We start from the raw sequence: 144,179 nt of genomic DNA, 5'->3' as shown, positions 1-144,179 counted from the left end.
TAAATATATTGTTAAAATATACCATTACTTTAATTGTAATTTCATTGCTGTTCATTTTATGACTTCCTTTTGTTGTGTCAGGTGTTTGAGAGACTGCCATTATTGATCACAACTTTCTTTAAAATGTCTCTTTGGATTTTTTACAAAGCTGTCTGAATCATTTATTAAAATATGATAAAACTTTAATTGCACCTATGATTGTTCACTTGGAAATTGTTCAGTCTTACAGGGAGTGAGTACACTTACAGTATCATTAAGCTACCATCTCTGCCCTGCAGTGAATGCCTTTTTCTTGCCCTTTCTCTCTTATATCTCATCTTTGAAAACATTTGATCTATATACCAGTAATACAAATTTTGCCCCACTGTTAGGTCAAAGTATTAACACAAATAATTGGAAAATTTAGCCTCTAAAGAAGAATTAGTAATATTAGATAGATGCATTAAAATATAAGTACAAAGACATCTCTGTGTAGATGTTTAATGAAATCTTCTTTGTGTTATATGCCAAACGAAACTCCTGTGTCATCTGTTTTTTAAAAATAGGGGTGATTTCAGTAGATGTAATGTTTGCCAACTATATTAGTCACTCATAAACTATATATCTTAGAATCTAATGTAATTAAAAATATGTCATCTTCTTCGGGGCCTATTATTTAGAAGTTCAAAAAAGGAGTAAATAGAAGTAAACAGTAGATATACAAATCCATACATAAAAATAAAACAGGGGAAAGTGAGAGAAATGTTATATGATAATGAAATATTCCCTTATGTATTGACTTAAACTCCACTAAATGATTATTCTTTCAAGTCCAATGGACAGTGCTTTCTTTAGGGCTTAGAGTATGGATAATTTACTAACTCTATGTACATTTTAAATAGAATAAATAGAATATTTTATTGGTAAATTATGCTTTCATTTTCCCTGGGTGATGATATAAAGTTAACATTCCTTCTAGATAAATATTATGGGACCAATCTTCATAGGTGATCCTTTCATGGAACAAGTATTACAAAGTTGAAGTGATGATTTCCACACAAATGGAAATACGTATATATTCTTGTTACCCTGGACAAACTTGGCTCAAGGTAATTCAAGTAGGGAGAAAAGAAATGGCATCCTCAAGGGTCAACTGGGAGCAAGCTTCTTACAATCCCATGAGATCGTCTGACAGACTCTCAGGAATGAATGTTTGTGGCATAGCTATGCAGAGAAACTCTTTTGAAAATTCATATTATGTCCCTCCTATAGTTCAGAATCATTGTAAAATATTGTTATAACATGTTAAAAGCACAGAGGAATAAATTTGTGTTCACATTAGGGTGGTGAAAAAAGTGTTTGTCTAGTTATCTCTCTTCCTGAACATGTGATCTTAGTCAAATACTTTCACTTCCCAAATGCAACTTTGTTATAAAATTGGTAGTGTCTACTTCTCAGGGTTGCTGTACAAATTAGGTTAAAAAATATATATCCACAGCAGCCATTTTAGTGTCTCACACATGATAAGGTGTTCAATAATGTTGGCTAGACATTTGGTGACAGTATATAGACAGCACAGTATACATCTTGTTAATATTACTGATACTAACATTAATTTTTTTTAACATCTTTATTGGAGTATAATTGCTTTACAATGGTGTGTTAGTTTCTGCTTTATAACAAAGTGAATCAGTTATACATATACATATGTTCCCATATCTCTTCCCTCTTGCGTCTCCCTCCCTCCTACCCTCCCTATCCCACCCCTCTAGGTGGTCACAAAGCACCGAGCTGATCTCCCTGTGCTATGCGGCTGCTTCCCACTAGCTAGCTATTTTACATTTGGTAGTGTATATATGTCCATGCCACTCTCTCACCCTGTCACATTAATTTAACAGCTTCATATGTGAGGGTCTCATTTATGCCGTGTAGTGCATTAAGGGATTTGCAAATGCTCCTTTTAAATCCCCACAACCGCCCTCTGAGGTGAGTAAACACTAAGGCTCAAGAGTTACCTAACCTTCACAAAGACTCACCATGTTTACTAAACTTGAATAACATATATATTCCTTTTAATGGAAATAAAATCTTATTTATCCCAAGATTACGCTTGCAAATATCCCACAGAGGTACGCCTGGTTACCAGGTATGCCACAAAAGCCTTTTTAACCCATAATGGAGCTGAAAGAATCTACATTTGCAATTAAACATAGCAAACTGTGTAATTACAATACTATAGAACAAGAAAAAGAAAGGTTGAATATTGGTTAAATGTTCCCCTTGAATACTGATTCTTGGGCAGTGCATTTGTATTAAACTGAAATTGAGATTTAGGTAGAAGTTTGAAGACAGTATGATATTATGAAATGTATCTATACATTTATAAAGTGTTCCTGAGGTTGTTTTAGGCATTGAATAGCTTTGCTTTCTTGGTCTAGGGGTGTCACTGTATTACTCTGACTTGACTTGGCCACAATTAGAGTATTGGGTTTTTTTGGTTTTATTATGAGAGAATCAAGACAGGAAAGGGGACTTTCCCAAGGCGGACAAAAATTGAAAGAGGGGTAGTGTCATTGAAAAGGGTATGTGTGTGAAATGTCTGGGTCAGGTTCATTCAGCTATGAGCTATGAAATGGAGTAGAAACAGGGAGTGGAGTTGTACCTATGAGATCCTGGGTGTTAGAGGATGGAGAAGGAGAGAAAGCAAAGTGATCTTGTGCAGGGTAAGGAAAGAAGAAGACAGTGTTCATCTAAAGTGTTCTTATGTCCTAACCTGAAGCTCAGTACTTATTGTAACAAAGAATCAATGATTTATATCAATAACAGTGATTCTTTAACATCAATGATTCAGGGTGCTTATTCTTAAGGGTTTTAAAACATTTGGGGAAAAATAATTTATTTTACATGATACTTATAATAATTTTCTAAGGCAGATGATTTTCTTTTAATATCTATTATCTACTTAGATACTGTTCTTTGAGTGAGATATGAAAATCATGAGAAATTGGACCCCTGAGTTCTATGTTATGTCTCAGTCTGTTCTAGTGGTTGTGGATTGGCAGCTTATCCACTAGACTGTTAAGGTTTTAAGGGTAGAGACCATAACTTGTTCATATTGGCACCCCTGTAGGGTGCCATACATGCAGTCATTCTTGATACGTATTTCATGAATAAATGATACATACTACACAACCAGGTGCTTGACTTTTACGAAAAATAGCTTTTTCACTGAAACTGAATGCTTTCTAAGAATATAGGAGGAATAAGTTAACAAGAATTTAATAATTTATGCTTCTCTTGCCTAGCTTTTTATCATTACTAGGTAAATTCATATTTCTTATTTCTTAGGGAAGGAATAGCATTCCTGCTTATTTTCTGCCCCAGTTTGGGTTCATCAATTCTAGGTGACAATATTTAGCCTCCTTTGCATAAAAGAGCCAAAATATTTTGACATGTACTCAAGTTGATGCATTAAAAAGGCCCAAATCCGTTTCTAAAGATTCGCTTAAGAGGTGGACTGGTAATCAGATAGTAAAAAAAAGTTCGAACTACAATTTCCAACTGATGTGTCTTGAGCTCATGATCAATCATTAAGCCCTGTCTGGTTGGCCTCCACAATGTGTAGGTCAAGAGTTCGAATCCAAGTTTGTTATCAGTGCCATTGAGGTTTGTGGGGAGGGAGAGGACCTGGCAGAGATCCCAAGGGTAGTGGTAAAGAGATGCTGAGTTGCTCCAGGTCAGTTCCTAGAACTCTCAGCCTCACTATTCTTGGCATTTATATGTCTTCTGAAATTAAATGGTAATTCCTTCTTTCTTTCCCTCTTCCTTTGTTCACTCCCTTCAGCAAGTATTTATTGAGTAGCTATTCAGGGCACTGCTGTAGACACTGTACATGCAGCATTGAACAAAACGTAGAGGTTTCCTGCTAGTTTTGAGACAGATAATGAATAAGTAAACAAATGTTCACCACTTCCTGACCTTGTATTATACTATATACTGTGAAGAAAAATAAAGCAGGACAGAGAAAATTGAGGGAAGGAGGCATTGTTTATTAAGGGTGGTTAGAAAAGCCTTTTAGAGGTGGTATTTGAGCAGATACCTGAAGGAGGTTAGGAAGTGAGGGAGCCAGCTACTAAGCGACAGGAAAATTATTCTAGTCACAAGAAGCAGCGATTGCAACAGCCCTAAGGCATATTTGATGTGTTTACGGAACATCAAGGAGGTCAGTGTGACTGAAGTGCAGAGAGCAAGGTGGAAAGTGGTAGAAGATGGGGACCTTTTCTTAATTTGGAGAAGAGTACTAAGTCTGCCTAGAGGTCTGTGTGATGTCAACATTACAGTGACTGGCAGGGGACAGACTTTGCAAGGGGATGAAGTGTGCTTTCTTTAAAAACTGGATCCCATTCTGGACGTGGGTACCATACAATCCAGATATATGATTGGGAAACTCCTAATTTCCATACAAAATTAATCTTTCAGTCATTTTTTGTGATTTATATGTAAATGTTTTATGTTCTTTTCTCATCTGCAATAGATTAGATTCTTGGAAGCCATTTGAGGAAAGAAGGGCTAATATGACAGAGGTTACAATTGAGAGTATCTTTAAATGTTTAAATTCTGGAAATTAAAACATGGCAAGAGTACAGTAATATTTTGCATATTTTGATTAATTTTTATATCTATTGTGCAAATTATTTCTCGTGAAATAATGATATTGCATATATATAAAGGAGTCCTGCCTGGCAAAATAGATACCAGGGAAGCACATCTGAATCCCATTGAGGTTGACCCACTGTTAACTGCCATGACTTTGGTATCTTCCTGACTCTCCTCCTTACAGTTCTCAGCAAATTTTTGCAAATTAAAAAATAAAAAAATTTTTGCAGTAAAATATACGTAACATAAAATTTACCATTTCAGCCATTGTTAAGTGTACAACTCAGGGGCATTAAGTCCATTCACATTGTTTGCGACCATCACCACCATCCATCTCTAGAACTTTTTCATCATTCCACACTGAAACTCTGTACCCATTGAATAATAATTCCTCATGCTTTCCACTTCCCCCAGTCCCTGGTAACCACCATTCTACTTTCTTTCATTATGAATTTGACTATTCCAGGTACCTCATGTAAGTAGAAATATACAATATTTGTCCTTTTTTGTCTGGCTTATTTCACCTCGCATAATATTTTTAAGGCTCATTGATGTTATAGCATGTATCAGAATTTCCTTCCTTTTTAAGGCTGTATAGTAATCCATTGTATGTACATACCACATTTTATTTATCCATTCCTCCCCTGATGGATGTTTGGGTTGCTTGTATGTTATGGATAATGCTGTGATGAACACCATTGTACAAATATCTCATTGAGTCCCTGCTTTTAATTCTTTTGGATATATACCCACAAGTGGAGTTGCTAGATCATAAGATAATTCTATAATTAATTTTTTGAAGAACTGCCATACTCTTTCGCACAGTGGCTGCACTATTTTATATTCACACCAGCACTGCATAATGGTTCCAATTTCTCTACACCCTCACTAACATTTATTTTCTCTCTTTTTATATAATGGTCATCCTGCTGGGTGTGAAGTTGGCTCTCCCTGTGGTTTTGACTTGCATTTCCTAATGATTAGTGAAGTTGAATATTGTTTCATGTGCATATTGACCATTTGTATATTTTCTTTGCAGAAGTGTGTATTCAAGTCCTTTGCTCATTTTAGAATAGGGCTGTTTGTTTTTGTTGTTGAGTTTAAGGGTCCTTAATATATTGTGGATATTAATCCCTTATCAGATACATGATTTGCAAATATTTTGTCTGTTCTTGGGTTGTCTTTTACTCTCCAACAGTGTCCTTTGACACACAAAAGTTTTAATTTTTATGAAATCCAATTTTCTTTTTCTTTTGCTGCCTGTACTTTTGGTGCCATATCCAAGAAATCATTGCCAAATCCAATGTCTTAAAGGTTTTTCCCATGTTTTCTTACTTTAGTTTTATAGTCTTAGCTCTTAAGTTTAGGTCTGTGATCCATTGCTGATTTTTTTTTTCCATTCCTATAGACATTATAGAGTCTGAGAGTCTCCAGCTTCCCTTCACCCGTCACTCCCAGGGGTTTGGTTTTTAGTTCAGTATTCCTTACTCTAAACATTTACCTTTCTTTTCAGTAACCCCATCTCATTTGTTCTTTCTTGTATGCTAGGATTAAAGTGCTTGAAATTATTGAAAGAGTATAGTAGCGACAAACGGAGATTCCTGGTGCAGAAAGAATATTTTATACTCACATGCTCCTAGTCTCTGATTGGGTTCATTCATCTTTTTGACCAATCTTATTATTGAAAAATGTTTGGGTTTAGTCCCTTCCTATGTAGTTTAGGAATTCTGATTCCTTACTCACTAGATAATAGATTCAGGAGCTCTTTATATTCTGATCCTAGGTATTAGATGATATGATTAAATAGAGCAAGAATTTTGTCTTGCTGCAGTTATAACCCCTCCAATCATAGCACAATATTTTACACAGAGTGGGTTCTCAATACTACTTGATTGAATAAACAGATGAGTAAATGAATGGGAAAAAAAGACTATCTTGTTTCCTTAGGTGTTTGGTAAATCAATGGCTTCTACTATTTAGAATTTTAGATTCATTTTAATAAAGAACAAGTTCGAAAAACTCCTTTCCCCTTTCCCTTAATTCTTAGTGAAGACACTAATTATTCGATCAATTTTGTTAGAAGTGTTTTTAGAAGAGTTTGCTGCTGAGAACTGAGGTTTGAAGATTAGAGTTTGTACCACAAATATTTCTGTTCCATTTGACAGTCCTTGTGGAGGTTAAGTCCTATAAGCGGCACCTTTCCCCTTGGGTAGCTACCAGCAAATGAAAAATGGTGACTATTTATAGAAACTCAAGGTCACTGTGTACGGTTTATATTGTCATGAAAATATGACATATGAACATCTTTTTGTTTATAAACAGTTAAATGCATTAATTAGAACAATAACTGAAAGAAGTAAAACCCATAAATAAAAGTTAAGCCCTTTGCCATTGAATTGTTATATACTCTTTTTGCCTAAACACTCACCTTATCTCAGAATACAAGTCTTCTGGTCAGATATCTACTGGAATGTAAATTAGAAGAAGGATGGGAATTATTTTCTCCCCATTTACTTGTTACTCTGTGGCGAGTATCTAATCTGGAATTTTCTCCACTATTCTAAGCCTGTTTACATTTATTATGAGAGTCTGAAAATCCTGTTTAAAAGTGGCAGAAAGTAAGAGATATTATCATACATTTAATTCACCACTCTTTAAAAATAGCCATACCCTTCATCTTCTGAATATCTTTTAAACAACGACTACCTCAAAAGAGGGTACTTTTTAAACAGTGTTATATGGGTTTCATCGTATTCCCAGATTGAGGTAAGGGCTACTGAATGCCTTGCCATAATTATAGCCTCTAGTTCTAAGAAGGAGTAGAGAAATATGAAGCACAGGAAGTTCCTCTGTTGATGAACATACTAGTTCGATGGACATATTAGTTTGCAAAGGACTTGTTTGTAAGTTCACGTGATTCGTTCCATGGTTCTTTACCATCCCTAGATGAATTTCCACTATATAAGCTGTTTCTTTAGAATCATAAAACCTCCTTTCCCTTCCATTATGCATTCCAGAAAAATGTCTACACCAAAAGTCTTATAAGTAGACTGACAACTTTTCTTGATAATGTCCACACATATTCCAAAGAATCCCTTGGCGTGGGTGCTACTTAATTCACTTGTTCTGATATTGAGTTAAAGGGCTTTGAGTCTATTGAACCATTCCTGGCCTGCCAGGAATATTTTATCAGCAGCTGTCACTATGCTTGGATTTTATCTTCTTGAACGAATACCTAGCCTTCTCTTGCTTTAGCATTAAGTTCTGGAGCATCCACTACTAATGAAGAATAATCCTCTGACCCCTACTAGAAATTTTTCCCTATTTTTTTTTTTTTAATAATGTTTCTGTGTATCATGCTGGTTATTGCCTACCCTCAGCATTTTTAACCTATTGCATGAGCCTGCTGAGTCTTAAAGAACCATTTCTAATGTCAGATGATTAATCTTTTATGAACTTGCCACATTCCTTATTTTCATACACTTTCAATTATTTTATTATTTCCACTTTGGTTTTCATCAAATTCCAATTTTTTGATTATCAAATATTTTAACACTCTCAGTATATCTGCAGTTAACAAGTCTGATTGATTTAATAATTTTTATCACCTTTTAAAAACAATGCACACGTTCTGCATACACTGCATGGACAGACTAGTGAACCTTATGTCAGGCAGGGACTAGATGACTGTATGACGTATAGCGCCATCTGTTGGTAGAAAGCACTGTTGTTTTGGTTGATCATAGTTTAGTTTTAATCTTTAAAATATCTTGAAAGTGGAGACTCACAGACTTAAAGAATGAATTTATGATTACCAGGGGGGAAAGGTGGGGGGAGGGATAGTTAGGGAGTTTGGGATTGACAGGTACACACAACTATATTTAAAATGGATGACCAACAAGGACCTACTGTATAGCACAGGGACCTCTGCTTTATATTCTGTAACAACCTAATTGGCAAAAGAATTTGAAAAAAGAATAGATACATGTACATGTATAACTGAATCACTTTGTTGTACACCTGAAACTAACAAAACATTGTTAATCAGCTATACTCCAGTGTGAAATAAAAAGTTAAAAAAAAAATACAGGTACAACCCCTAAGAAGAGCAATTTGGGAATATCTTTCAAAATTACAAATACACATATCTTTGACCTAAAAAAAAAAACAATCCCGAAGAAGAAAAGTTTCTGTGTGTAGATAAATGCAAAGCTTTATCTATTATGAAGTAACCAAATTTATTCTCCTTTCTTAAGAACGTTAGGTGTGCAAAATCAATTGATAAGTTGATAAAAATCATTCATAATAACGGTTAGAGTTTTTGTGCACATAAAACATTATCAGGAAATAAGCTAAATGAATGGTTAGAATGTATTGTACACTTAAAGTGTACTAAGAAATATGCTTCATGTTTAAAATGCAGTGTCTTGTTTTTTCCCTTAAAATGACCTTATTGGATAATTATTTCCAACCCTGTTTTCCAATGCGGAAACCAAGCTTTAGAGAGGTTAATTAACTTGCCCAAGGACACAAGCTAATAAGCAGTAGAGATGGAATTTGAATCCAGGTCTCTCTCACTCTGGAGCCACAAATTTAAGAACTATGAATATTGCTAATATTTAGCCTAGGCACTGTAGTAGGCACAGAAACTGTTTCTATTTTACCTAATAACCTAGTAAGACAGCTACTTTCCCTGCTTCATGTATGAGGAATTTGCATAATGTCACAAGGCTACTTATGTGTTATAATTAGGGAAGTCAAAAAACCTAACCCTGCCTGGCATCAAAGGTATTATGCCCTTTCTCCAAAACCGTGTTGTGGGGGGAGGTGGGTACATGCATAATCAGAGTGGAAATGCACTCTCTATACAACACTTTATAAAAAGGGGTAGGACCTCTTCTGCAGCCATACTTTAGTGACCCCAGAAGTTACCTAAGTTTGTGATGATTTGTGCTCTCAGGAATTCTGACTAACAGAGAAAATTTAATGTGAGCAAAGAAATCTTTTCCCTTTTTCCTTCATACATCACATGTAAATGGGACTACATGAATTTTCTTTTAAAAATTTCAGATATGCCAGCAATCATTGACAATCATCTTAATTTCCCTCAAAGTAATATACTTTTTGAGGTTATATACTTTAATTTCTTATAAATTTGAGGAGTACTGTATTTTGTAAGCCCATGCATAGAGACAACTTCTGTCTTAAAGTATAACATAGATAATCATTACAGGCTGTCTGAAAGACCCAGATCACAATATTTCAATAATTTTCCTCATCAAAGAGTCTAGAAATAAATCCCTAACTATCTGTCTGCTACTCTTAGTATAAAATTATCACATACAATCCTTAAAATTTTTTGTGTATCAGTTGATCAGGTGCTATAAAATGTCATGAAAACTCATATCAAATGATTTTATAAAACTAGAGTAATTAAAATGGTGTAATATTAGTATAATACATAATGCAGTGGAAGAAAATATAATGTCCAGAAATAGACATAATTACATATGAGAATTATAAAGGTGGCATCTCAAGTAGATGCGAGGAAATATTAGTTAATAGGTATCGTTGGGACAGCTGGATAGCCATGTGGATAAAGATAAATTCAGATTGCTACCTCACAACTTAATCCCAAGATACATTCAAATGAATCAAATATTTAAAATATAAACCACAAGAAGAAAAAATGTTACTAGAAGAAAACGTTGAATTTTTTCAAAATCTTAAAGTAGAAAATTTTTCTAAGGTAATGTAAAGCACAATAGCCATTAGAGAAAGCATTGCTGAATTCAATTTAATAAAAAACTAAACGCTTTGAAGGGGAAACATCACCATAAACCAAAAGAAATGAAAAATAGCAAACTGTTAAAAATATTTACATCTTATTCCACAAAAAAGAACTAATTTCCTTATTATATTAAGAGTTCCTAAATTAATAAGAACAGACCAATAGCCCATTATAAAAACGGACAAAGGCTATATACAGAGAGCTCACAGAAAAGGAAGAACCAATGGTTTCTAAGGATAGGAAAAGATCCCCAACCTTACTCAGAAGAGAAAATGCAAAATAAAACAATAGGAAGTCATCATTTCCCACTTCTCAAAATGGCAAAGATGAAAACAATTTTAAAAACTCTGTGTTGAAGTTATGTGCAAACAATTCCTGACATACTGTGGGGAGTATGAATTGATAGAACCTCTATGAAAAGTAATTTGGCAATATTATCTTTTTCCAAATTAAAAACAGAGATACAATTATGACCCAGCAATTCCACTTTCAGGCATTTGTCTCACAAATATAGTTCCGTATTGTGAAGCTATATATGAGCGGATAATCATTGTAGCTTTGTGAAAAAAACTAAATGTTCTACAAGGGGGAATGGCTAAATAATTTTGGCATATTCATGGACATATATACACTACCAAATGTAAAATAGATAGCTAGTGGGAAGCAGCCGCATAGCACAGGGAGATCAGCTTGGTGCTTTGTGACCACCTGGAGGGGTGGGATAGGGAGGGTGGGAGGGAGACGCAAGAGGGAGGAGATATGGGGATATATGTATATGTATAGCTGACTCACTTTGTTACACAGCAGAAACTAACACCCCATTGTAAAGCAATTATACTCCAATAATGATGTTAAAAATTTTTTTGATATATTCATACAATAGGAATTTATGAAACTGTTGGAAAAAAGAGGTGGTGCCTCTATACATACTATTATGGAAATACTTCCAGGTTATACTTTTAAGTGATAAATGCAAAACGTAAAGCAGTGTGTATATAGGGTATTATTTGTGTGAAAAGAAAAATTAATAGGTATTTATGTGTTTATAGAAACATGTTAGATGGATACACAAGGAATTGGTACCAGTGGTTCCCTCCTACTATGGCTGGGAAACAAGGCAGAGAGGGAGAATTAATTTTCATTATATATACCTTTGAGTTTTATGGCTGTATTTAGTCTTCAAAAACAAATACAAGAACACTATTGAGGGGAAAATAATGAGTCATAAACCTGTAGTTTTGACCCAACTACTCAACTTAAAAGTATTCTATTCTCGGAGTTACTAATTGCTCTGAAGCTTAGGGTTATAATCGAATAGTGTATCCTCAAAAATATGTCTAGAATGAAGTTGAATGAATGAATGATGCAGGTGAAAGTGTTTAGTAAACCATAATGTGTATAAAAATATATAATATTATTATTAGCCTTATTTAGAATAGAGTCATCTGAATTAAAGAAATTTCACTCTACAAAAATTCCAAATGCAGACAAGGTTATACAGATCGGAGGAGGTGCGTGACCCAAACACCGAGAAAAGAGGAGAGGCAAAGGTTGAATTGGATGAATCCAGTCGAGGTAAAATGAGCAACCTGTCTCAGCCTCAGACCTGACTCCAGGGACTGTGTCAATAGCTCATTCCTAGGCCTGTGATTCCCGGAAATATATCTGGAAAATAAAACTCTGCTCTCGCACTAGGAAAAAATACGTATGCATAAAAAGTGTGAACATTTTGATTATAAAGTCACTGTATAGTTTTTTAGATAGCAATTATGTAATTCTATTTTCAAAAACCAGGCTTACCAAAGACAAAAATTAAAAGATGACAAACTGGCAAAAAATAAGTAAATAAAAACTTTTATGTAAAGGGACCAATATTCTTAGCATAAAAAGACCCCTTATCAAAGAAGGAAATGATGAAAACCCCCATAGAAAAAGGACCAAGAGAATAAGCAGATTTATTAGAGAAGAAACAGAAATGTTCCATGGAATGCACATTTTTAAATTTTTTTTCCTATCAAATTGGGAAGCATTTTTTAAATTACTGTATTTAATATTGTTTGGGTATGGAAAAATATATGCTTATATATTGCGAGAGGGAACAAATTTTTACAGCCTTTCTGGAAAGCATTTTTGCTGTATGTATGTGCATAAAAACACAAAGCAAATACTTCAGAATATTGTCAGTAATTTTTTCTGAATAGATTAATTTTGTTTTAATCTTTATGCTTTTCAGTATTTTCTAAATTTTATACCAATGAAAATTTGCTATATTTATATTCAACTATATTAATAACCTTAAATTAGTTATATGCACAACTTTCTTCAAGGTATTGTATGTTGGATTTAACAATAATAAAATATTTTCTGTATAACTTGGCCCTGTTATTTACCTACAAATTTTAAATAAACTGCATTGTTAATGGCAAAATTTAAGTTAGAATGAATCACGAATCTAGTATTGCATCTGTGCCTAAGTTTCTAAAACAATTAAGTTATCACTTTGCTAGAGATCCAGACATTTGGGGATTTGTCCTTAATCAAATACGTGTTTCAAATAAAGTATTTGCAATTTGGGGGTGCTTAAGCACTGGTGAAATGGGAAAACATTCCTAATGAATTTTTAGGAGTGACTAGTATAATTGTGACTCTGCATGACTAGTATAATTCAGAATTGAAGAATTTTACATTTAATTAGGTGATGTCCACCATATTGGTCTCCCTTCTCATCTATCAGATCAAGCTTTTAACTTTACTGTTTTTAGTTGTTTGAATGCTGCTTTGATTAAACCCAAGCAGATAGGCAGTAGTTTTTATTTTGGTATCATTAAAATGAGAAACAGACTATAACAGCAGAAATTTTATATTTCTTGCACACATCAGGCTACATATAAGGATAGGAATTGTTTTGTTTCTGAATGTTTTTAAATTTTTTAAATGAGGAGCAAAAGAAAAATTGAGAGTGCCATAAATTTTTTTCAAGTTTCTGATGTAAAGTCAATGACATGACAGTTATTGATTATTGTATTTGAAGATACTCTCAAAATATTGAAAACTCTTAAGTAATTTCATTGAATAATAACTAAAATTTGCTTACAAATCAGTGTGATGTATACATTACCTTAAAGGCAATATTCTTGCTTCTTCATATATTTGGGTTAGGAGAAGTTGTCATTCATCAGTCATTCAGCAGGTTCCTATGATGTCTAGATACCATGCAATACACTAGTGATAAAAGATGCCTAAGACAAGTTTCCTATCTAAGAAGCTTAGAGTCTAGCTGAAGAAGACAGGCATGGAGACTAATGAAAGAAATGAGGCATTATAAGAAATATGATAAATGATATGATATATATGATAAATATATATGATATATATATGATATATATGATATATATGATAAATATGATAAACTACCACCAACTAGGTGGTAGTTGGGAGCCCAAGTCAGACTGGAGAGATGAGAGAAGGAGAAGCTGATGAAGAGTTGAATTTATATTTGAGGAAAGAAAGGTAGGAGATGAGATCAGATCTCTTCATATAAGAGGTGCTGAGCTGAATATTAAAAGATAAGTAATCAGATGATCTGGGTAGTTGAAACTGGATAGAGGGAGCAGCATGAGAAGGCAGTGATCATAAAATAATCTGGCTGCCCTTTGGGAAATGAAATGTAGTGTGATGTAGCTGGAATGTAGACGCAAATAGGGGAGGAAAAGAGGCTGTCAGCACCTGGCTAGGAAAAGCTTTCTGTGCCAAACCAAAGCCATGGCAGATTATGCTGTAGGCAGTGGTCAGCTATAGAGGATTGTTTTTTTTTTTTTAAGCGGGGAAAATCACTGAATTTCCCATTGTAAAGGCAGGATCTCTTGTACATTGAATGAATATTATAACTGATCCAAACTTACTTGGTACTACCCAACTAAATACTTTCCAGCATTTTCTGTAGCACAACTCTTTTTTCTTTTTTTCCAAAAGAAATCTTGCTGTGCTTCAGTAAGAAAAATAAAGTGGAAAGATAGGGTCCTTAACAGTTTTAAATCTTTCCCTTTTTCTAACAACCCCTGATACTGCTAAATTGAAAACCACTAATGTGTCCTATCTCACATGCACAGAAATGACACCCAATTTTCAATTGAGGAGGCGACAGAAGAGAGCAGTACACAAACGTGAAGCCCCCTTTCAGGTGGAAGGCTCAGATTCCTAAAATAGGCTCTGTTTGGAGTTTCTTCCCTTTTTTTACGTTTGATAGTCTGACTATATTCTTATAATTGAGGGGGCAAAACTATCTTGACAAGATCTAGGAGAATCTCTTACAATATATTCAGTTAATGAATTCATTAAAATCCATACAGCAACACATGTATGATTAACTGTTAATGATTAACAGTTTGTGGTTGAGGATTGCTTTCCTAAATACTCCTTTACTTCAGTGTAGGATATACAAGGTCCTTGCTAAGGCATTAGTTGGTGTCTTCGTTTCAGTCTTGCTGTACTCTGCCCTTATGGTAGGTTTTTAAAAAAATGTATCACCTGGATATTAATTAGGCTTATTGTGGTGATCATTTTGCAGTATATACAAATATCAAATATTGTGTTGTACACCTGAAACTAATATAATAGTATATGTCAATTATATCTCAATAAAAAAGAAGGAAATTAAAAAAAAATGTATCACCATCATTAATTTGCCATGGTGTTTCATTTTTTGAATTTCACTTGTTTAGATCATATTTTAGATGCTTTATTTCTTGTCTCAGAGCAAAGGAATACACATGTCAACCATGTAAATATTTGTTGAGTAGAACAGTCTTTAAAAGTACATCATTAAATCGGTATGGATTTATCTATTTAAAATTTTCTATTGTTATCTAAAGTAGGACTGTGTAAAACTGATAATCTGTTAAATTATCATAGGAAATGTACCAGTATTCCAAGTTAGCAGTTTTTCCCCATCTTACAGGTATAAGGTTTATTTTCTAGTTATGTCAATATAGTTTCAACATTGTACATGTTGCTGAAGAACATGCAGAAGAAGGAGGACAGTAGACAAGAGTATTTGTGATATAGTAGATATCATATATAATTTAATAATATATAATCGGTTATAATGGGGCTAGGCTATATATATAATATATGTTTATTTGTATACTTTTTTTTTACTGTGTCTTACAACAGTAAAAACATTATAACACTGTACTGGAATAAAAGACTTTTTAAGTGTCACTGTATTATTTTGCATATAAATATGTTCTTAGGTGGTATCAGCTATGCTGATGAGGTGCTTCATAGTAATTGTTTAAAACTCCACAATGAGATTTGTTCCCATTCTAATCGAGAAGGATAAGGCATTTTGGAAAAAAAAAAAAAAAAAAAATCGATTCTCTGGTAATTAAAATTACCAGATATGGGCACCTGGCTGAAAAGGTTTGGACATCGTACATCCACGTGGTTTTTCTACCCAATCCACAAGCCTAATGACTTAGATGATCCTGTTGTATTTGCTTGTCTATTGCAAAGACAGATAGATCAGCCAGGGAATTCTCCACTAGCTCTGCCTCTCTGAAACCACAGTCAGGAAATGTAATCAGAGTGCTCAGCTGAACCAGAGCAAGAGCTTTCCTAATGGGTAACTGTGACTTGAGAAATCACATCCATTAGATAAAGTGATTAAATATACATCAGCCCTTTGGCAAGGGAGCCATGAAGATATTGCAATAGAACATCATCATGTGACCCATCTCTCCTGCTTGAGAAAAGAAACATGTTTTTACCTTTGACATGTATCAACTCTAAATTCCTCAGCTCAGTTGCAGGGAGACATTTTTTTTTGTGACAAGATTTATGCAGTTCTGATTTTCTGTGAACCATAAAGTAATTGTGTGCTTGATAAAACATTATAAAGGAAATATTTCTGACTTGCTCATTCCCCCACACTGTTTTTGTTTTATATTGTTGTTCTTCATTTCTTAGGCATTTCACACTTCAGTTATTTTTTAAAAATTCTTCCAGTGGAAGCCTTTTGTGTCCCCAAATTAGGTTTTTTTTCACTTTAGGTATACACATCTTAAATATCTATTTAGAAAAAAAATTTTGTTATGTCTGTGTTCATGGAGATTTCTCTTAGCTTTCCAAATAAATTTATGTTAAAATAACATTTAAAGAAAATTTAGCTTTATAAAGAAATATCACCATCAAATAGCATTGACTTTGACTATATTTATAGTTCTAGAGATTCCTGTTTCTTACTCTTAGTTATAACCATCTTTTGGTTAATAATATGCTGCCCATGATATATTAGTATACTTGCTACTAATGTACTTGAGGTAATACATGCATTTAGAATGTTCTTTTTAAACGAATAATCTTTCACTTTTTCCCTGGTGACCATCAGCAGACAACTGCAAGATGACTGACAGAGCATGTGTTTACAATCATGGAGTCATAGATAACTAAGTTGAAAGTACCCTCAAAAATTATAGTCGACTTCCTCACTTTACAGACGAATCCCTGAGCACTCAATTCGTTGTGTCTAGCATAATAGAAAGCACAGTTAAAGACAAGATCGAAAGTAATTGTCATTTTTAAAGTTTCATTAGTGAATTCCTGATCACACCTCTATACACACTAATTCCTCTCCCCCAAATCAAGATTTCTCTTCATATTCTTAAATCTCCAAATCCTCAAAGTCAGCAGAGATGAGAAAGTGAAGCAGGGGATTTTCTTGGGTTTTGTGCACATATTTATTGGGTTCTAAAGCACATATAGGGATGTCTACTTTCATGAGACCAAGTGGTGGGGATATTACATACACAGAGAAAGTTGTCACAAACAAAACCAGACAGGAATGCATACGAAGTGCCTGGAAAGTTGTCTTCACTAGCCTGTTTAATAATGTCTGCTGTTATGTAAAACACTCAAATTACCTGTAAATTATACATACAGGAAAAATGGAATCAATTTTCGTACAGAAAGGAACCTTACAGATGTACTAGTATAAATGTTCTTGGTGCCAGAGATAGTTTAGCTATAGCATAGCAAGTTAGAGTCAAGTCTATGAACCATTCATTGGTAGAAAGGCTTTCAACTGAAAATATAGCAGACCTAGCATGTTACTATGAAACATTTTTATGTACATGATGACTTTAAGCTCCTATAGTGTACTGCCCTCAGTGTCTACTTAGAGTGTTTAGTAAAATTGTGCCCTAACTTAATGTAGTGGAGATATTATAATTGGCAGAATTGACAATATTTTAATTCTCTCTGACCATTGAGAATGTTTCATTTAATATTCCAAAACTGGGAGATGAGGGGAAAGTACTCAGTAGGTAAGTAAAATATGTGGTTCAGTGCACAAATTGAAATACATAAAATGGATTGTATAGAAAATAATAAATATGAGACAGCAGTGGGAAACTCATTACATAAGTTTGTGACATTTTTCTTTTTCTTTTATTGGGATCTTGAGTTTTGAGCTTTTTCTAATCTTTTCTGGAATATGGAATAGAGAAAAAAGTATATAACCATTGAATCAATGTTTGTTGTCTGCCTACTATGTGCCTTATTGGGCTAAATATTGGGAGTTGAAAGATGAATAAGATGTCAAATCATGATGAGAGTAACTACTTTGGAGATTTAAGGAAAGTGGTCCTGGGTGAAATAATCCTTGGACTGGCTCCTGAAGGGGGAATGGGAATGCTCCATTGGACCAAAGCCACTTCGCCAGAGTTCTGAATAGGTGGGTGAGCCTGAATTTCATGGATTGAGGCTGGGATCACTTAAGAAAGGCCTTTGTAGTTAATCTCATAAACCAACCATCGATGATTTTTAAGTAGAGAAGTGAAGTCATCAGTTTTTATTTACCACTTTGATAGTAATGTGTAGTCTGTAGATTAGAGGAAAAGAGACTGGAAACCTAGGCATTAGGAAACTATTGTGATAATGCAGATAAGAGGTAAAGAATAGAGAAAAGCTGTGGGGATGTAAAAGGGAATGAATTTAGGGATGGTTTAGGAGGAATAATCAGTAGGACTTGTTGATTGGATATTAAGAGTCTATTCTGTATCCCTAGATAGTGAATGATATTTGTTACTTCTAGTACTGGCTACTGATTAACAGTGTCATTTAAGTGATCAGGGTAATATAAGAGTATAGGAAAAATAGATACCAGTTTGCTGAACCTGAAGGACGTAGATAGGCTGGAAAATAGTTGTTTCTCAAGTTTTTACAGTGGAAAGCCTTTCCGTTCTTATTTTGTAAAAAAACAGTCCATATGATAATCAACAAGCAATTGCACATGTGCAAAGGTGGTATCTTAGCTGATTTCCATTGGCTCATGAGTTGACTGTTTCCTGGCGTCCTCTCTGAGTGTCACAGCATGACAGTTGGGAAGTGGGCGATCTCCCCCCATGTGTTCTCCCTGCATGTGCACCTGATTTGAGTACCCACCATCTTATTATACTAAAAGAAAAAGGCCTAGTCCCTCTGGAACATGGTCATGAAAAGTTGCCAATTCCTTATGTAGGTCCTGGGTCTATTTGAAATTCAAATTCAACTGGGCACCGCATATTTTATCTGGCAACCCTATCCTATAGTTTTAAAAAAATGTTCATCCTTTTCTGTCTCCTCATGACCTCAGTATATAAGCTGTAGAGCAGAATGTATCCCTTAAATTCTGGGACATGAACTTCAAATGCATGTGAAGGGTGGGGTCAGGGGAGGATAGTCTACCAGTCAATCCAAGGTACTTGAGACACTAATTCCTGGATTTATTTTCAGTGTTGTTGTTTATTGGTGACTTCACATAAAGCCTTAATGTGTTTATAACTCAGGAAGAATGATGGAATAGTACTAACAGTGCCCAGGTGTGTTTTGAGCATTAATTAGTTAATTATGAAACACTTGGTTGAGAGGCATCCTAAATAGCACAGAACTCAAGGCTTTTCACCTCAATTGGGGGTCCACTTAAATAACACTTTACTATGCCAGGAAAAACAAATACAACTTTTCCATAAGGTCCGTCATCCACTAGGAAGGCTGATCTCCCAGTGTGATCACTTGCATGAAAATATATCCCTTGGGTGTCAAAGGCTTTCTAAGAGCAATGATTCATGAACCTTCTGGATGTTTAGGACAATATTGTGAAAATATTTTCATCTGTATTCTTAAACAGTTACTTGACATGATTAAAATATTTTATGCTTTGATCCAGGAGTTGTAGGTGTAAGTGGAAACGAGAGAATACTCCAAAAATATAAGATCCCAGAGGAGATTAAGAAGTGGGAGAGGACAAATGGGCTAGGAGGATGGAGAGAGTGGTAGGCCAGTGCCTAAAGATTTTAGACAAACTTGCAGTACTAATGCTTCTAGTTTGTGTTCTCTAAATTCCATTCTTATTAATTCAGGGTCACCGTAATACATAAAAACATATTTTTAAAAAAGAAGACCAGTCAGGTATCAGCAAATTGATGTGGAGAAGGAGGAGGAGGAGGAGACACGTGGGTGACTCAGCCCCAGTCCCAATTCCCCATCCTGATCTTCATGTGAAATATTCAACCCTTCAAGCAAACTGAGTTCTGTCCAGTCTGAGGCTCAAATGATTTGAATGGTTGTCTCAAAACTATTGTGCAGGTGTCTGTTTTTCTATATTTTTGTTATCTGACTTTTTCCTCTCCTCACTTTTCCTCCTACTGTTAGAAGTCATATTCTTGATCGTGTACATTTATATATTATATACCCTTTTCATTGAGCTCGATTCCCACCTGAAACCATGCTATAGAGAGAACAATGATAGTTTTCTCTGCACCTGTTCCATGTTTAGTAAGTTTCCAGTTCCTTTCGGTATCAAACAATAGCAGGTATCTCTGCAGTCCCTCAGGTCACTAGTGTGCTTGGTTTTGTTGTCAAGGTAGCAGCTGAACTATATCTTTTACAAACAGGTGGTAAATTTTTTTCCAGCTTGAGCTGAGCACTTCCCATTCATTAGGAGAAATGCCCCTAGAGGCCCATCTTTATGTTGTCGACACGGCCAAAGCATTGTATACTTTAAAATGTCTAATACATACGGTATTGAATTGTTTTAAAACATTAAGTATCCTTAATGTTTTAGTAAATCCTCTTTGTTGAGATGAATAAAAGGTGTCCAATTTCCCAAGGCAAGACTGAAAAGGTCTATGAGAAATGCCAAGTCATGATGGATTCATTTGGGGAAAAAAGAAAAAAGTTTTGTGCAAAAGATTTATGATCTTTGGCATTAAATTTTGGAATTAAGAATAGGCCTAAATAATGAGAAGATTTTCTGATGATCTGTTCCGTTTTCATATCCCCTGACCAAGCCCGTTTTCCTTTTGAGCAATTGGCTAAGGCAGGAAAGAGGGAGCAAGTGTCAGGGCACCACTGGTGCTTCTTGTTTGTTTACAAGTGGTGAGACAAATTATCTACCACAGCAGCACAGGTTAATCAAGAGGCTCAGAGGAGTAGGAGAATGAGACACTCCTTACTGATATTTCAGTACAGAATTCTCCATCTTGGTGATTTCAAGGCAGATGACAAAAGTTCCCAAGCCTATAAGTCCCAACAAGCAGACCTAATGACATAGGACTTTAATCACGTGTTCCATGGTGGCAATTTTAAGTGTATTCTGCACTTAAAATACTCCCTAGCGAGGATGCTAGGTCTAGCTGTTCTTCAGTAATATTGGAAAGTCTAATCCATAATACCTGTGTTTAAACAGTCTTGTTTCTAACAAGTTATATCTCTGGAAGATATTCTCTTGGGTGAGAACTTTAAAATACAGGGTAGGCACCGTTAGTTTTATTTTGGGAGGAGGTGGTAGTAGGGGAAAATGTAACCAAGGATATCATCCTCATTCCTAATCATGGCAACATGGAATTCTGGGAGCTCAGGAAGAAGGAAAGCAACAAATACTTTCACCTTCAACAGGACCTTCTGGCAAATATACCTGGGTTTGTTTGTTTTTTTGTTTCTTTGGGTTTTGTTTCATTGTTTTTTTAATTCCTCTATTGATTTGAAATACCTATTTGTATTGTGTGTTTTCTTATAACTTACACCTTTATGTCAGTCAGTATCCCATTTTCCGTAGCTTTCTTTCCCCTCACCTTTTAAAGAGCCTACTGACCTCAATGTGGTGAAAGCTTTCAAAACAGGGAGAACTGAGTTTAGCCTGCCTCTGCCCCTTTCTAGTAGTATCAAAGAAGTTCTCTAGGTCTCCATGAATTGGAATGAGGGTAATAACATATTCATAATGTTTCTGAAAAGATTACATTTCTAGCACAGTACTTAACACAGAGTAGCTGCTTTATATATATATTAACTTTCTTCTATAGCACAACCAAACTCTACCTACTCTCAAAAATCATATTCTTTGCTAATGGCATTTACAGCTTTGTAAAAGCTCTCATCACTGGCCGATTTTCTAAGCTATGCACACCACAACTCAGTACCAATTTTGTCATGAAATGACCTAAAGATAGCCCAAGAATAGAGATTCTATGAAAGAATTTTGGGTACTACTAAATCAAGATATGTATTATCAAGCAGCAAATGCTGTCCATTCTTCTATACGGATGAGAGCTGAGGTCTCTATTTAGGCCACTTGATGCCCATCTTACATGACAGTTGTGATATTTTAATTCTTGCAGTAATTGGGGGAATATTTGCAATACAATCAGCTCAAATCTAATTTATCAATTTTATGAGGTCTGAAACATGGTCAGAGCTCTCTTTCAGAGCCTTGAGGAAAAGCTGCTTTGGCAAGACAGCAAAGGGCATGACTCAGGGCTTTCTGACTTGCACTCCTGCTTCACATCAGACGCAGAGAATTTTATGTTTAGTGACTTTCTCCTCCCACGTATTTTGGATTTTCTTATCTAAAGGCACAGCTGTGACATCAGCGGTGGAAATTTCCATCTCTGGGTTTGTTATCTTGATTAGTTTTTCCTGCTTGCACAAAGGATTTTAGGTGGCTTTCCATAAAACACATGAAAGGGATCACTAAAAGGAATTTGAAAATAAATTAGATATTATTGGCAGTGGAGAAAGCAATCCAAGCAATAGGAAATTTTGTTTTGTCTTTGACAGGTCTACCACATACTGATGAATTGCTAGTGTGATGATTATTTTATACAGCTCAGATACATCTTCTTAAGGTTCATTCTCTAGTTCCTTTTGACCAAGCCCAGTACTCTTATAAGGTTGAATGAGTCTGATGATAGATGACTAGGAGGACCCCTTTCTAAGCCAATGTAAAAAATTATAAATCCTTAGTTTCATAAGATAACTTCTCACCAAAAGGCTTTACTTTGCAGTTTCTCATGTTTCACACTGTTAACTCCTAGGTGATGGTTAATGGTATCTTTTTTAGCAGTACAATGTTGTTAGGTTCAAATGAAACAATAGATACTAAAAAGCTTTATAAAGATAAAAAATATATCAAAATGTGGTTTTAAAGATGCTTCATTTATTCTAAATAATATGATGTGGTTAATAATTTTTCAATTAAGTATGTGTCTGTGTCAGTTTAGTTTGGTTGATTGAAATATGATACTACTAAAGCTAATGCAATGGATTGGATCCATATAGGAACACTTAGCATTTATTTCTCCGTGAAAAGACATATTATACTCTCAGGCACTCCTCCTTGACCCTAGCCGATTATCCACATAAGCATAGAATTGAACTTTAGCATTTTGAGCTTTAATATTTTATTGAGTGGTCCTTGTGTTCAGCACCCCTCTCATCACTTTATCTTATAAAGTCATCTATATAAATAGATGGCTTTATATGCAGTATCTGTTGTAATGCACACAATAACATAATGAGGAAAGGCACTATTGTTGTCTCCACTTTTTAGGTGAGCAAACTTGATCTTAGAGAAGTAGAGACACTAGTCCATCACACACAACCAGAAAATGATAGAGCTGGACCTCAAAAGCCAGTTTGTCTGACTCATAGTTCCTAATACAATAACTATGTTCCTCAATCCAAAGGCTCTCTCTTGGCTGATTTTGAAATGTACAGAAAAATTCTTGGGGGAAAAGAAAGCAAGATTTTATTTAAAATTTTTTCTTTCCCAGAAAAGGTATCTGGGGTGTATTTTGCATCAACTGGAACTTCTTTTTTGAAACACAAACATTTCCAGTTCTGTAAAATACTGATATATGTAATGTCTCCTAAAAACTTGGGGTTTCCATATGTAAAGACTTCTTGCTTTTGTTTCAAAATATAATACTAGTCATAACTCTAAATGGGTTATCCCAAATATGTAATTTTCTCCTCTAAAACCAGCAAAGAATATGACAAAAAATTTTATGTGTTCTCTTTTTCACCACACCAAGAAAAATCAGTCTTATAATTATTTCGTATAAATATACATTTAGTGCAGATTTCGCCTGCACTAAATTATGTAGTTAATTTCACAACATCTAGAAAGGTGTAATACAGATGTTACAATTAATCTTGATGTTGAAAACAATGCTAGTTTTAAAACCAAAAGTACTCTGCACTAAAAGTATTTTTGCAGTATGAAGGTAGGAATAGATGGGACATGTTTGCCATGGTTCTCCAGGGAAGTTTTGGTGATGGATGTGAGGCCTGAGCTGAGCTGGTCAAATTATGATTTGGACGTGGGAAAGGCGTAATCTGCAGTCTCCAAGTGGATTATGCACATCTAAGAAGGATGCTGGAAGACTTTTTTTTTAATTCTTGTCTTTAAATTTTCAATCTTATATGTACATATTTTTAATTTACATAATGCTTTACAGTTGCACATGTAGATTCTTTAAAATTTAGCGATAGTATAAATTCATGTAGGAGATGCTCACTTTATTATTATTGTTATTTTCCTAGTAAAAATGAATCTGGGACATTTTCTTAATGATAAGGATTGCAAACTTGATCCTATACGTATTATCATCTTAAGGAAAGGCAGGAAAACTAACTGCAGGAATTGCCTATTGTCATGTTGTAGGGGTCATGATTGGCCCAGCATATCAGCAAGTGACCAGACACAAACATCTCCATATGGCATTGACTGAATAGACTGGCCCCACCTCTGATTTAAATCATTTGTGTTTCCTGCACAAACTTGAAATAACCCAATAATTCTAAATTATTTTGAAGTAAATATAATGTATTATTATATATATACATATGTGTTCATATATGTTTATTTGCTCTTTTTTTTTCTATTTGTAAGACATCATAATTTCACAAATGTCAAGGAGAGAATCTTCATGACAAGATTTTTGGAAAGTATACGCAGTCATCTCTCAATTAATTATTATTTTGATATTTATGCAACACACAGAGAAATAAGTCTGAGACATTTCCTGTGTATTGACCTCATTATTCTGCAAGTATGCTTACAAGACAATAAAAGAGAGACCAGAATATCCTAGTTTTCTTAAAATTAAGATCAAAACTTGCCTCATATTTTCTGAATGAAACGACAGGTTAATATTATTGATGAAATGATTATGGCTTGGCTTCCTTTAAATATAAGCTGTTAGAAAAAAAAAAAGGCAATTAGGAAAATAAGAAAGAAATGAAACAGCAATTCCTCTCCCAGTTTTTCCTCTGTATTGTGTCATAAGCAAAAGAAACATAATAGCCACTAACTATAGGAAACCTCTCAGACTTTGTAATTGGATCTATCATTTTTCCCACAGCAACCGTGAACTAAGAATTTATTCACAGATAGGCCTGGTTTATTCCCATGAACTCTCATCAGTGTGTCTTTCTGAGAGCCTTAAAAAAAGAGAGACCCATGTACATATTTAGACATATTGGCTAAACTGCCTTTTTTTTTTTTTGAGAGCAAATATCTTTAGGCTTATTGTTGCGTATTCTTCCATTTACTATCCAAATGACCTATCTTAAGCAGAATGAAGTGGTAGAAGGCACTGAACTCAAAGCTCAAAACTTGACTTCTAGTCATGGCTCCAATATCTCCTTCAACATGACTTAGCAAATACTAAACTGTAAACCTTGATGTCACCATTTATATTAAATTAAGGAAAGGATAGTTGCATTTTATATTTCAGAGCATTGCCATATGAGAAAGAGCTGTGAAAATTATAAAACTATTGTAACTCAGCATATCTTTATATAAATTTGTATTACTCTTGAATTGGAAATGTATTTTTAATTTTTTTCTCCTAAAAAGGTACTATCAATTAAGCGGTGTTTCCAAAAGAAATTAGTTCTTTAGTATACTTTTGTACATCAGGAAGTAAACTTCATAATGTGATGAGAGGACTGAATCTAAAACATTAAAAACCTGATAAAATAAAAATTAGAAAACCAGAGTCATGTACCACAATGTTCATTGCAGCTCTATTTACAATAGCCAGGACATGGAAGCAACCTAAGTGTCCATTGACAGATGAATGGATAAAGAAGATGTGGCATATATATACAACAGAATATTACTCAGCCATAAAAAGAAACAAAATTGAGTTATTTGTCGTGAGGTGGATGGACCTAGAGACTGTTATACAGAGTGAAGTAAGTCAGAGAGAGAAAAACAAATACCGTATGCTAACACATATATATGGAATCTAAAAAAAAAAAAGGTTCTGAAGAACCTAGAGGCAGGACAGGAATAAAGACGCAGACATAGAGAATGGACTTGAGGACATGGGGAGGGGGAAGGGTAAGCTGGGACGAAGTGAGAGAGTGCCATGGACATATATACACTACCAAATGTAAAATAGATAGCTAGTGGGAAGCAGCCGCATAGCACAGGGAGATCAGCTCGGTGCTTTGTGTCCACCTAGAGGGGTGGGATAGGGAGGGTGGGAGGGAGACGCATGAGGGAGGGGGTATGGGGATATATGTATACATATAGCTGATTCATTTTGTTATACAGCAGAAACTAACACACCATTGTAAAGCAATTATACTCCAATAAAGATGTTAAAAAAAAACAACGGTAAACCTTTGATATGATGGAATACTATATAGCAATAAAAATTTTTAAATACTGAAGAAAAAAAATTTAGAAAACCAAGAATCAGTAGTACTAGTTGAAAGAGAGAAAATAAAACTGAATGAGAGGTCATGGTGGAATAGATGTGGAAACAATATTTGGTAAAATGCATATGTCTTTGCTTTTAAGTCATATATATCAATGTTAAAATTGTATAGCTTGGGAGAAAACCCATGTCAAATGCAGTCGATATAAATTATAAAATTTCTAAAAGTACATTCTTTTCAGTTTGTATTATTGGGGAATTTTGTTTTCACTCATTTTCATTAAGGAGACAGATTTCGCGTTTGCTTGTTTGCTTCCTTCCGTCCTTCCTTCCTTCCTTCCTTTCTTCCTTCCTTCCTTCCTTCCTTCCTCCCTCCCTCCCTCCCTCCCTTCCCTCTCTTCCTCCCTCCTTCCCTCCCTCCCTCCCTTCTTTCCTTCCTTCCTTCCTTTCTCTCTTTCTTTCTTTTTGCTGTAATGCTGTAGAATAAAACTAACCAGTTTGTCGACATGCTTATCTCATGCCTTATTCCTAACAGATTAGCCAGATAAATTCCTCACCACTGAAATGGGATGTAGAATTCCTGAGTATCTGAGAGAATAAATTACTTGCTCTTTATACGACAGTGTGAAGCCAACATTTGGACCTGTGATTTTGTGACAAGAGCGCTTATGATTTGCTAGCTGTAATATGCTACCTCTCTGGACAGTGGACTTTAGTTTCAAAAAGAAATATCATAAGAGATGTTGTATGTACTTATATTCCTCACTAACGTTCTCATTTATTTAAAATGTTTGCCATATTATTATATAGAGGTTATTTAAATAAAAGTCATCTTAAGATGATTTTTATACTAACATCAAGTTTCTTCTTTGCAGTGGTGAATTTACAATTAATTAACCAATACTTATTGAGTAGACACTTAGATGCAAGGGACTGAATTTTGTTGTTAATATATTTCTTTTTTATTTAAATATAGAGACTCGATATCAAATATTGGGATGAAAAGTAATAGATTTAATAAGCTTCTCTTCCATCTTCATAAATTCATTACACTTAGGGGTGGGGGCCTGTAAAAATACAAGGACCAATAGATTTGTTGTACTTCAACAAAATATGAGAAAATGTGTTTCCTTCTCAAGGTATTTCTTTAATATTCTCTTGTCCTCACCTATTTTTGCATATTTACTAATCTTTAATTACAATAAGTCCAAATTACAAATTTAGAAATTCCCAAATTATGTTCCTATCAATAAAAGATTACTGCCTACGAAATGAGCCTTTTCTTTGACACATTAAGTATCAGAGAGTTTGCAATTACTTGTGCATGCCTTTAAGGAAGTTAAGAGCAACCTGCCTGTCATTTTAAATTTGATTTTCAAAGAGCAGTGTGACAGAAATGTGACATAAGCACCCCAACAAATTGTAGCTTCTAGGTGTTACTGATGGGTAGACATTCCTCAATTAAGTTTCTGGATATTGTTTTATTTAATTACAGAGGCAGTTTACTAGATAAACTACTTGCTGATTGAGTTTCTAGACTCAAGCCTGCTGAACAAAGCCAAATGAGTCATCAGTTAAAAACTTCGGTGATTCAGATGCCAAGACCTTTGTGACGGGTACATACTCTAAGCCATATACTTCTGCATTTTGAACTTTTAGAAACATGAACATCCCTTATCTAACGTTATCTTTTTTTTCTACATTGGGGATCAGCAGACCTTCGTCCTAGTCCTGACTCTGCTTTACACAGCTCTGTCATCTTGGACAAAGTCACCCTCTAGATGACACTTCAGTTTCCATATTTGTGAATTGAGAGGTCTGACTTAGATTTCCTCTAAGCTCCAATCACTGTAGAGTAGTATTTTTAAACGAGATTAGTGAGTTGTAGTGTGTAGATTTAACACACACACATACACAAAGACAGTGAGGGTAGACTAGAAGAGAGAACCTCCTGTGAGTATTACTTAACAGTAAGAATATATATTGTTTGTGAAACTTTGTTTCAGATATAAGTGAACACGTATACTCAGCCACAGAGTAAAACATAGTTTGCACTGTGGATCATGGTCAAAAACTGTGAGAACTTCTCTAGAATCTTACCCATCTTTCCCACTCTGTTTATAATGGTTGGTTTGCAAATGAAAACTTAAATAACACCTGTTCCCATTACAGAGTTTTAATTGTCGCAGCCTTAAAAAACACCATGTCCCCAAACAGTAAGCCCCAAAACAAACCCAACACAAACCAGGATAATTCATGCCTGGAATATGTATGATATAGGGTTTTTTGATTATCCTAAATGTAGTCATGGAAAAGCAGAATGTGTTCAAGGCACTAAATAGTATTTTGCCCTGTTAAGGTGAGGTGCATTTTTAAGTATTTGCTGCATCCTAAAAGTCTGATTAGTGGTTAAATTTTAATGTTGGCTTTGCTGCACCCTGTTCCTTTCAGAATAATGAGTCTGATCCTTGCCATCTGAGATTTGCATATTAAATCAAGATGATTAATAATTGTTGAGCCTCAGTAGATAGTAATTAATGTAGTCTTCTTAAAGTATTCAAATTGGCTTTTTATTTCTAAGCTATAAAATAGATTTTAGCACTGTTGGTCTTGGAAAACTTCAATTAGGAAAAATTGTTTTAATATAGCCATTTGTATGCAGACCATTTGAACCAAGGTCTGTATGCACTATAATTTTTGGCATCTTATTAAAATATTACCTCTGGATTCATGGGTATAGTCCTTGAGATTTTCTTATAAGTGAAACTGATATTTTGCTGTACCTTGAACTTCCTCTCAAATGGCACCTAAGATCTAGTTGCTCTGTGCTTCATTCTTCTCTTTGGAAAAATAATATTAATTATGGTATTAAAGTTGTTCAATTATGAGATTGGTTTTATAGCCCTCTGCATTTCATAAGGACTGTGCTTTTTGAGGAAACCAACCTGTGTGGTAACATGTCAAACACTAAGATAATTTTTAAAAGTTAGGAATAATTATGAAAAATTAAATAAAGTTTGATAAATGTAAAAGAACAGAAGCATGTAAAATGTGTTTCAATGTTGTATATGATGTTATTAAGAATAATTTCATTCAGAGTTAATCAGTTTATGAATCAAATTAATATCACTTAATTGGATAGGTATTCAATATTGCTTTCGTGTCATTTGGAAGTAGATTCAACTGCTAATAATAGCGACCTGAACACAGTAGCTCAAACTTTCAAGTTGTTATGCTTTCACTTAATGGAAGGCCAAGATAGACATCCAGGACTGGTCCAGTGGCTGTGCAAAATCAGTGGTGCCCACCCAGATCCTTCTTCCTGCTCTGTTACTTCTGACTTCCAACCAGAAGTTCACATTATAGTCCAGGATGGTTGTTGGAGTGCTAATATCCAAATTCAAGGCAACAGAAAGAAGGGAAGACTCAACTTCTCCCTTTCCAGGCATCTGCAAGGAAGTTCCATTAACATTTCTTACCTTTTTTTAGTCAAAACTAGTCACACCCCTACCTATGAGGAAAACTGAGTAAATATGGTTTTTCAGTTGGGCCGATAACTCAGGATTCTCATGGAAAGAAAAAAAGTGAGAATGAATATAGAACACATACATTTCCTCTTTTATTTCAAATAATGGACCCATTTTGGGTTTTTTATTTTTTCAAAAAGCAGTCTCACTATCAAGTAATACTGAAGGGTTTATGAAATAATCATTTATAGACACTGTGCTCTTTATTCAGAACAAGTTAAACATATTCTGGTAGTATTACTAGTTCAGAAAAGCTATTTAAATTAACTTTTTAGACCAGAAAAGAACTTAAAGATCACCATCTAAATTCTGTGTTTTCTAGGTGGGCTAACTGGTGCCAGGGTAAGCTGAGTGACCTACTCAGGGTCTCATAAGTGACAAGAGTAAGAGCCAGGACAGAAATATAGGTTTCTTAAGGTTCCTACTAGTACTCTTCCTACTACATGATGGCATAAAAATTGCTGAAAAGATTCCCTTAGAAGGGGAATGCCTGTCACCACTACTCTGCTGCTAGCAAGTTCTGGTTCATATCATCTATTCCTGGGTTTAGGGCTACCAGGTACTCCATAGACCTCTCATCATTTCCTTAACTTGCTCTGCATGTTTTGATGCATCAATGCCCTGGTTCATTTTGTTCCCTCTGCCTGATTAATCATGATAATAACAGCAATCATCATAGGCATTTATTAAGGTCTTAGTGTTTCAGATACAGTTCTGAAGAGTTTATATTTGTTGATTCATTTAATTCTCCATCATCCTTTTCATACTCATCTTACAGATGAGTAAATTGAAATGCCCAATTAAGTAATTTGACCAAGGTGACATAGCTTCTAAGTCTTGAAGTCAGGATTAAAAAGAAGGTATCCTGGCTCAGACAGTCCAGCCTTGAGAAATACACATTCAGCCGTGTACTTCTGCAGAATTCTGACTTATCTTTCCTGTACTAGCTCAAACCCACTTCTACTTCCTTGTGTTTCTAAAGTACTTTTGAAATACTTCCATTCAAGTAATTATATCATTCCCTTGTATTATGGTAATTTGCATATAAGTCTTAAAGGCTATTAACCTATTAAGAGTAGAAATTTTCCTGGTCAGTGTCAAATAGTTCTTTGTGCTGATGACTCCGAAGTTACTATTTCCAACCCAGGTTCATGGATTGAGTTCTAGAACAACATGGCTAACTATATATTGGACCTGTATACTTTATGTCTCCAGGCATCTCAGACGCATCATGACCAAAACAGGAACCATCATTTTTCCTCCCTTGTTTAAGCCTCATCCTCCTAGTTTTCCTACCATAAGAAATTATGAAAGCATTTCTTGGTTGACCAAGTCAGATACCTGAAAGTAATCCTTGATTCTCATCTCTTTCCTAGGGTCCCACATTCCAGTGTCAACTCTAACTTTTCATTATCTCTCAAATATGACCACACCTCTACATCATGATATGCTACAGTTTCACATTCATTTGCTAGCTGATCTCTGTGTCGTAAATTCACCCTCTGCACAGTGGGAGACCTGAGCTTTATAAAATACAGATTTGATCATTTTCCTGCTTAAATCAATTCACAGTCATTGCATCTACCTTCTTCTCCAGCCCCCTTTCTCTCCACTTTATTTTTTCAAGGACATAGTTCCTTTAAATATAATGGAAATGGTGAATATTTCCCAAGTGAATTAGTGTCAGTGTCTAGGGTCTATAGCTCTGCACAGATATTCTCTATAGAGAGTACTACAATAGGAGTACCAAAGGTTGGACCAAAGCTAATGACAATGTAATGATTATAAATGAAAACGGTGGAGCCTTTGGATTTATTGACAGCCTACAATACCCTTCAGGAGACAGAGAACTAAAAACAGCCATCTGCTCGGGGTGTTTACAATGTAAACAGCAAGTAGATAATGTAAAAATCAATTAGAGCCAAATTAGCAAGTAAGTTCCTGAGAACCCTGGTCAGGGCTAAATCAGAGAGGCCTACAGATGAAATTGTGGTTTAAGCGTAGGTTTCTCAACTCAGCAAGGTTGACATTTGGGCCATATAATTCTTTGCTGTAGGAGGCTTTCCTGTTAGCAGCCTTCCTAGACTCTTCCTACCAGATGTCCATAACAAACACTCCTCCCTCTTATTGAGTTAGGAGTTAATCATAAAAACTGTACTTCTAAAGCAGAAACTGACACACCGTTGTAAAGCAATTATATTCCAATACAGATGTTTAAAAAAAACAACAAAAAAAACTGTACTTCTTTTGGTGGGGACAGTACAAATATAATTTGGTGAATGTTTGCCTAAAGGTGTGTTGTTTATTCAAAGTTGAAGCAAAGTATAAATGAGCCTCTGGGTGGTGTTGGCTATTCTGCCATATTGTACATGATGAACAACATCTGGTGTCCTTTATATTGACAGTAAAGTAATTGTCATGAAATTGTTTTCTTATTTTAGGATTCTGTTCAAACAGAATGATTAGAGGATTTTTGTGTTTTTGTTTGCATTCATTATTCTTCAGTTCTCTTGCATTCTAAAAGTTAGTGGCTCTCTAACAAATGAGGCGGAGAGAATGCTCGACTATTGAAGCACTGAAATCATACATTAATTCTGAAAAGGCCCTACAAATTCTTGCTGACTTTTTAAATAGCTCATTGTGTGAAGCCTACTTATTTCCTGTTTATGGTTTTCAATTTCTATTTACAGTAGGATTATGCTGTTTGAAAGAAGAGTAGAAAGTATTATTGAAGTACTCCACTGCTTTAAAGAACTTATTGAATGAAAAAAATGAGTGAAAATGTTATTCATTAAATGCCAAGGCTGTTTCTAAAAGGGACAACATTACTTAGGAACGCATGGGGAAAAAAATCCATTTGAAGTGAATGATTTTTACAACAGTTTTCATGACTGTATTTTGAAATGGATTCTACCTCTTGAAGAATTTGATTCTTGTATATGAATATTGCTAAATACTCTTCCAGAATGGGAATAATTGGAATCATGTGTAGTCAAAGAAGAGAATAAAAATTCACGACATTGCTCTTGTTTGTCAGTAGGCAACATTTTAAAAAGTTGTAGATCAAGAGATACAACTTAGTCCTGAAAAATACAAAAGCAAGTTATGTCATGAAAGATAACAACTCTGAGCCTTGCTGTTTCTAACTTTATATACATATGTGTTCAGTATCCCAGCTTGTAAGGCTAATATTGACCATGTTTTCTCATTAATGAATGTTCAGTGGACAAAAGAATGAAATAAGTGGATGTGACCACTATGGCAGATATGTTACAGTGTAAATGGAACATAGACTCTAACTGCAAGAAATTTTATGAGAAAATTCTGCAAAACAAGGAGCTGTTAATGAAAGCCAAATCATCAGATATTCAGGAAAGATATATATATAGTTTAGATACTGATAATTTATTTCCGATAAACAATGAATGAAGTTTTAGAATAAGTATGCTCTGTGTATATGTTTTATTTATCTCAAAATGTGCATAGGCAATTAGAAATAATTTAAATTTAACTGAATGTTGTGATTTTTTATTTCCTAACTTTGAGAACCCTATCTGAGAGTTGAGTAGGGAAGAATTGCCCTGTTGAGAGAACCACTAATTTAGGCCAAGAGCAAATAATATAGCATTCTTATGATTATTTAAATTACTTGATTATTAGTCTTTATATTTCTCATAATCACAATATTCCTGTATGTCCCAGACTTTCCTGAGGATGAAAAACTACAAATATTTTATTTTGAAATGTATTAAAAATGTAACTTTAAAAGAAAATTTAATTTTGAAGTATTTTAATCACTTAGCAAAACTGCCCTGTCTAAAATTAGCCTGTTCTTATCATAACCTAGTTTCCACACAGTGAGTAAGAAGTAATTTTCCCTTATTAAACAAGAATATTGGTTGACAGCAAGAGAAATAAGCGTTGGCTATCTCAAGCCAAAGGGAGATTTATGGAAAGATTCTGGATCCTCATACAGTCACTGGAAGGCTTTGGGTATCTGGATGAGCTGGCTGGGGAAATGAGCAGACCAGTGGGAGGGATAGAGCCTGTCTGGCAGACTTATCTGGCCAGGACGGAACTGCTGGATGATTCTGCTGGAATTGGACTCTACTGTAGTTGCACAAAGACTCTAGCACAAAGGAATTCCAACTAGACCTTCCTTCATTTTGGCTTCACTCATTCCAGGACCCAAGTAAAGGAAAAGTTAATCCATTTGGATTAGTTTAGGAGATGCTGCCTTGCCATACTAACAAGAGTAGAAAGGAAGGATAATTCACCTTAGATTTCCACAGCAAGAGGTAGGGCTCGAGTTCCATCACCACTACTCCCAAGGGGAGATCCTTGTTCACCCCAGTTAAGAAGGAAGATTGGCTGCTTGATATAAATATAAATATATATACATATACACACATATGCATAGACACACCTATAATTTGCTTTGGGGTTTAAAAATGAAGCAGATTAATATCTGATTATGCAAGATTGATCAGGTATGTGCAATCAGACATTGAGTGACTGAATGGTTAGAATGGATATACCTTATGTACTTGAAGCAAAGGAAGGCATTTTACCTCAAGTAGTATAACGATTAAATAAAGTATCATTTTACATTTGAGTTTAAGTCATCTGGTGGCAATGGATGTCCCTCCTCCCCAAGGTAATAGATAATTTGTGGTGCTTTTCTAATTTGTGAATTTATCATTCTGTAGTTCAGAGAATTCCCAAGTGATTTATACCCAACTATGCCTATTCTCTAATTTGATAAGTGAACTATGAAGTAGTATATTATGAAGAGATAACATAAGTGTGAAAGGTAATGCACTAAAAGTAAGCTATATTAAAAAGAAGCAGTTAAAGTTGAGGGCATGGCATTTTGTCTCTTTTATCATTGAATTCCCAGATCTTATGCGGTATCTGACATAAAGTGGTTATTCATACTCTATATTGGTGCTCCAAGAAAATAAAAAGAAATAAAAGGAGAAAAAATTGTCATTATTTCCAGAAGATATGATCATCTATTCAGAAAACATAATTGACAAACTATTAGAAATGAAAATTAAAGATCACAGGATATAAAGTCCAATCAGTAGCAATTACCAACTAGAATTTATGTGTTTTTAAAATAGGACCTCATTTACAATAGCAACATAAAACTATACAGTGTCTAGAATTAATTCATTAATTTAAGTAGTAATATACAAATCCTTATGTAGAAAAATTTAAACTCTAATAAGGGACATATAAAATTACCTAACCTCTTCAGATGGGAAGACAAATATTATAAAGGTATAAATCCTTCATAAATTATTCAATGTGTTAATTGGCTTTTTGGAGAAATTGATAAAGTAGAAGACTAAACGATCATGTATAGGTAAGTTAACCTCAAGTAGAGAGAAAAGGAGAGGACATGTCTCAATATGGATGAAAACATACTGTAAGAAATCTTTGTGGGAGGAGAGGTGAAGAAGCCTATATGAAGCAAGACTTTCAGAACATTAAAATAAGGCCAATTAAAGATACCTGTTCAATGAAGAAAAGATACCACTGAAAAAGTTAATGATAGAATAAAAGATACTTGCAATTCTGAAACTGAGGTATTACAGTCTAGTATATACGGGAACACCTGCTAATCAACCAATAAAAGACAACAATCATAATAGAAAAATTGGAAAAAGGATAAGAACAAAGAATTCACGTAAGAAACCCAGAAAGTGAGTAGGCATACAAAGAGATGCTCAACATCATTATAGACCAGAGCCATGCTAACTCAGTTTAAAAAGTGATAGGTTTTTCATCTCTTAGCCTGATAAAAGTTAAAAAACTGAATAATGCCATATGTTGGTGTGGATGTAGAGATGTAGAACCTTCTCTGGTGGGAGAATAGAAAAGTGCAGCCATTCTGGAGAGGTACTTGGCATTACTTAGTCCAATTAAGTATGTATGTACCCTAGGACCCAACAATTATGCTCCCTACCTTGGGAGCATTGCCAAAGAATTCTTACACAGCTCCATAAAGGGACACATACAAAGTTGTTCATGACAATGTTATTTTGTGGTGGTGACAGAAGTGAGTTTACTGAGGAAAATAATAAAGTTTAAGCTAGGAGGAGCTTTAGCAATGTTTTCACATGTTACCTATTTTGGGAAGATTTACAAAAGTAAGATATTTTAACTATCGATATTACCATGATTTTCCCTCCTTTCAAGTAGTGTTGGAGTAGCCATGACCATATCTGGTTTGTAGCAAAGAGGAGTTGAGTTGGAGATACATTTCATTTGAGTTTATTTATGGGGTTTACAGTTACTTCCGTGTACATTTATCACACACACTCTTATAAAAACACTAAATATATAGAATAGGTGCCATGTTCAGCTCTTTAATCTTGCCAGAGAAGCTTCCCAGTAACTGAAATCGTGATTACTTTGGTATTTTTCAACAGTTACATGTTTTGGTTTTTTTTTTTTACTGGTCACATTTCATAGACGGCATATTTTAAACACAGATGCCAACTTGGAATTTTCTTTTATTTACTCTGCCTAATATAAAGCTTCCCCAACTACATGAAATAGATACAATGAAATTGCAAAATATATCCTTAATATATATTTTGGGTTTCTTGAGAAACCCAATTACAAATGAGGTATAAGATATTTATCCACAAACACAATAAAGCTCAAATATGACAGTTTAATTGCAATTTAGATAGATATATAAGAATACTCTAAGTTAAAAATTACACATTAAATATATATAATATATGTATATATATGAAAGGCACTTTCTTTTTCATCTTTAACTTTTTGTATTAAAGTACTGAGAGAAAATTTAGATATAAAATTAGTGGAATATGAAACAAAAATTGTAAAAAGCAAGGAAATCATTATATTAACATTGAACAATGAAATATAGCAAAGCATTTTGTGATATCAGAAGCAAAAGTAAGAAACAGTATTTCACTAAAAGGAAGAGGTGAATTTCTAATAGAAGTATTAAATAGGCCCTTGGATTGTTTGATAATCCAGTTAAAGAAAAGTGAATCATATAAATATGTTGGGGAAAAAATACTTAAATTTCTTGCCGGTTGGCCATGAAATACCCAAACACATGAGATAACATGATATTCATTGTGTATCACTACATTGAGGACATTGATGACAAAGTGGTTAATGAGTGTTGTCAATTCAGAGTATATACGATTAGCCGTTGAACAAGGACACTCAAATGCTCTGGTATCTTAGAGCTCATGTATGAAAGGAACTTGATGGAGGTTTTCCCAAATTTGACAGTAATACTAAAAATGTACATGCCATTACCAAGACACATTCCAATTAGTTATACTAAAGGAAAGACTAAATTGCCTCTATTTCCCTCATTACAAAATTGTTACCCTGTGTAGAGATGGTCAATGAGAATGAAGCCAAAAATGGAGGAAAACTATTAAAAAAGGTGTATTAGGGAGTTAATTCATTAAATTTTGGAATTTATGGTGTTTGTGGTATTGGTTAGTTTTTTCTAAATGGAAATACATTTAATTTCTGTATCTAATTTGTATTTGTAATTTGCATTTTTTCCCTCAATCCTCCTGCTAAAAAATTGTATAGGCTACAGGCTTAAATAACCTGGATCTGTCTCTGGGTCCCCAGAGAGGTAGGGGGGCCCTAGATGGCACCCAGGTGTTCTCACTAAGAGAGCAGATAGGTAAAATGTCTGATAATATACATTGGAATATTAGAAGTAGTTAGAAGCACATATTAGATGTACTTATTGTAACACGGATGGATCTTATAATCATAGTGCTTAGTTTAAAAAAAATAGAAATGGAATAAGGTGTATAACACAAAATTTATAAAAATTTAAGATACAAGCATCCAAGGTAATATTCAATTTTTAAGAAAACATAACACAAAGGTGCACAGTAAACCCATTAGGATGGTTGTGTATGGATGAGAATGGGAATGGGAAGGGGCTAGAGTAAACAGGACTGGCATACCGGGCTGAATAAAGAAAAAAATAATAATAAAGAGAGGTTTTGCATGGCCAGTGGTGATGATGGGCATGATCTGGGGAGATTAACTCTCCAAACCTGAGGTTAAAACAAAAAATCTATGGAATGCAGTGATGGTTGATATTATCCACAATACAGCTAAATTATGATTTAATCTTTACAAGCTTTGTGCAAACTTTTAAAAAATTTAAATTAGAATAGCCTGAGATTAGATAAATCCAGGAATAGAATCTAAAGAGCTTATGAAGTTATACATTTCAGAGTCCAAGGAAGGACAAAGCCAGAGATGATTTTTTATTGTTTAGAAAAGCTGAGTGTGGAGAAGACGATCAGGCTAGGGACAAACCTAAAAAATGACAAAGACAGCTCCTGGACCATAGCAGGCACTTAACAATCTTACGAATAAAGAGTGCCAAGGCAGAGGACTTATCGGGGATACAAGTCATAGTACAGACCACCCAACCTCTACTCATCTTCCCTCCTTGACCAAAATCTTCCTTCCAGAGTCCAGGTCAGGTGCCTTTTCCATATATTCTCGTTACTTTCATATGATAGGTGGATTGCAATTGTTTGCCTTCCCATATTCCCCAATAGACTGTAGGTCCCAGAGGACAAGGACCAAGGTTGCCTATTTTATATTTGTGTCCCCAGAACCTGGCATAGTGTCTGACACTTAGTAATCAGTTTAAAAATATTTGTTGAACAGTAAGTAAAATGGAATGGACATATTAAAGGAATATTAACATCATATGATTTCACACATGTAACAATTATTATTTGTATAACCTATTGGGTGGTGATCTTAAAATCAGGATTACCTTCAGTTTGTCTTAATAATTTGAACAATGAGGAATTCATAATATTTAGGTCTTCTTGCTTTAGTCTTTTGTAGCTTAATAAAGAAAAATCCCCAAAGCACATCCTGTTAATTCTGCTGGCAGTTTATTGTGATGGCATTTAAAAATAAATTTTAATACAAATAATAATGTTGAAAATAATTTAACTGATGGCTGGTCATTTAAGATTCATTTTCTAATTTTCAGTTATTGAAGGCTCTTTCAAAATAAGGCTACTTTGAAAATAGTAATATTTATACAACAGTATACACTAAGGGTCTTCATGGACAGTGTTTTCTACACAACAGAGAAAAAAATTCCATCTTCTTTTTTTGAAACCTGAGAACAATTACCTTAATAATAAAACTCAAATGTTACAGGCTGAAATAAGTAAAAATTAAATAAGATTAAAGGAAATCTAGTTTGTATATATAATGATGGTTTCAAGAAGATATATAAACTGGGATTCATTCATGCATTTTATTCTACATAGTCTTAAAATCCATGATATAGAATTATTATTGCTTTGTATAGTCATTCATTTTTGTAGAGTCAGTTTTTCCTTTTATATACACAGACACATACCCATTCCGATGTTCTTCATTTCTCTCTGTATTTCCACTCTTCTTCCCTTAGGATCTTTTCCTTCTGCCTAGAAACTTCCTTTAATGTTTAATGTATATTTTCGTATGGTGATGAATTCTCTCAGTTTGTGTTTTCTGAAAAAAGTTTTTAAATTTCACATTCATCTTTTTAAATTTTCCATGAAGTACAATATACTTACAGAAAAATACATATATCCTAAATGTATAGTTCCGTGAATTCCTCCAAACTAAACAAACCATTCAACCAGCAATGGGGTAAAAACACAGAACTGCTCACTCTAGAAGGATATTTTTATACCTTCTAATGTTCTGGATTGTCAGTGACCACGAGACTACAAAACCAAGTGGCAGGTCTACTTTGTTCTAAGCACAATTACAGGCTAAGGATACACTGCTCTCTAGGATCATATAATCTTAGAGATTCCTAGAGACACCTAATTCTAACAATCAGTCAAGTGAAGCTATATATTTATGGGCTATAGTTCAATGATGACACATAGTTCATCTAACCCATCTTGTAAGGGAAGGCTCCTTAGTACCAGCTAGATGTGAGGAATGACTAGGATATGCACAGGATAAATCCACAATGAAGATAGGCAATTAAATGATAAAGTGTACTATATTTAGTGACTACTGATGACATTGTAAGAAATTATATAAAGTTAAAAGCAAATTGAGGAAATAGAGGTTTGCATATAGATTCATAAAAGCTGTCTTAATTCTAGTCTCCTTACTGCCTACTTAAGTGAAAAAATTTGGGTTAATTTTTAAATTTTGGGTAACGAAACAAATAATATGGCCATCACCTAAATCCCTAAACATAATGGATTACAACCACTGGTTTTTCTGAACCGTGACCTGGCAAAGGGTAAGATAAAGCATCAGAGGTAGAACAACTGACAATTTGAAAATTCGTACAATTATCAAAAATGATAAACTGATACTCAGGAAGTGTTAGAGGGTCTGCCCAAATTAGAGCTAAAATTATGTATTTATTTTTATCAAAATTAGACAGATATATCAAGACAGCAAATTAAAAGATTAGTCAAGGGGTTTTATAGACCTTTTATTGCATATTAAATGCAATGCCAAGCAGTATTTGAATATAACCCATGGTGCTTCCAGCCTGCACCTGAAGCTGGGAATCTTCAGTTATCTGAGGTCCCAGGCTGGAAGACTCCCTGGGGTGCCATTTAAGCAAGGTGTAGGATTTCCAAAGAGTAGCAATGTCATTATGATTAAATCTTAAGAATTTAAGATTTAAGTTCTGCCTATGTTTATTTTGGTACTGCTGTGCAGCCATAACGTCTGTCTTTCAGCAAAGCACACAGTAGCTGTGGCACACCTAGACAAATAATGATCAAGACAGTTAGTCTTATATGCTCCCATAAAAAGGCAAGTATTACAAAGGAATGCCTTGTAAGGATCTTAGGTCCTTTTTGGTAACTTCTAGGATGTCTCAAAAGTAAGATAAGCATATATCGAAGTTTGCCCAGAACAGTCCCAATTTATGTCTTGGTGTCTGATGTGATGTAGCATTTATTCTTGACAAAAAATCTTGCTTTGCAACATAAATGCCATGGTCATCCTGCCAAGAATGGAACAGAATTTGTACAGCCAGGGCATATCTGTCTATTGCCTTCCTCCAGTGATGTTATCAGGTGTTCACGTATCAGCAAAATGAACGACTATTGAGAGGCCTTCTAATTACAATTCAGGGAGCAGCCAGGAATGGACTCAAACCTGGTTTAGTTACTGTTTTTTTCCCTATACTCTCCAGATTCAGTCCTCCAGCAGCTTTCACTTTCTTATCTAAATAGTAGAGCTACTGGATGATTAACGTACACTTCCTCTTATCTTTGAGTGTTTCAGCTTCATCTTCCTTGTCGTTGACAGATAGGATTTGTATGATCTAGGTATTCCTCTCATGTACTGCAACTGGGTATAGGAAGGATCCAAGTGTTTCCTTTGGTGCCAAGATGTAGAGCAGAACTAGAGCAGAAGTTTTGTAGTTCTGATGAAAGAGAGCTTACATCATAACAGTTCGTACTGGAAGCAAAGGTTGCCTCTCCCATCTCCTGATGATGACTTTCTCTTTTATCATGGGATTTTAGATTTTATGAGTAGAGAAATTGTAAAGGGGATGCCACTGAACATAGGTGAGGGTTTTAAAATGCTATGGTGGCAACAGAGGACTTTGGTTATAAGAAATGGTTAATTAAGTGTGTCCCTGACTATTATCAGGTGTTTAGAAGTCAGTAAAATGAGAATTTCTGAGTCAGATAGATTTCCTTCATCGCAGTGTTACCCCACAGTTTCTAAAGTAATACAGAAACCAAAAGAGAACCTTTTATAACTTAACTGCATCATCATGACAGACATATAATAATGTATTAATTTAACAACTTAAAAAATACTTGGTATGCTTAACACTACCGAGTGAGCTAAATTACCCTTATTCTAAAAGAAAACACACATGAATCCCTTATTGATGAATTTTTTAGCCTACTTAGTCATAATGATCTCAAGTATAATTAGGACTCAGACATTGTGACTCCAGTCTAGTTCTATGTTTATAAGTTGTAAGCTTATTCCTTACCCAAGAGGGCACATTTGTAAAAATTATCATCCCAAGCATAATAACTTAAAAATTGTTCAGCATTTCTAATGGATCTCCTGTTTATCAAAGCGATGCTATTTTTTACTATGCAAAATATTTTTATGTATTGATTATAACCCATTTTAATTAAAGTAGCTCAGTTTTGTAGGTCTATTATCACTTAGGTACATTCTAAATAATGGCAATGTATTTACTTGATAAAATAAAATTACTGATACATTGTTAACTTTACATAATATTAGTGTAATTTTACACCTGTGATGTCTCTTTTTTTTTAAATGAACTTTTTATCTTAGAATTGTTTTAGATTTATGGAAAAATTATGCAGGTAGTACAGAGAGTTCCCATGTACTCCATACCCAGTTTCCCCTATTAATAACAGTTTACATTTTTATGGTATATATGTTGCAATTAATGAAACCATAATGATACATTATTATTATTAAGTAATAATACTTTACTCAGATTGCCCTAGGTTTTCCCCACTGTCTTTTTTTCTCATCAAAGATCCTGCCCAGGATACCAGGATTACATTTAGCCATCGTGTCTCCTTAGACATCTATAGGCTGTCACAGTTCCTTAGACTTTCCTTGTTTTTGATAACTTTGATGATTTGAAGGAGTACTGGTCAGGTATTTTGTAGAATGTCCCTGACTTGGGGTTTTCTGATGTTTTTCTCATGATTAGGATCAAAGTTTTGAATTTTGGGGAGGATGACTATACAAGTAAAGCACCATTCTCATCATATATCAAGAGAACATATCATCAACATGAGTTATCACTGTTGATGTGAGGTATGATTTATTTTAAATTGCCCTTTAAAATGCTTGTGTATGGATTCCCTGGTGCCTTGAGAAGGCTTTAAAAATGAATGGTACTCCAGCTAAAATTTTACCTGTGAGAAAATATCACTGTCTCTTTCCAGACAAGTGACATTTTCAAAGCAATTTTTCATTTGACAACAGTGAGATCAATATAACATCCTATTTTACTTATTTTTACATTTGTCCACTGTCTTAAATAATTTAGATTTGACCAAAGTTGATTCAGATTTTGGCAGAACTTCAAAATGGTTTATTGGACCTATTTTAATTTTATATAAATATAAGTTAGCTATAGGTAAGAGACTCAGTGATGGAATATAAAACAGAGCCTGAGTTTATTATAGAATTATGAACATGTAATTATTCTCCTGTTCCTTGAAATAAGGAAATATCATATCTTTAATTGTCTAATCACAAAGAAATAAGCAATTCAAATATTACCTGATTTCTACAAGAAATGTTGAAACTTGTCAAATGAAACTAACTACTAAAGTAATTCCATAGGAAATATTTTAAGAGAATAATTCTATTTTTAAATATATATTACATGGGTAAGACAAAGTATGCTGATAATCATTACAAAAGCCCATTTCTTATTACAAAGTTATTTGGACATGATATACACATATCCTACCTGAACCACAATAGAGTTGACACTCTGGCATTAATAAATCAATTGGGAACTGCCATTTAGAGTTCCAGTATTAGGCACCTGCCGTGGGGCTAAGGTAACAGGGGCCACTGAGACCTTTACCAGCATAAGATAATGGGCACAGACCACATTTTTTCCCTTTTCCACATTTAAGTAAAAACTCGTGTTGGGGTTCACGTCATTGATTTCTGGGAGACTCTCAGTTTGGACTGTAAACATCTAGGGGAACCCACACCCATCTCACTCTCAGAGATTATCCCTATGTGAGGGGCTTCATAGGACCCTGAGGACTAAAGGAATCCCCCAAAGCAGCTTTGTCATGGCTGCTGCTGATACATGACTACAAGAATACAGTTTTTGGAACAGTATGTTCAGAGCCATAGAAGGTACCCAGAGAACCTAAAACTCTCTAGAGACTGTGATATTTCTTTGCTTGAAGGAAAGGGTCATTCCTGTACTCTGTTCAGAGACTCCATTAATGATACTTAAATGCTTCTCAGAAGGTGAACCAAGTGGTAGAATTCACTTCCTTTTGAGCCTGTACAGAAATACCACTTCAATTAAAAAAAAGAAAAAAAAGAAAAAAAAAATCTTAATGATAGTTCTTGAACCACATAATTTCACCTAAATAAAAAATTATCTCACAAATGTTGATATAAAGTTCAAGGCAACAAAGGCAAAATAATGGGAATTTACTTAAACAAAGGAAACTCAGCAGCAATCTAAATCTCTGAGCAATGAAGATTCATTCTAGGGATATTTGTAGTGTTTAACATTATGTTTTACAATAACTGGTTCTATTGTAAATGCTTCAGTGTCTTTTAGGCTCAGATAGGTTGTATAACTTGGATATACAAGATCACATAGCTAGTAACTAGTAAACCCAGGATTCAAACTCTAGGATTTCTGGCTCCTGAACTTGCACTTGAATCATGTCTCTAAATCAAATCTCTGCTTGTGTTATACATATATGTGAACTATGTTTCTTGTTTAAAAGGCTAATAAATTTCTATAAATTGAAATATCCTCAAGTTTATTGTAATTAGTAGATCTTAATTACAAATGTATGATGTAAATGACCAAAGCAAGGAATTCAAATGGAAAGATGAGACAAGTTAATAATATTAACAGCACCATTTATGGTTACTATTTGTAAAACTCTCCTAAACACTTTGTATACACTTAACCATGCCAACCCTAACCACTCTTGGAGGCAGTGATTATTAACCCCATTTTCAAACTAGGAAACTGAGGCTTAGAGAAGTTGTCATCTGTAAAGGGTCAATAGCTATAAAATGTGGAACATGGATTGTGATGGGAAAGGTCAAGATGATGACTGATCTGTGAGCTACTGAAACCAGTTTGAGTTTTTCTGTATTGAATACAAGTGCACTTCATGATATATATTATGAAGGATTTTGTCCATTTTACATTTTTGGAAATTGAGCCATATTTTCAATGTCTTGCAGAAACTCAAATTTGAAGAGAAACTGGAGAAACTTATGTAAAGTGAAAAAAATTTTTTTAAAGTGTGTACATTGCTAAATATTTAGCATTCATCAATTAATACATACCTTTAGTTCTTAAGCTGATAAACATGTTTCTTTTAATATCTTTGTCTTCTTTTTTTCAGTGTTGTCATTTATTCCTAAAAGTTGAAAGATCAGCTTTTTTTTTATTGAGGAATAATTGACATATAACATTATATTAATTTCAGGTGTACAACGTAATAATTTGATATTTGGGGTTCCAGGCTTAATAGAGATGAAGTAATATGAGTAATATGACATGAATGATGCTTAAAATGTTGAGAATTAAAAATAAAAATTAATATGGTGAAGAACTTGCTTTGTTTTTTTTATTGTCTTGGACTTTGTAGCCGGAAGGGAGCTAAGGGACCTAGGGTATTTTTGTTAGTCTCTCTCCCTTTCCCCCTATTACACTCTCCTTTCCTGTTTAGTTTGTTTATCATCTTCCTTCTCTCTTTCAACCTTTTTCATTTCCTCCTTTTTTCCCCTCATTCCAAATCTTCTTTCTTTAACTGAGCATAATATAGATTCAGAGTTCAAAAAATGTGTTGTTTTTATTGAATGGAATTTATGTTTATCTTTTCAATTTTAAAATGGAGAATTTAAACTTTCATATTTTACATTCCTACTACATACTCTTCAAATAAAACAAAATCCAAAAACTTTTGTGTGCTTTTAATTGCATTTGTTTTCTCTTATTGAATAATAAAACCTGGTCATTAATTTATATGTATTCATCTGATGTTTTTGATTTAGTGCATTTGTTGCTTTAAAAATGGTTCTTAAAAGGGGTGTCACATCAATATTTTATGCTTTTTTAAAGTAGATAAACTTAAACCCTCCCTCAAAAATTTTATTTCAGCATTACTTGGATAAGCCCTGGCAGCTGTAGTTTTTAAGTTATGCAGATGATTCTTTTATACATCCAGGTTGGGAACCAAAACAGAGTATACCTTCATTCTGACATACATTTTTTGGCAGCAATAGGGAAAAATGACACTTAGCTGCCTTTTTTTTTTTTTTTTTTTTTTTGGCTGCATTGGGTCTTTGTTGCTGTGTGCGGGCTCTCTCTAGCTGCGGCGAGAGGGGGCTACTCTTCATTGTGGTGTGTGGGCTTCTCGTTGAGGCGGCTTCTCGTTATGGAGCACGGGCTCTAGGCGCGCAGGTTTCAGTAGTTGTGGCACGCGGGCTCAGTAGTTGTGGCGCATGGGCTCTAGAGCGCAGGCTCAGTAGTTGTGGCTCCCGGGCTTAGCTGCTCTGCAGCATGTGGGATCTTCCTGGACCAGGGATCGAATCTATGTCCCTTGCATTGGCAGGCGGACTCTTAACCACTGTGCCACCAGGGAAGTCCTTAACCGCCTTTTTACTGTTACCTAAGTGAAAAGAGCTTTTAAAATAGTAGTATTTAAGAAAATAGTAGGGAATAAGACTCATTAATTTTATAATATGGGTTCTTGATATTGTTTAACATGATGCCAGTATCCATACCTAGTTATGGAAGAATTGGTGTGAGATTCAATGAAAATTGATACCATTGGAAATCATACGTTCAGCAAGCCAACCATAGGTGGCACCTGATAAAGCTTTCTGTATTCATCTAAGCAAAGAAAGTAGGAGAGACATTCCTTACCCTGTGGGAGTTTGCAGTGTGACACATTGGTCCCTTGAAAGGAAGACATTAATAAAATAAATTTCAGATTGTCTCCAATTTACCCTAAAGAGATCAAAACAATGGATCTAATATATGGATTTTTTTCAAAATCTTGTCTTTCTTATTGGAATTCTAAATTTTCACTAGAATCTACCTTTTTAATTGAACCTCTTTTGTATTTTCAGCCTGTTGACTCTTGATTAATTTTCTTCTATCTTTTCTTAATTATTATTTTCTCTTTTCCATTTGCTGCTCCCTCTTTTGGAAGCTCAAATGAGACTGATGTTGGCACTCCCTGGATTATTCTATATCTCCTGAAATTAATTTTGAGCTTTCCTTTGCTCTTTTGCACTACTTTTTAGGGGAATTTTTTGACACAAATCCAAAGTATAGAACTCCATTAATTTTTACATATGTACATACCCATGCGACCATCACACAGATCAAGAACATTTCCACACCTTAGAATGCTCACTTATGCCCCTTCCTGATAAAGTACCCTTGAAAGGTAACTAAAATTCTGACTTCTAGTTCTTTTCAGCAAGCATTCTATTGAAATTTTTATTTTGACCATCATGCCTCTAATTATCAGAAATTTTTGTTGTTTTGATACCTCTTTTTTTTTTTTGTAGCCTATTCTTTTCTGTAATAGATTCTCTATCCTCTCAGATTTCTCTGGGAATACTAATTTTAAACTCAATATTCCCCTATGTTTGCTTTTTCCTTTCCTCTAGAGTTAGGAGTTTGGTCTGTTCATCTTAGTCCTTCAGTTTTATGTTTGGTAGTCTTTGATTACCAATTTATCCTTAATTATCTATTAATAGTTATAAATGAAAGGCTATGCTGTTGTTGGTCAGGATTTCTTCTGCCTTTATGTAGGCCTGTTTTCCAAACAAATACTGCCTTGAAAGAGAGGGATGACAGCAAGCTCTCTGTATGTGTCTGGCGTGTTGATAGGCTGGCTTCCTTTTAGGATGTATGGGCAAGAAGAAGAGTCCACCTTTCCCCAGTCTCCACTCTGCTTTACAGCTAAAATGGAAATGGATACCCTAGGGGTCTTATCTCAATTAATTCAGAGATTAACTTTTTGGTTTTAGCCTGGGGATAAATTCTGCTGCTTTATACTTGAATATAGAGGGAGTAGTGGGAAATGTGACCTGCAAGTTGTTAAATCGATAATCCTTGGGGTAGTCAACTTGTTTTCTGACATACTTGCCCTGTGTGCCAACTCTATGACTTCTGTGCTGGGAAGAAGTATTTCTTTCTCTGTTCTGACGTTCTCAGATGAGTGTTTTAGGCTGTACCTTCTGCTCTGACCTCTTCACTGGGGTAACCCCATCTGCTATCTCTTCTTCAGATTTGTGAAAACTGTTTAGTGTCTTTTTTGGTGTTCAGTGATGTCATGAAACTGTTCCCTACTGTGCATCTTTGTTTTCAGTGCAATGGGAATTTGGAAGCCAAGGGGTGGTAAACACATGGGTCAAGACCATTGTCATGAACTGGAAGCTGACATTGCTTTGACTGGAAAGACATGAGATAAAAATAGGTAGATGATAGACAGAGAGAGAGAGAGAGAGAGAGAAATGCATACATACATAGATAATAGCTAGAAAATAAGAAGAGTTCAGAATAAATATTTTCATACCTATTATAATTGTAAGAAATCCTAGATACAAGGATAATACCTTCAGTTTTTATTTTCAGAAGTTAAGTATCTTCTATTATGAGATTAATGGTAGGTCGGCAAAATAGTCATGAGAACACAAAAATATTGTCTTCATGTGCAATATTGTGATCTTACTCTGAAGAAGATGCAGTCATGGTGATATTAATAAGTGGAAACATGGTAATTTTCAAAATTGTAAACTAAACATGGAAAGAATAAACAGTGGCTGATTTCATTAAAAATATTAAATCAGGTCAAATAAATTTAAGTGCTTCTTTTTAAAGTACCTTTTTTTGGATAAAAAAGCATGACATTTTTATTCGTAAAATTTGAAAAATAAGTAGAAATAAATTAATAAAAATAACTCATAATCCCTCAGCTAGGAATGACCTTCATTAAATATATAGTGTATTTAATTTCAGAGTTTCTTTCTGTACATTTTAAAAAATTAAGATGAATATAAATATATGTTTGTGTACATGTACCCTGTATTCTATTAATTATCCTTTATAAGATTTTTTAAATTTATTAAATAGTCTTTAAAAGCACTCTTTAAATGCCACTCAGTTTTTCATTGTATGTTTATTTTCATTTAATGAAACCCTGACTGTTAGACTTTTGGATTGATTACAATTTTCAATATTATAAAAACATTGCAGTAAACATCTTCATAAATGTTTGAGGACATCTGAGATTATTGCTTTTGGTTACATTCCTAGAAGAGAGGTTATTTGGCAATAAAAATGAATCAACATATTTGAGGCTTTTGATAGATATTGCAAAATTACCCTCAAAGTTTGGTACACATTATTTTTTCCCATCATACAGACAGGAGGCAGTGATTTCCCCTCTACCCTCCAAACTAGAGGATGATTATGGAATCTGACCGGAGTCTCTTCAACTTAACTTTTCAAGGCCCTGATGTTAAGCAGGTGCTTAGTGTCTTCCTTCAATTTAGCCTGAGGAAAATATGTCCCAGTGGTACCACTGACTTGAATCACCCACCATCCCTGCTATTTCCATATACTTTAGTGATTCAGAAACTGTATATTGAGAATGTGCATGAGCAAGGAGAAGAAAAAGAGGGAAAAAGAGAATAGGAATATTGAAAGAGTGGAGCTGGTGACTAGACATCTGAGTTCATGACATCTACTTACCTGGATTTCCGTCAAATAATTCTTGAAAGAGGTGACATTTTCATTTGAATGTAAGATGTACAAAAATACCAGTTCTTCAGCCATCTCTTCCCGCAGGAGACCATGTATGTGTACACTGAAAGTCAGTTGACACAAGTAACCCCTCCTCGCCTTTGTGATTTCTAAAAGTGTTGAGGAATCTCCTAAGCCCAAGTGGCAGCTACACTCACCGCTTTGTTTCTCAGATTGATTTGTGACCACAGTTTTAAAACCTGTACCAGGCTTGGCCTTCAAGTGCTAGAACTAAACCTTAGCTTCTCCTGAATTAATCTTACACCAAGAGCAATCCCATGTTTATACTGAGACTACAGAGACTTATACAGTGATTGGTGTTGAGTATGTGCATTTGTTTCTATTTTCCTAAACCTCTCTTCTCAGCTCAGGGCAATTTTCACAGATTTCATGATTCAATTTTCTTAGAAAGCTTTTATAATAATTTTATTGAGGTGTAGCTCACATACCATAAAAATCATCCTTTAAAGTGTAAATTCAGTGGTTTATAGCACATTCACAGAGTTGTGCAATCATTGCCATTATCTAATTTTAGAACTTTTTATCACCTCCCCAAGAAACTTCATTCCTATTAACCATTAACCCTATAACCATTAATGGTCTCTCCTCACTATCCCCTCCCCCCAGCCTCTGGCAATAGCAATGTACTTTTTGTCTCTGAGGGTATGCCTGTTCTGGACATTTCACACAGATGGAATCATCCAGTATGTGACCTTTTGGGTCTGGCCACCTTCACGGGGTTTTCAGAGTTCATCCATGTTGTAACATGTATCTGTATTTTATTTATTTTTATTGTCATATTCCGTTGTGTGGATACGCCCCATTTTGTCAGTTGACAGACATTTGGATTGTTTCCACTTTTTGGCTATTAAGAATAATGCTGCTATGAACATTCAGGTACAAGTTTGGCGGGGACATGTTTTCAATTCTATTGAGTACTTACCTAGTAGTGGAATGCTGAGTCATGTTTCATTCTTTCATGAGTCACTCTATCCTGCTTTTGAATGTGCACATGCAGTGTCCCTTATTTTTCACTACATTCTTCGAAATTCATCTCAACTTTCGTTTCCATCAAAATTTATGTCTCTTTTTACTGGTTTGACTTTATAGAAATAACAATAAATAATCTTAGTCAAATACTTTAAAACCCAGGGCAAACCAGCAGACACATAGTCAATTAACTACCTGAATTTTGTTCAAAAGCAATAATTTTAGCTGCTTGTGGCCAGCAGAATGGACTGACTTTGCTCTTCTTTTTCATAATTATAAAATTCCATAATTCTGAATCCATAGGTAGAGATGTGTTATTTCCAAATATGCCATTGCATGGCTTTCAGCAAATTCTCTCCCATGAACTATTGCTATATATCTGCTATTTATAAGACGTTTTGAGTTCTCCACGTTTGGAGAGGCTCCTAAAAGAGTCCTGGAATTTATGTCAGAAATGTTTGAAATTTTGTACTTAAATCGCAGGAACTCGCCACTTCCTGTTACCTATGGTACCCTCTCTCGTGGTGCATGCCTATATCTCTATCTCTGTGTCTACATCAGGGTATAAAAGAAGGCTGTGAGTTATTTAAGCTGATTGTATTCTCCTGCAGTATGGCCAAACCAGGCTTGTTTTTGCTGTATGATTTGGTATGATTGGTATTCCTTTTTAGAATGTAAGGTCCTTAATGACAAAAACTGTGTTTTCTCCTTACTCTCACAGCTTTAAATATCTGATATAGGAACATGCCCAGATTAACTATTTGGTAAAAACATTTAAAATGAATATGGGTTAGCAGATTTAAAAAGAAATATGATGATACATACCATGGCAAAAACCAGACTCAATTATGTGATAAAAACATAAAAATGAATTTTTCAGAAAAGCTAAATTTGCATTATAAGCCTTTCTATAATTTTACATTGCAAAATGATTTTCTGTTGTTTTTAAACTGGTTTTCCACCTTAAAAAAATACATAGATTTCTGATAAGGGTTATTCTTATACCGTGCCCAAATGACTAAGGGGAAAAGTCATCCATTTTGCTCTAAACATAATTGAAGTAAATTTTGTTTGACATGGGAGTAGGAGAAATCTGTAAAAGAATAATTAGTTTCAGCTTCTTTTCACTACTTTTTCTGAATCTGTATAACCTGTGTTGTCACTATTGTGATTTGCTTAATTTTTATGTTTTGCATTGGAAAATAAAAGAACAGACCATGGCTTCTCTTAGCTTATCCTCCCTCTGTGTGTCATGATATCACTTAATATACAGCCTTTCAAGTTGTTCACAGTGGGTTGACATACTAGAAGTTGGTGTGTCCCAATTTACTTACACATGTAAGTTAATTAGGGAAGTCATAATTTGAATGCCTATTATAGTGTTTTTTTTTACTTTTTAAATTGAATCTATCCCAAACCTTTCCCAAATTCCTTTTATCTTCTTTGTTCTTCTGAAACATTTGCCTAAATTGTTTTTAATTCAAAATGGAAATATATTTTTTTCTGATTCATAAAGGTATATGTATTTATTGTAAGAAAATCTAAATGTGTAAAATAGAGTAAAACAATCTTCCACCACCTCACTTCACAGAGATGAGTTTCCTCAAGAAAGAGAAGCAGAGGGTGTGAGTATATTATGAGATGTCAGACAGAAGAGGATCAGGTGACCAGAGAGGCAAGAAGGGAACCTGGAGAGTGGTGCTATCAGAAGCACTGTCATAAAGATTTTTAAACAAGGAAAGTTGAATTGAATTGCACTAAGAGTAAATACAGATGAAAAATAAAGGGAATTAAACATATTTTTCATTAAGTTGTCACCTTAAGATCTGTGAAGTGTTAAGTTCAAATTCTTAAATAAAGATCATTAGAGAGCATAGAAAATAAGTCATGGACATAGTAGTCACTTAATAAGTGCTCATTCAACATGATGATAATTCTGTGAACACAGTACTTCTTGTAGTTGAAACCAAAATCTGTTTTATTATTACTATTACTATTATTATTTTTTTAAAGTGCCGTCCCTGGCTGGCAACCACTTAAGGCTTTGTTTGTTTCTACTTAGGCCTCTTATGTAAGGAGCTGAAGGGGAAATAAAATATACAGGATGAAAAGATGGCAATGTTGCCTCCCCCAGGACCTCAGAGCTTTGTCTACTTCACAAAACAGTCTCTTGCCCTCATTGAACAACGTATCGCTGAAGGAAAAACAAAGGAACCCAAAGAAGAAAAGAAAGACGATGACGAAGAAGGGCCAAAGCCAAGCAGTGACTTGGAAGCCGGCAAACAGCTGCCCTTCATCTATGGGGACATCCCTCAGGGCATGGTTTCGGAGCCCCTGGAGGACCTGGACCCTTACTATGCAGACAAAAAAGTGAGTTTATTGTGCCTGCAATGGTGCGGTCTCTGTTTACCTCTTTTGTACAGAAAGATATTTTAAATTGAGATTAAATGGAATTTAGTGAAAAGCCACATCATGACAAAAATGCTTACTTAAATACATATGTAGGCTCTTTCAGAATATGTACTTTTACTAATTTTTCATCAAAACTGGTTCTGTCACTGACATACTATTTTGATTTTTTTTAATTTAATAGTGTTCAGTATAATGTTCTGCCTTTTGGGACGTAACATAAGTGCATCCTGGTAGGAACAAAATAATTGTCAGTTTGAGAAGTAAGACCTGGGGATATGTCCAGAATGCATTTGCATGGAGGTGACAGTTGAATCCATGGGAATATATAAAATCACTCAACTAATAATGGGATTTAGAGAGTCACTCATTTAGGGGGTTGGAGAGAAAGAGTCTGAGATGGTCAGAGAGGCAAGACATTGTAAATCAGAAAGTTTTCCATTATTCAAAAAAAAAAAAAAGGGAAGAGAGTGTCTCATAAAATTATCCAGAAAGTTGAGGCTGGAGAAAGGCTATTGGAATGAACAAGGAGGATGAGTTGGTAACTTTTTGGAAGCAGTTTGTGTTAGGTGATGGAAATCAAAGCAAGATAGTGGTGGATAGCAAGTAAAAGAGGAAGTGGGTGGCAGTTGATGCATGCTGAAAAAGTTGAGAAATTTCCACCAGAAAGATGGTCACTTGAGGCAACGAATAAATTGAAAACCTTTTCAACGTAGGGTATAAATAGCACGTTTGAAAGTGGAGAAAAATTATTCTCAGAGAAAAATACAGAGGGTCGAGTAAGTAGCTAGTTGCTGATGTTAACAGATAAGGGATAAACCACAGGTCAGCTTGTATTTGCATTAGAAAAATGGAGCGAAGCCTTACTGTGTGAGCCCTGAAGGGCAAATAGGAGGATGAATTTGAGTCCTGATATGTTGAAGTAAAGGTAGGCACATCTGAGGAAATGCATGTTAAATCATATCAATATTTTCCATACTACAGGAGTGGAAATTGTCCTTTGAGAGTCAATCTTGAGAGCAGCAGATCTGAGAAGGTGTTGATTGCATTAAGGAAATGGGAGAGTTTGAAACAACTGCTATAAAGGTTATTCTACCAAGAAAATGAGAAGGGGATTACAATCATTTCTGAGACAGTAGCAGATACAACCAGATTGAACTTGACAAAGAGGAGACAGTAAAGGATTAGATCAGCAGGTTCCATAACTTTCTCCAACAATGCTTTGCTGCATGGCAACTGCAGAGTTATCTTTAAGAGGTCAAGAAAGGCAGGATAAAGTCCATTAAAAAAATTATTTTGACTTAAGATGTAAATAAAAGAGATTATTTATTGATAACACATCTAGCAAATAAAATAAAGGGCACTGAAATGTCTTGAGAAATAGAAAATGTGATGAAGTTAATTTTGATGGTAGAAACACATCTTCTTCGGGGTAGTTGCTATGAATAGCAATATGTAATATTTTGCTTCACATTAAAGCCAGCATCTCAGCAAGCTGACAGCACAGAAGGAGAAAGCAGAATACCTGAGAAGCCTTTGAGATACTACCCAGCATTCCAATTAACCAATCAGTATTCTGACACAGGAAGGAAGAATGTTAACACGTATTCAGGATCTCTGCGTCAGGCACTAGACTTTTTATACAAATTAGCACACATATTTACTATAACTTGGTAAGACAGGAAGTAACAAAGGACCTGGGGAAAATAAGTAACTTACAAAATGCTACATACTAGTAAGTTTTGTCGCAAATTTTTTAGTTCAAGTTGATTTGACTCCCTACTGAAATATTCTGTTGTATAACATCTCTTAGTTTAATTTCTGTTGTATAGCAATCACCATGCTCACAGCTTTACAAAAATGAATGGAAGAATGAATGGGTAAATAATGAAACCGGCAATATAAAAAGTACTTTCTCATTTTACTTACTACTTCATCCTGAAAAATGCCTGGCTCTTCATGGATACCTCCTGCATTTCCCATTTCTCAAGGGGCCCTGGATGTTACTTAACCAGGAAGCCCTGAAGGAGGAAAGGAATCTTTCTGAAATAAATCCCAATTCAGAGATATAAGCTAATATTGGCTTAAAGTGACTTGGGAAGTAAGGAGAAAATGTTTGTATTTGAATGGAGGATTAACTAATGGAATCATTTTAGGTATGTGGTAGACAACTTTAATGGAGAATCTTTAGGGGTGGGACTCCAATCCCTCACCTTGGCCCCAGCTCCTTTCAAATATGACGCCAACCACATTAAAAGACTAACGCACATCTGCATCAGTATACTTGGGTAGAGCTAGGTCAAATGAAGTAATCTATTTTTCATGGTCCTCTATTAACAGACGAATAAATACCCACAGGGATTACCGAGTCTTTTTATTTTTTTTTTTTGGTTTCGAGCTTTAAATGATCAGCTTTTTGTGCCATGTCCTAGCCCTTCAATCATTCTTGATTAAAGTAGTTTTGACTTCCACTTGCAACTTCAGGATTGACTTCTGTGTGGATTGATTCCTTAATGTTTCGGGTTATTCACACTAATTGACAAGAACTTTATTTCTGCTACATTATAATCACTGCTTGGATTAAAAATCTAAATGACTCCTGATTTGACCTGGGTTCAGATTTTAACTTATATTTGAGTATAATTATCAATGCTTTGTTAAAAAAAGGACACTTAATAAACTAATGATAGAAATTAGGGCTTCATTTTCATGTGTGATGAATATATTAAGTGCTTTTGAATAGTTTTATGCAGTGCCTTTATTATAGATGAAAGTTTGTGTCTTTAAGAAAGAATAAATTACCAATCACCCTCTGCTGTGGGTATTAAGAGGACAGGTACAATGTCTTATTATCTTCATATCATTGGTGCCTTATATGTTGCCCAAAATATCAGCAGCTCTTCCCACCATTTACTAAGAATTTACAATATACCAGAACTTAAAAGCTTCACAGACTTGAAGTGCTAGCTCTCAAGTTGTGAAATGGTAGATCAGGTATTTAGAATCCTATCTGTCCAGCTCCAACGCTTATACTCTTTAAGTACCTTAATTCTCTAATTTTATGTTCAATAAATTATTAAATAAGTGAGCAATTTAAAAAAAAATTATTCAGACCTTGACATCTATGCATTTCCTAGTAGGATTTTAGACTTTGCTAAAGGGACTCATTCTGCTACCCCAAATTTCATAGGCATATCTATTTTTCCCACCTGTAATTAACTCCTGGTTGTTTATAAACCCAGACAATCCTAAAGAAGTTTTTAATGAAAATGAAAAATTGGGAATCTGAATTTAAAAATAGTAAACCAGTTCTTTTTTTTAAATTTCAAGTACAGGGTAACTTGATCTTGCCAAGTTGGGGCAGTAATATGATTTTCACATTAGCTCAGATGACCTCTGGTTCATGAAGTCCCCTGATTATTCTGACAGACATGTGACCATGCCCACTCTTTACTCTCATGCTCTGCCATTTGTATTTCTTTGTATGCTACCTGTCACATCTTGCCTTGTATTAGAGTTATTGTGTTCTTATCACTTTTCTAGGAAGCTCCTTGAATGCAAAATTCATGCCTCATTTATGTTCAAATTCCTTTCATTGCCTCTTATGCCATAGTTGCTCACTGCACAATTGTAGAATATAATGGCTGAATGAATTTTAAAAAGCACAGTGTATTGAGATTTAAGAAACCAATAGTTGTACTCAAAGCTGAGATATTAATTTTAAAACTAATTTTCAATGTAAAAGTGAACTTTATGTTAAATTATGTTTAGACATAACTGGTATAGTAAAAGGGACCAGGAATATAAAAGGGCATCTGAAAATAATAGATTCTGTTTGTTTTCTCGGGGGCTCTGCCACATACAAAAGCAAGATTACCCGAAGTTACATCTCCAATTTGGTGAAAAATATTTATTACCAGAAGCTCCCTTATAAACTTATATAAAATTCAGAATCAACAACAAAAAGACCAAATCAGTGTCTTCTAGATAACACAAGGAATTTGTTTGCCAACCACAGAAAAATAAGACAAGGATTTGAACTTGGTCTTTCTGATTTCCAAGCCAATTCCTTCTGTTGTTTTAATGTTTTGTTGTTATTGCTGTTTGTTTGGGTTTCAAATTTTTCAACTAAATACCAAAGACATGGAAAATGTCATTCATTATGCAATGGTTACGTAACATATTTCTTAAATGTTTGGTTCTATTCGTATTATTTCAAAAAATTGCCATGGATAGTAGCAAGCAAGTCCTTTAATTTATGTTCTTTTATTTTAGCTGTTATTGGTATTAACATCTAAAATAGGAAAATCATACTGAGTAGTAGGATTCTTTCAACTCTAATATTCCTTAAATTTCTGAAAATATTTTTGAAAACTCATATTTTGGAACATTTGCTACTAAACCTGACAATAGCCGAGAAGTATTAAAATTCTCTAAGTGATATGATAAAAATCAAGGATAGCTAGTTTCTATTTGGTTTGCATAAAATGCAATGTAATGAAAGAAGGAAGTTGTATTTTAAAATATTTCCAGTGGCCACAAGTTATTGTTACTGCTTTGGGTGTTGAAGGGATATGAAAAAGTGAAAACTGTATTTTGAAAGCTCTAAATAATACATGCTCATAAATGGCTCACTTCTTATTTTACTGAAGAAATGGACAATGGACTTGGAGTTCATTGGCCAACATGACGTGAATAGCTGCATCAATGGTATTGGAACCACATTGCTTGAGTCTGATGGCAGTGTTTCTTTAATATGACCCTACCACATGGAGAGGTAAATTGCAGATATTAATCTACTACATTGAAATTTTGGAGTCTCGATTCATACTGTTTTCTTTTTGCTCTTGCAGACTTTCATAGTGTTGAACAAAGGGAAAGCAATCTTCCGTTTCAATGCCACACCTGCTTTGTACATGCTCTCTCCTTTCAGTCCTCTCAGAAGAATATCTATTAAGATTTTAGTACACTCATATCCTTTTTAAAATGCTTACTTACAATGGTTCTTTAAAATGCAGTTTTTGTTATTTTTTTTAAATATAGATTTTAGTCCTTTTGTACCTGAAAAGACTCTGGTTTACCAATCTCAATATAATTTGGTGTAGATCTGTGAGTAGATTGGGAGAATGGCAATTTTAGTATTTTAGGAAAAATTGCTTTTGTCTATTACTCCCTTGTTCAAAGAGATTTTTTTTAAGTCTATAGACGTGCTTAGAATTTTTTTCTAAGGAAAAATTGTTAGCATTTCAACAAATGTCTTTATCAAATATTCAAAGTTCCTACCGTGGTCTTTTATCATATTCCTTGATTCTAAGCTACTGCATTCAGCATGCTTATCATGTGCACTATTCTGACGAATTGCATATTTATGACCATGAGTAACCCTCCAGATTGGACCAAGAATGTAGAGTAAGTGGGTTTAAGTACATTTTAATATAGTCTTAGTATGGTCATTTTTATCCTTTCCTTTTTATACCAGGAAGTTATTGCATCTATAAAAATTGTGGTGTTTATCTTCCTATGTTACATAGTTGCTTTTCTTTCAATTATTTTTTTCTCCCCTACAATATTAACCTGCTAATATTAGAATAGAATAATACATGCTACAGTCTTTTCTAGAAAAAAGACCTTATCAGATACCCTGCTTTGTTCTTAGACATGTCACATATCTCTTGTCCTTGGGTATATTTCTGATAGGAACAATACAGGAATTTTCTAGGCAGATCTAATACCTGTGTTCTTAGTAATTTTTAAATACCTCTACTTTCTGAGAGTGTTTCTGATATGTGCATTTTAAGATTTTCTGGAAAGACCTTTACTGTAGTTTATTCTAATAGTTAGAATGGGTCCATAAACTAACAGCCGTACTCCAATAGATGCCTTCCTTTGGTTGATCAGAAAAAATTAATTATAAAGATTCACATGGTATTGTATTCTTTTCACATTTAATATCCCAATGGATTCTTGTGCCTAGGTACACTTTTACTGGAATATATACTTTTGAATCACTTGTAAAAATCCTTGCAAGAGGCTTCTGTGTAGGAGAATTCACTTTCCTTCGTGACCCTTGGAACTGGCTTGATTTTATTGTCATTGTTTTTGCGTAAGTACTTTCAGTTTTTTGAAATGCCAAACTCATCAAAGTCTCAGACAGCACAGTATTCCAGTAAGAACAGACTTTTGGGGTTTGACTTTTCCTGCATATAATGGTTGCATTTAAAGGATACTGTATGAAAGTTAGTCATCAAAAAAATATTAATATTTTTTCAGATAGAGCATTTTCTACTCAAAAGTGTATGACATCATTAAGATAGATGATCTTCCTCCATGCTCAGTACTTGGATAGATAATATATGTGGTGCCAGTTAGGGTCACACTTTTTCCAAGTTCTTATTTAAAATCTGGTAAAACCTATAAGAAAAACAGAAAAAAACTCAAGCATTTATTATAAGTACGGTGCTCTTTTTTTTTATTAACCTATATTATTCAAAAGCTAATAAGTATATTAAAATATAGAAATAAATCTTTTTATAAGGGCTGTCACTGCATACTAAACCTAACATTAATGCATTGTGTATACATTACATAGGCATCCACAGTTTATTTTCAAGGGAAAAGTATCACATTAAGATATAATTTTAATTTATTCATATTGCTGCTCTTTTCCTAAATATATTTGTCAGAAACATTTCTTTATTTTTTAAATCTCAAACCTAGATACAGTATTTTCCCTCTGTCATTTTGAATTGTAAAAGTAATACATGTTCATTGGAGGGATTTAGACAATACAGAAGGGTCTTGAGATTTCTAGTCTCCAATTCCCGCACACCTGCCCCACCTCTTTGTCCTTCAGGCTGGCTCTTTTTGTGGTCAGATAAGACTGCTGTAGTGCCACCCACCACCTGCTAAGACAACACTGTGTCAAAGAAGGCTGCATCTTCTCAGGGGTCTCCTTTTTTAAATTTATGTGCCATAAACTTTACCATTTTCAAAGTATAAAATTCAGTGTTTTGTAGTATGTTCACAAAGTTGTGCAACCATCACCACTCTCTAATTCCAGAATATTTTCGTCACCCCAGAAAGCAGTCACTTCCATTCCCTTCTCCCCCCCCGTCCCTGGAAACCACTCAACTGTGTTCTGTCTCTGTGGATTTGCCTGTTCTAGACATTTCACATGAATGGAATCATACAATATGTGGCCTTTTTGTGTCTGGCTTCTTTTAATTAGCATACAGTTGTCAAGGTTTGCTGCTGATATTTTATAGAATATTAAATATCTATATTACCATAATATTGAAGTTTAGTAATTGAAGCATTTAATTGTTTATTTAGGCATTTATGTGTATGAAACCATTTTAATAATACGTTTGTATTTTGCTCACATCAAATGACTCAAATCAAATCAAATTAAATTAGTAATGATAGAAACAAAAGACTTGCAGAACTATAAATTTAAATAAGAAGTTCCAAACGTAGGAAACACCTTGACTAAAGGCACAGGTAAGTATCATAGACTCTATCTAAATTCTGAATAACTCTGATTTAATTCTACAGGTATTTAACAGAATTTGTAAACCTAGGCAATGTTTCAGCTCTTCGAACTTTCAGAGTGTTGAGAGCTTTGAAAACTATTTCTGTAATCCCAGGTAAGAAGTAATTGGTGTGAAGCATTAGGCCACTCATAACTCCAACAATTTGGGAGTTGTTCTTTGTTTGTGTGTGTGTTGTTACCGTGTTTGTATGTAAACTCCCCTATTACAGATATGTGACAGAGTTTGTGGACCTGGGCAATGTCTCAGCGTTGAGAACATTCAGAGTTCTCCGAGCTTTGAAAACAATTTCAGTCATTCCAGGTGAGAGTGGGGTTAAACACCGGGGCCGACTTTGATCTTTTGAAGGAAAAACAAGAAAAACGTTCTCTTATGCAATTTTAATTAAATTTGATCTCTTATGGTTTTCACAATCGTTATTAAAAGTCAGCCTTTGAGTTTAATCAGTTGCATGAGTCTTAGACAATGAAGATGGCCATTTGGTTCACATCTCAACTTGAAATTTTCCCTCCTGTCTAACAGTTCATTTTCCATTTTGCTTATCCAGGAATGAAAATTTCAATTTGTTTTATTGCTTTTCATATGGTTAAGAAAAGAGATATAAAACATCAGCATGGGGAGGATTGCATGACATAATGTTTTTTTCTTTCCTCAACAAACCATTTCTTAACTGAAAATTAGTAAGTTGTCACTATGTGCTGCAATTCAGCCTCTTTTTTGTTTTGGTGTCATTATAAAGAGATGTTTTGTCTGACAAACATTCACTGAATTGACACTTTTTAAGAATTATTTTTTAAGTGCGTGTGGATATGGTTTGAGCAACCAAATTATTCATTTTGACAGTTTGGTTATTCTCTGGAAATATTTTAAAGTTTTTAATCACTTGCTGTAATATACAGAAACAAAATATATAAAACAGCAAGTCCATCCTTTTGAGCTGGTAGACTTTTTTCCAACTAGGTTATTTAAAATCATTGATTTGATAAAATGCATGCATTTCTAGGAAAGCTTGTGTTTTGTTTTCGTTTCTCATTCAGAGGCTTTATTTCATTTTGAACACCTATTTCTCCTCACCGTATTCAGGCCTGAAGACCATCGTAGGGGCCCTGATCCAGTCTGTGAAGAAGCTTTCTGACGTCATGATCCTGACTGTGTTCTGTCTGAGCGTGTTTGCACTGATTGGGCTGCAGCTCTTTATGGGCAACCTGAAGCAAAAATGTGTGCGGACTCCACTTGAAAATAATGAAACAATAGAAAGCATACTGAATACTCTCGATGAAGAAGACTATGGAAGTAAGAATGCCCCTCCCTGTAGTTATTCATAGGTTGAAATAAGGCTAAGAGCATTGTTCTCTTTTGGCAATGAAATGTTGCTTTCATTTTAATTATTTCAAAATCACGCAAATATAGAGAAAGTTGCTACAATGTGAATTTGGATCATGTTATATTTTCATAAATTTCCCTCGATCTAAGCTTTCTAACAGTTCTGGTATTAAGAACATGGGATAGTTCCATAATTCTCAATTTCTGTAAGATAAAAAAGAATAAGTTTGCTCTAGAAAAATAAATTTAGCTATGAATTAATGATATTGACCATTAAATTTCATAAGTTATATATTTATATACTGTAGTTTTATTGAGTAATTTATACTTATGTTTATTTTATAGTATAATTTATTATATAGTAATATAATTATATTTTTACCCTTGTATTTTTCGTATAACTATAACATTGTACAGTCATGTTAATCATGTTATAATGATAATATTATCACATATTAAAATGTTTGTCTCAGTAGTATTTCTAAAGATTTGTATAAGCAGAACAGTTTATGCAGCTTTATCAGCACTATCCTCATACTATAACCAATGATGAGTTTTACAGCTCTTTCTAATGGCTTCCCTCAATCTAGCTAATGACCATCAAAGTTTAATTCATCAGAACTAGTTCTGTAGATACCATTTAAGATGATCTGTACACACAGTCTCAGAAGTCTACTTAATTCACAAGTGTATTTTAGAGTATCTTACAGAAAGCATAAACGGCATGTTTTCTAAATAGTTATCCCCCAACACAGTTTCTCTCGCCAGGGCTGATGAGTTTGGGTGAGAATGAAATCTAGCAAGATTGTAATTTCTGTCTAACACCTGCAGTGTGTCTGTGTGATGTAGCCCATGTGAACCCATAAACCTTAATAATTAGATCCAGAGGTAAGGTGAACATGCAAGTGCCTTTGATAGAAGGAGATCAGGGAGTAAAGGTCAGGTGTTAATTCTCCTTAAATAATAAAGAGTTGTATACATCATTTTTTTTTTTTTTACTTTACTCAGTGTGTTTCTTCCTACTCACTGAGGAATATAAAGGCAAATAAAACCTAGCTAATATAGTAAAAGACTGTAAATAAAGAAAACTGAAAAAAAGGAAGCCTAAAACAAGAAAACTGAAGGTTTTCAAAGTAAAATTTTTAATGTATATATTTTTTACTACCAGCATTTGATGAGGAATATAGCATATTTTCCTTTCCTTTTCTTTAATTTATTTTTCAGCTTCTGATTTTTATTAATATGATCTTAAATTTTATTCCTAGTTTCCAAAGGATTTTATTTCTTAATTTATATACCATGCAAGTTATAGAGCTTACAGGTAATTGCTGACATTTGTACTCTGTATTATGAATCAGTTTACAGCACTTACTTAAACTTGACTTTTTTTTAACTAGGATCATTACCAGTCCTTTTATTCTGAATCTTGGTCTCATTCCTGAGTTCATGCTTTGAGTGATTTTTTTTTTTTAACCTTCTGGAATTGCTTCAAGCAATTTTTTTTCAAAAGGAGTAGAAAAAGCTCTTGGATTTTGCAGTGTATCTTCATATTGCGTTTACACATGAGTGAATGACAGCTTAGCTAACAATGAAATTTTATACCACAATCTTCTCCCTCAACTCTATACATTATTCTTGATTTTCTTCTGAAATATAGTTTCACAGCAGAGATGATTGTGTTAAGTCCGAGTTTGGTTTCCCACCTGTTTTCTGTGTCATAGAAGCCCAGTCTCACTGCAATATTTATTCAAGTATTCATTTATCACATGGGTTTATTGAGTGCTTCCCTGAGCTAAGCATTGTACAAGTTTCTGGACCTGTAGCAGTGAGTATGATAACCTCAGCCCCTGCATCCACAGAGCTTATCTTCTAGGGAGAATGAAAGAGTAAAAGGAGGGGAACAGACAAATAAGAAATATTGCAAGTTTTAACAAATGCTATGCAAAGAAAATAAATCTCAGGGGCTTAGATACCAACTAAATGAGAAGCCCTCTCTGAGGAGGTGGCATTTAAGCAGAGATCTAAAGGATAATAAGAAGCCATAAAATAGTGTAACTGTAAATGGGGGCTGTTCCTTGAATTAGAAGGAAGAGCTTGTGGAAAAGCCCTGAGACAAGAAAGAGTATGATGTGTTTAAGGAATGGGAAAATAGCAGTGTGGTTAGACTTTAGCAAAGGAGAGGCAGAATGGCAACAGAGAAAGTTAGAGAAAAAGGCAGGGGTCATATCATGAAGAATGTCTTAGCCCATGGAAAGGAGTTTGGATTTTAGTTTAAATGCAGTGGTTTTAATCACTTTACCATATGGGGAGCTGATTGGGTAAGAGTAGATGGTAGATTGGAATAAGGAAGACCAGTTAGGATGTTGTTTCTATCATTCCAAACAAAACAAGATTGTAGTTTCATCTAGAGTGGTGGCAGAAAGTGAAAAAGGTGAGTTCAAAATGACACCTGTAGAACTCGCTGATGAATTAGAGAGGAGAGAAGGGCTTGGGGATCTCGTCTAGGTTTCTGGCACAGTAACTGGATAGGTGGCAATGGGAAGTGAGAGAAGAGTGGGCAGGTTTGTAGGAGAAAGTCACTATTAACCAGTTAAAATTGAGATGTCATTGGGACATCCAAGTGGAGATAGAAAGTAGACAATTGGAGATTTAAGCATAGAGATCAGAGGAACTGCCTAGTTTGGAGATACACACTTCGAAGTAATCAGCAAAGGGAAAAGATATGTACACACATACACATATCCTTCTGAAAACCCTGATGTTTATAAGTAGGTAGAGAATGGGAAATCTGGTGTTTAAAGCAAATTTGGTGTTTAGAAGATGCTCATCTCCACAACCCTAATGTCTAGAAGGCAGGTAGAGAGGAGGACCCCAGAAAAGATGCAGTGAAAGAGTGGCCAGTAAAGCAAGAAGCAAAGGTATAAGTAGGAAAACCAAGAGAAAAAAGTATGTTGAGTAAAAGGGAGTGCTTGTATTGAACGATGCTGCAAGATCAAGGATTAAGATCAAGATCAAGGATGATGAGGATAGAGAAATGTATATTAGCTTAAACAACATGGAAGTCATTAGAGACTTTCATGAGCAAATTTTAGTAGAGCGGTAGGAGCACAAGCTTGGACGAAGGTGGTGACGGGTGAATAAGATATCAGGAAGAAGAGAAGACAGTATGTGTAGACAGTTCTTCCAAGAAATTTGGCTGTAAGGGAATCAGAATAACAGGGGCAACAGCCGGCATTTTTTTAAAGATGGATTTTGATAGGGATGTTTTTCTAGTGCTAGAAATGAATGAGTAGTAAAATATGGATTAATAATTCAGGAGAGTGGGGGAGGGCAAGTCCTTGAGAAAGTGGGAGAGCGAAGGGGAGAGACATCTCCACCATAGAAGCAGGAGGAAAGATGGAAGAGCAGGCTCCAGCGTAATCAGAGGAGGATTAAGTCAAGCCCAGTGGCTTTTATTTCCACAGAAAAGTGCGAGATGGGATCATTGGCTGGGAGTGCAAAAGAGGAATTCTTCTCTTGGTATTACATTTTCCCTTTACATGTTAACCTTAAATTCTCTTGAGGCTAATTATCCTAATAATTTACTGTTTATTTGTTTGGGAATTATTTTCAAGTGTTCTACAAGACCAGAGTGAGCTACTCCCATTGCTTCACCTTTCATCATTCGTGTATTGAATTGACTATGTTAGCCCTGCAACATGCCCATACAGGCAGCTCTAGAGCCCACTTTTATAAATCAGCTACTCAGTGATTGGTAAATGTGAACTGGTATTTCTTTAAAGGATAACGCTAAAGTAATCCTTCCATAATAAAAATATCTCAGAGGTTTATGTATAAAACGTTGCATGATAACCTCCTCCATCCTCATTCTGCCATGCCTACCCTCCCTAAGGCACAGGATTTTTTTCAAAAATGAACACTGTGAGAGTTTTCACCCCAAACTAAGAGGCCTTATTGGTTTATTTGTGTCTTCTAAGATTTGTGTCTTCTACGTAAGACCAAACGATGGCATATAAGTCAGTCAGTCTTATCTGAAGTTGTTTAGTAAGAGCTGCTGCTCTTTGAGCATTGATGTAGAAAGTGTGGGTCACGTGTTAAGTGTTTTACATGCAATAGCCTATTAGTACTAATTCAACAGCTCTACAAAGTAGGTGTTCTTATCTGCATTTTACAGATGCAGAAGCTAAATCTTAAAGTGATAAAATAATTCACCTGCATAGGAAGGGGCAGAAACAATGTTCAAATCCAAGTACATCTGACTGCAAAGTCTTCGTTCTGCTGTTACTCCAGCGCCTCCTAGAAATTACATCTTTATTTATTTTGACTTGAGCCAAATAGGAAGTTGGGCCCTTATTAAAAAAAATTCTTTCTGTCCTTTATACCTTTACTGTATACGTTTGGATCAGCCCCCTGTATTAAGAATAAGTCATTATAGTAAATAAAGGAAGAGTTATGAGTTCCTTTACACCTGAAAATGGGCACAAAGGGTACCATGAAAGGGGAAAATGTACATTTATTTCAGTTCTGTATCCTCAACATCCAGAACTTAGTAAGTCCTAAATAGATGTTGATTGGTGAGTAAACAATGAGATAATTTCAGAAAATAAATTTCCTTCACTTATAGTGTTGCCTTGCCAACTGTACCCCTTCTGGAATACTTGGGGCTGAGCTGGGGGCTCTTTTCCTTCTCTTTCCCTCCCTTCCCTCCCCTTCCCCAGCTCCACTTTCTCTCTGGGTTAACTCATCGGATCCCATGGCCTGACGATGACGCCCGTCTTTGTATCTCCATAGTTGATACCTTCACTGACCTCAAGACTCATATCAATCCAGTAACTTACTTGATAAATATAATTTAATACCTAATAATCATCTCACGTGGCGCACAGCTAAAATGGAGCTCCTGGTTGTCCTTCAGTCCATTCCTTGCCCCACTCGTCCTTATCCCAGTAACTGGTACCACTCTTGACCAGTTGATCCATCCTTTTGTCTCCTCTCTTCCACACACCCCACATGCACTCCGTCAACACATCCCGTCCACTTGATTCTATACCCTTCTCTCCATATCCACGGCTACTCTCTGAATCGTAGCCATGTCACCTGTCACTGTAGTCACTTAGCTTGTATCCCTGCTTCCACACTTTCCCTCCTATAGTCCATAGTCCACAGAGCAGCCACAGCAACATTCAAAAATGTTAATTATTGTCTCACATCTCTACTTCCTACTTCTATTACTTCCTATCATACTTACAATCCAAACTGCTTTCCATGGCATGCAAAGCCTTGCTACGTGGCCCCGGCCTACCTCTGACACCACAATCCTCCCCACTCACTGCACTATAAGTGGGCTGGCCATTTTGCTTTTTTGTTTCCATATACCAACTTCACTTCTACCTTGGGGTTTTGCTCTTTGCTCTTCACTCTGTCAAGATGTCTCACGAGGGTCCTTGAATGGCTGGCTTCTCTGTAGCATTCAGGTTCCAGCTCGAATGTCATCTCTTTAGAAAGGACTTCCCTGACCACATTTGGTCACATTGTCTTAATTTATTTTCTTTAGGGCATTTATCCCTATGTGAAAATACCTTGTATATTTACTTATTTACTTGTTAAGTGTCTTTGTCCATCCCCAACCTCCACCCTTACCTAAACATAAAGAAAGCTTCATAAAATTGATGATCTTATTTATCATGTTTGTCATCGTATTCACTGCCTGGCCCATAAGAGGTTATCAACAAATATTTGAAGGAGAATATATAAGAATACAATAAATAAATGAATGCCTATTGCCTGGCACTGGGTCTGAATATGTTTGCAAATATATCTATGTTAATTAACTGACCTGCTGTGTCACTCTTAAAGCTTACACTCCGTAATGTTATATTGTTCAATTTCTTCCTAAACAGAATATTTTTATTACTTGGAGGGATCCAAAGATGCTCTCCTTTGTGGTTTCAGCACCGATTCAGGGTATGTAATATTTGTTTTCAGTTTAGTCCAAAGGCTGGGGGAAAAAAGGAAAATCAAACTCAATCAGTTTGCTAATAAGAACCTTTGATTCTATATTATTTTCATATATTTCATGGCATTTTTTGACTCATTCTGTCCCACAGTGAGTCCAAACTTTAAAACTTTCATGGTTAATGCATACCATGCATTTGAAAGCAATACTTTGAGGTAGTGCTTGAATTAAAACAAGATACAAATCATATACATCCTAAGAAAGTAGAAAAAAATTACTTCCAGAAAACCCTACCAAAAGTTGGTTGGATTGTTTCCAGCCTTTCTTCTTTCTGGAAAGAAGAGCGACAAAATCAACTTTTCTTTCCATCCCCAAATTATACTCATTCTCCCATCAAGCATGGTTCATAGGTGACAGAATGCAGTGACATTTTGGCCACTCTAAACAAAAGGATCCCATGGACTGGGGTAAAGATATTTTAAGAATGTCGTATTTATGTAAGTACCCATTTTGCTCTTTCTCCCACACACCGACTTTATTTCTGCTGCAGGGCCTTTGTTCTTGCACTCCCCCCTGCCCAGGGGCTCTGTGTACACTGGGAACATAAAAATAAACAAGATAAGGTTGCTGCTCCTAAAGACACCTCAGAACACTCTGTTTATTTGACATCATGGATACCAATCCACTAATTTTAAAAAGAAAAAAAGTCTTAAACTAGAAATCTCTATGCACTTGCACAATTGCTATCTATTGACTATTCTTGATTCTAATTCACCCCAAGAATAATTTGGTGAGACACAGTTTTATTAGAGGCCTATATATCAATCTTTATGGGTACAAGAACTACTATATGACATCTGGTGAAAGTTTCCAAGTCTTAATGATTGATGATGATGATACTAATAGCAGCTACCATTTATTAAATGCTTTTTATGTGCAGGAACTAGGCTAGGTAATTTGCATACATTATCTTCTTTAAACTTAATAACAGTCTTAACCTTTGGAGGTAGGTATTATTATCTTGTCTCACAGAAAGAAGGAACTGGGCCTTGGAGAATTTAAGTAATTTGACAAAGTCAACAACTAGTAAAGAGTAAGGATGGGATTCAAACCCAGTTCTTGCTGACTCCAAATAATGTGTTCTTAATCATTATGCAATATTGTCCCCCTGGAAAGGAAACCTTGAGTTTCCGACTTCTCTGTAGTACCCTTTAGCTTGCATCCTGAAGGTACTCTGACTTGTGATATCCTTTTTCACATGTAGTCAGTGTCCAGAAGGGTACACCTGTGTGAAGGTTGGCAGGAACCCTGATTATGGCTACACGAGCTTCGATACTTTCAGTTGGGCCTTCTTAGCCTTGTTTCGGCTAATGACCCAGGATTACTGGGAAAACCTTTACCAACAGGTGAGTGCCAAGAGAAACATTCATTGCATTCATTGCACAAAAATCTGATGTATGTTCCTTACCAGCTTTATATATGAGATGTTTTATTCAATTTAGAATGGAGAAAACTCTATTGTCTTAGTACTAAAATTAGACATGTTCTATTTCCAGCACTATTAGAATGGATAGTTCTTAAATCATGAATTACTTTCTTACTCTTCTGGGGTTTTGGATCTCTAGATCTCTTTCCCCCTTTCTGAATATAGCATCCCACGGGGTCCTAGGTAAATAGCAAGAAATATACTGTAATGTTCTCTCACAGCACTCCTACACATGCTATGCTTTCCACACTTGCCTCCCTGCCTGCAGTGCCCTAAACACCAGGCTCTCCTGTGCTCACTGTTCTTTATTTTGTGCACTCCCGTGTGCAGTTGTTCTGGACTGAATAGTATCTCCCCCAAATTCATATGTTGAAGTCCTAACTCCCAGTACCTTAGAATGACTATATTTGGAGATAAGGCCCTTAAAGAGGTAACTAAGTTAAAATGAGGCCATTAGGATGGGTCCTAAACCAATCTGATGTCCTTATAAGAAGGAAACATTAGGACATGAGTAGAGGTACACAGAGAGAGAAAATACCTTGTGAGGACTCAGTGAGAAGGTAGCCATCCACAAGCCAAGGGGAGAGACCGCAGGAGAAACCAAACCTGCCAATACTTTGATCTTGGACTTCAATCCTCTAGGACTGAGAAAATAAATGTCTGTTGTTTAAGTTACCCAATTTATAGCATTTTGTTATGGCAGCCTGAGCAAACTAATATGAGAATGGAAGACTCAGTTCATGTCTCTGAGTTTTTCTCTCTCAACTCACTTGTTCCTTCTTCTATACCTCCATGCCCTTTGACTGTTCTTCAGTTTATAGCATCCATCTCTTGTACTGGAATTCTTCATTCATGTGACCATCTCCTCTCTAACTTACATGTGATCCTCTTGGGATTGTGGCTCTATCTTTTCACCTATATGTTATCAGTACCCAACCCCAAGAGGAAGGAGACCAAAAATGATTATTCTATATTATAAAAAATAATGAATCACTTCTCAAATTGCTACAGATTCTTCTTTTGGCCTGTTTTATGTCTATTTAATTTCTGAGAATATTATAAATGAATGTAGAAATTATATAAAAATCTTACTTCACGGGAAAAAAAAGAAATACAAATGACTTTTTAAGTATGCAAAAAGACACTCACCTTTACTGCAAATTAAAACTGGAGTGACATAACTTTTCACCTGTCGGAATGACCAAAATCAAAAAGTTGGTCAAAAGAGAGATACTGTCTGACTAGATACGGGGAGGTAGACTTTCTCACACATTTCTGGGAACCACTGGAGAAGATATCATGGCAATTTCTATGAAAATTAAAATGAGTATACCTGTTGACCTAAGAATTCCACTACAGAGAATTTATCCAAAAGAAGAAATCAGTAACAACAGTAACTGATAGAAAAGGCAATTGAGTTACCAGGCATCAGAGATAGAATAAAGAGACTTATTTTTCATTTAATATCTGTTTGTACCATTTGAATTTTTTACCATGTATTACATTTAAAAATTTTCAATAAATGTTAATTAAAAATACATAAAAGATGAATGCATAAGTTCATATAATAAGGCTATCTACCTTGTGTTAACATAATCATTAATACTTCTTAAAGATATAATTTTATCAGTAAATGATACTATGGAAATTATCTAGTCCTATAATTTGAAAATGAATAAAGCAGCTAGTTTTTGAGTAATTTTCAGATTAGGGGAAAAAAAATCCAGGGTTATTATTATGCTTACTAATAGTCAAGAATCATACTTAATTTCGGTACAAGCTTAATTAATTGCTATATTTTTGTACTGAAAAAGTGTGTATTTTAATACTGATTGTTTTCGATGAAGATACAATTTTATTCCTTTATATTTTTGATAACATGAGAGTATACAGAACTGTACGATTTACATACCTAATATGCCATTCAAGTTGAAATGATTTACCAGAAAAACCCTTAGTGTTATTAAAATAATAATTTCCATTTTTCCCTAGACACTGCGTGCTGCTGGGAAAACCTACATGATCTTCTTTGTTGTGGTGATTTTCCTGGGATCATTTTATCTAATAAACTTGATCCTGGCTGTGGTTGCCATGGCCTATGAAGAACAGAACCAGGCAAACATCGAAGAAGCTAGGCAGAAAGAGTTAGAATTTCAACAGATGTTAGATCGACTTAAAAAAGAGCAAGAGGAAGCTGAGGTATTGTTATTTGATTTAAAATTCTTCCTAGAAGTAGAAAAGCAGCGGAAACAGCAGAAGCCCTGTGGCCTATGCTCAGCCTTCCCCGGGGAGATTTTCCTTCCTGGTTTCCTTTCATTTTTATAAATGAAAACTGAATTTTCATTCTGGTGTGGTCAAAGGAAGCAATTCTGCATTGAGTTAGAACTGACATCTGCCCCATTCCACCTTCCCACATAATCAGCTCACTCCAGCACGGAGAATGTTCTAATCTCTTCCTCCTAAACCTGTTACTCACAATTCCTCTGTGTGTATGGCATTATGCAAAGTCCCAAAACGTATATGATGTATTTTCCCGGAGTAACAATTGTACACAAATGTTTAGGGAAAATTATTTGATGTTAAAGTTAGATACTCTGTGGGGTAGAAAGCAAAATGTTCATCAGTTTTGGTTAGTGTTGCAAGGATTTTAAGATAATGTGTGAGATGTTAAGAAAATCATACTTATGATTGTGGCCACTTTAGGTTAAGTCACAAATTCTTGAGGATTTCTCCTTACTCCTCCCTCCAAAGGGGTACTTCAGTGGAAAAGTTTGAGGAGGTTTGTACTAAGAGAACCAAAATTTCAAATATTCCACACGTGTTTGATGGTTTGACCTAGCAAATCTCTTCAAGCAATCTAACCTATTTGGGGGAGGGTAGTAATCTGTGATGCGGAGAAACTTTGAAGCAGAAAGATGTTCAGGACAGTATTTTAATAATATTAAAAATAAGAAAGCATTTAAATTTCCAAAAATTAGAAAATGGTTAAGAAGACTATGATATGTTTGTGTCGTGGAGTATTATTCGGCCATAAAATGATGTGTTTTAAGAATATTATGACAGGAAAAGGTGTTAATATAACAATATATTAAGTTGTAGAATACAAAATAGAATATAGGATACAAACAATTTAAAAATTATATATATAAAGAGTGGAAGAAATGTTAACACCAATTATTGCTGGGATGTAGGTTTCTGACTGATTTTTGTTTTTTATTCACAATATCTTTATTTTCCAAATTTTTACAAGGATCGTTTTATTTTAATAATAAAAATTTAATTTTTATAAAAGGGGTAGCACTAGGCTATCCCAGGAATTTCCTAGAGAACCCCTAAAAGGCTCTTTCATTTTCTTGAGATATTATTCTGTAATAATTTATTTTATTTGCAAATAATTCATTCCTCATTAAAGTATAGCGGTACCTGAATTTATTGATAATATTGAGTTAATTACCCAAACAAGATATACAAATGAATTATCACATGGTTTATGTGTTTTATGACCCAGAATTACCTAAAATTAAAACTTTTACATATACAATTTAAAATTCCACATATACTACTTAAATTGCTTTACTATATAGTAATAGTATGTAACAGTTTAATTCCAAGGCACAGTATGGCTTTATTACAATGCAGGAGAAGCAATAAACATATATTTTGTAAGCTCTCTATTCAGAGTGCAAAGAAAACGACATTACTTCCCTTACAAGGGACGTGATTACAAGAACAGTGTAATTGAATTTGTAGTAAACAGGTGCCCCATAATAGGGTTTCCCAGACTTTGGAAATGACTCACTGTGTGTGTGACCTCTTGGTGCAACAGGCAATAGCAATGGCAGCAGCTGAATATACAGGCATTGAGAGAAGCCGGATAATGGGCCTCTCCGAGAGTTCTTCCGAAACATCCAAACTGAGCTCTAAAAGTGCTAAAGAAAGAAGAAACAGAAGAAAGAAAAAGAATCAAAAGAAACTCTCCATTGGGGAAGAAAAGGGAGATGATGAGAAATTGTCCAAATCGGAATCCGAGGAGAGCATCAGGAGAAAAAGTTTCCACCTTGGTGTTGAAGGTCATAGGCGAGCCCGTGAAAAGAGATTGTCTACCCCTAACCAGGTACCACTGACACCGTCACATGCATATCACCAGAGGTGGCATCATAGAGCAAAGTGTTCTATCTGAGGGAAGGGACCTCAGGAGAGGAGTGAGTTGTTGTTGTAGCCACTGACTACAGAACAAGACCCACATCTTGTCAATGCCATGGACTGGCTTCACCTCAGTCCTACCTTTCTCAACCTTCATGTACCCTCAGTCCCCCATGATTGTTTACTCTCACCTACATGCCCTATATTTTCATTCCTTTATTACTTGGTACACATGGTTTCCTCTAAGTGGGATAATTTTCTTCCTTGTTCTCCTGCTGGCATAGGACCACCCATTCTTTACCCATTAGCTCAGGTGCCACCCATCCACAAAGATTCCTCTGTCCTCTCCGCTCTTCCCAATCTGCTCTTCAGTTACCCACTCAGAATTCCTATCCTTTTTATCTACGTCATCATTTAAAATTTCTGTCTTCTACTACTTAAGTCTGTAAGACCCTTCCAGATATATACAAAAATAAAAGTCCCTGCCTTCAAAGATTTCATAATCTGGTTGGGGAGACAGAACTTGAATACATGTGATATCAATAAAAAGAAATATGACAAGAGCAGTCCAAGCTAGTTTTAAGGTAACGACCTTGTCATACCCATTTTCCATTATTCACTATGCCTACCACCTTGTCCTGTACATAGCAAGCACTAATATTTATTCAATTATATACTTCCGAAGAATATGCAGTTTGGTTTATACACATGGTTTATCTTGGACATGAGTCATATAAATGGGACTTTTTCCCCCTCTTTTGTACTGGGCAGCTTCTTTTCCAAGTTCTAATATTTTATGACTTTGTAAACCCACTAGTATTAAAAGGTCTTTTTAAAAAAAATATTTATTTATTTATTTGGTTGTGCTGGGTCTTAGTTGCAGCTTGCCGGCTCTGTAGTTGTGGCATGCGAACTCTTAGTTGCGGCATGCATGTGGGATCTTGTTCCCTGACCAGGGATCGAACCCACGTCCCCTGCATTGAAAGGAGGATTCTTAACCACGGGACCACCAGGGAAGTCCCAAAAGGTCTTTCTTAACACACCTTAACCAAGCCCTCAACATGCAGGGTAGAGTGGCAAGCAGTGGAATGCAAAGATACATACAGCATGGTCTTGGGCCTCAAGAAAGTTTCAATACTTATGGAATGTATGGGTTGATACATGAAAAGCTCAATAACGGGCATCAATACCAAATTCTTCCTTTAAGTGATATGTTCTTTATAGCAACATGAATGGTACAGAATGAACGGAGAGATCACTCTAGGCCAGAACTGTAGAGAGCGGTACAGCAACAAATAATGTACCTGTTCTGAAAGGATGAACTTTTCCAGTCTTTTCATTCCTTATTTGGAAGAATTTGTCTTTTTGCTGAATTTCTTTGTTTTTAAATATGTTTCATTTAAACCTGTACAGAGCCATCTGCCCTCAGGCCAGTGGTCTCAGTGGAAGTTATGGGAAATGAACTTCTGTTTTTGGGTGCTTCCGCAGATACGTGTCATCTCTTATTTTTTCTGCAGTCACCACTCAGCATTCATGGCTCCTTGTTTTCTGCAAGGCGAAGCAGCAGAACAAGTCTTTTTAGTTTCAAAGGTCGAAAAGATATTGGATCTGAGACTGAATTTGCTGACGATGAGCATAGCATCTTCGGGGACAACGAGAGCAGAAGAGGCTCACTGTTCGTGCCCCACAGACCTCGGGAGCGGCGCAGCAGTAATATCAGCCAAGCCAGTAGGTCCCCCCCCGTGCTGCCGGTGAACAGGAAGATGCACAGCGCCGTGGACTGCAATGGTGTGGTCTCCTTGGTGGATGGACCCTCAGCCCTCATGTTCCCCAATGGACAGCTTCTGCCAGAGGTGATAATAGATAAGGCAACTTCTGAGGACAGTGTAAGGACGTTTTAAATAGCTCAGGCATGGCTTGGCCCTTACTCTTGCATCCATCAGTCTCTCTGCTGGAGGGGCCTTCTCTCTGGTCCTGTGAATGCCTCTGCATCTTGCAATACTTTTTATGTTAGAAACACACCTTTAACTGCTTAACGTACTCCTAATACGATTGTTGTAGGTATCTAATTCCAAGATATTTAAAACCCCATTTTTGAAAAAAGGTACTTATCTACTGATACTATACTTGATTATGAATCATCCCCTTAGAAAACAATTTATAAAAGATCTATATATCAGCACAAAATGCATTGATAATGCTGATCTTATTAGTTGATAATAGGTCCCATGTCTCTAAGGAAATTTGGATTATTTGTCACCTACTGCTATTTTTTTCAAGTCACTACTTAATATATACCTTATTGCAAGGATCTTATTTGAGTTGTTAATAATTAATAATAGTAATAATAATAACAGACACATTAGTATTTACAACAGCCCTATGAGGTGATATATTATTATCCCTGTTTTACAAATAGGGAAACTGAGGCACAGGGAAATAAAGCACTTTGTGCAAGGTCACTCAGCTAATAAATGGTAGTCCTAAAGTTCAAACAGAGACCCTCTATTTCAAAGCTTGTGCTTTTAACCACCATACTTTCTCTCCAATGTGTGGTAGGCTTCTTGGAAATAATTTAGAATAACTGTGCTTTTTCCCATACATAAATGAAACTTACTGTTTTCATTAAAAAACAACAAAACTCTTTTATCTGGAATCTATGAATAAAAACGTAATATCCAAAACACATACAGAAATGCAAACATATATATATAAAGACAAAAACAAAACACCTTTCCAAAACAACAATTTCAAGAGTTTAGGAGTCATTGAGTGGTTTGAGAAAAGGGTGTGATTAGGCTTGAAAGTCTTTCCGGTTTATGGAGTATCTAGGTTACCTCTTAAGGCCACTCACTATGTTACACTGCATTACTCAGTATCAGCAAGGCTTTGACTTTGAACTTGGGCTACCTATTCATAAATTCATAGTTGCAGACAATGTAGTATTTCAAGTGAGAATAAAGTTCCATCAAAGCCATGGCCACACACATATTTTCATTTGGTTTGAAAGAGCGCATGTGCTTTTAGGTCACCTGTGACCTCTGTGCTTGCACGATACAGCTTCAGCCCTCTGTCAAGGTGTTTTGCCTTATCAAACGAGCATGTTAAATTTCCATAGAATCAGATCTTTGTTGTGTTTTGCTTTTCAACAATGTGTATTACCTGTAAAAGATTATATAATGTGTATCAGATTTGGAGATTATTTCCTATTTTTAAATGGAATGTTTTATTTAATACTTTATTTTTACCCACAGAAAAATCAGTAGCACTCTAAATTCTGAAACTAAAACTACAAAACTTGAGTAATTAGTGGAAACTTTAAGAATCAATAGAAATGCAAAACATAATAGTGTGGAATAATGTACAGTTTAGATGGAAAAATTGCATGAGAAATAATATAAACTTGACACCTGAGACATGTCTACATGGAGAACAAATTATTTAATCAACACAGCTGATTGTTTGACTTGGGGAAAAAGAAATCTCTGCTTCTGGAAAGTCAGTAAGAGAGTATATCAGAGAAAACATGGTTATAGAAAGATTTCTATATAAAGCCACCTGCAGATATGTGTGTGTGTCTTTGCACATACACATACATGCATACATACACACATACACATATTTTTGCCTGTCTGTCAATGTTTTAATATATACACAAACATAACTATATCTAAACTGTACAACTTTACAACTCTAGATCTGTATATCTATATATATGTAGAATGGTGTGTGTGTTTGTGTGTATACACATGTACATACATACCACACACAACTAGATAGATGATAAATGTAGACTTGTATAGTTGTTTATATGTATATATATGTGTGTGAGCATGTGTGCGTGTGTGTGTATTGTTGGCCTGCCCTGAACTGGCATAGTGTTTTAACTTTGAATTAGTTGCTAAGATTTAGAAATAAGACATCCTCACATAAAAATGGGTATATACCTGGTAAGACTGAGCTCATATTCCTGCTGCATAGCAACAATCCTTTAGAGCTGGAGAGTGGTCACCTCTTTTAGATGGAGCTTATATTCTCCATTTTGCTACATTTTCCATCAGTCTTAATTGTCCTTTTCCAACTGAGTCATTTATCCTCATAGCCTCAGAGCAGCTCATGAGATCTTCCTTGGCAGTGAGAAACAATCATTACAGTTGCCTCTGTTATTGCTGTACCTTAACAAAGAATAATTACAGAAATTTAATTTAACCTAGAAATCTAGGTTCTACCCCTTCACGCACACGCCACTTACAACAATTGTTTAGCTGTTTACACGTAGGATTCTTACATAGTAAAACTATCTGAATAAATTGGAAACCCTGAAAGATAGATAATGATAGTGAATTTAACAATGAAAGAAGCTCATTTTATTTTTTATTTCCTAAGTATTAATTCATTTAATACTCATAGCAAGATTGTAAGGCAAGTGCTATGATTATCCCCATTTTACCAGTGATGAAATGGAGACAGAGAGGTTAAGTAACTCTCCTATGACACACAGCCTGTAAGTAGCAGAGCCATGATTCAAATCAACACTCTAGACTCTACTTTTAATTACTCACTACAACTGTGTGAGCAAGATTTTATTTTCTACCTACAATTTATTAGAATTCCATTCTTAAAACTGTAATTAATCATCTTGTTTTTTCAGGGTACAAACAATCAAATACACAAGAAAAGACGTTCCAGTTCTTACCTCCTTTCTGAGGATATGTTGAATGATCCCAATCTCAGACAAAGGGCAATGAGTAGGGCAAGCATATTAACAAACACTGTAGAAGGTATGGAATAATATTCTCTTTACCATACAGATTTTTAACAAAATTCAGGTAAGTCCTAGTCAGCCTTAAATAGATATAGCAAGTTCTTAGAAAGAATTCAAAGAATATAAAATGGTTATAAACAATGGTAAGGCTAACCAATGGACACTAAAGGAATTGTCTTTATGTGCTTAAAAAGTGGATAAAGTTATTTGTGATTAAAGACAGGCTTTGGGCGATATGCCTTTCAAAGATAGATAGCTTTATGGTACTAAATGAAGAAAGGGAGGTTAACCCAGGCCTGTGTGGTTCTCTCACTATGTATTCTTCAAAACTTTTCCTAGTCTCTTGGAATTGATCATCTTTCTAAAATGTGAGAAAATAATACAAACTTCCAGGTGTTTATAAATTGCTGCCTCTGAGCACCTTCTATAAAATTATAAAATGGTAATATGTGACATGACATCTGTTAAGATTGTGATCCAAAGGAATTAGAGAAAGCAGTTCAGAGAATATGATGTGAATAGTAGTGGTCGGTCAAAGGGTGGCAATTTAAAAAATGTGTTGGCTCCCACCTTCTCTCCCCACAATGTGCCCCAGGTCTTACCTTGTCCACGGGCTACCACCTCATCCCCCCACATACCCATGATGGGCCCAGACAAAGTTTTCACCTACCTCCTAAATTTATGATGAGAACTAAATGGGCTAATGGTGTTTAGTGCCTATTGCATGAATCACTCTATAAATTATTTTCAGTCTCTTGGTTCTGGGATTGTTTTCACCTGTGAACTAGCAAGAGCTTTTACTGGGTAGAGTAGAAGTGTGTTATTGTTGTAATGGGTTAAGGACACAGGGGAAAGTATGTATACTGGTATACATACATTTATCTTAAAAATATACATATCTCCATTAAGAAAACATCAATTCTCTTGTTTGCTGTCATATGTTAAGTATATGTTTCTCTCAGAGATATCCGTATCTGCTCTCATTCATTAATTTCACTGCCTTCTCCTTATGGTTGATCTAGTAAATGAACGTGTGATATAAGATTTTTATGTAACATGCTATGCTTTCATAGAAACAGTACTGTTAAATTTGCAAAGTCTAAACAGAAGACGTGTTTCAGTGTTAAAGTATACTGCTGATTTGTATCTGGTGAGGAATAAAAAGTATACAATATGCAAATGATTGACTTGGTGTTCTCTGTTGTTTTTTCTCCCAGAACTCGAGGAGTCCAGACAAAAATGTCCACCTTGGTGGTACAGATTTGCACACACATTCTTGATCTGGAATTGCTCTCCATATTGGATAAAATTCAAAAAACTTATCTATTTTATTGTAATGGATCCTTTTGTAGATCTTGCTATTACCATTTGCATAGTTTTAAACACACTGTTCATGGCTATGGAACATCACCCAATGACTGATGAATTCAAGAACGTGCTCACTGTGGGAAATTTGGTAAGTCTCTTAATGTGGGTTATGTTCCCAGAGCTGCTCTCTTTGTTTGTCATGATTGTCGTTTCTTTTTTTGAAGTCAGATGGATATTTAGCTAGGTAATTAGGCACCTCCAGAATTCACAGTATGAATCATTGTACAGAGTCAAGTTTCTGGTGATAGTTACTATTTTTTAAATAATTTTGTGGTAATATTGAGGCCTATAAATAACAATACTATTTCCGTAACGAGTCACATCTTGGGAGTTGATAGTGTGTTCTGTTTTTCTGCTGGCATGTCTCTTAGCAGCAACACTTTGAAAATTTGATACTTCCTTACCCATTTTATAATTACACTGCAGCTTCCTTGTGAGTACATACCCTACATGTTTTCAGAAAAGCTATGGATACTTTGTTTTGACATAATAGGTAAAGAATCTAGACCTTTGGAGGCCCAAAGTCCTGAGTTTGAATCCTGGTTTTGCCTCTTACTGGTTTTATGACCTTGGGAAAATGTTTTAATATCTGTAATCTTTAATTTTCTCATTTATGTAATTATAATACTTTATTTATAAAATAATAATAATTCTTTAATATAATGATAATAATATTTTATATATAATATCATTGAGAGGAATAAATACTTTCTACTTATCAGCCTGGCATATAGTAAGTACTCAACAAATCAAACCTATTGTCATCATCACCATCATCATCATCATCACCATCACCATCATCATCATCATCATCATCATCATCATCATCATCACCATCATGCTTTCAATGAATCAGCAGAAACAAGCCTTAAGAACAAGAATATTTGGAAACCAGAATGATTAAACTGGACACAGAAGACATAAGGGCAGACTAGAAGGATTCTAGTAGGAAAGTTGATGCTGTTTAATGTGCAGTGTTGATCACACTCAAGTTAATTAATGCCTTATGGCAAATAGAAAGTGCTAGTTTCCAACAATCTGCATGAACCAGGCAGAAGTACTATTTCACAACCAAAGGGTCCCAACTTATGACTCTTCATAAATCATGAAAAACTCTGGATGTCTTTGCAAATGTCTGTATAAGATAATTTTACTTTTGCCGTGGTCCCAAACCAATTGATCTTTGAAGTCAAAGAGTGTTTCTGAGTTGATCATCTCTCCAAAATTTCTTATGAATATTCCCAGTCAGGATGTTTAAAACTCATGTGCTCTAAGTTAGCATTCTTCTTTCTTTCCATTCCTCACTGGAAAAAGGCAGGACTATTTAATCTAGTTCCTAATTGTTGGTAGAGGTCCAGATGATGAAAATCAGTACCTTCTCACTGAGTTGACTGCATCACTGTGAATCCAAAAAAGACTCACCGTGTTTCTTGTCTATAACTACAATCCCAAGTCTGGGTGCTCCCTGCTAGTCTTCTTGATGCTGCATTATTTTAAAAATGACTCGCACAGTTATAGAGCTAACTATTTCCCTTTGAACCTTCTTTGCTCAGTTTCTTTGAATCAAATTGTACCCGAATGATTCATAAGTCTTTCACTGTTGCCTTTTTAAATGAGTCCTTTGATGCCATGTCATGAATTAATGATGTTTTGTGATGCACTTTTGTGTTAAAGCTTTGGAAGTCTTACTTTAGCTGCTACTGTATCAATTAAATACTTTTTCCTTTTCTACTGATAAATCTTTAAAGAGTGAGTCAACTTGTTCCTTATTACCCTAAGAGTAGTCAGACCAGAAAAAAAGACTGGCTCAAAATTTTTGAATCAGTCTGTTTCCTTTATATTATCTTCCAGAATAACTTGTTGACCCACAAAACTTGCTTTGCAAAGATTGCCTGTGTTAATTTTCAAAGGTTTATCTGAAATTTTAGTATGCTTTTCTATGATGCTATCTAAAGGTGATGAGAGCTGATAGGTGAGTTAGAGCTTCATAACCCTTCAATGCTTGTATTAGAGCTATAGGACTAGTGATACTTGGTTTGTAGGATTGAATGAAATAGTAATATGTTTATAAAGTATCTAGCACATTGTCTGAAACACAGTAAATGCTAAACATATAGTCATTATTATCATTAGCTTGATTCCATACCTTCTAATAATACTAGAAAAATATTATATTTTTCATGTAGGTCTTTACTGGCATCTTTGCAGCTGAAATGGTTTTAAAACTAATTGCCATGGATCCATATGAGTACTTCCAAGTAGGATGGAATATTTTTGACAGTCTTATTGTGACTTTAAGCTTAGTGGAGCTTTTTCTAGCAGATGTGGAAGGATTGTCAGTTCTACGATCATTCAGACTGGTAAATATAGACCAACCTTACCATTATATTCTACATATAAAGGGGTGTTTCTTTGGTTTTGCATTATTATTATTTAAAACTTTTGGAGGTTTGAATCAAAAGACAAGATTAGGTCTCAATATCTAGTAAAATAAAGCCCATTCAGTAACAAATGCACTTAGAGCTCAAAATCACACAGATATCTTAATTTTAGGATCTTGAAGACATATTCAGTTGTATGCTAGTATAATGGTAGGGCGATGATTTATATCGCAATAAGCTTATGGTTTATAGAATTTCAACCATTATAATATGTTCATTACTTTGTGGATTTGATAAATAAAGATTATACCCTCAAAATTGTTCTCTGATATCAAAAATATTAAAAAGTAAAGACTTTCTAATGCTTTTTTCCTCTAACATGTTAGGCTTTCTCCCTATGTCAGCATGAAAAAAATTATGAAAGTATCAGAAAATAGAATTAAGGATAAATTTTCAATTTAAAGGATATAATATCTGATAGAGGTTCTATAACAATCCTGAACTAAAATTACAGTTCCTTCAAAATTTGTGTGGTAATTATATGGTGGCAAGTATAAAAAAATAACAGGAATATTGAGAGTAGATGAAAATGAAAAGTAGAAATCGTCGATTTTAGCTAGGTAATAATGACAATATTTTAGAACTAAATTTTGGAACAAAATTCAAGATTGGAAACATTGAGAACTTTTTCATAAAAATTAATATTAAGCTTTGTGTTTACTTTTAGCTCCGAGTTTTCAAGTTGGCAAAATCTTGGCCAACACTGAACATGCTGATCAAGATCATTGGTAACTCAGTGGGGGCTCTGGGTAACCTCACCTTGGTGTTGGCCATCATCGTCTTCATTTTTGCCGTGGTCGGCATGCAGCTCTTTGGTAAGAGCTACAAAGAATGTGTCTGTAAGATCAATGAAGACTGCACACTCCCACGCTGGCACATGAATGACTTCTTCCACTCCTTCCTGATTGTGTTCCGAGTGCTGTGTGGAGAGTGGATAGAGACCATGTGGGACTGCATGGAGGTCGCCGGTCAAGCCATGTGCCTTATTGTTTACATGATGGTCATGGTCATTGGAAACCTGGTGGTATGTAATCTGATGTTCATACATTTAAAATTCTCCATAGAAAATTGTTACATGATATGATCAGTTACTTTTATAATTATAGGATTAATTAGATCTAAAACTATTAATTATAATGGAATATTGACTATTTTAATTCAGTGAAGAACAGAAAAGAAAATGAAATATTGTCTACATTTCTGTGCCAGATAAGCTATATTTATATTTTTCACAATATTTATTTTAATGGAAAGTGTTCTATTCTTTCATTTTGATAGTGATGTCATATGAATTACATCTGTGGTTTTCATGTCTCTTAAGTGTTGATTCAAATGTGAAGCTATACTAGTAAATAGAATATGATTAAATTAACAATAACAAAAATGAAGTTATAATGGAACAAGGCAAATGGAAGGACTAGGCCTGCTCTGTTAAAGTCACATATAAGACTAGCACCTATAACAAGTATCAGCAAACAATATGGCCCATGGGCCAAATCCCACACACTGCTTGTTTGTGCATGGCCCTGCAAAACTGAAATGTTTTTTATATTTTTAAATTGTTAAAAAAATATAAAGAAAAATATTTTTTGGCACATGGAAATTATATGAAATTCAAATTTGAGTTTCCATAAGCAAAATTTATTGAAACACGGACATGCTCATTCATTTACATATTGTCTTTGGCTGTTTTACTCTACACAAACAGGTCTGAGTAGTCTCCATAGAGATTCTTTGTCCTACAAAACCTAAATAATTTATTAGCTGGCCGTTTTACAGAAAAAATTTGCCCACCACTGCTCTATAGCATCTCTTTTACAAGTGATATGCTTCTCCATTAGTGTTTTCCTAGCTTGTACGCCTTCACTGTTTGTTTCCTTGTTATACGTACCTCTTGGTAGGAATTTTCAAGCTTAGAGGCAGGAGATAATTGGGATAAGATGCTCTTCAATGACTCAATTCAGTTTTCAAAGCCACCATGTTGGTTTGTTTTAGTTGGTCAACCTAGCATCAGACTCTTCATCAGGTATCCCAGGAGGTTATCTGTGATAACAGCCATTTGGTTAGTACCTTCACTTCCCACTGGCTTAAAAATAAGTTGCTCATTTTTTTTGTCCTTGCAGCCCACATGCCAACTTGAAAGTTGCTAAGAGAGTAGACTTAAATGTTCTCACCACAAAAAAATAATGGTAATTATGAGACGTGATGGAGGTGTTCCCTAATATATAAGGATATCAAATCAACATGTTGTACACTTTAAACTTACACAGTGTTGTATGACAATTATCTCTCAATAAAGCTGGAAAAATGAAATCTAATTACAAATTTGAAGGAAAAAAAGAAATCTATTAACATTTGCATTGATTAGGGAGACTAAAGGGTAAAATGAGCCCTTGGCTTCCCATCAACATTCCTATTAAAACATACACATAAACATACATTTCATAGTGAAATATATTTTTCATTGACAATAAAAACCAAAATGAAAATAACCAATTCAGAATTCCTTAATGATTCATCAAATTGTTTTCTATGCTTTTCTCTTTCCCCTCCCTTTCAGATTCTTCTCTTAAACTAGACATATTAACACAGACATTTTTAACTTGTGCTTTTCTACTTACATTTCTGAGAAATTGTTTTAGGTGTGACCAAAATCAGGGGTGAGTCCCTTTTCCTCAGTTTGGTCTAATTTTGATTGTTTAAATATGAGGTAGATGTTTTTGGCCATGAAGAGACTTAAATGAAAGGTTATTTCAATTATCTTTTTGTTTTTTATGTAAAACACTTCTAAAATATGATTTACATATTTTTAGCCCTCTGTAAGAATTCCTTTTTTTTTTTTTCTTTCCACAATATTCTGTTCACCTGGACCCTTACCTCCAGGAGGAAAAACAGAAATAGTTTGCGCACAAACAGAACTTTGCTTCAAGTAGGAGTTGTCTTGACCTGGAGTTGTCCAGGGCCAAAATGATTGGCAGTGAAGCCACCCAATCATAATGCCATTGTCTCATTTGAATTGGGTTCAATGGGCAGGTCTTTTTCTTTGCTTTAAAAGCTTCATTAAGGGACTTCCCTGGCAGTCCAGTGGTTAGGACTCCATGCTTCCACTGCAGGGGGCGCGGGTTTGATCCCTGGCCAGGGAACTAAGATCCCGCATGCCACACAGCGCAACCAAAAAAAAAAAGCCGCATTAAGTTGCACGTTGGCAAAATTCTCGGACAGAATATTTTATTACAGGAGCTCTGCAAGTGTTATATGTTCCATTTGTTGTAATAAGTGACATTTATCTCCTGGGAAAAGTGAACACAGATCTTGGCTTAAGCTACCTTCAGCACAATAGACACTAGTCACAATTTTCTTGTTCTGCTTGTTTCTCACAGGTAACAGATATCAAAGGTAATGTTAGAAGAGCTATTTAGACCCATAAAAGGGAATTTGGACAAGGGATTCCTGCTGTAGAAAGGAACTTAGGAATGACATCATGGTAATGGTGAGGGAGCATTCTCTTTGCTCCTCATGCTAGCCCTTTAAGGGTATGGCTGACCTCTGCTCCCCAGAGTTCACAGAAGCTCAGACATGGAGAGACTGATGAGGACTCTAGCTTCTCCTCTACACCTATCATATGTTCTTATCTATGGGTGAAGAAGTGCAGGGCTCTTCATTGCTGGTTTGGATTTTGGCCTGTATTTCAGAAAACTGCACTTATTTTCGTTTTTATTTCCTGTCTCCCTTTTTCTCCACACCCTATCCCCACCCTGACATAGGTCCTCAACCTATTTCTTGCTTTATTATTGAGCTCATTTAGTTCAGACAATCTTACAGCAATTGAAGAAGACACTGATGCAAACAACCTCCAGACTGCAGTGGCTAGAATTAAGAAGGGAATAAATTATGTGAAACAAACCTTACGTGAATTTATTCTAAAAGCATTTTCCACAAAGCCAAAGATTTCCAGAGAGATAAGCCGAACAGAAGATCTAAATTTTAAGAAGGAAAACTACATCTCTAACCACACACTTGCTGAAATGAGCAAGGATCACAATTTTCACAAAGAAAAAGATAAAACCAGTGGTTTTGGAAACAGCATGGACAAATACTTGGTGGAAGAAAGTGATTGTCAATCATTTATTCATAATCCCAGCCTCACAGTGACAGTGCCAATTGCACCTGGGGAATCTGATTTGGAAATTATGAATACTGAGGAACTTAGCAGTGATTCAGATAGTGAATACAGCAAAGGGGTAAGATTGTTTTATACACATTTTGTTTCATGTTATTAACTAGTACGAAATGAGTTAAAATTTCAGATTTTTGCTGTCCTAAGTTTATTCTAATATTGCATACTACTGAGTAGTTTGTGTGTATGTGAATTTATACTGTAGCTTCCTGCAGGTTCATATGGTAAGGTTTTACTTACTGGTTCTTCATAACTGATATAATCCATTTAGCGAAATTTGAAAGCACCAGGTATCTTTAAGTCTTCCCTTCCTTTATTCCCTGTTTGTTATCAATCCTAAAGTCATATACCATCTCCTTTCACAGTGTCTGTTGAATCCACAGCTCCTGTTCATCACCTTTGCCTTTGCCCTCTCTACTTCTTGCCGAAACCATTCCACGTGGATTCCCCACTGGTGTCTCTGCCTCCATTTTCCATCTACTCTAATCCACTTGTTTGATTAATTTTACTTAGGTTCAATCCTAATCATACTTCTCCTTTGAAGTATCCTTGATCCGCAATGTAGATTTGAATTGTGGACCATACGTAAAGCCTTCACACCATGGCCCCAGCCAGCTGACCAGCTGTCTCTCCTGGGCTTGCTAGGGCTCCTGCGCCTGAACCAAGCCATTTTTCTTCTGGGCCACATACACTCACAACCTGCATGATTTTGCTTGGGGTTTCCTTCTTCAGTCAAAATCCTAAACATGTACTTCAAGACATAGCCCTCAGCTTCCTCGTGTGTAAAATTATTAGCCCTTACAGCATAGGGTTAGGTGAGGGTTAAATGAATTAACACATGTAGTATGCTTAGAACAGTAATCAGAGCTCAAAAGTGGTAGCTGTTGCATCATTCCTAGTTTCTCTTCAAACAGATATGATCTCATTTTGAACCCCACGCAATTTTATGCCTTCTCCTAGACTTATTATTTAGCCTTGCATCTTAATTTTTTTGAGAAATTATTGTATGCATCAAATGGTACTGTAAACTCATTGAAAACGGGAAACTTTTATTAAAACTTTTTTTGTATCCTCCTTCCCCACACCTGGTTGCATATATTCAAAGCATTATTGAGCTGTATTTTTATTAATATGGAATATAATAATCATAAGTGAGTTTTATCACAAAGCATTTTTTATGGCATCTCTTTAAAGTTTTAAGATATCACTTTAAAATATTTTTCCTTTCTTTAGGTCATATTTGAAAGTGTTTGACAGGTATTTCCCAAACATCTTCTATCTTCTTAACCTTATATTAAGACCTATCCTCCATGAATTTATAGTGGATTTTGGAACAAAGATACACAGCTCTTTGTGTGTGTGTGTGTGTGTTTGTGTGCATGCACACCATACGACCAGTACTAGGTGCAGAGTAAATGCTCAGTACTTACTTATTGAATGAATAGATGATTAAATAAATTATGAATATATATATTTTAAGTAGCCAAAAAAATTATTTCCAAGATCACAAAGTAAGGAATAAAATATTTTATTTTTTATTTGAAAAATCTTTACATGGAAGAAGTAATCCAAAATTCAAAAGATGTGGTTGTTTTGGCTTGAAGGTAGAAAATTAGACTTCACATACCCCGCTCAAGAACAGTAATCTGGGTCTAGTCTCACGTGAAAAGGAAAACTAATTCAATTACCCATTTTTCTGCCTACAAAGATTAGAGTTGTAAAACCCTAACTGCCTGGCAGACTTTCTGAATAAGCTTGAGATTCTGGGTGTTAAAGCACTTTGGTAGCTTGGTTGAGTTTACCAAATATTGCTTTCATCTTAATATTTGGGAGGAATCATTTCTTACCTGGTCGTTTTTTCTTTGCTCAAAGCCTGTGGCTATCCCTACATGGATCTCCTTAGTCGCTGGCAAAAATCATATTCTTAGTCTGTTGAATTATAACATTGTAAAGGGACTATAATAGACCTGCCCCATTTAGCACCTCATTTCCTAACTGAGAAAGCCATTAAGAGGAAGCGACTTTATCTATAGTTATAAAGCTGGTTCAAGGCAGAGCCAAGACAAGAATCCCAGTCTTGTTATTCATAAGTCTACCTTCCTTCTCCTGTATTTATCTATTTCAGGGATAAAACCCACATTCCTATTGGAGTTAATACCCAGTTTGTCTCCCCTGGGATACTGAGCCATGCTTCTGAAGAATTTACATACCCTGTGGTATCCAGAGGAAGTTTGTGATGTCATAGTATCCAGCAGTCTTTTATAATTAATGATTTAGTCTATAAACCATTTGGTTACTGAAATAGACTATTTTAACCATCCATAAAGTTACTCTGCCACCTAGCCCATAAATCCTTCCTAAAAAGCGTGAAATTTAGTGCCCTTAAACTGTGTTATCCAAAGACCGTTTGATGGTAACATTTTAATATTCTTAATTATCATTGGGTTTTTTTATGACATTATAGTCATAACTACATGAGAAAAAATACACTTTTTCTATTTCATATCTGTGGTTTACATGGTATAATATTCAGGAGCTTGAGGCTACCTCATAGGTTGTAATAAGGAATACATAAGCTAGTCTCTTTAAATCATTTAGCACAGTATTTGAGTTGGTAAGCCCTAAAAAAGTGTTAGGTATTGTGTTTGTTACTGAATTCATCATCATTATTAGCCTCTAAAAGTTCAGATTTTAAATTATGGATTTTGAAAGTTTGTCCTTCTTCATAAGACATTTTCCATGGCATATCTCAAAATGTGTCATCTTGAGTACATTCAAACCTACTTGACTATATACTGGACTTGAGAAGTAATGAAATTTCAAGCTCTACAGGAAATTTGTTAGATAATATTAAGCTGTTGCCAACTGTGACACCCTGTGTCTAGAGCCTTTCTCTCCAGTAGCTTGAGATTTAAATGTTCCTAGTTATGACTTGTTGGTTTTATTTTTCAATTTGGACCACTAAAAAAATGCAGATTTCCTTATTCACCTAAAGTGTTTTCTAACGCCCTTCCAGGCTAACCTCCCTGCTCTAATTCCCCTAATCTTCAGCTCTTACTTGAGTTCCCAATTTTTTAACTCCTATGTAACTTTCTTATTTTTCATGCCTCAGATATCTTTGAAATAATGATTCCATGTTCTTGATGAACCTTGCCCAAAGAGGCAAATCATGATTATCCAATGGAAAATAATGCCCAATTGAATATTTGTAAGTTATTTAAGTCTTAAGCACTACCTTGGAGTATGATGAAGAATGCATCCTCTGGAGATAGAATACTTGCCTTAGATCCTGTATTTAATATTTGCTAATAACTCCATGATCTTGAGCAATTTTAAAAAACCTCTGTTTTTTTTCTAGTTTACTTGTATGCAACATAGAATTGTAATAAAAATTGAATGATTTAGATAAACAAGTGCCTGTTGGAAAATAAGTGCCCAATTAACAATTATCATGGGTATGATTAGTAGTCATGTACACACTGTAAGTAGCTATTTGCTACAGGTTAAATTTTAGTGTGTAAAGACAAACATAGGAGCTTGTTACAAACGCCTGTTCTAGTCCATATCCTCCAAACTCTCTCTGCCTAAGTCTGGATGCAACCTCAGAATCCTTACCAGCAGGGTTCCCAGGGGCCACTGTGCTGGATTGAGTTTGCATAGGAAATGAACCTAAATTCATCCCTGGTTTATTTATTTTTCTTTTTTTTTGGCCACGCTGCACGGCATGCGGAACTTCCCCGACCAGGGATTGAACCTGTGCCCCTTGCAGTGGAAGCACGGAGTCTTAACCACTGGACCACCAGGGAAGTCCCATCCCTGGTTTATTTTGATCCAGGTTTCTGAGAAATCATTTTCTTTATTCAGGGGCTGGGGTATTTTCCACTTTTACCTGTTTAAGAATCTGCATTTTGAACAGGGGGAAAGAATATCTTTGACCTTTGACACCTTTCCCTCTTTCCCTTTCCCCATTCAAAAAAACAAATCCACCCTCTCTTTCATGTCCTAGCATCCTTTTTTTCCCATTGTAGCTTATGGAGACTTTCTGTCCTCTTCTAGTGTCGGCTCTCAGATAGGCAGGTTTCCGTGTTCTGATAGACAGTTAGATATACACTCCAGATTGAAGTCAAAATATTTTGTAATCAGACACCTTACCAGCAAATGACCAAAGAGATGAGTTCAAATAAGGTGTTGAGTAAAATATCTTAAAGAGTTTTGAGGCAATAATTGGCAATAGAACATCAGCATTTCTCTGAAGATAGAGTCTGTCTCAGAATCGAGAAAGACATACTGTCATCTCAAGGGGACCCATGAGAGTAAGACTCCTGTCACTGCCTCTCAGAATACACTCTAAACTGATGGCCCCTCTCAGAATCAGCCTCCACCTGAGGCAGCCCTCTAAGCCCTAGGCAAACATTAACACACTGCAGATTTTCACTATTAACAATGAAGTGCTTCATTATTATGAACCTCAAATGAAGCATGAAATGCACCCATTCATTCAATAAATATTTATTGACATCTACTATGCTCCAGGCACTGTGCTAACAGCTGCTTAGAGGAAAAAAAAAAATTTGTTTTTTTTCACCCAGCTGCAGTAATTCAGTGTGATTGGTGTCTGGCTTAACTAAATTCTTAAGAAGTGTAGTTTTTTTCTCTTTTTTAAATCATGCCAAATCTCAAAATTGAAAGTTCTAAAAAACTAAACTAATAAATTTTTTAAAATGGAGAGCTCTTTCTTGGAGAGTTAGAGACCCTTTGTTTTCAGTTATTACAGATTACTTATTTCTTTGCTTTAAAGATAAAAAAAGAGCCATTTTACAGAATTGCGATGTTGAGTTGAAAGTGTATGTAAATTTGGGGGGAACACGTTAAATTTATCCAGTTTACTTCTCCAAATATTTTAAAACATAACAGCCCCGTGTGATTTTGGAGTGGTTAAACTCTGACAGCTTTCAGAGAAGCTACTAGCTGTGAATCTAATACCCCAAATCTTCTTTACTGCTCTTTTGTCAAATGTATCTATTATCAAGCCTGGCTTAAGTGAATTTGCTCCTGTTGTGTACTCAACAGAAAGGAAAACATCCTGTGTAAAATTTTCAGCACAGAAAGATCGCCTATTCATTCTTCCTCCAGTCAAATACAGAAACTTTACTCAGCTTTACTCAGTAGTTCTTTAGTGTTTTGAAACATTGTCTCCAAGTTGTGATGGAGCTAGCTGAGGTCCTTGAAGAAAGGAAATCAATGAAACCTTCAAATTTTACATAATCAAACTTCTCACCTTCAACAGAGTGTCATTTAAAACACTGCAAACACAGTTACACAAAATTTTTATTCTTAAAGGAAGCAAAATCCATTCACTTTGATCATTGTGAGAGAAAAAAATTATGAAGGAATACATGAGTACATGTTCAGTAAACTGTGGCTATTCATTTTTTCAACTCACATTTCCTAAGCACCTGCTTTTTGCCTTATGCCTGCTGGACACTAGAAAGATGTCATCGGTGTACTCATTTCCTCAGTAGATGTAGGCTCAGGGTCTTCTTGCTCTCTGGCACTGTCTTAAGTGATAAAGAGTAAAGCAAGGTCCCTGCCTTTGAGGAGAAACACGTATGGAAATCAGAAGTTATAATTAAACATATAAAAAAGAATTAAAACAGATTTTTAGAAAAAATATTGAAGCAGGATAAAGATATGGTTAATAATCTTGAAAATAAACTGGAATACTTCACAGTGGAGATGGCACTTGAAGCGGATTTTATGGTAAAAAGAGAATTCATCAGGAAAGAGAGAGAATGAAAGAGAGGGAGCGGGAAGAGAGGGGGAGGAAGAGAGGGAGACAGAGACAGAGAGAGACAGAGACACCCTTCTGGTAGGTGTAATGGGCCTAGCATGTGTGGAAGCATCCAGATGCACAAAAGCCCATTAAATACACATGAGGATGGCCTGCTGGGAAGTAGTAAGTGGCAGAGGTAAATTGGAGCCAGATAGTAAATGGCTTGACTTACCATGGGCAACAGATTGAAATAGGTTTCTTTTTATTTAACAGAAAGAGGAAACTTTGTCTTGTTTTGTTATACTTTGTTGTTAGCAAACCTCTACTTTTAAAGAAAGTTTGGTTGGGGGTGTAATAAAGGGGAGAGGATGAAAGGCTATTGCAGCCATCCGAAGCACACTTGATGAGGGCTCAATCTAAGGGAGTGATGGTGGCGTGTGGGATAATGGTAAGACACCGCAAGTTAAAAAATAAGGGCTCAGGGTCTGGATATGTGAGTTGTGATCTGTTTCAAAGGGTATATTCATTTCCTGTGGCTGTCATAACAGAGTATCACAAACTTGGGGCTTTATACAACAGAACTGTATTCTTAGATAGTTCTAGAGGCTGTAAGTCTGAAATGGAGGTGTAGGCAGGGCCATGCTCTCTGCAGGCTCTAGGGAGGATCCTACCTCGCTTTTTCCTAGCTTCTGGTGGTGGTACTTCATCCTTGGCCTCCCATGTGTAGCAGCTGCATCACTCTGATCTTCGCTTCTGTTGTCACATGGAGTTCTCCCTATCTGTCTCTGTCTTTTCATTTTATAAAGACACTAATTATGTTAGATTAGGGCCCACCCTAGTGAATTCCTCTCAATTTGACTACATCTGCAAAGACCCTATTTCCACATAAGGTCATATTCAGAGGTACCAGGCATTAGGACTTCAACATTTCTTTTTTGGGAGATACAAATTAACTCATAATCAAAAGTTTTGGCTTAGACGACTGGATGGATATTGATGCTATTAAAAATATACGGGGTGGGGGGAGGGAAGAAAACTTGGGGGGTAAGATAGAGACAGAGTTTAATTTGGGGACATCTTAATTGTGAGCTATGTGCAGGATAGCTAAGTGATGGTGAACAGTAGGTAATTGGAGGTTTTAAGAAGATAAGTCAGAGTTGTAGGCAGGTTGGAATTTTGTATGTTAATTTTGAGGTCAGGTTCCCTGGGAAACCAACTCTGAGTAGTGTTCTCAGGTTCAGCACCTAACACCTGTAAGAAGCGAGGGAAGCGAGATGATTGCACAGAGGGAGAAGCTGAAATGCTCTGCAGTTGCAGCAGAGGCCTCAGCTGACCCTGTAGGCACCTCTGGCACTGGAATGACCCTTTGGAGTAGTCCCAAGTTGAAGCAAGGGATCAGGACTTTGTGTGCTCCACGCCAGTCCGTCACTGGATACAGGCTCTCCCTCCACTCTTCCAGGCCAGGGGAGGGGATGTAACCTTGCGTAAGGCAGCTTCCTTCTGTATTTCAATTCCCAGAGAGGGACTCAGCTGTGAGCCTTCAGCTGCCAACACTCCTAGCAGGTGGAAGAATGAGTGTCTTGTCTGAAAGGGGGACTGGGGCAGTGCACCACAGCATCCACTGCAGTACAGGGACCTTAGAAAGGAAGAGGACAAGTGATCAACTCAGCACTTGAGAAGTGGACACAAGAAAGCACCAAAGAGACCAAGGAGGAAATGTATACATTAGCCACTTTCATATAAGCTATAAAACTTTCCTCCTTAAAACAACCCAGGAAAGTGGATAATATTAATCTATATTTACAGATGACTAAGATGCTAAAAGATTAAGAAATGATGCTGGTTAGTCACTGATGTTTCTAGGGGTCTTTTAAAATTTGAGCTCCAAGCTTTAACCACCATAATACATATCATAGAAAGGCAAGAGAGTGGATAGGAATATAATTATTTTCTGTTATATCTCTGTAATGTTGCAATTCAGGATCAAATTTTCTGTTCTAATGGTATTGTGCATTTGCTGATCCGTGTTCAGTGTCTAATCCTCCTTAATGTTAATTTATTAGCTTATAGTTTACTTTGATAATATAACAGAGCAGAGGAAAGTACAGTCCATAAGAGATTAATAAACCAGTCCATTGAGGATGTATTAAGTAAGGGGTTATATCAGGTCGAAGGCACATGAAAGGAGGTGGCACCTAAGCTAGACGCTAAAGGAAGGAGATCATTTCATTGTGTGAATGTGGTGGAGAAGGAAATCCCAGGCAGAGGAACAAACATTCATGTTGTTCATCTGATTCACTCATTCATTTATCCATCCACCTATTCATCTATTCAGCATTCAATTTTTGAAAGCCATCATCTTTGGAGAAACTTAAATGTGCTTACTTGTTATTAAATTCATTCTTTTTATTGATTTTATAAAAAGCTGTTTAAATATTTGCAGTCATCAAGGTTAAATATTTTATTTATTTTTAATATATGGTGGTTTTAATTACATTGTTATTAGGTCTATCTCTCCTTAGATTTTTTATAAAGTTTTTTCCACAAAGAGGCAGTTGCAGGCAGTTTAGATTTCTTCTCTTTACTGCATTTTAGAAAATATAATAATCTTCTCCAGAAATGCATTTGATTTGGCAAGATTTAGGGATTAGTTTCAATTATACCTTTGGGGGAAGCTGACATTTGATCCTATCTTTTATGCATAGATTCTTTCAAAAACAAAACAAAGCACCCCTACAGAATTTTACTTAGATAATTTCTTTTTTGCACATTGGTTCCAAACTATTTGAAATTATTTTCATCTTTATTGGATTTGTTCTTGTGTCTAAAAACAGTGAAATTTTGGTCTGACATTTAAATCAATGTTTCTTAATTTTTATATTTTGATAAATTTGAAAGCATTCCTTTCCTGTAATGCTGCTTGAAATGTCAAAATTAAAAGTAAATCAAGAAATGCTAATTTTAGAATATGCTTCAAAAACCACATACTCTCAACTCTCACCTCATTCCAATATTGAGGATCACTTATTTTTAAATGTTTGTTATGAAGAGCAAGCAGAATGCAAAAGATTGCCTTCGCACATTATATCAATAGTGTTTAAATTCATCTCCTAAATAACAGAACTATATAACTGTTTAGTTCATTATTTCTAAATCTATGTTGAATGATATTTAATCTTATTACTGTGTTTCAAATATATTGCTTTGCGTTGAGCATATAGCATGCATTGTCAAATATAACTAATTTCTACTTACAGGTATGTGACTTTAAACATTTCAAATCAGTTGATTAAACTGTTCCATCATGCTGCATTTACAGACTTCGGTACCGGTACCTGACCTTCTTACTTCTCACAGGGGTAAAAACAAACTGGATCCATCAAGGATGCAGCTCTGTGCTTTTAACCAGGCACAGACATATGTGACCACTTTTACACAGGTTACCTAAAAAAAAAAATCATACATATGTATATGATATTTTTTTTCAGTGTCATGCATGCTGTTCAGCTACAAAATCTCTCTGCCTGACCCATTGCAAGAAAGTTAAAACATATACAATTTTTCCATAGATAAATTGACATCACAGCATGTCACTGGGGCAATGCCATCGTTTTTTGTTACTCTCTTGATTAATTCCTTGATACATCTCTCATGTCCTTAGGTGATTTCAAGTGCATGATCTATAAATTTTTATTGGCTGGATTATAAAAGTTAGTATGTAACAGAAGCCACTGAAGCAGCATTTAATTAAAAAACCTCTATCAACTTCCCCTCCTAATTTAAGCTATACAGTTGACCCTTGAACAACAGGGGTTTGAATTGCGTGGCTCCACTAATACTGGGATTTTTTCAGTAGTAAAGAATACAGTACTACACGATCTGTGGTTGGTTGAATCCACGGATGTGGAACAGAGGGTACTGAGGAACGGTGGGTGCGGAGGGCTGACTACGAGTTATAATCAGATTTTAGACCTCACGGAGGGTCGTGCCCTGACCCCCATGATGTTCAAGGGTCACCTGTATATGTATAGATGTATGTCATACTAAATTGTCAGGTTTATTGCAGTGAGAGTAGAGTTTTAATATTCTCACCATAATAACAACAAGGAAATGGTAATTATGTAAGGTGAAGGATGTATTAACTAACCTTATTGTGGTAAACATTTCATAATATATACATGTATCTAATTATCACATTGTTTACCTTAAACTTACACAATGCTGTATGCCAATTACATCTCAGTAAAGCTGGGGAAAAAATAAAAATTGTCACATTCAAATTCAGTAAATTAAAACTCAAGAAATAATTTTTGTGGGAGAAATATTTCAGGCATAAACATAAAATTCTTGTAACAGGAAAAGACCTTTCTAATGTTAGTCGTGTATTCACAGGTAAGGAAATTGAGACTCATATAGTTTCTGAGTACACATGTAGAAAGTTGGAGACAGAGCCAAAGTACCCAGCTTCTAGGCCAGACTTTGAGTATGTTTTGAAATTATTTTAAGCACAATGATAACTAGGACTTTATTTCTTTAATTAATTTGGTAATTAACATTTTATTTTTATTTGACAGTATATAAAATGTATCAATTAATAATTTACTGGGCTCTGCTATGAAGGAATGAGTTGTAAATGCCTGAAGTGATTAATTTGATTCCAGAAGCAGAGTTACACACTGATGATAATAAGTTTCTGATTATGTACATTTGGCCCTCTGTATCCATGTGTCCTGCATGAGCAGTTTCAACTAATCGGGATTGAAAATATTCGGGGAAAAAATTCCAGAAAGTTCCAAAAACCACAACATGAATTTGCTGCACACCAGCAACTATTTACATGCATTTACATTCTATTTACAACTACTTACATAGCATTCGTATTACATTTACATAGCATTCGTATTACATTTACATAGCATATCGTATTAGGTATTATGAGTAATCTAGAGATGATTTAAAGTATAAGGGAGAATGGAAGGATGTGCATATGCTATATGCAAATACTACACCTTTTTATATAAGCGACTTGAGCATTTGCAGATTTTGGTATCTGCTGGGGCCCTGCAGCCAACCTCCTTAGGATACCGAGGGATGACTGAATATATTTCATGAGGAGATAGATATACATGTAGCCTCAAGAAAGATAAAGAGGTTTAAATGGAACATATTATGAAGTGAACACTAAACCTGTCAGTAAGACATGAAACACTTTCCCTAAAATTAGAAAGATTAATATGGATTGCTGTATCTGGCTAACACGTATAAAAGAAATATACTACTCAGATATAATATCTTGTTTTAATTTTAGTATAACCTGTTGAATGAATGAACTCTAAAATTCCTTGGAAGGAAAAAAATCCACATTAATAAGAATCTTGCCTTTTTTATATTTAATGCAGTTCATATTTTCAATTTCTCTGTCATTGTTAGGTTGTTTGTATTATTGTTTTCCATTTGCAATGATGAAAGCAAAACTCTATCCTAAAATTGATACACTCTAGGAATAGTAATGATAGGAGTTTCAAATTTAAAAAGAAACATATAATTGTTCTAGTTTACTTGCAGTTAATTTTAAAGGTGCTCCTAGGTAAAAGACATATTTTTCTATTTCAAATTGATGGTGATTTAGAGGCAATATTTTAGAGAACCATTTTATTCCAAAATGCAGTAAATTTCCTTCCCCTAGAACCTAAGTAAAGATGTACACATATACAATAGTATCTATATATGTACAACTAAAACACAATTTTTGAGAAAACTGTTTCTAGAAATATATATGTGTGTGTATGTGTGTGTGTGCTTAATTCCTAAATTATTATTACTTTTTTTTTTTTTTTTACCAAACTACTGTTAGAAAACATGAGGTACATATTAAGGAGTGGTCATTCTCCAGATAAACAAGAATTCAGTTGTAAAAAATTGACTTGAAATACAAATACTTTTCTTTGGCAGAAGCTACCTACATAAAGGTTAGGAAAAATATATTTTATCTGTGCCAAATTTTATTTTACATTGTGTTTGCAGTATTAGAAGCCCAGGTATTTAAAAACTATTAGAATCGTTCCAATTGGAATTGTTCCAATTGGAATTTCTTTCCTTGTCCTTCCTCATTATGGGTAGTTGTAGGGAATAGCATTAATCATTCAGATGTACAGGTAGTTTGTTTTTTGTCATTTCCTTTTTTATTATAAATAATATTTAGTGGCCTTGAGTCATAGAGTATATGCTTTTACCTCACATTTTGCTGTCATGTTTGCTCGTGTTCCAATCCGTATTTACCTACTTGGAGTTTCCTAGCAGGCCTCAAAAATAGAACTGTTTAAGTGTTCGTTCCTAAAGTTTTTAAGGTATTCTTTCTGATTTGACCCACTGTATTCCAGCTATTTAAATAACTATTCTCTGCAAATAGCAGTTCTGTGTTAGTGCACAAAGCCTTTGAATACCAGTGGTTGCTTTACCTTTCAAGACCTTACTGGTGAATGCCATTTGCCTTTCCATTAGAAAGAAGTTGATGATACTGTAGGATCTGGCTGAGAAGTCTATAGCCGGTCGAATGTTACATGGCCAAACTTTGTTGCATTTGTTTGTTTGTTTTCATGTGCAAGATCTTGATCTTTCAGTCCTGTAAATTGTCCTGTTATTGAATAGAAAGTACCCTAGGTAGAAGATTCTGGGAAAACTAGGAACTTGCAGTAAACTATTGCTTTATTTTGAATTTCCCTGGTGGTGACTGCGATTTGACCTCATTATTTCTCCATCAACTAATACTATAAACTATTTGACCCTGTGATGGAATTGTTAAGTAGATTTCCTGCTGAATGAACAACTGTTCCCAAAAAGCCTACACAGCTTCTCTAGTAGCAATAAACAAAACACTAGGAAAGGAAAAACTCCATTTTCTTGCCCTTTATATGAAAAAGTGCTGGAGTTTTAGTTGCCCATAATGTGAGAAAAGAATTTACCGTAACTAGTAAATAAACTATTTTCTGCTAACTTAAATGGAAGTGAAATGAAAATCTAGATCACAGAGAGGAAAAAAATATTTAATTTTCCATTGATGAAGTGTATCTGGAGTACTTTTTAACTTTGTGCATTGCCTTTTTTTTTTTTTAACATCTTTATTGGAGTATAATTGCTTTACAATGTTGTGTTAGTTGCTGCTGTATAACAAAGTGAATCAGCTGTATGTATACATATATCCCCATATCCCCTCCCTCTTGTGTCTCCCTCCCACCCTCCCTATCCCACCCCTCTAGGTGGTCACAAAGCACCGAGCTGATCTCCCTGTGCTATGCGGCTGCTTCCCACTAGCTATCTATTTTACATTTGGTAGTATATATAGGTCCATGCCACTCTTTCACTTTGTCCCAGCTTACCCTTCCCCCTCCCCGTGTCCTCAAGTCCATTCTCTATGTCTTCGTCTTTATACCTGTCCTGCCCCTAGGTTCTTCTTAACCACTTTTTTTTTTTTTAGATTCCATATATATGTGTTAGCATATGGTATTTGCCTTTTAAAAATAATTTTGAGAGAAAGCAGAATTCCAGAGAGACCGGAAAAGGATTTGAGGGACTTTGAGGGGCCCAGAAGCTAAATCATGTAAAGAAACTAAATATCATTACTCTCAAAAAAAAAAAAACAAAACCCACAAATGGTAATACCATAGGTAATCTCTAGTTTATAAAAGGCTGAAAGGGGGGTATTGTTTGCATTTCTTCAGAAGGCAAAAGAAGAGCCTAACAATTGCAAGGGAGAGGAAAGCATATTTTGGCTTTAAAATTCAAGTTATCCCATAATAGAATGGTAAACTTGGAAAAACATTGGACTTCTCTCACAAAGCATAGTAGCTATCTGTGGAATTCCTCTGTAAATGTTCTTTGATCCTTTATTCTAAACTTTACCATTTTACTCCTCATTATAGATTCAGAACCCTCATTATAGATATCAATTGAAAATTAGGCTATAAAATTAAAAGATGGGTGATGTTGATTTGAATCTAATAAAAGTCTTTCTTGTTTATTGACATACAGTGGAGCTTAGTGTATCACTAATGTCTCCCATAATTTTTCTGCCCTTATATGCCCATCCCTTCCTTTTGATTTGCTTCTTTCAATCTTCTTGCTGTCCTTTGGGTTTTTTTGTTTGGACGTTCAGGTGAAATAACTATTCTAGACTCTGCTACTCAAAGAATACCTTTCTTGTGTTGTGTGAAGCAAACAGCCTTATAGCACGTACTTTAAACGTGACATCTTTGGGATGTTTTCAACACCAGCCATCCTCTTTGAATAAGGCTTTTGTTGAGTTCTGTGTTTTCTACAGTGCTGCTATATGTTGGTAGTGTTTTTGATTTTGAGTGCCAGATTGTCAAGTTATTAGACAATCCTACTTCATACCTCTCGAAATAAATGACCAACTAGCATTAACCACCATCCATACTAGCATCAAATAGGCTTACAATGAGATCGCCTATTTCAGGAAATGACAGTAACAAATTTGTAAGTGACCAGCCTAGAGCAGTTTTTCATATGACACCTATATTTAACAGAGTTTCTACTTATATGCAGTGTTGTAGAAAACACACCTTCAAGACAATCAAAAGGAGATCCATAAAGAATAATTAAGCTTTAATTTGATCATATTTTCAATAGTGAAATAGCTACATAAGTTTATAATCAAGAGTAGGATGTTTCAAAACTACTTCAGTGTTTTATGGATGCTCATTGAAGAATATAGAAAGATATGTCAAAAAGTACATATATATAGTATAGTAATTACCTAAAGGAAATAGAATCAGGGCGAGAGTGGAGGGGACTTGTATTTTTCATCACATGCTATTGTACATTTGAAATTTTTGAATCAAGTGTATAGGTTTTATTTAAAGGAAAGAAAGAAAAAAATTAGGAAGTACCTACAGTCAATACCATATTATTTAATAAAAAGGCAGGAATGCTAACTATAGCATATTTCTTATTCTATACTGTACTAGTGAGTCTACCTTTATGGTCCTATTTTTACACTTATTTCTATTTATATGTAGACCACCAAAGATTAAAAATTATCTTTGTTGACAAGCAAAGAAGTAATAGACAAAAAGTATATTTCACATTTTACTAAAAATAAAATCGACGTGAAATTTTAAAATGACCTATTTATAAAACCAGAAGGGAACTTTTTCATACTGAAGTATTTATTTCACTGCTCTTAGTATAGTATAATTATTCTTCCATTTCCAAAATCACAAGAAAACTAAATAGTAAATGATTGAGTATACAGAAATGAAAATAATCATATAATTAGTTTATAAAATGATACAAATGATTGACTTGATCTTCGCTGTATACTAAACAAGAATAAAAGAAGATTCAGTAGTTAAATCTAGCAATGCCTACTATGAGATTTAAAAGAATTTACCTTCAAGAGAAAACCTTTGTAATAGATGTTAGCCTTTCTATTTAAAAATATCCTTTTTGGACCCTGTTAAAGAAACTTCTGCTTTAGTAAGTATGAAGTTTAAAAGCTGAATAGATTAAAACTAAACTGTCTATATTGCTAGGACATGCCCATAAATATTTAACATTATCTACAGTACTGAAATAGCTACTTGTGAATACTTAATGCATTCCCAGGAAAACATTGAATTCCTAAAAACATTCTAAACATTGAATTTGGCTTGTGATACAAATTATAGTTCATATTAAATATTTTGATAATTTCTGTTCCAATGAGGAATAATTTTGAATAACTGTCATTTATGATGTAAAATCCGAGCCAAACTCCGAATTTAATTGACAAAAAATTGCCATGAAAGTGATGGAGGAGGGAAAGGCTTCAATGGCAAGAATACACGTCATAAAATCATCTTAATTTTTACTTATAAATTAACTTGGCATAAGTCAGCTTTGTTAATGCTCTTTCAAAGAGTGAGAAAACCAAATGTTGAGGTTGAAGATGCTTTCATTAATTTAACAAACGTCAGGGTTCTGCAGATTTGAAACATTTTATTTAAAAGTTGTTACAAGGTGAGAGAAAATCAGTATAACTATATCCTAGTTGTCAGTATTTTGGCTAATAGCAGGGAGGAGCTTCGTATTCTATCAGCTATTTCACCCACTGCTTTTCCTCAAAGTCCAAGCCAATAACTTTTTTTCAGCATGGAAATGTTTGGTCTCATCTCCACAGAATCATAGTGTCTTGTCCTTCAATTCCCTAGCGACAGTTCACTTGCAACTGAAAGGTCAAGAATTGAGGACATCAAATAATTGTAGTCTTTTAGATATGGTACTTAAAATGGGTTTTTGTGGTAATTGGCACAATAGGACATATTAATAATTATAAGTTTCCCCATTGTTTCCTGGAGTAATATATATTTTAAAACCTTAAGTCTTACAGGATATTGTCTTACAATTAATTTGTATTTGCTTTATTTTTAAGTAATTTTAGATGAATTCAATCAGTTTAAATAACCTGCTTCTTAAGTGAAATTTCATATTGATACTGTTAATAACATAATATTTTACAACTCTTCGACTGTGTGGGAATAATACTTCTATGCCAATGTAGATTAGAAGTATTAATTTAATAGAGTGTTCATAATTCTTTACCTCAGTTATACAAACCACTTTGCTTACATCATTCCTTATGTTCAATTCTTATCAATGCCTTTTTTACTGATATTGAATACTATGTGATAATAATAGCACTGAGAATTTAATGTGGTGCCCATAAAGTATACTTTTAGCTTCCAAAGTCATTCTCTAAAAGTTAATATTTTAGGTTGGGCCTATGATCTTAATGCAAATCAATAGATTGAAGAATCAATTTAAATGAAATAAGTATTTCCTCATTTTTAGCACTTACATTTGTTTGAATTATTCTTAAAAAAAAAAAAACAAGTAAAGCTGTAATCTTATTAAGAGAAGTACATGCTATAATAACTAGTAGTTTTCAATATTCACATGTCATTTAGCAAATGAGAATGAAAATTGAACTCTTCCATTGATGTGCTGCTCTACCCCTTATAAAATAATATTAGGAAAATTTGACACAGTTTTGCTACAATTGCTGTATGTATTTTATCTAAAACTTTCTGTGTATGTGTATGTGTGTAAACATCATGTTTGATCACAAAGTTCTGGGTGGGAAAAATTTGTGTTATGATCAGTTTTATGATCATAATGACAATGAGTTCATTCCTCTCATGTGTTGGTCTGCCATGTTCAATTTCATGGAATCTTTGTTTCAGAGTTTGCATGTGGTACTCACTTTAGTAGCCACTATCTCTTGACATTATAAATAATATTTATGATCTCTTCTACTGTATCCTGAAATTCTATCACTGAAATAGGTGGTATTGGATAAGATAATTGCTATGGTCTTTGACATTTTGATTCCAATACAGTATTTGATTTTTTTGTTTTGATGAAAGGCCTTCTATCTATATCATCCTGATACATATTCTCAAATCCAAGCGTTAATGGAAAAAATATGTTTGGATTGCATTTTACACTGATTTTATTCTTTTTAAAACTTTTAAGTACCAACAAGCTTTTTCTGCCAGTTGTCAGATCTGACCTTTCAATTATCAGGTGTTGGCAATTTGGCACTTGTATATTATTTCTATCAGGGTCTTGGTTGTTCTAAAATAGTAATTATTGGTGTATACAAATTTATATTAAACATAGAACAAAATAAAAATGTGGCCAATACTTTGCAGATGTTATAGTTTACATAAAAATATTACCTTAAGACTAATTCTGTCCATAACTTGTTAGCATACTAAAAATAAGGAAATGTATTTTTCACAGGATGTGTAGATAGAAAGATCAAGCACAGATGCATTGTAAGGTGACCTGACCTCAATGTATGTTTATATGTTTTTATGGCCATCATACTGTTAAACTTTTTTCATAACACTTTGCATGACTCTGATTATCAAATATGGTTTTAATGCAAGATTTGAATGAACCCTAAATGAACTCTCTGGTGGGGTGGTGAATTTCTTTTTAGAGGCTGAACGGATCGAGTTCCTCTGAGTGCAGCACAGTTGATAACCCTGTGCCAGGAGAAGGAGAGGAAGCAGAGGCTGAGCCTGTAAATTCAGATGAGCCAGAGGCCTGTTTCACAGATGGTAAGAGAAAAATTGAGACCTCAGTTAGCAGCCATTTATTAGTGTTTTGGCTTTGGTCTTAAAACCTAATACTTACTGGGGGTTGATGAGTAAAAAGTCAGAAGACTCTATTCCATGCTGATTCAGTCATGGCTCTGTGACTAAGGGCAAGTTGCTGGAGCTTTCTAAGCTTCAGTTTCCACACTTATGCTACTAACAGTAATTTATGACGATGACGGTGTTGTACTATATAGCACTCTACTTACTGAAAGATGTTCATATTCTCATTTAGATCCTTAATTCATGTTCCCAGCTCCACGGAACCAGTAAACAAATTAATGGGATAGATGGTACTGTTGTCCTTTTCATCAAAAGCTGAAGCTACTCTGTCAGGAAACCATTTGATACAGTTGACCGTAGTCTGTCTCAAAATTATTCCTTCCCTTGGTTTCAGAGGCCACACTCTATTTTTGTTCTTCTTTTACATCACTGAGAATTCTGAGTTTCTTCCCCTGTTTCTTTTAGTGACTATTTTTTATGCACAAACTAATGACGTTTCCCCACATTTTGATGCTTGGTTATCTACTTTTCTTATTCTCTAGCCCTAAGCGGTTTCGTCCATGTCTGTGGTGTAAGCAACCATTTCTGTGTTGTTGCTCTTAAATCTTTATCTTTACCCCTGACTTCATTCAAGTTCCAGATCTGCCTACAGCTCCCCATTGCTCATCTCCATCTGTTGTCTTTAAACAACAGTTGAATAAGTTCAAAACAAACTTCAGTGGGGTTTCCACATGTAATCTACAGCTTCCTCCAGTCTCTATCACATTTAGTGACATCATGATCTATCTTGCCTCTCAAGCTAGACTAAGTCCGTCCTAGCCTCTCCCTTTCTAGCCACAGGTTGATCACAAAACACACAAGTTGATCAGAGACTCTGGAGATAGGGTCCGAGTCCTTCAGGAGATTCTGATGCACACTAAAATTTGAGAACCATTGGTAGGATAAAACCTGAAGTCCTTAACTTGGCATGTAAGGCCCTTTACATTTGGCCTCAGTCTCTTATTTTCTAACAGTGCCTCTTTTCATTCCTTTTCACTTTCTACCTTACTGAACTTCTTACTACTCCTGGAATTTTTCAGGGATTTTATTCAAAGCAGTAACTTTGAACTTGACTTTGGAAAGTATGCAGTTTTCTAAGCAAGTATTGTGTCATCTAAGTAAAAACGCAAACCTAGAGTAGGGTTGCAATGTAATACAATAATTTATTGTACAAGCTTTGGAGCGTGATAAATATGAGTTCTAATTGGCCTACTGCTAACTCTCTATGAGACCTTGAGCACATTTTAGTCTTATACCTCAGATGCCTCATCTGTAAAATGGGTACATTTTACATCCATATCATAGGGATGTTGAGGAGATTAAATGAGATAGCATTAATAAGTTAATTAGCACAGTACTATCTTTCATCTCCTTCTAGTTTCCTTATTGTTTTTAAAGTATTTTGTTAACAATCTTATCTAGAAGCAATGGTAGCCTTGATGCTAATGACTCATGATCTACTCATGGGCTTAAACTCTCAGCATTTGTGTTTTTTTGTAGAAATCACTGACTCGCTTTCATTCTTCAAGATCTTCTCAACCAGTCTCCTATAACACTCATGCAGTAAACAAAATGACCAGCAAATAAAGATATCTGCAAACTACAATGGATGCATGAATTCTCTTTAAATAGAAGCCAAATGTCATTTTTTGTGTGTGTGAGAAGCAAAAAAGTGTGACACCCAATTAATAGAAATTTGTGTTAACTCAAATTATTACTATAAGCAAAACACATGGAGTTTTCTTTAGAAGTGTTCGTGTTAAAGGCATTTAAGAGTATCATCATGTATTTCAGCATCACGATAAAATTGAATTGACTAGTACCGTGTAAACTTAAATTTATACAGATGCTACCAAGATTTCTTCCACACATTTTATGAATGACCCTGACTTAAAATTCTAGGATAACCAGAAAGAAGTTGGGCTTATCAAACAAATTATGGCTCTATATCAGAGAAGGGCCTTAGAAAAACTTAAACCCTCTGCAGAAAGTATTAATGCTAAGCTATTTCAGACTGTAGGTGCTAATTTACTGAGATCAAACTTTACAAAAGCTATTTTAATCCTATAAAACACCAATGAGAATACTTATATAATGACTTTGAGATTAGTCATAACTTCTAATTGAGTCTGGTATATAAGAGATATTATAGAAACACATTTTCAGTGAATTGTGGTCTTGACCACTGAAAATTTACTGAGAACCAAAGTTTCAGTTGTACAAGATGGATGCATTCTGGAAATCTAATGGACAACAATATGAGTATAGTTAACCATACCGTGTTGTGTACTTGAAATTTGCTGAGGGTAGATCTTAAATGTTCTCAACCCACCCAAAAAGAAGAAATTGGTAACTACGTGAGGTGATGGCAATTTAATTAATTTGATTGTGGTGATTATTTCACAGTATAAACCTATATCAAATCAAGTTGTACACCTTAAATATATACAATTTTTAATTGTCAATTATACCTCAGTAAAGCTGGAAAAAGTGGGCAAAATAGGAGAAGAATAGGCAAAATCAATCTACAAAGATAGAAGTCAGACTAGTAGTTACCTTTAGGGGTTCAGAATGGGAAAGGGCATGAGGGTGATTTCTGGGTGCTTGGAAATGTTATATCATGACCTACATGGATGTTACATGAGAATATCAATCTATATACTTAAAATATGTGTACTATACTGTATGTATGTTCTCAATAAAAATTTAAATAAACAGATAAATATATTTTTTTAAATGACAAGGAAATCTACGAGCAAACACACATCTCTGAGTCATATCACTTTGAGCAGCTATGCTCCACTCGAGACTTTATACTCACCAGACCTGCTGGGCTAAGAGGCTCAGCCTGATAAATTAAACAGGGCAACCAATTTTCTGAGCCCTTCAACCCTTTATCCACTTAATCATTCTTTATCCAATCAACAAATAATCATTAAATACCTCTGTCTGCCAGGCCCAGACCTGAGCACTAGACAGAGATAGAGCAGGGAAAAAAAACAATGTTTCTTACCCAAATAAATATATAAATATTTAGTAGGTCCGATAAGTGATACATGCTATGAAGAAGTAAAGTGAAAATGGGAATACTAAGATTGAGGGGTAGAAACCTACTCTCATACAAATAGAGTGGTCAGAGAAGTCCTTTCTAAAAAGATAACATTTGATCAGAGACCTGAAGAAGATTGAAGTGGACCACGCAAATATATGAAGGAAGAGTATTTTAAGCAGAGTAATGAAGGCACATGCCCTGAAGTGGCGATATGCACATTTGAAAACAAAATCAAGAGGCCGGTATGAGTAGAACAGATTGAGAGGTGGAAAGGGTGGTAGAAGTTGAGGTTAGAGACGCAGTAGAGGCCAGATCTCAAGAGCATTGAAAAACATAAGAATCTCATTTAGAAGTCTCACAAAATGCCATCTTAAGAGCAGATAGGTGGATAGCAAGGGCAGAAGCTGGGAAACCTCTTGGATGTCCCTGTGGTAATCCAGGTGAGAGATGATGGGAGCATAGACTACTGTGGGAGTATTGGGGATGGTGAGAGTATGAGATTCTGAGTATATTTTCAAGTTAAAGCTGAAGGGATTTGCTGGTGGATTAGATGTTGGGTGTTAAAGCTTTCTTCTCTTTAGAAGAGTCAAAGATGACACCAAGCTTGGAGCCTCAAGAAACTGGAAATATATGGTTTCCATGTGAAGAGTTCAAAATGAGTGGGCTTGACAGGATGGAAAATTGGGAACTTGTTTACTCATAGTGGAAATGACCCTTACCAAGTCGTGATTGGTTGACAAGTGTTGCGCTAGAACCAATGCCAATTTAGAGCAGCATTTGGCCTCTAGAGGTTTCTGTTACCTGAAAGGCAGCAGAAAAATCAAAGGAAGTGGGAGAGTTAAATCAGAATAGTTGTGTTTCAGTGAAGACGAACGCTAAAATGATTTTGTTCATAGCCTCACGTCCATTGATCCTTTTTAACTTCATAACTATCACTTTATTCATTTGCATCTTGTTCCTCTTCACCTTTTTCTCCTCCCTCTTATTCTGTGTTTTTCCTTAGTTCTGTTTCATTAGCTTTATCATTCAAGACTTCAGGTACCTTCCCCAGATCTGGTACTGTTCTTCACTATCCTTAATTCTACATGTCTTTGCAATCTATATAATTATGAACATGACATGACTCTTTGATTCTGCTTGGTTTTATATTATACTCCTTTTGGATTATACAATTAGTAAATCACAAAATCAAGATTAGGGTGTGAGAAGGACACACTCTTTTCCTTAAAATAGTGTATTTTCTATTAATTTAGTAGGAGGAGCTAACTTTCCCCCAAAATGTTCTGAGTTCCACTTCCTATAAAATAACTAATAACTAATTCTAACTTTAGTAACACAATAACCAACTCCTTTGTGCCTATTTTTGTCTTTTTTTGGAAAGAAAATGTGGACAAAAAACTTGTTTTAAAGGATTTAGAAGTTTTTAAGAAGTGTTTAAAAAAAGACATGTTTTCCTAATAAATTTTTATATTAATTATACTGATCATGCTGTTATATTTTTATTAATGGCTAAACTTAGAAGAGGCCTGTGGTTTCTTTTTTATTTAAAAGCATTAGTTTAACATGATGAAACACAATAGAGATTTTATTTAATGGATCACAAGAGCAAATTAATGAAACCACCCAAAAGAAATAGCATTTACCCATGGGGACCTATTAAAATGTTTGAGATGTTCTCTGCTGTGTTTACATTTAATTAATAGTCCTTTTAAAAAAGAAGGTGTGATAACATTGCTCACCAGCTAGGTTGGAAATCTCTTGGGATATGCCTTTGCATAAAAGCCAGACAGGCGATGGTCCTATTCTCCTGCCTCAAAATAAGAGAGAAACTCTCTGAGGTGTGATAAATCCTGAGGACGATATTCATGAACCTTCATCTCAGATAAAAAGTTTACTTACTTTTCTAATTAGAATATATAGTGCCTTTTCCTGCCTCAATCATAAGAATAATATTTCTCTTCAACCTTAAGACCTACAAAAAGAAATCCCAAATAGTAAAATCTTCTTAACCAAAGAGATAACTTTCTCCTCTGGTAATATACTTGATGCAGATAGATTCTGTTCTGCACAAGATCTTTGTTTTTAAGATAAATTCCAAAGTCTCAAGCATTAAGTTAATAAAAAAAATTCCATCTTAAATTTTTCCACTCTATCTGGTGTTTTCTTTTGCCCCGAAAAAGATGATCTGGTGTCAATTTTTGGCCTTACCTTTTACTATTTTTTCATATCATTTTATGAAATATTCTTTCTTTACTAAATGCATTTGAGATATAAAGTAATTGTTTTAGATACAATGACGATAAATTCTTTCAGATCTGAGGTCATGTAAACTGTAATTAACATTGGATAAATGAAGCCATGTGTATATTTTCCTTTCATCCTGTTGGGCTTTTTTTTTTTTTTCTATTTCATCCAAACTTTGTGTAAATTCTAGAATTCACAAAGACATGACCCTTCAGATGATGACTAATGCTTAGATGATTTTAGAACTCTTTTTTGGGGGGGTTATGTCTTTTAAGTCAACTATCCCAGCATATGAATCTATGTAGAGGATTGTAGTAAGTACTGTGAGCAGAAAGAAAGGGCATAACAGGCACAGTTCAGCCTTCTGGGAACTTAGAAGTTTCCAGAGAGAAAGGACAAGAACACATAAAATTGTTAGCAAAAATGTCAGACTTGGGAGAAAAACATAACTTGCTACATTTCTATAAAACTGGAAATTAAAGTACTAGGAGATACCTCGTATTAAGGATCAATGAACTAATTTCGCTACAGAATCGTAAAAGAAGCCATAACAAGACATTGTCCAAAAAATGTATTTCATCAAGAGAATTCTAGCTTTGTTGTTTCAGGACAGACAGCTTATGATTATATGAAGTTACTACTTGATAGGCTCAATATTTTTAATGAAATATATTGTTTTATAGACAAGTAAATTATTTTTAGAGTGCCTAACTTGCAAACTTCTAAAACAAGTCTCTAAAAAGTGCTGTTCATTCTTGCTTTCCCACCTTCTACGTTACCTCCAAACGAGGTTTTTGATCTAAAATTTTTAAGAGAAGAATTCACTGTAGTTCCTCTTTTTAAATTCTTCCTTTTTTAAAGTAATTTTGATTGTTTATTTTTTAATCAACTTTAATTTTTTTTAAAAGTTCAATCATTACCTCTCTGAGCCTCTCTTGGTCATAGCTGTGTTCACCAGTCCTTCATGAAACTCTTCCCTGACTTTTCTTTTACTGCAGCTTCTTGTACATTTTCCCCACCCTAACTTTGTCACCTCCTTCAGGGTTTTCTCATCTTCCACCTTTCCCAGTGGTGGACAGGTAAATGTTTAACAACCAGTTCTCCAAGAAAAAGAAAGTATGCATACATCCATCAGTTTACCATATATTTTACTGATATAAAGGATATGTGGTACACAATTTACAGGCAGTAATATAATCAACATCCTTCATTGAACATTCCATATAGCTAATTGGTTCCCACAGAATGCTTTTGTTGAATTTTGCCAAAATTTTGTATTTATAAACAGTGGTTGCAACTGATGAACAAGTATAGTTTTAACCTGAAGGTTGGTTGGTATTTTCATTTACATTAATCAGTAAGGTGAGAGTGAAACAAAAAGGCTGTGTGTCAGAGGTTGACTCATTCATCAATGATGTGAACAAATCTTTGCTGAACCAGATAATAGAATTCGAATAATGAAAGAATATTTCCTCAATTTTTTGTGCTATTCACAGTGTAATGGCTACCAATATGGCATACTTTTCCAGTTTTATTAACATTTTCTCCATCACTTTCTTAATTCTACTCTAGAAAATCAACAAGCCTGGATTTATAGCATTTGATGACTTTTGTAAAGATTCCCACCATGGCTGATCTCAAACTACTGGTGTGACTTTGCTGCATGTAGAGTTGGGAAGAGATACATAGTAGCCCAACAGTATAACATATTCTACCAACCAGATAGAATGCTTAAATATACTCAAGAGCATAGATAATAGTAAAATGTAGAGTAATATATTTTTAGAGTAAAATTATTAGAGTAATATATTTTTAGTATTTATTACCTTTTTAAAGTAAGTTATACTTTTAAGTTTATACAATTTAATTTTTGATAACAGCTACATTTAACAACAGGCTAGCAAAATTTCCTGGCAATTTAACGATAAGTTGTCAAGAGCCAGTATGAGTTGGCTCCAGCATACCACTGAATTCTGTCTCTTAATATTGCTGTCCCAGAATGTTCCAGACTTGACCCTTTTCTCTCCTCACCCTAAATACTTTTTTGTGTGTGACCTCAACAACTGTCCTGATCTCAGCTGACACATATGTGCTAATGATTCCTACACATTCTTTTCCAGCCCAGACTTTTCCCCTGAGCTTCAGATTCACACCTCCAAATATCTACAGGATGTCTGTATTTAGAGGTTTCACTGGCATCTCAAACTCATTATCACCCCAAGCAGCTCCTGCTCCTGTGGTCTTCATTTCATTACTGACATCCTCCCAGTTGTCTGGGCTTCTCCCTTCCTCTTACATCCCATATCCAATCAGTCAGCAAATGTGCTGATTTTACCTGCCAAATATGTCTTGACTCTGTTATTGCTCTAGTTCCTAACCAGAGCTGCCCAAATCTATCCTTCTTGTTGGGGATACTGAACCAGACCCTAAATGGTTTTCTAGCTCTGGGTCTTTCTTTGCCCCCCACCCCTCCTTCTTCTTCTCTTCCAACTTATCCTCCACAGTTGCTGGAGACATCTATTTAAATTACAATCTTCCTATGTAATTTTCTGCTTACAACCCTTCACTTACTCCTCGTTAGGATTTCGGATATAGCCAGACTCCTTAAGGTGGGAGAAAATGCTTTCCATAATCTGACCAGTTTCTCTACCTTATCTCTCATCCATCCCTTTTCTGTGCAGTTTGCTTTCATCAAAATTCTGAACTACTTGTAAGTCCTGTACACAGCACATTTTGCTGCCTCTTGGCCTGGAATTCCACTCCACTCTTTTTGGCTAATACTTTGATTCAATTCAGGTCCCATCTCTTCCAGAAAACCTCCTCTGACCTCACTTTCTCAACAAATAAGCCAGGTTAGGTGAATTTCTTCCAAGCTATCAAACATAACCCCAGCATATCTGTCATTTTAGTTGCATTATCCAGTTATAGTCATTTATTTCTGTGTCTAGCCGCCTAACCAAAAACCAGTAATAGATATCTTGAGGAGAAGAAACTACGTACACAGCTGAGTAAAAAGGTTAATCAATAAATGTTTGATGGGGATATGAATGAATTAACCTAAACAACTTTAAATAAAATATTCTTCAGTTTTTTATAGCAGTGTGTTTTACATCTGGGATTCCAAAGGCAGATTTGTTTTTAACTTATAGTACTTGAAACAATTTCATCTGATTCTTGTAATCAAGATCTGTTTCTTTTGAACTGAATTATAGGACCTTCTACTAATTTTTAAAGTATTACATAGAATGCTCTTTCTCAAAGGGTTCTTTATAGAGGAGTTGAAGCAGCACCAGACTGTAGACTAAATTCATATCAAGAAGGCCATGAGATGCATTTTTGTCTTGAGATTTTAGTTCATTCATTAACCAATGATTATTTACTGCTCATTGTGTATTAGGATTGCATTAGGGCTGCAGTAATAAAAAGAACAATATGTGGTTTAAACACTGTAGAGGAGATTGATGAGAAACTAGGGAAGAACAGAAAACACGAATACATCCCAAGTTAGAAATTACTGATACAAGTATTAAGAAAACACCAGGGAGAGTTAAGAGATGAGAAAAGGCAGCATCCAAGTTGAAACTATTTGAAGCTTCAGGTGTAAGTGTTAGAAATTATTTGGTTGAGGAACTGTCGTAGGGAGCGCTTTGCATTAAATGATGTATGTTAAGTATTTTATGTATTCTGAATATCCAGATTTTACATGCCTGTCTTTCTTGCCAGGTTGTGTGCGGAGGCTCCCATGCTGCCAAGTTAACACAGAATCAGGGAAAGGAAAAATCTGGTGGAACATCAGGAAGACCTGCTATCGGATAGTTGAGCACAGCTGGTTTGAAAGCTTCATTGTTCTCATGATCCTGCTCAGCAGCGGTGCTCTGGTAAGTGTTCTGACATCTAAGGCTTAAATCAATTAAGTCATTATTTTTAATAGATGAGTTGAAGATAAAAATATCATGGCAGATGGTTTTACTTAAAAATTAATCCCTCTGATCAGTCCCAAGGACAACATTTTAGTTAGCTCAGTAAATATTTACTCCACGACTGGCATTATTCTTGCTGCCCTGAATGCAGAGTTGGATAAGATCCAGGTGCTTTTCTCAAGGAGCTCAGAGAGCATTAGGGAAGTGAGAGGCACAAGTGATACAGAATTGGGATATGTATGTAAGTGAAGTATATGCATGATTAAGCTCTGGAGCAGGAAGAGTTGTCTGCTTGGGATTTCAGAATGGTAGATGATGTTTTGCAAGATCTAGAAAGATGAATAGGAATTTTCCAGCCAGGAAGGTGGCCTGAGGGGAGTGAAGCATAAAATAGCATGGGACATTCAGGAAATTAACAGTTCCCAAACTATAGAAGGTGTCACGGGAGGAAGAGCAAATCCAGGCAGGTGGGTGGTGACCAGAGATACTGTGACAAAGATAGGCAGTGTCAGCTTATGAAGCATCTTGCATAAGGGAAAATAGACTATAGTTTTAGGGTGAGAATGGGATAGGTCTGTCATTCTTGTACTTGTGCCAAGTGCCTTCTCTGAGGTTTGAGAAGGATCTGGGAGAGTCAGAGGCTCCCTGAGCCTTTTCTTGTTTGCTTTTCTCTCCTGCTGACACGAATATAGATGAGCCATTAGAAAAGCCCAGTTCCAGCTAAAGATACCGCTGGACGTTCCATTTTACTGAAAACAGAATACTCAAGAACTTTGTAAGTTTCCTCTTAGACAGGTTTATGGATCTGGGATTTGATTTCACTTACGAAAGTTAACCTGTTACTGTTTCATGGATGCTGGTGGAAGATGGGAGGCTTCCGAGTCAGGGACAAAGGACTTTGTTTCTCATGGCATAGAAAGGAGCACGAACTTTAGCATATGTGTGTTGGTCCCCTTTGTCCCCAAGTCCAGTGAGGGCATAACAGGGACTAAAATGAACAGTGCACATACAGGGTGTTAGCATCACAGCTGAGAATCACTGAGCTTAGGGAACCCATCCTTTTCTAGCAAGCAATAAGCAGACTTGCTCTTTGTCCCAGAAGGAGGCGCTACCTCATCCCTCAAGGTTGCTTGTTGCAAAACAACCCTAAGAAATGACCTGGATAAGGAGCAGTCAGGGCCTTGGGTTCTTGGCCTGCCCAACAGGAACATGCAGAGATGCTCAGGGCACACAGTGCACTGCCTTTGCCAACAAATTTCCTATCCGAAAACAGAAGACGTAATAAGAAAAATGCTGCTCTGTTTATCTGGTGGAATGCAAGTAGGAGTCTTGATAACATCCACATTTTCTTGTATTCCTAATAACTGAGGAAGTTGATGAGTCATGTTGAGTCACATATGTGACTGAGACTTTTAGAAATGAGATTACCAAAAATTAAAGAAAAGGTTAGAGTAATCCCTTAGTTCAAAATGTCTAAAAAAGAAAGATGACATTTTGCGGGAGGGGCATTCTCAAAACTGAAATTCAAATGAATCATATAAGGAAGAAAAGGGAAATGTATTTCAAGAGACTGGTGTTTTCACTCAGGGAGTTTGCTAACTGAGCTAGATTTTTTAAATACCTTACTTAATGAATAGTACCTTAATTAATAATAAAAATAAATAAAAAGTAATAGCTCCAACTGAGTACATATTTATTGTGTTTCAAGATCTTTATATAGGTTTTCTTCTTTAATTTTCAAACATCTTGTGAGATTATAGTATTTTGCTCATCTTACCAATGAGAAAGCTGGGTGCAGAGCTTTAAAAGTTGCTAATGTCCCAAAGCTAGTAAATGGCAGAGGTATAACTGAAGTCTAAATTCAAAGCCACAGTATCTTTTCACTGTGTTGTGGGTCCTCAGAAAGGGGAGAAACAAATGAGTGGTGACCGAAATAAGTAACAGGGAGGCCTATGCCTCAGATTTGGCCGAGCTCACACAGCGACCTCCTTGCCTCCTTGTTCCCTCATGCACAAGATTAGTTCTAGAAGGTGGGATCTCTGCAGGCAGAATCCTGCTTCAGGCTCCACTGGTTGGAGCAAGGTGTACTCTTCTTTGTGATCAAGCCCCTTCCTTGTCTTCGCATTTCAAGGACTGAGGCATTGCCAGAGTTTGTTTAGGAAGCTTGCCCGATTCCTCCAGAACTCGGAGAAGGGAAGCAGAAGAGTCCTGAGGGCTGGACTTCAGTTCTTGCCTTTTAGTTCCATTGTCTTTCAGAACCTCTGCTAGCTGCTAGAACCTTCTCTCAGCATCTTCATGGATCTGTCCATTCTCTCTGTTCCAACTTCTCTGTTTTCTTCAATATTGAGGATTACATTTCTCCAAAAGTGCTAAGGATCATTTTTAAAGTATTGATATAAGAACTTGGGATAAGAAGAATAAGAACGCACAGGCCCATGACTATGGACGGGTAGTCCAGTGTTACCACCAAGGATACAGGTCCTTTTGCTTTCATTTTCTCCAACAAAGTGAATATTGTTTAAACTTGAAAGAGAAAAATCTAATACTTTAGACCTGTTTAGGTCAGCAGTCATTTTCAGTGGCTTCAGTGAGATCAGTTCTTTAAGTCCATTCAAATTATTTCCCACGGGCCTTGTGGCTATGACCACAGTATCATCGTCTATCACTTACTAAAATTTCTTGGAAAGTGTTAAAAGATGTCACATTGATGGAATAAATATAACAGTGATTTGTAGAGCTGAAACTTTTAATGATTGATAAAGTATTGGTGCAAAATTCAAAGGAAGAAACCATCTTCTGTGTTCTATAGCCCTATTAAGCTACTGCATTCATTCATTTAGCAAACCTTTCCTACTGTGTTCTTGACACAGTGCTAGGCACTGGGAATGTACAGGCACATAGAGCTGAAGGAGAGGGCTTAAATCCTACTTCTATGTCGAAGTAGAGTGCAGGGTTAGAGAGATTTATGAAAGGGGCTGACCCTGGAATCATGTCTTAAATTACTAGGACTTACCTAATTTGAAGGAGGATAAAAGGGGAGTCAGATGAGTGGAAATCCCTGAATGTGTCAGAGATCATGGTTCTTTTAGGGGACTATAAATAATTTCATGCTTTTTCACTCTCTTTCTCTTGACCTCTGGTGATCAGCCCCCTGCACTGGTGCAAAGGCTAGAACTAAGTGTTACACAGTAACTGTAAACCAGAAGAAAGACAGCTGGCCTGTAATAGTATTATATCTCAGTGGTCTCTTTATCAGAATTTCATTTCCTGTTTTTGTCATGAATCATAAGCTTTAAGTTGTACCAAATTTAAATCTGAATATTATTTTCACAGGCTTTTGAAGATATATATATTGAAAAGAAAAAGACCATTAAGATTATCCTGGAGTATGCTGACAAGATATTCACTTACATCTTTATTCTGGAAATGCTTCTAAAATGGATAGCATATGGTTATAAAACCTATTTCACCAATGCCTGGTGTTGGCTGGATTTCTTAATTGTCGATGTAGGTACTTTTGAGTAAATTTTAAAAGGGGATATATTCTTACAAATAAGTTTTTTCAAAAACCTTCACTAATGTTAAATATTATCATATTTAGATAGGTGATATGCAAAAATTTTTTTTTTCCAAGGCAGGCATAGCTATACATTATGTCTTCTATGTTCTCTCAGACTTCCTCTGTGAGATATTTAATTTTTGATACTTTATGTTAATGATTTCATGTTTGATTATTTTTTGATTCACCTTTTTTTCATATACGTTACATAGTTAGTACCTAGAAAAATGAATGGTAAGATGAACACTTTTGTAATACAATAGTTTTGAAGAAAGGATAACCAAAATAAGAAGAAATAATAGAAGGAATGTAGATTATTTCTTTTCTCTTAACCTGTAAATATGATTGCATCTTTTAAAAATTATAAAATATATGATATTCAGAAACTTTTAAAAATATTGTCAGTGTTCTTTTCATCTCTCAGGTTAAAAAAAAAGTTTACAAGTAGAGTTGAATTTATTTTTAGTTAAGAAAGAGATATGGCTATTTAATAATGAAATTTTTTTGTATTTGAAAATCTGAAGTAGTGCTTCTCAATATTTAGGGGTATGTAATATGCAGAATTCAGGGAAGTTATATAGCTTCAATTTGAAATATTTAACATTTTGAAAAAACTAACTAAATAAATTATATATATATGTGTGTGTTTGTGTATATATATATACATATACACACACATAACGCATATAATTATATTATATATATATAATGTTTTCATAATGCAACAGAGAGAGCAAAACTCCACTCAGTTTTCTTGCTGATAGAGGTGCAAATCTAGGCATGTGGATTTTGGGGAGGAGCTGAGATTTTTTTTATTTCTCAAAAATTGAGAAATTTATCTAGCACAGTTGCTCTCAGAGTGTAATCCCTGAACCAACAACATTGGCACATGTGGGTGGGAACTTGTTGTAGATACAAATTCTCAGGTCCCACTCAAGTGCTACTAAATCAGAAACTCTGGTGTTGGGCCCCAGAAAATTCTTGTAATAAGCTCTCCAGATGATTCTGGTACATATTCAGGTTTCAAAACCTGATTTGATATTCTTTTGATTTGATATTCAGAGGATGGATTTGTTTGATTTCTGCAAGCTTCCTGATTAGTTGAAACTTACTTGACAGCATTATTCGTCAATAGGGGCATATATCATGCACATACACATGTATACCTAAACAGATAAATAAATATATGCATATACATATGTTCTCAGTTACAGACTACATATATTCAATATAATAACACTCATTTAACAATGGTTTGGAGATCAGGTTAACCATTTCCTTAGGGGTTATTCAAATTATAATAGACATTTTAAACCTTTATTATTTTCTGATTAAAAAGGAACATTTATTATTCTGATTAAAAAATACACATTTTTTTAAGCATACGTAAGTGGGAAATAATGGACCTGAATGACTGGGTCAATTTAAGAGTGATACTGAGGATTAGTTAGTAATTCTGAATACATAGCATGAAGACCTAAAAACAAAGAGTTATGTTATATTTAGTGAGACATTTAGAAGTAACTGTATGAGAGCAAAACACTTCAACACATCCTGATTCAAAAATCAGTTCACTGATTGTGAACTTGTAGTGAACTTGCAAGCAATAAATTTTTCTACTCCTTCAATAGTTAAACATAAGGAACTTGACTCTCCGGTTGCTCCTAATCTTACCTGGAAAACTTCAATCTTTCAGTCATTACTTAATTCCAATCAACTGCATTGCAGACGTTGTTCTTAGGCATTGCCTTCTGCTGCACGCAGTGTGAAACAATGGATATTTTAAGTGGAACTTATTCAAAGACTGAATACATTTACCGATCCAGATCCTGGGTCATTGAAGAGCTCATTGCTCCTTACCAAAACATGTATTGATTTTACTTCTGTCCATGTTCTTTCTTCTGAGATAACTTACGATAAGAACACAAATTTCTGTTGGATACTGGTTATGGTGATTGTGGAGGGTCCGTCTAACATGACGAAGTTCTTGTGTGTCTATGTTGATGGTGAAGCCAGTGAGATCACCTACTTGTGTGCCCTCTTCAGTACAATTGAGATTTTTCTCCCACTAATTATTGATAGGAAGATCTTTGGTGCCAATTTTGAGAAACTGTAGGTCAGAATAATCTTCTGGGGAATTTGCCTCATCTCAAAGTCATAAGTCTTTAGAGTGCTTTTGAAAAAGGTCTATACTGGGACTTAGATTTGGTTGAGTGATTGCCACACTCTTTTAACTTAGCTTCAGAATCACACACTTCGTTATGCCCTGGGCTTTATTCCAATTGAAATTTTGATAGTTGCTTTAATTGAATGTTCAGGATTAATAAGCAAGTACAAAACCATTGACTACGAAAGTGTGAAAAGCATGTGTGATTTTTTTATTCAGATATAAGAAATAACTTACTTTCCTTCTATTATTTCATCTTATTTAGGTTAACTTTCCTTTAAATTTATTTCCTTTAAAAAGCATCTATCTTATCCAATTTTTAGACAATAAGTAGATAACTTTATGTATAAAATCATATTGTTCTTGTTGAACTGCTCTTAGTGATCTTTGAAATTGACTTTTTCTCTTCATGCTTTATTATTTCATTGAAATGATTAATGAAATTTTTTTTCTTTTTTAGGTTTCTTTGGTTACTTTGGTCGCAAACGCTCTTGGCTACTCAGACCTTGGCCCCATTAAATCCCTTCGGACACTTAGAGCTTTAAGACCTCTGAGAGCTTTATCTAGATTTGAAGGAATGAGGGTAAGAAAATACTAAACTTCTAATATAATATTTATATTTCTTAATGGAGTGTAAAATATGAAAAAATGGGTATGTAGGAATTATGGACTGTTTATATTTACACACACATGCATATATATACATATATATGGGCTGTTTATGTATATAAGTGTGTATACATGTGCATATACGTGCAGTATTTCAGTGCCTATTGTTTAACAAAGACTAAATCAAATACAGTAATGCCTCCATATTATATTGTGAGGCAGTGATTCAAATAAGTGACTTTTCCCTTCCTAAATGACAGTCTTTCCTATGCTAGGAAACTCAGGTGAAGGGGACACTCACTATTAGTCCTGACAGCATCTCTCATATATAAGTCATGAAGAACTTGCCTTTATCAGGTGCTCAAACATTTTTTTAAGGAACTACCCTGGGTGTGGGGCATAAGAAAAGACAGAGAAGTGAAGTAGCATCAGGTATCACTTTTAATTTCATTCTTTAAATACATGGCTCAGTGAAAGTGGAAATAGCTCCAAATTGTATTTGAGAAAACTAAAGCTCTGATTTTACTTAATTTGCAGTAGGCAGCATAGTACCTGAAAAGAGATTCATTTTGCAGAAACAAACAAGGTGAGATAAATAATGACTACCAGCAACTTAGCTTTAGGGCTGTATTAAACCAGCAACTTCTTCATAAAATCCATTCTTTATTTTCTCTAATGAGTCTATATCCTCATTTGTTGCTTCTCTCCTTGAATTTCTTCTTCTCCAGATATATTCCTGCTTTCTCATGCCTCCATTCTCTTGGCCAGGAATGTTTCTCCCTGCCCTATCTCAACCCTAACTCATCAATATAGTAAATACCTACTCATCCTTTAAGCCTCAGTTTAAATGTGCCTTGTCTGTCCACCACCAGGTATAATTGAGCATCCTTCCTATATGTTCAGACACATAACATCCTCATTATATTGCATCGTACTTATTTATTTATCTGACTGCCTCTCTAACTGTAGTCTCTGAACAATTTGCTTACTGCATCTCTTAAATGTGGTCAGCATCATCTGAAAACTTACTAGAAATGCAAATTCCCAGGTTCCACCCCAGATATACTGAGTAATAAACTCTGGAATGGGGCTCAGAAATCTGAAGCCTCAGGTGAATGAATGTTAGATGCGTTTGAGTCTAGCAGATCTTCATTACATTATGACTGTGACCTAATTATGACTGTAACCTCTACTTGTTAGTGTATCCAGTGTATGTTGGCCCCCATGTAAATATATGAAAGATCATGATTATACAAAGATTTTTTTTCATAAGTAAAAGTCAAGTACTTTTGGTCATGTAAGAATTGAAATTACAAGTTTCATTTTATACAGAACGGTAGTATTGGAGTTGACATTAATTTTTCTTTTTGAGCATTAGTAGAATGTTGCGATCTATTCAGAACTTATGACTGATCCCTGGACTCAAGCAGAGCGTGTACTACATTCTCATGATCAAGTAATATACCTTCCCCATCAAGATATTAATACATCCCTCAGTGATTAAGCCACTCCATTATTTTACCCTGTTTGCTCTCTGTTGTTTATCTAATATACAGGTGAATTGGATGCAGGAGAATGTTTTAATATATTTGGAGGGACAAGTATGTCTATTTAGTTACGTTTATTAGCCGTGCAAAACAGGGATGTTTCTTCAAATTGCAGGGTCGTTTTAAATTATAAATGAAATATGATTGGAGGCATTTTGTAGTTAGCTTCCTTTAAAAAGGCTTGAGGTTCTTGAACTTACTGACTTTTCCAAATGGCTTCTCATCAGAACGATATGTATCCATCTCCCTCAGAGACTCATCATTACACACATTCTTTCAGCACCAAAACTATGTATCAAATTTTGTACTATAAAAAGAGTACAATGGTAAATAGACCCCAGTCCTCCAAGAGTGAGTCAGGACAGTAGTCATGGAGAGACAGAGAGGGGAATAGTAGTTATTCTGTGACATCTGCTATAAAACAGTAAGCACACAGTGCTACAGGAGTAGAGATGAAAGTGGCTGCCTGGGGAGGTCTGGGAGGGGCTTCCTATGGAGGTGACCTCACAGCCATGACTGAAAGAATGGGCCCCAAGTCACAGGCAGGTGGGCATTCCAGGCAGAGATGCAACTTGGTAGAGGACAGAGTTGACTAGGCAAGGTGTGTTTGAGCGGTGACTGTAAGGATCAGCGTGCCTAGGTTACAAGCATAGCGGGAGGGTAGCCGGAAATGAGGATGAAAATGTAGGCTTGAAAAAGAGCTGACCACTTGGAATTCTACTCTCTAATTCTGTTCTTCCTAACCCTCTGGGGGTCATGTACGTTGTAAGAATCTCATAAAAGTAGAAATCATTTCTCCGTAAAGAAAGCATACCCATAATAATGTTCTTCATATGATTTCATGCCCCCATGGAACCTCTACAGGTCCATGTCTACCCATGAAGCCCAGAGTAATAACTGTTGTTCTTGACCAAGGGTCAACAACCAAAGCCTACAGGCTGCATGCCTGTTTTGTAAAGGAAGTTTCATTGGATCACAGCCATGCCCGTTTGTTTATCTATGATCTGTCGCTGCAATGGCAGAATGGAATAGTGGTAACAGAAATCATATAATCTGCAGAACCTAAAAATATTTAAGAAAATGTTTGACAACTCCTGCTCTAGACAATCTCAGAAGTAGTCAGGGATCCTGCTTGATACATTGAAAAAAAAAAGGGAGCACGTACTCTTTACTTAACAAGTTATTCTTTAACACCTTTGCACTCAAATTCAGAGTGGAGGTCAACTGTAAGAAGATAGTAAGTTTGGAAAGATGAGGTAATTAAGAAAATCTGGAGGGTGATAAATGCTACAGTGGTCGCCATGAAGGAGCACTGGGTGGCAAGAGGCACTGGTGATCAATAGTAGTGGAGATGCTGAAAAGCAGAAATAAAGGGAGTATTAAAGGTAAACTATTCTGCATTTTTTGTTTTAATTGAGGCCAGCACTATCTATATTTAGCCAAGGGCTTATGTATAAAGTGTTTTTAGAGTTAGAATAATAAATTTGAAAAGATTGCTCTCATTCTGTAGATGAGGAAACAGAGGTCCCAGGGTCTTAATTAAGTTTACATATCACACAACTAGCAGAACCAGTTAAATCTACGGGATTCAAACCGTGAAAAGATTCCCAATCTTAACTCCAGCTTATATGTCCTAGTAGTTTCTCTATATGGGAGAATTTTAGCACTGGTAATTCTAGGACTATGAACCTTTAAATGTACATTTTACTTATTTTAATTGTTTAAATTTACAAATTTCTTTCTTTTCTAGAGCATGCAGATTTTATGACTTCACCTTACATATATCAGGTTTTTGGTTTATTCTTTTTATTTATTTTTTTCATTTATTTAAACTGTCATACAATCTTAGTGATTTGTTCTGTATTGTTGCTAATAGTTTCACTGTGTGATCCTCATGTACTTTTGTAAACTCATTGATCGAGGGGCTCCTGTCTCATTTTGTCCCGATGAGCACACAGTAGGCATTCAATAAGTACGTGTTGGTTGGTTGATTTATGTCTTAAACATGTAAGGGTGGCTTTTCTAACTTCTTTAATTCTGTATTGTGTTTCATTAATGTTGCCCATTTAACATTCATACTAATCCTAATCATTCTCTTCTTTCCTTTGAATGCTAGGTGGTCGTGAATGCACTCATAGGTGCAATCCCTTCCATCATGAACGTGCTACTTGTGTGTCTTATATTCTGGCTAATATTTAGCATCATGGGAGTAAATTTGTTTGCTGGCAAGTTCTATCAGTGTGTTAACACCACAGATGGGTCACCGTTTCCTACAAGTGAAGTTGAAAATCGTTCTGAGTGTTTTGCCCTTATGAATGTTAGTCAAAATGTGCGATGGAAGAACCTGAAAGTGAACTTTGATAATGTTGGACTTGGTTACCTGTCTCTGCTTCAAGTTGTAAGTGACCCCTTTTATGAATGCTTGACATTTTGGTGCACACTGGATGGAGGAGCTGTCATTATTTATATAATTATTAACTAAAAATTAAAGATAAAGTACTTTGTGACTTTAAAAATAGAGTTGGTCTTTTTAGAACATGTGCCTATAAACATGAGAACAGAACATGGGTTCTGTTGCATTTTAGAGTTATTAATCCACCTTTTTGGAGTCACCTGAGCCCCTGCCATTGTGCCATCTGAATACTGTGTCCAAAAACGAATAGTCATGTTTTGGACTGCACTTTTACACTACAGGGAAATGAGAAGGACTTCCCGCTGGTATGGAGAATCCTTAAGATATGGAGAAAAATTCTTTCCTTTGTTATTCGTAAAATTCTCCTCCCCCCCTGGAAAAATAAAAGTTCATGTACAAAACTCACAGGCAGTTGTAACAACCTGGCAATAATTAACTAAGAGTCAGATTTAGGATGTGACTTTGTAATGTGTCCCTCCCCTGTTTTCCCTTGACACAGCATCTTATGTTAAATTGGTATTTTGAAATACAGTGGGCTCTCCTTACCCATGGGTTCGCATCTGCCTAATGCAAGGGACTTGAGCATGGGCAGATTTTGGTATCTTCAGGGGGGCCCTGGAACCAATCCCCTGCAGATACCGAGGGACGACTGTATAGTAAAACTCACTAATTTAGTATTACTTAATAAATGCTGTAACATTAAATACACTAAACTCACTTGTGACTATTTTAAAGTATGAGGTTCAGATTCTATAAATTTTATATTTACAGGCAACATTTAAAGGATGGATGGCTATTATGTATGCAGCAGTTGATTCTGTTAACGTAAGTATTGGTAAACATAACACTAAACTCTACAATTTTGAAAAGTTCCTTAGTTTAGTTAGGCTGTTTTCAAACAGTAACTCCAAGGAGCCCTTGGTATGTGCACACACACTGAAGAACACCCACCTGGTGGTAGCCTAGTGGTTACCTGTGCAGCATTTGGAAACAGAGATTGGCTTAAATTCTGGCTGTACCATATCAGACAAGCTTGCATATGACTTCGAGCAAATTACTTTATCTCTCTGAGCCTGTTTATTGATCTATGAAAAGAAAATAATTCACCGCCTACCTCATAGGATTGTTCTGAGTGAGGATCCAACTAGAAAATATTAAGTAGAGCGCTTAGCACAGCCTGGCAATAATAAGTGCTCAGTAAATATTTGTTTATCAAAATAAAAAGGAAATAACATATTTTATTCATAGTTTTTACTACTTTTATATTTTAAAGTTCCTTGAAAGAGTTTATGTGAAATAAGTCACACACTAAGAAAGTTTGAAGACTGCTGACTATTTCATATTGTCACAAAAGCCACAGAAGACATTGCTGTAATCAAATGAAAAAAAAAAAAGATTTATATAAGTGTGATATCATCTCTTTTACTATTTTTTTCTGGAAATAAAAATTATACACTAGGTCATTTACTTACTAAATTGTCCTACAATCTGAGAATAAGTACTACAGTGGATAAGCCCTTTGTAGTAATTTGAAGATTATATTCATAGTAAGCATGTAATAAATATTTACTTAGTGTTGAATAAATTTTTAAGAATGATTATGTTGAACCTTGACAACGCTATGGCTTCTGAAAAACCACATTTACCTAGGATAGCACTGTTTGAATTACCTTGTCAAACCATGTGAAAAAGAAAATGATGAATTTTATTGTCAACATACTGCTAACTTTTGTTAATTTTATAGGTAGACAAGCAGCCCATATATGAATACAGCCTCTACATGTATATTTATTTTGTCATCTTCATCATCTTTGGGTCATTCTTCACCTTGAACTTGTTCATTGGGGTAATCATAGATAACTTCAACCAACAGAAAAAGAAGATAAGTATTTCAAGTTTTTGTCATTACACTGAAAGAAATGAACAATTATTTTCCCAAAAATACAATGTGAAATTTAATTTGATGTCAGTTAGTAATTAGTTCATTAGAATTTCATTAATTTTCCAAGTAATTGGTTACTATACAATGATGGATATGCTTAATCTCATTCATCTCTGCACAGAAAATAATCATCTCCTAAGTCATAATTATTTTTAAGAAATACATCAACTATTCAGTTTTATTTTCCAATGTTCCCTGTAGAGGATTGATTAAGAAAATTCAATGAACTAATTATTTACTCAAAACACGTTTCATAAGTAGTTACTGTATTCTGTTCTGAGCCACTGTTCTGTGTGGTATGTATTGGGCTGGTACTTAAAGAGAACAACAGAAGATACTTTCCTGAGCTCAAGGAGTTTATATTATAGCAGAAGAAATGACACAGGTAATTAAAGTTAAGATTTGCCAGTCAGACACTCCCCTGAGATCTTTGTTTCATTAATGTTCACATCAACTGTATCAGTCTTAGGGCTGCCATAGCAAAGTACCACACACTGGGTGGTTTTGAACATCAAAAGTTGATTCTTTCACAGTTCTGGAAGCTAGAAGTCCAAAATCAAAGTGTTGGTAAAGCCTTGCTTTCCTCAGAGTCTCTAGAGGAGGATCCTTCTTTGCATCTTCCAGCTTCTGGTAGCTCAAGTATTCCTTGGCTTATGGCAGCGTAACTTCAGTCTCGGCCTCTGTGGTCACATGACATTCTCTCTCTTTCTGTCTCTCTCCTCTCCTTATAGGGGCACCAGTCATATTGGATTAAGGGCCCACCCTACTCCAGTATGACCTTATTTTAATTACATCTTCAATGACACTATTTCCAAATAAGGTCTTTTTGAGGTACGAGGGGTTAGGACTTCAACATATCTCCTTTTTTTTTTTTTTTTTGGCGGGGTCGGGGGGGTTGGACACAGTTTAATCCTTAACATCAACCATGAGAGGAATTATTATTATAGACTTTGTCTCATAAATGAGGAAAGGCACAGAGATTTTGAGTGACTTACCCACGATTATGCACCTGGTAAGTGTTAGGGTTTTAATAGCCGGTAGTTGATCCCATGTACCTTGTATATTACTTAGGCCCTTTCCTATGCTGTACCCCCAAATACTATAATATGACATAGTGATAAATGCAGTAAGAAAATTAACAACAAAATATGTAAATGGGCAGTCAGAGGAAAACTAGATACAGCTATAGAAAGTTCTACGATATATGTGACAATTGAGCAGGCCTTGGAAGATGGATGAAAAGACACAAAGCAAGTGGCAGGCAGAAGGATAAGTAAGCCACATGAAGGGTCAGAGAAGTGTGTGAGCACATGTACCATGCTGGCAAAGGAGGTGCAGTACAGGAGAAATACCAGTCCATCCAGTTTGGATGGAGTTTTGAGAAGAGAAATAGAAAAGATGAGGTCTTTATTTGCTTGAGAGCAGATCTGAAAAGTCATGTTAGATATTTTTCAGTAGGATCTGATGTGTCATTGAGGTATTTTGAGTACGGAAGAACGTATAAGCAGGACATAGACATCTATTAAGATTTGATGACATGTCTGACCGTGTGTAAAGTACTTTACACAGTAATCTTCGTCACATTTTATAAGTCTACAGGGCACAGTATCCCCACTTCACCTTTCAGAGGGGTTGTGTGACTTGCACATGGTCTGATAGCTAAGAAGTAGCTTCATCATGGATCTAACTCCAGGGTCTCTTTTCCCAGAGATTATGAAAACTCATTTTTAATTAAAAAATTAACCTAACAATGATGCAGAGAATGACTGGGGAGAGACCAAAGACTAGGTCAGACCCTGCTTTACCTGCCACCTAGACCACACTTAATTCTCCAAATTAGTCATTTGCAGCAATAGAGAATAGGGGATTCATTCAGTTAAGAGATTTTAGGGGGTAGGGTCTACAGTGTTGTTTGTGATTTGCAGGAGAAAAAAATATCTAAGAAGTCTCAGTTTTCTCAAAGTTAACAGAGTTACTGTGGCTGTAGCACCACCCACAGGAAAAGAGACCTTTGAAGGGTGAGTGCTGGAATACCAGGAGGAAGTGATTTCAGGTACTGGCTTAGCATCTAAGAAAAGACAGGTGTACATGCAGTGAAATGTCATCAGTGGCCGTGATTGACTATTCTCAGGTGAAGGAAAATGTAGTAAATATTAAATGTTATTTATGCTTACATTTCCAAATACAGGTGTTTATTTTTCAAAGAATTTTTAAAATTCCATGGTCCATTCTTACATTTTATATCTGACAGTCAAACTTAACTAGCATTATCATATATTCATGCCTTGAGGCAGAGGATCTTGAATAATTAATAATTAATCTTGAAAATAATTTCACAAATTATACCCTAATTTCCAATTTATTTTTCCTCCTTTAGTCATTATATACGTGTATATGTGATATATAAGCACATACATATGGTTCTCCAGCATTCCCTGTATAGAATAAATTATAGGTGTATCTAGAAAGAGCAGTATGACATGACAGGACAGCCACAGCCCTAATTGCTTTGATCCCCTTGCTCTTGAATGTTATTCTTACAACAAGAATTGCCACTGCAGGAAGATGGGTTGGGTAGACACCATCACCAGTAACGTCAGGCGAAAGTTACTAATTTCAAAGCAGTGACAGCTACAGTTATCACCTACCATTCTTCCAGTGTTTCATTTGCATTCTAAGCTGCTTTTTATCTTCTGACCCTTTCTGAATGGTTTAGGGTTTCTTTCCAACCTACTAAGAGAATGAAAGAAGACAGGACCAACAGATCAATTAATAATCTACTACAGAGGAGGTCTCCTGCTAGAGGCCTCTATATGAATTCATCTAATCCATAGAACAAACAAATGAAAGTGGTATCTTTATACAAGTGTATAAACTGAGGCCTAGAGACGATAAACAACTTGTTTCAAATCAAGTAGTAGGTCATTGGTGGTCAGGATCCAAAGTTCTATTTGACTGCAAAGCCTATTTTTTCCACAATGCAATGTTGCCTCTTAATGCTTTTTAACTTCAACACTTTGGTCTTGGTTTAGGACCCTGCCAAATTCCCATACCTCTTTCTAATCACCACCCCCACTTTACTAGTTTGCCAGCTATCCATCATTCTTATACACACTGTTTTCATCTTTAACAAATCCATGTGATAATTGGGTTTTAATAGTTCATCAGAAAATATACTTCTGAAAATTAGAACATAAGTTATTAATGAGTTCAAGTTATAAAAGGGAAATGTATGCAATGTATTTACACAAATGACTAGTACAGACCTGGGTACATATGAGTAAATTCTAAGTAACATCAACCCTTTTCAGTAACTATAACCTTGTTTGGAAGGTTAATAACAACAACGGAAGTTATAAATAATTACTGAGTGTTTGGAATACAGTATCTTAATTGATCCTCACAACAAACCAATGAGGTAGTTACTCTTGTAATGATGAGATGATATAACCTTAAAGAGATTAAAAAACTTGCCCAAGGGCAACAGAGGTGGAGATTGAATGAAGATGATCTTACACCAGAACTGGGGTCTTCTTAACTACTATGTAATACAGGCTTGACATAGAGTGTAAAGACCAGCCTGACTTACAGAATGTCTGCCACCTAGCTTTTAACGGGATGCATTTTACAAGGTCTATATAAGCTACAGTTAAATAAAATGACAACACAAGTTTCTCTACTGGAGCATTTTGTAATCTCCTCTTAGCTTCATCCCATCCTTCATTCTGTTGACAACCAGGGTATCATCAAGTGAAGACAAAACCTGCTACTTTGATTTTTACCTCTAATTCAGAGTTATCTTCCCAGTGTTTTCCTAGCTTCTTGTAAGTTCTTGACCTGCGGTGACATTCAACCCTCATCACTGAGGAATAAAGGGTCTGGGCTTCTCTAAACATTGGCATGAAAGTTCTCTCTCACGTATCAATAGATCAGATGAATGCCAAAATTGCACAAAGACTGCCTGTCAATTAGAGGAGATGTAAATTAAAACACATAAGACAGAAAGGGAAGCCTGGTTATCGTTAGGTATTTGATAAGAAAATGCAATCCAGGAAAACCAAAGGGAAACCATAAACAGATCACCTTAGCTCCAGGACCCTACAAGTTAAGTAAGGATTTCAAAACTGTAAATTCCCCAAAATAAATTCCTAATTACATGGATTGTACTAATTTATGCCATAACTAAAAAGTTTATATTGTGGACCGATGAGGAATATGCATGAATCTGTATAAATTATAGATAATTTTAAGAAATTAACAGTTTAAAAGAATAGGCAAAGCTTTTAGGCCTCCTTTGTGAGATTTAGACTTATACAGTGTAGAAAGGAACAAAAACTTTATTTAGATGTTAGTTTATTTACTGTTGAATCTTAAATGTTGTATATTCAATTAGAAAATCCTTCAAGTCAGAAACCCTGGATTATTGGTAATTTTCTCAACATCTAAAACTCTATTACATGTAATGTTTACACCCAATAAAGTGTTTATGTTGAAATTCCTTGTTTGGAATTAAAGAGGTAACTAAAGAGGTTTTTTTTTTTTATAAATAAATAAATAAATTTATTATATATATACCAAATATATGTGTGTGTGTGTATATATACAGTATTTATGGATATGTGCTATACATGTATATACTATATTCATTTATTCTGCTAAGGGAATATGATATATTAAAATGAATATAAGTGAATATAAAAATAATACTATTTTAGCTACCGCTTTTGGCCCCTACTCCCTACTCTTTATGAGTTAGTATGGCTAATAAGTAAACGTTAGCCAAATTATCATTCACTACTTTTATTTCTTATAACCCTTCCTGATATATTTGTTATTTAGCAGTGAAATGCCTGGTGAGACAAGTAACAGATAAAATGAGATAGCAGGTTAGGCTGCTAAAAGATAATTGAGCCAATCATTATTGCATGTAATCCATATATTTTATGTATTATGCATACTGCATTACGTATGGAGAGTCATGTGCCTACACGTAGGTAATCCTTTAAGACAGGTTTGATTTATAGCTACCTTGCACATAATAAAAGGCATTTCATTTCTTTAAATTGAAGTGTAATTGATATATAACAGTATATTAGTTCCAGGTATACAACATAATGATTTGATATTTGCATACATTGTGAAATGATTACCATAAAAGTCGTTACCGTCTGTCACCATCTGTCACCAAAACTACGGAACGCTTCACAGATTTGCATGTCATCCTAGATCAGGAGCCATGCTAATCTCTGTATGGTTCCAATTTTAATATATGTGCTACTGAAGCGAGAAAACATTTCATTTCTATATGAATACATTTTTAACCTGAATAATGATCTGAAGGAAGATCTAGGCAATGATTCTGGTTTTAACTAGATTTATTTTTTATTTCTTTACCTTGGAGGTCAAGATATCTTTATGACAGAAGAACAGAAGAAATATTATAATGCAATGAAAAAGCTGGGATCCAAGAAACCACAAAAGCCAATACCTCGTCCGGGGGTAAAAAAAAAAAAAATTATATTTAGCATGTAAATTTTTAAATTATTTTCAATTCATCTTTAATATATAATTATTTCTTAAACATGAATGCATATATTTTAATATTTTGAAGAAAAATTCTTATAAAACTGAACATATGTATTTTGAACACTGTCACAACTCATAATATGCCTTCATATAATTTCTTTTTCTATAAAAATGAAAAATAATTATATATGCTTTTATCTCTACCTTAGCTATACAACTTACTATTAGTACAAATGGCCTATAGAGAATCAAAATAAAATGTACTTTTGATTGAAATTTGATTTTCTTGATGGCTTTATGATGTAATGATGGCTGTCTATCAGTCAGGTGAAACTAACCTTGTAGATCTTTGATATTACAACAAATAGCCAGAGAAGCAGTTGGACTGGTCATGAATCTAAACTTTATCTTACCATAGGGTCAAAGACCAGAATAGGCTCAGATGTAAATAGTGAGTCTTAGCAGTTAAAGAATAGTTTGTATTCCTCTAACAATTAAAATAATTTTAAATGCATTACATGTTTTTCAATTTCTATTCAACATAACACACCTTACCAAAAGTCATGGCTGCAGACAGAGCATCCTAAAGATGGGAATCCACTTAGTACCAGCTGGCTACATGAGGATTACCCAGCACTTTCTAAATGGACACATGGCCAGGTTTCACCCAGACCCTACTGAATCATAATGTATGAATTTAAAGCTCTGGTATTTAATTTTTTCAGTACACTACTTGACTTTGAATACAGTGCCTTAAAACTTGCCTATGCAACTAATAAAGTGATTTTGAAATTGGGTTTCCTGGAAAGCATAATACTATCAGTGAGACTGACAAGAAAGGTGATGTGTTAAGTGTGGATATATTTGGAAATGTATATTCTATACATGGAAGAGATAGGAAAATATAGATCTGATATTATAGCAGTAATATCAGTACAAGACAGTGCCAACACATTAGTCAAAATAACGTGACAGAGCAGAAATTTAGAGATGTCATTTTATTACCTTGAAATACTCTAGGTAGTAGAGCTGAGGTTTTCTTAGTAAAAATTACCTTGTGATCCTGGCAACTCCTATATAACATACTAGGGGTGGATATGCTTAAAAGCAAATGTTAGTTTACAAGGCTCGCTGAAGACTTGGTATACTGAAAGTCAACAACAACAAAAAGTTTTCATGTACTCTAAGATTTAATAATATTTCTTGTACAAAGCAAGAACCTATGACCAGGGATAATTTATGCAAGTTTTGAAGACTGATACCTTAAAAAAATTTTTTTTACTAATGTAATGATTTATGGATACTACTTGCAAAATTTACTGTACATTTCCTACTATTTTTGTTTCTTTGCAGAACAAATTCCAAGGATGTATATTTGACCTAGTAACAAACCAAGCTTTTGATATCGCCATCATGGTTCTTATCTGCCTCAACATGATAACCATGATGGTGGAAAAAGAAGGACAAAGTGCATACGTGACTGAAGTTTTATATTGGATCAATGTGGTTTTTGTTATCCTTTTCACTGGAGAATGTGTGCTGAAACTGATCTCCCTCAGATGCTACTACTTCACTGTAGGATGGAACATTTTTGATTTTGTGGTTGTGATTCTCTCCATTGTAGGTAAGAGCATTTATTAATCAGATTTCCATTTTGAATTAAACTAAACATCACACATACTCAGAGAAGTTTCTGAATTCTTGAATGTAAACTTACTTTTGAGTAAGTTAGTAACACTGAAAGAGTGAAGGAACCTTAAAAACAAAACTAAAAAAAACAAATACCTCTGTGTCAGAATTCCTAGGTTCACACAACAAGCCTCCAAGCCACACATGTTCTGTTTGTTGGAAGCACATAAAACTGCTTGATATTTGATTTCCAAGATTACCCTTCACAAAGGTAGCAACTGGGTCTATAGGTAGGTGTGTCTTAGAAGACCAATGTAGAATCTGAAATCACTTCCAGTTTTTACACATATGAGAACTATCCTTTGATTAATGATAATATAACTAGCCAGAATATCGGTGACTCTTTGTGAAAATTCTTCCTGAACTCAAAGTGAAAAGTTAAGGTCTGAAGAAATGCCAGCTTCCTTTCTTATGGCTTCATACTTGTCAAGTTTGTAATCATTTATCAACCAACCCCAGTCATATCTGTGAATCACAGTATTTGATTTTATACTTCCTCTCATTTCATTACCATAGCTGTTTTTCTGTCCTCTTGTTTTTTTATTATTTGTACATGCCTTGCCCAGTAGTTTAGGATTGCATTTATTTTCATAATTATGAATTTTAGACAGAGATTGTAGGGATTATTTAATACAAACTCAATTTAGAGATGCTGAAACAGGCAGGACAAGAAAGGTTAAAAGTCACATAACCTAAAACTGCCATATTGAGTAGTATAAGTTAGAATAGGGATTCCAAATCAATTTTTGAAAAAGGAGTATTATTACCAGAGGTGACATTAAAGTTAATATATAAAAAAACAAATTAAAATTTAGGTAGGAATCACATACTAACAACAAGCAAAATGGTGGAAGCGTTCCAGTTAACTTAGGAAGAAGAAAAGAGTGTCCCTCTATCACCTCTATTTGCAACAGTGTTGGCTGATACAATTAGATAAGAAAACAGAGAGGTACATATATTTGAACAATGGAGCAAATTTTCATTTTCAGATCTTATTATGGCACTCTAAAAATGCAAGAGAATCAACTGAAAAAAATGGATTCAATTAGAATTCAGAAGGTGCAAATTTTAAATTGCACGTACCAATGTTAGTAATTGTCTTATGTGTGGAGCAAAAAATTAGAAAATAGGCCTAAAGAAAAATTTCATTCACAATTCCAATAAAAATAAAGTAAAATACCTAGTAACAACTTTAACAAGAAATGTGTAAGGTTTCTATGAGGAAAACTAACAGAAACAAAAGAAGGTTTAAATAATTGAAAGGCTTTTCTTGTACTTGGATAAGAAGGGTCTCCTTGTAATCGTGACGATTTTTTTTAATAGATTAATCTATAATTCCAGTGTTATCCCAATGAGAATATGAGCGTCTTTTTGTGTAGTGGGGATAATAAATTGGTGATATAAATCTAATGATTCTAAAATTCACCTGGAAGAAAAATTAGAGTAATGAGGGGTGACTTACATTGCTAGATATTAAGATTATTATTACATTGATGAAGTAAAACAGTGTTTACTAAAAAGCTCAATGGATTCAAATAAAGAATCCAAAATTAAGCATCAATATATAGAGAATTACTAAGTTACTCAGTTAAAAGATCTCATGGATCAAGATTAATTAATTGATGTATAAAAGTTAATGTATTAAAAAAATGGATTCTAGTAGAAATAGATTTAGAACCATGAGCTTGAATAGTCCTTTCTATTCATGACAAACTTGACTCCATGAAGAGAAAATAATAGATATGACTACATAAAAATCAAAATATTCTATGGAGGAAAACTCACTACCACCACCAAATAAAAAAAGAAAAAGTTGAAAGACAAATTAAAAACAGGGATATTGTTAATGTAACATTTAAGGCCAACAAAGGATTAGCACTTGTAATAGAAAAATAGTCCTCATAAATCAATAAGAAAATAGTAAATCTCCCAATAGAAAAATGGGCAAAGGACTAGACTAGGCCAAAAAGAGAAAGTTGAATATAGTCAACAAGCATACAAAATGTCCAATAAGTAATTTTTAAAATTTGGATTATTTTTTCCAAAAGAAATGCAAATAAACTACAATAATGAGATGTCTTAAACATCACAAAGTTTTTTTGGTAAAATTATAAAGAATGACAACACTGGTGAGCATGTGAAGTGTGAGCACTTTCATAGACTATCATTAGGAGTGTTAATTTGTACAAACTTTCTGGAGATAGATTTGCAATATATAACAAAATTTTAAATATACTGTTTGACCTACCTTCTTTTATTATCAAAATATGCCCATGCAACTAAAAGTAAATATACCTGCTTGGATATTTGTCTCAGCCAAAACAATTGGAAACAACATAAAATTCTTCAATATATGGTTATTTTGACAGAACATTATACAACTATAAGGAATTATTCTGTTGTCATTTATATGAAAATATGTCCATACCATATGATGAAGTAACTAAAGCAGATGACATAAAAAAGTTCCTATATCATGGCTACATTTGTAAATGTTTGTGTGCTTGCATAGAAATATGGAGTGATCCTCAACAAAATATTAACAGTAGTAAATGGTTGGTTGATATTTCAGGTGATTTATATTTTCTTTTTAGCATTTTACTGTGTAGCTTTAATTTTTCTATCCTTACAATTAAAAAAATTGTTGTGGAGGACAAAAATAAGATCTACAAACTTAGTAAGGGAGAGAAAATTTCACAATAGTAATTCTAACCATTTTCCTGTGGGATTGCTCGATCCTTGGGTTGTTATGAAATTGCTTTCAATGTAAAATGACAATCCTGAAATCATAAGAGGTAAGATGGCACATAAAACTATTTAGAGGCTTCCCTGGTGGCGCAGTGGTTGGGAATCCGCCTGCCAATGCAGGGGACACGGGTTCAAGCCCTGGTCCGGGAAGATCCCACATGCCGCGGAGCAACTAAGCCCGTGCGCCACAACTGCTGAGCCTGCGCTCTGGAGCCCGCGAGCCACAACTACTGAAGCCCATGAGCCTGGAGCCTGTGCTCCACTACAAGAGAAGCCACTGCAGGGAGAAGCCTGTGCACCGCAGTGAAGAGTGGCCCCCGCTCGCCGCAACTGGAGAAAGCCCGCGTGCAGCATCGAAGAACCAACACAGCCAAAAATAAATAAATAAAAATTTAAAAAAAAAAAAAACTATTTAGAGTCATGATTTTCTGTAGCATGGATATTTAAGTATTTTCTTTGTATTCCTTCCCTCTTCACCAGGTATGTTTCTAGCAGATTTGATAGAAAGGTATTTTGTGTCCCCTACCCTGTTCCGAGTGATCCGTCTTGCCAGGATTGGCCGAATCCTGCGTCTGATCAAAGGGGCCAAGGGGATCCGCACGCTGCTCTTTGCTTTGATGATGTCCCTTCCTGCGTTGTTTAACATCGGCCTCCTGCTCTTCCTGGTCATGTTCATCTACGCCATCTTTGGAATGTCCAACTTTGCCTATGTTAAAAAGGAAGCTGGAATTAATGACATGTTCAACTTTGAGACCTTTGGCAACAGCATGATCTGCCTGTTCCAGATGACCACCTCTGCTGGCTGGGATGGATTGCTAGCACCTATTCTCAACAGTGCACCACCTGATTGTGACCCCAGAAAAGTTCATCCTGGAAGCTCAGTTGAAGGAGACTGTGGGAACCCATCTGTGGGGATCTTCTATTTTGTCAGTTACATCATCATATCATTTCTGGTCGTGGTGAACATGTACATCGCTGTCATTCTGGAGAACTTCAGTGTTGCCACTGAAGAAAGTACTGAGCCGCTGAGTGAGGATGACTTTGAGATGTTCTACGAGGTTTGGGAGAAGTTTGATCCCGATGCCACCCAATTTATAGAATATAGCAAACTCTCTGATTTTGCAGCTGCCCTGGATCCTCCTCTTCTCATAGCAAAACCAAACAAAGCCCAGCTCATTGCCATGGATCTGCCCATGGTCAGTGGGGACCGGATCCATTGTCTCGACATCTTATTTGCTTTTACAAAGCGTGTTTTGGGTGAAAGTGGAGAGATGGACTCTCTTCGTTCACAGATGGAAGAAAGGTTCATGTCTGCAAATCCTTCTAAAGTGTCCTATGAACCCATCACAACTACACTAAAACGAAAACAGGAAGATGTGTCTGCTACTGTCATTCAGCGTGCTTACAGACGTTATCGCTTACGGCAAAATGTCAAAAACATATCAAGTATATACATAAAAGATGGTGACAGAGATGATGATTTGCCCAATAAAGAAGATATGGTTTTTGATAACGTTAATGAGAATTCAAGTCCAGAAAAAACAGATGGAACTCCATCCACCGTCTCTCCACCTTCATATGATAGTGTAACAAAACCAGACGAGAAATATGAAAAAGATAAAACAGAAAAGGAAGACAAAGGAAAAGATGGCAAGGAAGGCAAAAAATAGAGCTTCACTTTTGATATATTGTTTACAGCCTGTGAAGGTGATATATTTGTGTTATTAAGACTCTTTTAAGGAGGTCTATGCCAAAACTCTTTTTATCAAAATAGTCTCAAAGTCAGTGCAGTCGCTAGCTCTGATTCTCTAACATAGGTGGGCAGCATTAGCAGTGGCTATTTTTGCATTGGTAAATGAATCTATAAGAATTCTTAAGAGTAACTGTACAGGGATTATTGATTACAGCAAACAAAGGTGATTTAATTTTATTTACTTTTAATAAATTAGAAGACCATGTAGAAAATGTTCACATCTGCCTTGTCATCTTTTCACAGGATTGTAAACATTCATGTTTCCCATGCAAATACACACACACACGCGCATGCGTGCAAATATCTATCATTTGGATATCTACAAAAGTATTTTCCCTTGGCTTTGCAATGAAGTGCCCTGATAGAAGGAATGAATACTAGTAATGAATGTTTAGTTAAAACATCTTGTTATTAGGGAGCAAGACTCTTTTATCCATCTACAGTGGTCATTCTATATTTTGAGGTGCTTAAATTTATTCATATTGCATCAAAACCAATTTATATGTGCCTATTAAATGCCATGGGATTAAAAACATGTAGGCTAGTCAGTTCAACAAATGCTTTTTATTCATCTTGACTCATATACCAACTAGAATAAGAGTTACCTTTAGAGTATTGTGCTTAATAGACTGCCTTTTTCTACATCCTTCTTTGTTCATACAATAACTGTGGAACATGAAAAAATTATTTTAAGTACGTATCACATTCCTCGAAAGAAAAAAATGAAGGTAATTAAGAAAAGAAGCAACTGAAGAAAGCCTTATTCACTTTTATGTATACAGTGTAACACTGGACTGTGCTGCCCCAAAATACCAATAATGACCCAACTCTTAGTCATTTTTGTCAGTTTTCTACTTTCTGATTCAGTGTTGAGTCATTCTTTAGCACTAAGCAAAGTTGATATTTCTCTTCAGTGGAGTGCTTCCAGATATGCAGATAGATATTTGATACCATGGAACATGTTTGAGCAGATAATGACTTGGGCACAGTATTAACTGTGTCTCCTGCATACCATCCTAAGTGTGTATGGCAAGCTTTCAAGTCATAATACATGGCATGCTTTCAACACAGACTTGCGTGTGAAAAGGATGAAATAGCATTCATCCTCTTGAACTTTTATGCTTTCATCTACAAAATGAGAAAGATGTCACTTTCTCCATAAAATTCTATGACTATGAGATATATTATGTATCAATCAATAACATATCCTGAGCTTATAGTTTACCAAGCACACATTCATTTTGCTTTAGCTGTTGTCCTTCTACCAAGGATTATGAATCTAGTTTTTTAAAAATCCTTGTTAATAGTGGCTTGAAAAGAAACAACCATGATGTATTTTTTATGAGTTTATTCCAGGAATATGAGATCTTTCTTCTATCGAGTTATTCATGCACACACAAAAATCGAGTTACGTAAGTAGAAAGAATTTTATTTAGAAGATTTTTTGGGAGTTTTCAAAGCAAATATATGCAACAATATTTCATTCATTTGCTTTCTTAAATGAAAAAAGAACATAAATATATTTCTATATTAAGTACTGAAAGCAATTTTTTTGTTGTTCTGGCTAGTTAAAAATAAAGGAGATTAAAGCATACCTATAGAGATGAAGAAGTATAGGTAGAGAATGAGAGGCAGAAAGGCAAAGAAACAGAAATGAGAAAGACAGATAAAAACAAAGAAAGCGACATTTCCACAGAACTTCCTATCTAGAATGTTTTTAAATTGTGATGTATTTTACAACATCTGTGAAGGAGATTATCACGTCTAGACATCTGTCCTAAGGCACATATGAAATTAAACCTAGGGCCAAAGATTCTTTACACCTAAGTTCAATCACTCATCTTAAATTATTTGAGCCTCTTTTTTATTTAATATATAAGATACCATGCAGTGTTTTCCTAGACTGTATAGAGCATTGCATCACATCCCTGCTAAGTCTGTTGAAAATAGGTTTTGACAATTTAATTAGAGAACCATACAAAATATATTACATTTGTAAGATATTTTAATACATTAAATTAAGAAATTAATATTACCTTAAATTTGAATGCAGTTTATCCTCATCATTTTAAATCCATATAAATATAACTGCACTTTGCATATTTATATAATACAGTGTGAAAAGATATATAGCGGGTAGGTTTATGTGTGATTTACTACTAATGTTTTTACATTGCCTGATTTTTATGTGGAGAAAATATTGGCAACTGGTTCCTCAACACAATTTCTTCTTAGAGTTTCAAAAAAAGAAAAACTTACAAAGTCACACTTCTATTTCATGCTGAACTATAATTTTTTTTAAATATAACATGGTTAGGTTTTGTATATGTATGTTTTCCCAGGAATGTCTAGTTGTGACTTTTTATCAATTACTAATAATATTTGGAACCAAGAGCTCATTTAATACAGTACAAGCTTGAAGGAAAATTAGACTTCTCTTTTCATGTAGATTACTGTTTGGTACTGATTATAAGATACCACCCTCAGAAAGCACTGTCATGCTAATATTTAAGTCACGCAATCATTGAACTCATTTAACCTAATGATATAGAATGGCAGTTACACTGTAAAATTTAAATTGGAATAAAACTGAAGTGAACAGATTTGAACACAAATCCATTCATACAATTTGAATAAAAGTGGGAGAATCTCACTTCGCCTTTTTGACTGTTACATAGTTTGCAAAAGATATAAGTGATTTGTGGGCTGTTTCTAAACGCTGATTGTTGAAAACCTCAACCCAAAATGTTCAGCATGATTTTATAGAATTTTAATAGCTTTGTTAAAAAGAGTTAAGATAAAATGCATATGTAAATAAAGCAGTTCTAAATAGCAATTTCAGAGAAATGTTAGTGGGAGTGATGAAAAAGGGCCAGCTAAATTAGAATGCCCAAGTAATTGGCTTGGGTTTAGGACCTATGTATAGAGGCCATCAATTTCTGTTAATATCTGCGGTTTATTATGTTATATTCTTGAGGAAAATAATCAAGAACTGCTTCATAAAATTCAGTGAATAGCCATGAATATAATAATGCTGTTTACATAGAATTCTTTACAAATTTCATACATCTATGAATGCTCAAAATGTTTGTTTGTCATAAATTATATTGTAGTTATACTTGAGACTTACACATTGTAATAGACTCTAAAAATAAAAGTCATCAAAAAAATAAAATCATGTTTGCATGTATTTTCTGTTTTTGTGAAAATAATCTTTAAGGAGATCAATTCAGTGCATCCCTAAATAAGTTGTAGCTACTGATAACTTTTTTCTTTTTATTGAAAAATGGACAGCCTCAAATGTCTTCCATGAGAAGTTTTCCAGGGTAAGAAAGATGGGGATAAAGACTATAGAATTCCAAAGGAATTCATTGAAATCCACAATAGAGTTTGTGCAAGAGAAGAAAATTGAGTCAGAAAGGGAAAATATACAAACATTTAGCCACACAATGACAGTGTGTATCTTTTTTGTGTGATAGTGTTGAGAGGTAAGACAGCATACATAATGGCGAGGGCTTGGGTTCTAGATCCAGAATTGTATTTGGATACCAGTTAAGCCAGGACTCTTCAAATTTCCTTAATACATTACTTAACCTATGTGCCTCAGCTTTCTCATCCGTAAAATGAAGATAATAGTACTACGTCGCCATATGGTTATAAGGATAGAATGAGAAAATTCACATGAAGCAATTAGAACGGTGCCTGACAACACAGAATCAAGAATTTATATTACTAATAGTAGTTAGTGTGACAGCCAATTCGCTGCTAAAAGTATGACCCCAAGCTACCTCTCCATCATACAGGAGCACAATGCAGTCTCCATAAATGTTAAATGATGATATTTCTATTTTATATGGATAAGTGTAAATATAGTATCCCAAAGAGTCTCACGCATCCAGTTGGTATGTAGTGAGCATTCAGTGCACCAAAATATTTTTAAACTGAACTATTTTTTTAGATTTATGAATGCAAACAACATGCTAAAATGAGAAAACATGCATACTGTATTTACAAAGGTTTAGCTTTTTCCAGGAGAGTATTTGGAGGTAGTAGTTCCCATATTAACTAAATAGTCAATCCAAACCTCTATTTTAGTTTAGCTGTGAGCATCCAGTCCTGTTATTTGTCTTTAAATAAGATATACTAAAAAGAATTGCTGCTGAGCTGGGCCACTATTTCTACCTTGTGTGTTAGTATAATGGCGTGTAAAAAGGTATAAAATATTCATAGGGAATCTCTGTACTGGCAGTTGTGATAGTCACTCTGCAGAATAAAATTATAGTCCCTCAACAGTACCATCACCTCAACCTGATTGGCAATCACATAATCACATGAAGTTCCTACAACAGAACAGCTCAATTCTTCCTTGCTGTAGATAACATTATACCATAATCCAGGCAAAATGAGCTGCAGAGTGCACGGTAATAATCTCTCTCAAGGGAGGAAAAAGTTGCATACTGATTAGAGCAGAGGAGACCTTTGCTGCAACAGCATTTAATGCATACAGGAAGAGAAACATGAATAATTGAGAGCTATAAACAAGCAACAGAGCAAACATGCTACACTTTATTATTCTAAGAGTTGTATAATTAGGTACCTGCATTAACAATCCGTCCCAGAAAAGAAAGCCAATTTTAAGAGATTTAGGAGGCATGCGTCGTGTCTGTGTCATGTGCTTCAGCTTGATTCTCAAATATTTAATATATATTTTCATAAGCAGTTTAAATGCAAAAACGTCATAGATAAAACTATAGGCAATAAGTATATAGAAATGATTCAGAGCTTGTTAACAATTTTGAAAACCTAGTGGAATTGAGGAAAAATTACTCCTGTTCCAGATGCTATATTTGCTGGCATGTGCTAGTTTTGGTTGTAATTCATACAAGACAATATGACTTCTATTTAGTTAATTTCCACTAGGTGACTAGCAACACCTTGGGATATCTTTATGGGCCTATCAAAATAATCAAAAGCAAAGACAAACCGTATTACGAAGTGAAAGAAACCAGTCTGAAAAGGCAACATACCGTACAAACTAGCAGGTGACACCAATGGGAATACTTCAACTCAGAACAAACTGAGATTTCATAACCTTAGGGAATTTAAAATAAAATTGATTTTAACTGCATTAGACCCCTAGCAAAATTGAAAAGAGAACTACCAAAGAAAACCGCTGTAAAGTATTGAGGGAAAAGAACGCAATTCAAAGACAAGGTCTGGGAAAGACTCCTGACAAATTAAGACAACAAATAAGTGAACTTTTCCAACCTTCCCCAAAAAGTCACGCAAACCCCATCTGCTTTTTGTCTTTCTGCAGAGTTTTAGAGCTGCTGACACCTTCACTTCCACCTCAGCCTATGGAAACAAATCCATGAATTAAAAGCTTTTCTGACTCCTGATTACTTTCAAGGGAGTCAAACTTAGCAAAATTCAGTTTATGTTCAAAAAGAACTAAATGTCATATGTGAATTGTTCATTCATTCAGTGAATATCTACTGAGCACCTTCAATCTGCCAGTCCTTGTTTCAGACATTGTAAAACAGACAAACCGCTTCCCTCGTGGAGATTTTATTTGAGGAGAGACAAAAATGATGACAACTGAATGATTATAAATATCAGAGAGTAATATTATATTGATTTATCATTCATTATAAATCATGTATATATGAGTTAAATTATATTTTACTATTTCTTCTATTATTATGTTATATCCTATTTTCTTTTATGATACTTTGAAAGAGTATCAGGACATTCCACTCTCAAAAGCTTCATAATTTTGGTTTATAACTTAAAGACAGTGACTTGAGGTTGTGCAGATTCTTTTACTGCAAATTTTGTAACTGTAGAAATACCCTAGCCATTCATTCTAATAATTTATAAGCTGTTTTGCCAGAGAAAATCACTCTGGAGCTAACTTTTCATCCCTAGTAGGTATTTTACTTCTTACTCCTACAAATAAGTGATTTAAAAATCAAGAATACAGAATAGTTATTTCACTTTGGCAGTTCAGGCCAAATATTTAATGAGAAAAGATTAAAATTTATAGTTAAAATGTGTGCTTCTGTTTGAAGCTAGGATATTACTATTGTCCTTGATGTTCTTCCCAATCCTGGAAATTAAGAACTAATTTTGTAATAAAATAAGATGAATGAGACATAGGTATCAAAGCTCCATAGAAAACATATTTTTTTCTTAAAAATCCTGTGAAACTCACAACTACCAAACTTCTAAATATCAATATCTCCTTTTGACTCCCTTTAAGAAAACAGTAAAGATAGAATTTTCTTGTAATCTCCCTAACCAACTCAGCCTGTCTTGATATATTGGTTCTAGTTGATGCCTTCAATGAAATCAGCTCTGTTAGGAGAAGAATTGGGGAAAACAGAGGTGGGAAAAGAATTCCTCCATGCTTCATTTTCCTGCCTAATTTATTTTCTTTTATAAATTCCTCTTTCCCTACCCATCTCATTTCGACCCACAAAGATTGAAAATTGGTTTAGAGTCATCTAATTTGGCCCTGACACTTGCAACTAAAAGAAAAGTTGTTTCTCTGTAAGGAATCACACACTGTCTGTTTATTTGAGAGGTAAATGGGTCTGCCTCCTACAAACCCTGGCCAGAATACCAAGTGTAGAGCCGGGTTATGGGCAGAAAGCGATCTGCGAGGGAGCCAGGGAGAACAAAGGAAACGATCTACTTTAGCTTCATGATACTAAACGACAGACTATATGAGAAATCTGAAGAATGACTGCAGGCAAGAAGTGAATGTGGGTAAGCATATTTAAAATTTTTCCTTTGAAATAAAGCTAAAACTTCACTTAACTCTCATGCCAAGAGCTATAATGGGCATGATTAGTTTGGTCTTAAGAAGCCAATGCTTCTATAGA

General features: G+C 35.0%; 1 protein-coding gene and 1 non-coding gene across 5 annotated transcripts; one reads left to right on the top strand and one right to left on the bottom strand.

The window, feature by feature from the left end:
- Nucleotides 1–52,635: 52,635 nt before the first annotated feature.
- On the top strand, nt 52,636–137,209 carry SCN9A (sodium voltage-gated channel alpha subunit 9). 4 transcript variants are annotated; one of them, XM_061201224.1, is made up of 26 exons: nt 52,636–52,899; nt 57,792–57,910; nt 58,258–58,347; nt 58,913–59,041; nt 60,700–60,791; nt 61,572–61,781; nt 67,712–67,775; nt 69,032–69,173; nt 71,246–71,452; nt 73,080–73,367; nt 74,914–75,282; nt 78,048–78,177; nt 79,379–79,617; nt 81,716–81,889; nt 82,638–82,994; nt 85,735–86,211; nt 103,925–104,045; nt 113,143–113,297; nt 116,673–116,846; nt 119,526–119,648; nt 123,338–123,619; nt 124,406–124,459; nt 125,379–125,516; nt 130,971–131,075; nt 132,456–132,726; nt 136,020–137,209. In XM_061201224.1, exons 1-26 carry the CDS (start codon nt 52,642–52,644, stop codon nt 137,207–137,209), a joined length of 5,958 nt encoding a protein of 1,985 aa, XP_061057207.1. In that variant the 5' UTR covers nt 52,636–52,641. The 4 variants fall into 4 exon arrangements, with proteins under 4 accessions (XP_061057207.1, XP_061057194.1, XP_061057202.1 ...); XM_061201211.1 differs by having other exon boundaries at nt 52,642–52,899; nt 74,914–75,249; nt 124,406–124,463; nt 125,383–125,516; XM_061201219.1 differs by lacking the exon at nt 60,700–60,791 and adding an exon at nt 60,493–60,584 and having other exon boundaries at nt 52,642–52,899; nt 74,914–75,249.
- LOC133079062 (U6 spliceosomal RNA) lies at nt 130,763–130,868 on the bottom strand. The gene has a single exon (XR_009698024.1). It is a non-coding gene; the product is annotated as a U6 spliceosomal RNA (small nuclear RNA).
- Nucleotides 137,210–144,179: the final 6,970 nt, after the last annotated feature.

This window comes from Eubalaena glacialis, chromosome 1, assembly GCF_028564815.1.
Source record: "Eubalaena glacialis isolate mEubGla1 chromosome 1, mEubGla1.1.hap2.+ XY, whole genome shotgun sequence".
Taxonomy (NCBI): domain Eukaryota; kingdom Metazoa; phylum Chordata; class Mammalia; order Artiodactyla; family Balaenidae; genus Eubalaena; species Eubalaena glacialis.
Note: the sequence above shows the minus strand (reverse complement) of the source record. Positions and strands in the feature narration are given on the sequence as shown.

What these genes read in the sequence shown, in the direction of transcription:
- SCN9A (XM_061201224.1), top strand. Translation starts at nt 52,642, where the DNA reads ATGGCAATGTTGCCTCCCCCAGGACCTCAGAGCTTTGTCTACTTCACA. An exon ending in AACAATTTCAGTCATTCCAG is followed by an intron (nt 60,792 to 61,571) that starts GTGAGAGTGGGG and finishes CACCGTATTCAG; the next exon opens with GCCTGAAGACCATCGTAGGG. An exon ending in TCAACCAACAGAAAAAGAAG is followed by an intron (nt 125,517 to 130,970) that starts ATAAGTATTTCA and finishes TTATTTCTTTAC; the next exon opens with CTTGGAGGTCAAGATATCTT.